Here is a 144,179-nt window from a genome sequence, read left to right as displayed (position 1 = left end):
ATTGATTTTCAGGTCACTAGGTCAAAGGTCAAGGTCACAGTGACTCAAAACAGTAAAATGGTTTCCTGATGATAACTCAAGAATAACTCAAGAATGCTTACACCAAGGATCATGAAACTTCATAGGTACAATGATAATGACTGGCAGATGACCTCTAATGATTTTCAGGTCACTAGGTCAAGGTCACAGTAACTCGAAATAGTAAAATGGTTTCCAGATGATAACTCAATAATGCTTACGCCTAGGATCATGAAACTTCATAGGTACATTTATCATGACTGGCAGATGACCCCTCTTAATTTTCAGGTCACTAGGTCAAAGGTCAAGGTCACAGTGACTTGAAACAGTAAAATGATTTCCTGATGATAACTCAATAATAATTAGGCCTAGGATCATGAAACTTCATAGGTACATTGATCATGACTGGCAGATGATCCCTATTGATTTTCAGGTCACTAGGCCAAATGTCAAGTTCACAGTGTTGAAAAACGTATTCACACAATGGCTGCAACTACAACTGACAGCCCATATGGGGGCATGCATTTTTTACAAACAGCCCTTGTTTTTTTTTATTCCGCTCACTTTCCAGCCATATAAGAAAGAAAGATACTGGCTTTTATTTGATAGGAATATTCGCTCTATTTCTCGACTTTACTTGGTGCGAAATTTCTTAGCTGGATGACCTAATTAGGGCTCCACTATGAAAATGTGCGGGAAGTAAGGTCGAGATATAAAGCAAATTTGAATACAAAATGAACGCTAATCACATTTTTACTGATTGGCTGGAAAGTGAGCGTCATTAAAAAAATAAACAGAAGTAATAAAAGTATAAAACGGCGAAAAAATAACCGTCTCGGTATGGACGTCGCCATCTCGACTATCACGTGATAACCCCCTCTGTAAGCTCAGGAGTGCTTCCCACGCTGCCCGAAGCCGATCTCACGTTTGCCAGTATTTGTTAGGATAGTGTCGCTGGAAATTCACATGGAATATATTGTGACACAAACAATAACAAACATTTTTTGGTATCTTGTAAAATGTATGCTAACATACCACATCTAGCATTGAAATTTTGGCTATTGCCAAAAGAAACACAGTTTTTGTATGGGTTAACTTTATTTTACAAAATATTTTATGAAATTTTTATTTAAATTATTTAGATTGTGAGTTGTTATGTGGCTGAAAGGTTTGCAATGCAAATTAATGCCGTAGCCTGTAGGCACGCATCTTTAGTGCAAACAGGAATCATCATTTGGGGCCGGGGTATATGAGGCTTGTTGGGCATTTGGGGCTTGGGGTTTCTTGTTTAACCTGTCCTTTCCTTGCAAGTGTTGTTTACCAACAATGAACACTTTCCAACTTATTATGGCTTTTACAATTTCTTAAGTCTCCGCGCCGCTCAGACTTTCTACTGCAGGAGAGTTCAGCCTTTTGCCTCTATATAAAGTTTGTTCCTTAAAACGGCACCATTCCCAAGAAGACCATTTTTCCCAATTTCAAAATAAAAAAAATCCCATTTCCCCCAAAAATCCCAATTTGCAGCAAAAATTGGCAAAGATTTGCATACCCATATGTCAAACCCCTTGTTCAAATCATCGCAGTCTACACAATAGGTCAGTATACCTGCTAAGCATGTTTTCACAACATCCCAACGCTTGATCCAGTTTTAAGTATTTTTCATATGCTCAGTACTGTATACAGTACACTTACTGTTACAGTATCGAATCATCTAAAAGACGTAACAATAAAGATACAGCATGATTTATTTTTATGCCCCAGGATCAAATGATTATTATGTATATTGTTTTGGCCTGTCTGTCTGTTTGTCTGTCTGTCTGTCTGTCTGTCTGTCTGTCTGTTTGCCTGCCTGCCTGCCTGCCTGCCTGTCTGTCTGTCCCAAAACTTTAACCTTGGTCATAACTTTGGCAATATTGAAGATAGAAACTTGATATTTGGCATGCATGTGTATCTCATGGAGCTGCACATTTTGAGTGATGAAAGGTCAAGGTAAAGGACATCCTTCAAGGCCAACGGTCAAATATATGGCTTCAAAGCGGTGCAGTAGGGGGCATTGTGTTTCACAAACACAGCTCTTGCTTATTTTTTTTAGGGGAATGTCTTTTCAAAAACATTCCTGATATAATTTAGTTTAAACGAACAACAAAATTGTTAACTGAAATTAAAATATTTCAATTGTCTCCACGCTACATAGGTTTTATACCAAAATCAAAACCCCCAATCTTTCCATGCAGTAACATGACGTTTTACATAAGGCGCATAATTTTTGCTCGCATTTTATCAGGACAAAGTTGTTAGATATTGATTATAGCAACAATTTATTGACGGTAGATTCTACTGAAGCAAACCTGGTCCTCATTTAGACAGTTGATACTCTCAAGCACGACTTCAGTTACAGTCTGTAAAAGACTGTTAATTTAAATAAACTCTTGTTTTAGTGTTAATAGAAACAGCAGAAAACCACTCACCGCTTTGATTTTAAAATGCAACTGTTGTTTGTACATGTTTTAAACAGTTTTAGCATAATCAATAATTCTCCCAATTTGGATGAAAACGCCTCTAATTTCCTAATTTGAACAATACAGGTACCATTCCCAAATTGATGAGGAATAATGCTGATATTTGCTATTTTGAATTCAATTTTGTATTGGAAAGCATTGTGCTAAAATGTGCCATTTACAATACGCAATGAGGTTTTTAAGACCTGCGTCATGTAAAAATGTGTCTTATGCCATAAGCCCCCATCATAGCTATAGCCCACCCAGCCTACGCATCTTGCAGTCTGGTCAGGAGATACATAATGATACCATAACAACTTTGAGTGATTTTATAGGAGATAGCTTTGCCTTTGACCAGACTGTGCAAATGCGCAGGCTGTTTGCGCCGGCTGGGCTTGAGCTAGGCTGGCCAAAATGCCATAAGACCTATTTTGCATGAAGCGGCTATGAAATTGTGATTTCAATGTATAGAAACAAAACTGCGTGTTAATCAAATATTAACATACAATATATTTCAATGGTGAAGAAATGAACTCATAGTAAGCCATGTGAGGACACATAATGATGTGAACTCCCGTAGTATATTTTGTATCTACTAACACTAATGTGTGGTTTGACTATAAAAAAACACATTCCATGCGTAGAATATGCAAATTTGTGTTTCCAATTTAACAATTTAGACACATAAACTGTATTTCAAATTCAGCATTTACGCCAAATATATATTGTAAATATATGTTATTTAGTAGTTTTTAGCTCACCTGATTGCCCAGGTGAGCTTTTGTGACCGGTCTTTGTCCATCGTCTGTCCGTCCATCCGTCTTTCCGGCACACTTTGCTTTTAGGTTTTCTAAAATGCTAATAACTTCTATGTCCCTTGAGATATAACCTTCATATTTGTTATGCATATGAACATGGACAAGGCCTTCCCATATTACACAATTTTTTTTAGTCCTGTGACCTTGACCTTGAACTTAGGGTCTGTATTAAGGTTTCGAAATCTGCGTTTAGGTTTCGAAAAATGCTCATAACTTCTAAAAATATTTATAGGGGGCATATGTCATCCTATGGTGACAGCTCTTGTTTTTAGCTCAGGTGAGCTTTTGTGACTGGTCTTTGTCCGTTGTTCGTCCGTCCACATATGTTCTTAAACACTCTAGAGGCCACATTTATTGTCCGATCTTCATGAAATTTGGTCAGAAGATTTGTCCGATTTGATATCTCGATCGAGTTTGAAACTGGGTCATGCTGGGTCAAAAACTAGGTTACTAGGTCAAAAAAAGAGAAAAAGCTTGTAAATGTTGTAGATGTCACATTTAATGCCCAATCTTTATTTAACTTTGTCTATATGTCTGTCTTAATGATATGTTGGTTGAGTTCAAAAGTGGTTCCGGTCCATTGAAAAACATGGCCGCCAGTGGGCGGGGCAGTTTTCCTCTAGAAGTCACAATTTTGGCCCAATCATCATGGTAGTTTATCAAAACATTGGTTCTATTGATATGTCGGACGAGTTCGAAAATGGTCCAGATCGGTGAAAAAACATGGCCGCCAGTGGGCGGGGCATTTTTCTCTATATGTTACTTGTATATAGTGAAAACATGTGAACACTTTAGAAGTCACATTTTTTGCCCAATTTTCATGAAATTTGGTCAGAACATTTGTTTCCTTGATACGAGAGTTGAGTTGGAAAATGGTTCCGGTCAGTTGAATAACATGGTTGCCGGGGGGGGGGGGGGTTCAGTTTTCTTATATATATATATATATATATATATATATATATATATATATATATATATATATATATATATATATATATATATATATATATATATAGTAAAAAAAGCTTGTGAACACTCTAGAAGTCACTTTTTTTTGCCCAATCCTGAAACTTGGTGAATAGATTTGTTTTATATATATCTCAGATGAGTTTGCAAATGGTCCCGATGGGTCAATAAACATGGCTGCCAGGGGGGTGGGGCAGTTTTCCTTATGTGACTATATAGAGAGAAACCTTGTGATCGAACACTATAGAAATCACATCGTTTGCCTAATCATCGTGAAACTTAGTCAATACATTGATTTCTTGGACAAGTTGGAGAATGGCTCAGATTGGTGAAACACACTTTTTAGCTCACCTGATTGCTCAGGTGAGGTTATAGGATTGGTCTTTGTCCGCTGTCCGTCCATCCACATTTGGTTTGTAAACACTCTAGCATTCACATTTCTCAAGCATTCTTTATCAAAGTTGCTGAAAGATCTCAGTCAAGTTTGATGATGAGCAAAATCACATAATTAATGCCATAATTATTGCCCATAGATTGTCCAAATTTTCATTATATTATACAACATCCTTTGTAAGCAAAGTTTGATGTTTGGTAAGGGGGGTCAACTCAAAATAAAGGTCACCATTTCAAATCTTACAAAAACAAAAACACACCCTACACCAGAGTTTTGGTTCAATAATGATGAAACTTGACCAGGATGTTTGTCTGGTCAATATTTAGGTCAAGTTTGACATTAGGTAAAGATTGAATGAATCGACTCCTCTCAGGTGAGCGAACTAGAGCCATCTTGGCCCTCTTGTTTATATTTTGTTTAAACGATTATGAAGCATTTTTTTCATTGTCTATATTATACTGTAGTTATTTGTGAACTCATGTTCAACGTTCTATAAATTGAGAACTGTGAATATAAACAAATTTTACCTTATAATATTGCATTGTTATCACTTCTGATACAGTGAGGAAGGTCCATACTGAGAATAAGAAATACTGTTTATGTTAATACAAAATAATGTTCAGTGAATCAAATTTTTAAGTTTAGTTAGCCTAATGCCTATTGCAATAGAGCACTCTCCTTTTTGGTGTGACGTACATGTAACAACATACTACCAAGCAAGCAAGTAGTGAATGATGTTGTTTATATCAAGAGCGAGCATGCCCTGATGACGTCACATCAATTTAATTTTGTTTAACTATCAATAGAACCATGAAAACACCTCAGTAGCTGATAAATGCAATATTCATGTAGCTTTCAAATTCAAAACAACAGTTTCTTCATTAGCTTAATTTATTTGCAATCTAAAAATATCGCAATTTTACACTTGTATTTACTTCTACGTGTACATCCTGTATCCCTGATTTCCCTTGTAAAGCAGACATAGCAACATATTTGAGCGAGATAATTGTTATATGATTTCATTTTTATAATAACATATCATTAACCTTTAATAAAACATTGGAATATATCGGGGGTCAGGGTCTTCCCCAGGCCATTTAAGCGCCCCTTGCCGGGGCGCTTGAATTTCGAAATCAGAGTCCCCGGGGCGCTTGAAATTTTCCGATCAGTGTATTCTTCAGTAAAAGAAAGTGGAGATTGTCCAAAAAAATCAAGGTTTCCCTATCAGTGTATCAATATTCCCTGTTTTAAAAGAGCACTCGGTACCTACTCTCACAAGTAATCGCCATAAACAACACATGGGGTAATGGATAATCCACTGATAAGAGAATAGCATGACGCGCGTATCGATTATTCTAGCCACATTACACGGTCATTTAAATGCTGACAAGGATGTATCTGGTAACTTTCCAGTCGTCAAACTGTGAAGTTCATCGTCCAATCGGTTACACGAATGCTTATGAGGGCGGGGTTAACTATCGACCATTATTTTTGATTGACGTCGGGCATGAGGTAAGAGTTTATCGCAGCTTGATTAGCAAGAAGTTGTACCATTTGAGTAATATAAAACCGGTAATTAGTACAGTACAGAACATTAAAGACGGTTTCGGGCATCATCATCACACCTTTTAACTGTAAACAAGTGTTACCCATGACTCATAATTAATACGAGAAATTAATTGCAATTGGTAAACGATTAATTATTATAGCGAGTAAGTTGTGCAAATGACTCCTGGTTACGTGATAACAATTTATTTAATTCCAGTACATGTATATTTCAACATGTCCATTTATAGAACTGATTCACCTCGTTTTTCTGACATTTATTCGACACGTAATGCGCTTTAACAAATTTTTGTTGAATTAATTACGCACACTTGTAAATGTTTCGTCCGATAATCGATAGTTAGAAGACTGATGATGGCAACCGGCCGTGATCCTCGTGGACAACGTGAATTTCATGCATAATTCCGTCAAAACATTTATTCGACTCATAAAGTGTTTAAACAAATTATCGTTGAATTTATAACGCAACGGTTAATATTTGTTGAAATCTCAAATGGGAATAATTAAATTTTTAATCCGAAACACACTTCCGAATGTAAATGTTACCGCAACGTTAAATATTTTTACTTCAAATTAGCAGTGCAAATTTATTTTGTGTATAATCTTTTTCTCAATTAAAAAGAGCGCGAAAATTATGCAGCATGTACAACGTCGCGTCTATTGCATGCAAATGGCGTGTATTGAGCGTTTCAACAAGCACACAACAGGTCAGGGGATTGACGCATATTCAGAGGCAATATTTCATCAAATCTATAAATAGTCACTTAAAAAATGGCAAGGTTTGTGTTAAAGAAATAACTGAAAGCTTTTATCGTAAATATTTACCAGAAAATGATTGATAAAAACGGAATAAACGAGATTATCGGGTAATAAATAGAAACTTGAAAAAAAGTAAGTATACAGTAATAGAGTCGGGTTGAAACGGATGTATTGGGGAATTGTTTGATTCGGAATTTTACTATCTGTGCGGAAAAGTTTTAAAACAATTAAACAATATAAAAAAATATATTTTTAAATGACTTGGGGATTTTTTTGAAGAGTCATAGCGCACCAAATGACGTCTTTTGACGCTGTTTTTCTTTGAGTTATAACGCACCACAGAACGTGAATTGACACGTTAATTTTTAAAAAATCAACGTCGGGAGGGGACACCCCTACTGAACCCACCCCCGATAGGCCCCGGGGCGTCTGACAAAATTCCTGGGGAAGGCACTGTCGGGGGTTATGATTAAAACACTCTCCCCGCACCCTCATGAAACAAAATCAGGTAGCAATGTTGGTTAGTTGATTTCAATTAAATGTTTTTTAGCAGCATGGTGAGCTTTTGTGATTGCATTTTGTCCGTTGTGCATAGTGCGCCGTCAACATTTGCCTTGTTAACTCTCTAGAGGCCACATTTATTGTCCAATCTTCATGAAATTTGGGCAGAAGATTGGTCCCAATGATATCTTGGATGAGTTTGAAAATGGTTAGGTTTGCTTGAAAAACATGGCTGCCACAGTGCGGGGCATTTTTCCTTATATGGCTACAGTACAGCCAAGGCGGAACAAACATATTTCGCGATCCGCGGCGGAAAGGCTTAACGAGTGGATGCCGCGTCAGCTGTTGAAGCCGCGTAAGTATGCGGCGGCAAGTCGAATTTCGCCGCGAAGCTTCGCATCTGTCCGCCGCGGCATGCCGAGGCAAGCCTCGATCCACAACATGACGCCGAGTCGATGCGTACATGTATCATAAAATAAACAATCTTTTTTAAATGATTAGTTGTTAAAAAAAAATAAAAGAACATTTATAATAATATGTCAAATCATAATATTTAATGTGCGCAGATTCAAAATAAAATAGATAACATAGTTAATAAAAAAGCGTGCTGTTGTGTACTTAGTGAGTGCATTCCCATTTATAAACAAATTGTTGTAATCCTGAAAAATTAACAAAAATTGAAGACATCAAAACAAAACACGATAATCAAGGGCATGTATTAATTCAATTTCAATAATAATTTATCTTTGTCACTTTTAGAATCGGTTTAAGAAGTTTAACTTACTTTGTGTGCGTCTATTAACTGCACCGTTTAATTATTATTTTATATCGAAGTGATATTATGGGCATTTTTCACTGTTGAACTGAAAAGAATAAACAGGTCACACTAGTTAGTGAAAATGTGGTTACTGACAATTAGCTGCAACTCATCTTGCTACCGGCTGTTTATAAAATTAGATATTTTTTATGACTAAACATTCTTCTAAGCCGAAATGATCCGTAAAACAAAATAGTGTCTTTTGAACGAATCTGCACTAAAACTAAATTCACATCGTAAATCGAATACTTTCTGTCGTAAGTTGGGAAAAACGAAAGTACGGTTGATATACACATGCATTACTTTCTCTTTCCTGGATATTGTTTTAGTATGTTGATGCTGCATTTACAAATATAAGTGTATCTTAAGTGAAAACAAAAACAATAAATAACAGTTGCGATAGGCACCTATTAACTGTTATATGACCATTAGAAAACTTTAAATGATCAACAAACATATTTGTTTTTTGTTTTATTTTTACGACAACAGGTATTATCATATAAGCATATTTAGTGTGCCTGGCAAGTAAGTAAGTTTCCTGCCTGTAAAGAATGTATTTCACACATTAACAAGGTCACGTAATTTTGTACAATTGTTTTCCCTTTCATATCGAGACATCAAGGCAACCAGGAAGCTGTTTTCGCACCTACGAGTGGTCAAGGCTCCAGAAGATGGGTGGATTTATAATTGCATGTTGTTTTTGCTATTATATTTTAGCAGAGTCAATTAGCAGTTTGAAGCCACAGAACGTTTGCTTGAGGAAGGACTGGGCGAGCTGTCGTTTTTTAATATGTAAATCAACCCAGAACATGGAACTGTGTATTGTGTGACATTATTGAATATTAAATGTATTCGAATTGAGTTATTTGTCGAAAATTCAGACTTATCATAGATGTAAAATAATTGATAAAGCTCCTGAAACACAAACATAAAAATCGCTATTTCAATATAAAATAAAGTATGTTGATAATGTGTTATTATTTATGCAATCAAATAACAATAGTTATTTGTAATACAGATATTTGCCATTTACTTCTGACTTACGTTGTCCTTGTAACACTGCTTAAATAAAACAGCCAAACACTGAAAATGAAATACAAATATGTTAATAAAAATTTCGTAGCGGGTACAACATTGATTAATTTAATTTCCATTAAAAGTTTCGTTGTAAATTTCAACTAAAGTACCACGTATCTCGCGAATTATGTGGCATTGACATAACCTCTTAATAAAATATAATGCAAACACGCTGTATTGTTACCGTTACGCTGTTTCAGTTCTTTCATTAGGACTATTTATAAGGGTAAATTCGAACCTATGCACAATTATATTTTATACGTTTTTGACGGCGAGAATTCTTTTTTTTAGCTGATTCCCGAGCAATCGTACATGAAGATACGTATTTAGTTATGAAAATGTTTTTTTGTAGAATTTGTTTGCAATTATTACTATACAAATATGTAGCAGCGCCGTATATAAAATGAAAACATTGAGGAAATTTGACAGATTTACAGCAATAAAATTAAGTTAGACATTTCTCGAGTTATATCGCGCGCCGGATATATCGCGCTCGCGATCTTTTTACCCCACCAACCGCGATATATCGGCGTTGCAGTGTATTATGGGCACATTTAACTGTTGAATTGAGCTGAAAAGAATTAACAGGACAAAATAGTTTGTTGAAATGTGGTTACTGACCAATTATCTGCAACACATCTTGCTAGCCTACCAGTTGTTTATAAAAAAATTGTTATTATAGTCGATATTTTACATGACTCATCCAGTCCTCTAAGAAAAAAGGATCCGTAAAACAAAATAGTGTCTTTGTGTCGTATGAATGAATCTGCACTAAACCTAGATTTACATCGTAAATCGAATAATTTCTGTCATCAGTTGTCAAAGTACGGTTGATAATCAAGTGCATTATTTTCCTTTTTTCGGGATATTGTTTTAGTATGTTGATGCTGCATTAACAAACATAAGTGTATATAAGTGAAAACATAAACAATAAACAACGGTTGCGATAGGCACCTATAAACTGTACGATGCCGATGATATCACTTTATAACATGAAATAAATAACTATGAAAGTGGCGTAAATCTAGGTTTCTATGCTTCACAAATGAACATGTAGATGTAAATCTATTCACTCGATCCGCCGCGTACATATGCGGGGGATTCACTCCGCGAAAGTACGCGAGGTTGATACAGGCTCGGCGTCGTTGCGCGGAACGATGCCGAGTGCCGCAGCGATTCGCTGCGTGAACACACGATTCGGCCGCCGCATACTAATAATCTTGCCGTGGCGTAGCCGCAGATAATGTTTGTTCCGCCTTGGCTGTACTGTATATATGGCTATAGTAAAATCTTGTTAACTCTCTAGAGGCCACATTTACTGTCTGGTCTTCATGAAACTTGGTCAGAAGATTCATCCCAATAATATCTTGGTCGAGTTCGAAAATGATGCCGGTTGGTTGAAAAACATGGCCGCCAGGGGACGGGGAATTTTTCCTTATATGACAATAGTAAAACCTTGTTAACACTCTAGAGGCCACATTTATTGTCTGATCGTCATGAAACTTGCTCAGAAGATTTGTCCCAATGATATCTTGGATGAGTTCAAAAATGGTAACCTTTGCTTGAAACACATGGCTGCCAAGGGGCGGGGCATTTTGCCTTATATGGCTATAATAAATTATATGGCTATAGTAAAATCTTGTTAGCACACTAGAGGCCACATTTATTGTCCAATCTTCATGAAACTTGATCAGAAGATTCATCCCAATAATATCTTGGACAAGTTTGAAAATGATGCTGGTTGGTTGAAAAACATGACCGCCAGGGGGCATGGCATTTTTCCTTACATGGCTATAGTAAAACCTTGTTAACACTCTAGAGGCCACATTTATTTTCCGATTTTCATAAAACTTGGTCAGAAGATTTGTCTCAATGATATCTTGGATGAGTTCGAAAATGGTAACCTTTGCTTGAAAAACATGGCTGATAGGGGGCGGGGCATTTTTCCTTAAAAGACTATATATGGCTATAATAGTAAAATCTTGTTAACACTCTAGAGGCCACATTTATAGTCCGATCCTCATGAAACTCGGTCAGAAGATTCATCCCAATAATATCTTGGGCAAGTTCAAAAATGATGCCGGTTGGTTGAAAAACATGGCCACCATGGGGGCGGGGCATTTTTCTTTATATGGCTACAGTAAAACCTTGTTAACATTCTACAGGTCACATTTATGTTCCGATCATCATGAAAGTTGGTCAGAAGATTTGTCCCAATGATATCTTGGATGAGTTCGAAAATGGTTTTGGTTGCTTTACAAACATGGCCACCAGGGGCGGGGCATTTTTCCTTATATGGCTATACATGTATATGGCTTTGGTAAAACCTTTTTAACACTCTAGAGACCACATTTATTGTCCAATCTTCATGAAATTTGGTCAGAAGATTGGTTTCAATATTATCTTGGTTGAGTTCGAAAATAATTATGTTTGCTTGAAAAACATGGCTTCCAAGGGGCGGGGCATTTTTCCTTATATAGCTATAGTAAAATCTTGTTAACACTCTAGAGGCCACATTTACTGTCCGATCTTCATGAAACTTGGTCAGAAGATTCATCCCAATAATGTCTTGGAAGAGTTAAAAAATGATGCTGGTTGGTTAAAAAACATGGCTGCCAGGGGGAGGGGCATTTTTCCTTATATGGCTATAGTAAAACCTTGTAAACACTCTAGACTAGAGGCCACATTTATTTTCTGATCTTCATGAAAGTTGGTCAGACGATTTGTCCCAATAATATCTTGTTATCTCAGGTGAGTGACTTTGGGCCTTTCAGACCCTCTTGTTATACAGAATTTGATAATCTGATAGGGTGTTTGACGGCTGAACAGGTATTAAGGCATTAATGATATGTATTTACAGAGTTTTGTTTACCTTTTTAGGAAATAATTAATGAGCTAATTGTGTTTCTGTTTTGAATACACAGTTGATGTACAGAAGACACTTTGGCAAGCAAGGGGCTTAAACATTGCAGGCAAGAGAAATAGAACTTGAGCCAGATGCTGGACATTTATGGACCTCCCTCCTGTCTAGGTGGAAGTGACTGTTGTTGGAACAGTTATATAGTGACCAGCAGAAATGTTACTCAAACCAAACACTTGATACTATACTGGCCCCCTCCTGTTTAGGTGGAAGTGACAGTGGTTGTGATAGTTATTCAGTGAGCAGCAGAAATGGAATCCAAGCCAAACACTGGACCTGTACTGTACTCTATCCTGCCTAGGTGGAAGTGACAGTTGTTGGAATAGTTGTATAACAAGCAGCAGAAAAGTAACTGAAGCCAAACACTTGACCCTTCACTGACCTCCCTCCTGTTTAGGTGAAAGTGACTTTGGTTGGAACTGTTGTCTAGTGAGCAGCAGAAATGGAACTCAAGCCAGACACTGGACCTTTACTGACCTTGCTTGGGTGGAATTGACTGTTGTAGGGACAGTTGTATAGTGAGCATCAGAAATGTAACTGTAGCCAAACACTTGACCCTACTCTGACCTGTCTGCTGTTTAGGTGGAAGTGACTGTGGTTGGAAAAGTTAGGTGGAAGTGACTGTTTTAGGGACAGTTGTCTAGTGAGCAGCAGAAATGGAACTCAAGCCAGACACTGGACCTCTACTGACCTTGCTTGGGTGGAAGTGATTGTGCCTGGGGTAGTTGTCAAGTCAAGAATCACAAGCCAAGTCTTGTCAGGTAAGATTAGATTGATATCAATAACAGCCGCAGTGGCATGCAGCCCAATCACAGATTGCCTGCTCAACTGAGGTTTAGTTCTTAGATGTGCGCTATTGTGATCAGTCATTGTCTTCTGTCAAATGTGTGTTGCTGTCATGTTTTAGTTACACAGGAAATAAGTTGACATGTGTTTTCAGTTGTACAATGTAACCGCATTGTGAAAAAATCCATTTTTGATACTGTGTGTCGTAAATTTGTGTTGAACAGTGTAAGTTTAGACAATTATTCATCACAGTGTTGTTAGTTGCAAGTTAGTCTAAGCAATTATCAAGTAATTATCAAGCATCACTTGTATCAACTCAGTCAGATTATTTTGAATGAGTGTTTTATAAATTCCATTAGTTTACTTTTAACATTTAAGCAGGTTGATGACATGTTCATGTCTTTAGTTCATGTCTAAAATTATATGCAGTATGTAGTTCAGTTTTATAAAGACATTAAGAACTTCTTAAATTTCATGAAGTGAATTAACTTATAATTCCTGGACAAACATAGAAGTTTGGTACAATTTTTAATTTTGAGTGGTCTCCCTTGGGCTGACATTACTCGTATATGTCACTTCCATTTCCAATTGTAAAATATTGTAACCAATTCCTGAATAATTTGAATATGCCAGGAAGTTGGAGCAATCTATATCTCGATCAGACTAGAATATTTAAAATACCCTCTGTCTTGTATACAAAATAGTAACATAGGTTTCAACTCAAATTCCTCATGCATAATATTAGTATGCTTACTTTGTTAAAACTTATTATAATTTGTGTAATATAAACTGGTAGGAGAGAAACATATGTTTGTTCTCCCTTTGTTCTGTTTGATTCACATTCTGAAGAAGTATTTGAACTTACATGTTAGTAAACAAAATTTGAAACAAATAATAACACATTCTGTCACAGAATAGTATTTTTATGTCCCCCACCACTATAGTGGGGGACATATTGTTTTTGCCCTGTCTGTTGGTTGGTTGGTCTGTTGGTTTGCGCCAACTTTAACATTTGTAATAACTTTTGCAATATTGAAGATAGCAACTTGATATTTGGCATGCATATGTATCTCATGGAGCTGCACATTTTGAATGGTGAAAGGTCAAGGTCATCCTTCAAGGTCTAAGGTCAAACATATAGCTTCAAAGCGGCGCAAAAGGGGACATAGTGTTTCTGACAAACACATATCTTGTTTTATACCGTCTTGCTTTACTGTTTTACCGTAATATATTTTTACATGAATTTAGCATTATTTATATTCAATCATACATGTATTTCAATGTTTCTTATGGGCTTTTATGGTAGTGTTATTCATTTAAATATTATATAAAAAGCCTGTGTAAGCAGTGGTACATGTATCGTAAAATAAAAAACCCTGATGTGTGTGATGTTAATTGAAACTAAAGGTATTCTTTCCGCTTCTCGTTTTGAGAACCTTTTTAAGTCGCCACCACCTTGCAGATATTTTACAATAGAACCCTTTTCCATTTTAATATTTCAGACGAACTTTTACTGAAAGACACGCTTGATTGACAAACGGTTACAATATGGTAAATTTTGCCTAAGGCTTCTGATCACGAAATTCGGAATTATTCTGTTTATTAATTATTATTTTTTCTGTTTATCTGTAATTAAATATAAGAAGTAGTATAATTAACCAGTGATGTATTATTGTTTTATTGATATTTATATTAAAATTCACGAAATGACCAATATATTTGACAGTTTTATTCACTTTAATCGATTAGCTAAGAGCACTGACAATGACGAAAAGAGCGCAGCCGATTTCAAGAATTATTTTTACTGTGCCCGTGACGTCATTTTTCAGTGTCAAAACGAAAGTGCAGTTTCTTTGTGTACTAAACGTTTTTTTTGTTCGTTTGAAAAATTGTTCGCAATTTGTATCGATGTGGAAGGAGTTCTGGAACTGAATTTATATTTCTCAACTTGAAAAACAGCACTCGCCCGGTCCAGCGATTTTCCTTGTCCAATTGGGAAAAGTACCTGTACTGGTCCAATTGGGAAAAATTGAGTCGTGAAAACCTCAAAATTGGAAAAAATCGAGTAGTGAAATCCTTAAATTGGGAAAATCGCGTCGTGAAGTTTCGGTCTTATTGAATACATCATACAGTTCATACTTAATTGAACATACCCATTAAAATAATCATTTGCAGGCATGCCTTAATGACCATTAAGTAATAAAGTTGAAATAAATGACAAAATATTATAAAGAACACACAAATTCAATTACAAGTTGTTTTAATCTCTTGTAAAGCAATGTCTCTGTCTTTCATTTTTTTTTTAATTTTTACAATCTTTGATGTTTGATCATCTATCAGTTGCTGGCATCCCTCTCTGCACAGCATCATTAGTGCTGTCAATGTGTCGTGTGATAGACGGTTCCGATTGTTCATTAGACTGAACACCCTTTCCACAGAGGCAAGGTTACAAACCGACGTAAAACAGTACGCTGGCTGCCTGACAAAAGAACCGGAAACAGTAACGACTCTATTGATTGCACGCGCTGAATAATAAAACCCGAAATTAATCGAGCGCGTGGTTACACACATTATGATTTTCTTTGTTCGCGCGCCGAAAGTTGGGTTTTGTTACGAAACTTTCGGTCGTTTTGAGAAAAATTCGGACGCCAATTGGGATTTTTTCAGATGCCGATTGGGAATTTGGGAATTTTTGCTTGATTGGGAAAGTACCGTTTACCGGTACTTTATAAAGAAGGAGGAAAATCGCTGCGGTCGGTCGAGTAATTAACAAATTTTACTCGCCCGACCGTCAACTTCACTCGCATATGCGAGCGGTCGAGTGGATTCTTCAACTCCTGCAGACTGTTACAATGGTACCAGTCCGTAGCATGTCAGACTGTTACAATTGTACCAGTACCTAGCATCTGAGACTGTGACAATAGTACTAGTAGGTAGCATTTGAGACTGTGACAATGGTACCAGTGCTTAGCATCTGTGACTGTGATAATGGTACCAGTATGTGGCATGCCAGACTGTGACACTGGTACCAGTACGTAGCATGTCACACGGTTAAAATTATACCAGTATATCTTAGAAGCAAGTGAGACTGTGACAATGGTACCAGTACATAGCATGTCAGACTGTGAAAATGGTACTGATATGTATAATGTTAGACTGTGACAATCGTACCAGTATGTAGCATGTGAGACTGTGAAAATTTTACCAGACAGTATGTAGCATGTGAGACTGTGACAATTTAACCAGTACGTAGCTTGTCAGATTGTGACAATTATACCAGTACGTAGCATGTGAGACTGTGACAAAGGTACCAGTACGTAGCATGTAAAACTGTTACAATTATACCATTATGTAGCATGTCAGATGGTGACAATGGTACCAGTATGTAGCATGTCAAATTGTGACAATGGTACCAGTATAATAGAATGTCAGACTGTGACAATGGCACCAGTATGTCTCCCATCAAACTGAGACAATTGTACCAGTACATAGACTCAGATAATGGTACTAGTTTGTAGCTGGTCAGACGGTGACACTGGTACCAGTGCATAGCATGTCAGACTGAGACAATGGTACTAGTTTGTAGCTGGTCAGACGGTGACACTGGTACCAGTGCGTAGCATGTCAGACTGAGACAATGGTACTAGTTTGTAGCTGGTCAGACGGTGACACTGATACCAGTGCGTAACATGTCAGACTGAGACAATGGTACTAGTTTGTAGCTGGTCAGACGGTGACACTGGTACCAGTGCGTAACATGTCAGACTGAGACAATGGTACTAGTTTGTAGCTGGTCATACGGTGACACTGGTACCAGTGCGTAAGATGTCCGACAGAGACAATGGTACTACAGTACAGCCAACGCGGCACAAACATAATCCGCGGCTACGCCACTGCCAGATTATTAGTACGCGGTGGCGGAATCGTGTGTTCACGCGGCTTATCGCCGTTGCACTCGGCATCGCGATCCACACAACGACGAGGAGTCTGTATAAACCTCGCGTACTTCGCGGAGTAAATCCGCCGCATACGTACGCGGCGGATCGAGTGAAAAGATATCCACCTACATGTACATACATGTATGTGTAGCGTAGAATTAATTACGCGCAACTGTTAATGTTTTGTTCGATTATCATTATTAAATTTGTAATCCGAAACACACTTCCGAATTTTAATGCTAACGCGACCTTTGTCAAATTTAAGCGTCAAAACAGTGCTAAAATATCCTTTGTTTCAGAAAAAGCGCGCAAAAATTATGCAGACATGTAGAACGTCGTTTGGAAAGTTTGGGTGTATTTTGTGTTGTATAAATACATGAACATCACGTCAGGCGTAAATCGCGTGTTCAGTGGGGAAAAAAACGCCCCGATTAGACGTTATTTCATCATCTCTATAAATAGTAACAAATGCCAAAATGTATTTGATACTTAAGGAAATATCGAGAATGCTTGTGTATCGTAAATATTTACCAGCATTTGCTTTAAAACTGGAATATACGGGATTATTGGGTAATTAGTAGCGATTTTAACTGTATAATATGAACAAAATAAAACGTGTTTATATACGCATATTCAAACAGGGACCTGATTCAAACAATAGTTATTATAAGCTGATAATTAACAAAACAACAAACACGTCGTCACCGTCTTGATTGTTGATGTGGCTTCAAACTGCTAATTTTCTCAGCTTAAATATAATAGCAAAATCAACATTCAATTAATTTCTAAATCCACCATATGCTGGAGCCTTGACCACTTGTATGGCCAAAAACATAATTATGTGACCTTGTTTATGTGTGAAATACATACACTACGGGCGGGAAACAAACTTAATTGGCCAGACACATTAACTATGCTTACATGTATATGCTAATACAATCCACGCACAATATATTTATTATGATTTTAATTATTATTATTATTGTTCTTTCAAAATTTGTTAACTACAGTACATGTAACTTTTTTTTCCAAAATGGCGGCCGCATAATTGTGTATACAATTTTTGTTGAATATCAAGGTATTTGCACTCGGAGACTAATGGAAACAAACATTATTCAGGTTGCTTTGTTGTTAAGAATGTTTAAAATATACAATTTATTCTTCTTTGACATTTAGATGTGAAATATTGTACATTTGTATGGAAATTGTCGCAATTTACACAATAATTTTGAACCACATATGTAGGTATATATCACAATAAAGTTATAATATAAAGACAATACACACACATGTATGGCACACCAGGCTTTTTCCGCCCTATGCCAAGGGTCCGAAATTCGGCCCCATTCCCAATGCACATCTGGTTGTTTTTTTCCCAATTGAAAAAAATAATTCCCAATTCCAAAAAAAAAAATAAAAAAAAAAATTTTTTTTTTACCTTTAAATATATAAGTTAACCTGATCCGGTGTAGAAAATAGAAAGTGTTGCATAATTAAATTATCTGTTGACTTGAATTTGTTTTAATAAACTGTAAAATATGTTAATGATTATTTAAGACTTTCCTTATTTTCCTCAAAATCCGGTGCTTCGCACGATTTTTTTCACCTCAAAAAAGGCCAGGCCTTTTCCCCAAATTCAGATTAAAAAACCTGCACTTATGTCACATGTTCAATAATACTTTGTAAAATTTTAATAATAAGTTATCAAAATAGTCGTTATTTACCAGTTAACGGCTTCTTTGAAATATAAGAAACACTATTTACATGCGACAATTTTTCCAATTGAGCCAATTTTGCAAATATTTTTTTTCCCAAAATGGGAGTTTTCACGACGCGAAATTCCCAAAATTCCAGTGTGGCGTATTCCCAAAATGGAGCGGAAAAAGCCTGCACACATAAACATCTGTGTTAAAACATGTTGAATAAATAAGTATATATATAGCATTGAAAAAAAACACTATTTTATACCCAGGGGTGCGCTTATTATGGATTTATTGGTATCAATTGTTGGACAGTACCTTCCAAAAAATAAAAATAACACAATATAAACCACAATCATCACCTTTGTCATAAAGACTAGTTTGAACTTGATTATTAATAATAGTTGATTGTAAATCTAGAGGTGCAACATCATTACTTGAAGACTTATATTTATTGATTCTAAGTTATGTGTGATCAATCTTGTTTACTGACTTTTAATTGAGTTTGAAATACTAGCAGGGTTATTCTGAACTTCTCTCCTTATAATGTATATGAACTTTCTTTATTCACATATATTGTTTAAGGATCGTTGGGTGTTTTACTATGGTATGATTAAACGTTTGATATTAAGACATTTACTGGCACTTTATTGTAATTGGTACTGTTTACATACGCCCTACAATCAATGCAGAGTATGAAAACTCAAAGTCCGAAGATTGCTTTATATTGAATATGTAACTTGGCTGATAAAATGGCAATCTACATTGCAACTATCTTAGTTTGAGATAATTACATGATGTAAACACTCGTCAATAGACTGTATCAAGATAAATTTGGATAAAACCCCAAACATGTGTTGTTGACGTCCTTAAGCATTTGACCTGTATATGCATATCAGGTGATTTGACAACATGCGATCATTCATGTGATGAGGTGACCTAAAGATAAGATTCAATTCAAATAGTATCTGTGTTTCAGATAGTCAATTTATAGCACGCGGGATGATAAAATCAAGGTGTCATTTTCTATAACATGTTATATTGAGATAAAGGTTGCAAGCTATTAGCCAAGTCAGCATTTAATGTCGTGCATGGATATTCAATTGTTTCATTGATTTGCAGTATACAAATGACACGCTGACCCCAAAATATAAAACCTAGTGAAAAAGTTTAAAATAACATTATGACTCAATTTTGATAAACTCGCAGTAGGGGTTGTTACATAATTTTCAGTCAAGGTCTAGTATTGTGCTATTTGCAAAAACAAAACCATATTTTTCAAAACTAAACATATTTTAATCAATCGATGTAAACAAGAGTTTATTTAAATTTATTGACCTTGAATGAAGTGTCCTCAAATGTGTCAATCGCATCTTGTGAGTGATAGGTGACACGCTTGATTCAATCATCACTGGATACTTCTAGGTAACAATTAGCTGCTGATAATATCAGCTTGATATACAGAAAACATACCTATGATAGTAGATTCGTGTATTTCAATACATTTAAATAAACACGTGTTGTAATGTTTATTTGTGTCTTAGTAGACTGAAGGGAGTTATGATTCTTGAACTTCCGTAAAAATACTCTACATCAATATAATATGTTTGCAGTCTTCACGCTAAATATTTAAGACCAATAGCCCTTCGGGCTTATCAGATAAAAAAAATAATAGCCCGAAAACATTTTCAATAGCCCGAAAAGGTCAACATAAAAGTTATGACTTTTTTGGCCAGGAACAAAAAAAATTCCTTTTCCAATCAGAAACAACTACTTCTAATGAGTACAACATGTATTATTCGTGTTTGAAAGCAACAGCAAAGGCATGCTCCGCTGACATCTCCATATCTCAATGTTTCAGATTGCATCATTGGTCACAATTTCCTCTGGACAGGTGTCCTAAATGGTCATTTTTTTCAGGACATTTGTCCTAAATCATAAAAAAAAAATCTAAGAGAGTTGTAAGCGCCCCGAGCCCTAACTAATTGTATTTTTTAGTCTTTCTAGTTGCAATTTCTGGTGAATACAATGCGAAATTTTATATATCATACCATTTGTATCACCGCATGTGTATTCGTCATACAATAGAAATGTTCATAAAGAACGTTGAAAATAGTCGACAACAATACTGTATCCGAACACGACAGTCCGAAAAAATGTATGTGTTTTGCACATAAAATAAAATGTGCATATCGTTAGATTCCAAAAAATGAAAACCATTTACCTAGGAAATACGTAATAAATATATAATTTTGTTAACATATTGCTTAACTATATGCAACTGCAGTGCTTTATTTTGCTAATCGATCAATTTTTCATTTGCAACCTTTCGCTGACTCGTACGATTTTCGAAAAGTAGCGAAGATTTTGTGTCAGTTACCGATCATGTCCGCGCTATCCGCTAACCACTCAAAAACTGCCAATAAAATCGTCCATGTCCGGAGTCTATGTAAGAGTGGAACACAGACGTGTGATTGGCTAACGACTTGTACCGACTTCTTCCATTGATTATTTTTTTAACACAAAGTGGCTGACCGGTGTTGATGTATTTTTTTCACTTTGTTGACAATTTTAAGCTCAAATATTTAATCGACCGATCGGGCTATTTAAAATGCATTTATTATCGACCGACCGTCCCAAGAATCGACTCGGGCTTCGGGCTTATAGTCTAATTCGAAGACTGATGTTTGTGATTTTGTAATATCTTCAATACCATTTACGTAGTTGTTCACAAACAAATGGAACTAATAACTACAAATGAAATAGTATATGTACTGAGGTACCAGTAAACCTATTGTAAATACATGTAAATTTAAGAAATTGAAGAGGTGTGATCACAAAGAAGCCACAGGGGGCCAAAGTACGTTGATAGACTCTGGAAAAGTGACATGCATAACTTAGTGACAAATCTTTAAAAACAGACATACATGTAATAATACACACACACTTAGTATTGCTAGTGGGACTTTTCAACACAAAATATGTATAAAAACCGTTTTTTAGCTCATCTATTTAAAAAAAAATAATTATGAGCTATTGTCATCACCTTGACGTCGGCGTCGGCGTTGACGTCGGCGTCCGGTTAAGTTTTGCGTTTAGGTCCACTTTTCTCAGAAAGTATCAATGCTATTGCATTCAAACTTGGTACACTTACTTACTATCATGAGGGGACTGGGCAGGCAAAGTTAGATAACTCTGGCGTGCATTTTGACAGAATTATGTGCCCTTTTTATAATTGAAAATTTTGGTTAAGTTTTGTGTTTAGGTCCATTTTATTCCTTAAGTATCAAAGCTATTGCTTTCATACTTGCAACACTTACTAACTATCATAAGGGGACTGTGCAGGCAAAGTAATGTAACTCTGACTGGCATTTTGACAGAATTACAGTGTCCGACAAATCCATTGCCCGGAGCCCGGGGGCTACCGAAATTTTTCATTGGGCTACTTAATTTTTCCAGCTGACGCCCGCCGGGCTACTGTAAATCTATAAGAGCGGTAGCCCGGTTAATTGACAGACATACGTAGAATAAACACGCTGACCATGTGTTTGTACACTGTGTATTGCAATCAATTATCTATTCAGTCACCGATCACTTGCGGTAATGTCGTAAACAGTAACAATGTATTATAATCATCCAATCAGAATCAACATTTGTCATCTGCTAATAATATCATGAGAGCCGGTTAGATAGTTGGCGCACATGATGCAACATCATTTCGCAGTTTGGAATTCTTTGTGAACCGCAACAATGAGTAATAGCGACAACGTTTTTGATGTCGTTAATTATCCAAGGACGCCAAACATTAAATAAATAAGAACAATAGCGGATTCTTCAAAACTGTACGAAACCGAAAATGAATATTAATAACAAAGGTGTGAACGTGGTTAACGCCTGCTAATTAGTTTGCATAGTCAATTAATAATTGGATTAATCGACTGTTGATCAATATTCCCATATATGCCCGATTTATATTTTTTAAACCAAATTATGGGTGGGTAATAAAGACGATAAGAGTCATAAACACAAACGTTTGAAATTTTTAAAGTGTCAAATGAATTTCGGCATATGGGTCTATTTAAAGATATGATGAAATAAGCTACCAATCAGGACCGTTGTATTGCAACATGCGTAAATAACCTGCCACGGTCTGCATGCGTTGTGTACAGCTATTTAAGGTTACAAAATTCTACAGTTTATAAATGAATTTCTTTGTCCAGATAAAAAGCGCGCGAAAATTGGCGTGGGTGTATTTATTTGTAAATAAAAATTTCGTAGCGGGTACAACATTGAGATCATTTAATTTCCATTAAAAGTTTCGTTGTGAATTTCAACTAAAGTACTGATGTATCTCGCGAATTATTTGGCATTGACATTTCCTCTTAACCCTTTCCTTGACAGGTACGCGTTTCTACGACCCTATCGATTCCCTGTCAAATACGCGTATCTACGCCTGTATCGATTCCCTGTTATCTACGCATTTCTACTACCCTATCTATTACCTGATATATACGCGTTTTTACGAGGCACGATTTAATTTGCTATTTAAATGCTTAAAATGACGTTTTAAGTGTAACAGAAATGCATATACACATACGTTCATCATTTTTCTAAACTGTCGAGTAAACATCCGGTAATGTTGCTATTTAAAGTTATGATGCAATTATCGACCAATCAAGACGAGGGTTTATCATTTGACATGCGTAAATCAAGTTCCGGGATGTGCGCCCTTCGGGCAGTTCGTAATGTCCTAAAATAACTGCTATTCTCGAACCGTATTTAATTTGGACATTTTCCGAAAACGTATTTATAACTCGTTAAAAATGCCGCAAAAATAAACATGTTCCATAGGGATATAATATGATTTGGGTGTAAATCCATTTCATTCTTATTGTTGTTTGATTCCATTATATCGTAAATGTTTGTTTCCGAGATCATATACGAGAATTCCCTCGATATGTTTAATAGCATGTACACTCAAATGTTTTTACAAACGACACGTGCTTATCTAAAGTTTGTGTTTCGTAATGCACAGGATATTTGCTTATCGGTGCTTGAATGGGCAATAAAACAAAGACGCAGTCGGCGGTCTTCAATTTGCCTTTGAAATGACCAACATAATAATTAACCCTTCCTGTGCTGAATTGTTTTTTGAGGTTATATATCCCATTGCTGACTTGTTTAGGCTTGATTATGCTAAATTGACCTACTTCACTTGCATTTCATGTTACAATCGTTTTAACTGTCCAATTAATACACAATTTGCCATGTGAACTGGTCACACATTTTATTTGACAATTATCATACCGTATACACATTTGATCGATCTGTTGACATGGTTACCATAGAAACAACGATAAAAAACAGTTTTTTGTGTTTAAATCCTCTTTTATAACAATTTACATGGTCAGTTTCAATATGATTTCTGACAGGACATCTATATATACATCCACATATCATTCGTAATTTTGTTAAGTTCGGATATTGATAATACATATTAAGGACATTTCATAATATGGAAGACATAGTGAACAGATTCTACACAAAAAAAGGCCTTATAATGCTAAATTGACCTACTTCACTTGCATTACATGTTAGATTGGTTTTAACTGTCCAATTAATATACAATTTGCCATGTGAACTGGTCACACATTTTATTTGACAATAATCATACCGTATACACATTTGATCGATCTGTTGCCAAGGTTACCATAGAAACAACGATAAAAAACAGGTTTTTTGTGTTTAAATCCTCTTTATAACACTTCACATGGTCAGTTTCAATATGATTTCTAACAGGGCATCTATATATACATCCACATATCATTCGTAAGTTTGTTAAGTTCGGATATTGATAATACATATTAAAGACATTTCATAATAAAGAAGACATAGTGAACAGATTCTACAGCAAAAAAAGGCCTGATTATGCTAAGTTGACCTACTTCACTTGCATTACATGTTACATTGGTTTTAACTGTCCAATTAATACACATTTTGCCATGTGAACTGGTCACACATTTTGTTTGACAATAATCATACCGTATACATATTTGATTGATCTGTTGCCATGGTTACCATAGAAACAATGAAAAAAAAACAGTTTTTTTTGTGTTTTAATCATCTTTATAACACTTCACATGGTCAGTTTCAATCTTATTTCTAACAGGACATCTATACATACATCCACATATCATTAGTACTTATGTTAAGTTTGGATTTTGAATATTAAAGAAATTTCATAATATAGAAGACATAGTGAACAGATTCTACACCAAAAATGTACAAAGAACAATATACAAACAGTAACTTATAACTTAACTTTCTTTTCTGAAATAAACCATGGTCTGTACTTAAAATGCAGTTTTAAAGTCTTTATTCAAATTTGAGCATATCAATAATGTTATGAAAAACACAATTAGTTATTCCCATATCAAACGGAACATGTTCTTTTTTAAATATACATAAACATGTGGATTTTATAATACATTTTAGTATACACTTAAGTTTTTTTACAAAAATATAAACTTACATTTCATAAAACACTGTTTAACTTAACAATATTACAAATAATCTTGCAAAATTAAATAATATCATAAAACTGTGATAGTGTAATAGTACATTGTTATTACTAATTGAATTTAATTCCCCTTATCAAATCATAATAAGTGGGTGTTTCTTATATATATATTATATATATATGTTATATAAATATACATATAAATATATATATGAGTTGCATTCTGAGAAAACTGGGCTTAATGCATGTGCAGGCTGTCAAGCGGTCATACTTTTTCCTACTTTTTCCTACTATTTCCTACTTTTTCATCAGGATCCTACTTTTTCCTATTTTTTTTACCAAATCTTCCTACTATTCCTACTTTTTCATTTTCAATGGAGAATTTTTTTTTAAAGAGTTTATTTAGTTAACTTGCAGGATGAATGAATCTATGGCATGACTGTATCCCTGTTAATGTGCATTCATCTAGATGAGACCTGACAACCCATGCTGACTGTCTGCTAGCACCTCTTCAGGAGCATAAATATTTATTTCTTATGTAACTTTTAAAATTATTGACAAGTTTTTTTTTTAAGTAACAATAGTGCCTTGTTTACTTCCTTAGCATTTGTACACGGAAGACTTCACTACCTTACACAGTTCCCAGTGATGCAAGAGCTGAGGGAACCCATTATTTATTCCAGTTTTATTTTGTTTCCATTGACAACAATTTGATCAAACCTTATGCATGTTTACATGATATTGCTGTTTAGAATGTAGAACTATAGAGATACATGTATTGTATGAGTGGTTATGTAATATGGAATTTATTACACAAGTTATTGGAAAAAAGATAAAACTGATGCTTTGCCGAGTTTTCATCATTTACAAATATAATGTAATAAATTCTGTATTACATGACAACGGATATGATGTTCTATTGATATCATAGGTACATCATGTTTAGTAATTAAAGATAAATGCACAGAGCCTAAATGCCCTGATACATTTTAATGCTCCTGGTAGGGTGGCATATTGCAGTTGTACTGTCAGTCCGTTTGTCTGTCTGTCTGTATGTGTGTGTCCGTCCGAAAACTTTAATATGGGCCATAACTTTTGCAATATTGAAGATAGCAACTTGATTTTTGGCATGCATGTGTATCTCATGAAGCTGCACATTTTGAGTGGTGAAAGGTGAAGGTCATCCTTCAAGGTCAAAAGTTAAAAAATACAATCGAAGGGAAGTAATAAGCTTTAAAAGGGAGATAATTTCTAAACCTGCCAAATGATATATTGAAATTTTATTTCAAAGCTGCGCAATAGTGGGCATTGTGTTTCGGACAAACACAATTCTTGTCTAATGATGCCATAGCTAGTGAGGTAACTTCAAGGTGTTAAAGCGAAGTATTAAAATTATTAAACGGCATTATTACACTCCCGCAAAGTCATCAATAATGTAAAAGCCATTATTTGAAACTGGAATAAACAATGTAGTGCAACTGTTTCATTGCCCAATCAATGCTGTCATAAAAGATGTCAGGTGATAAGGTCCTATCTCCAGTTGCATAATCTGCTCTGCAATGACCAGTCATTTTGAATGTAACTTAAGTCATTATAACTGCACCCTATTGTCAATTTAAAGGTTTCACAATGTAGCTGTAGCAGAGCATTTACACTGCTTTATATACTAGTATTAATCTTGTACAACAAGTTGGTGTATCACTAAATAAATTTGGTCTTCTGCTTAAGGATATAACATGCACAATATAATTACCATTTTTATATCGATACACAGAAGACCTCTAACCACTTATTTGATGATACACCAAAATGAACAGCATCTAATTACATGTATACTTCTTTATCAGGGTAGCTTTGCTTGAAACTTAATTATCATAGATACACTATAAGTGCTAAAATTTCTAGTGGGAAAACAAAGTTTAACCCTTCATGGATGGAGAAGTTGGACAACAGTGGAAAAACACTGGGATCATGGTGCAAGAGAGATACCGGCAATGAGTTTGCAAGATATTGTACTGTCTGAATGAAGTCCATCTTGTAGTAATTCTGGTGCTAATCAACTTATAAGTCATGCAGATGGATAAAAACACAAGGAAAACATTAAATACATGCATGATAATTCACAAAAGCGTTTGTTTGGAAGTGCCCAAAAGCCAAGCAGCTCTCAGGGTTGTGGGGATAAATCTATCTGTATGCAAGTACATCCATCACACAAGGAACAGGTACAAAAGGCTGAAATCTTCTGGGCCCTTAAGGTAGCTTCAAGTGGGTATCCATACAGAACATGTGATGGCACTCCTGCTCTGTTTCAAGCTATGTTTCCTGGACCTGTGTCTAAAAAATAAGTATTATGTATTCCTACTTTTGAGGGAAAAGTTCCTACTTTTTCCTACTTTTTTCCTACTTTTCTTGCAAAAGTAGTTCCTATTTTTTTCTTCTTTTTGAAAAAAGGTCACTTGACAGCCTGCATGTGCTTAAAGTGTCATCCCTGATCAGCGTGTCCACTCCGCACAGGCTAATCAGGGACAACACTTTCCGCCTAGAACTGATTTTCGGTAAGGAGGGACTTCCTTGAAACTAAAAATACCATAAAAATGGAAAGTGTCGTCCCTGATTAGCCTGTGCACAGGCTAATCTGGGATGACACTTTACACACATGCATTAAGCCCAGTTTTCTCAGAACACAATCATGTATATTATATATATATATATGTTATATGCATATATTTATATAAAATCTAATTTCAAGCAACAAGGTTGAATACATTATAAAATGAAGTCTGAAGGAACAGCCTGGTAAGCCCTGGCTATACTTACCTGCTATTGCATTATGAAAGGACACCAAATAATTAATCATGAACAAGCAAATTCGTAGAATTGATATCCCCCGCAACATATGCTTTGTTTGAGGATGGGTGGAAATCGGACGGATGAACAAACTGACAGATTTTTTCAAGATACAAAGGGCCATAACTCTGGTTTTAACAGATGGTGTACAATGCCATTTGGCGTGATACAAAGTTTCAATGAAATACACCAAAGCACCTCCAAGATATGGCTCTGGACACAAAAGTGACGGGCGGACAGCCGGACACACAGCCGGACAACGCCAAAACAATATTCCTCCACCTCTGGCGGGGGATATATACTCATACCAAGTTTATATGAAATCCGCCAAAGCACTTCCAAGATATGGCTCCGGACACAAAAGTGCCTATAGTAAAAAGCATTTTTTCAAGATACAAAGGGCCATTACTCTGTTTTTAACAGATGGTATACAATGCCATTAGGCGTGCATCATCCTCTTATGCATATATATACTCATACCAAGTTTCAATGAAATCCGCCAAAGCACTTCCAAGATATGGCTCCGGACACAAAAGTGCCTATAGTAAAAAGCATTTTTTCAAGATACAAAGGGTCATGACTTTGTTTTTAACAGATGGTGTACAATGTCATTTGGCGTGCATCATCCTCTTATGCATATATATACTCATACCAAGTTTCAATGAAATCCGCCAAAGCACTTCCAAGATATGGCTCCGGACACAAAAGTGCCGGACGGACGGACAGCCAGACGGACGGACGGACAATGCCAAAACAATATCCCTCCGCCTCTGGCGGGGGATAAAAATAAAACATACAATTGTAATGTCAACATTTTACTTCCAACACACACTTTGGGAGCTTTGTAATTATTAGGGATGTCAACGAATATCCGAATATCCGAATATTCGGTCCCGGACCGAATATTCGGATACTATTTTCCGAATCGAATATTCGAAAGAAAAAAATCAAAAAAATCGAGTAATTTCAAAGGCTTTGTATTCGTGAAATTTGCTTCAAACATTGTACAAAAAGTCGTTCCTCGTGTCATAATGTTTAGTCCGGATAATTCGTCGCTATGGTGATGACAGTATACCGGTCATAAATCCCGCTAATTGCCTAACAAAGACAGTCACTTTGTGTCAAAATTATGATAGGTTCTAATCGCATCGGCAATCAAAACACCGACCTGCACTTGATCCAATGACTCGAATTACATTTAAAATTATCAAAGATTAAATGAGTAAAGGAAAAGCCGACTTGGTGTAAAAAAACAAATAAGACCGTATGGCAATTAAAACACCGACCCGTCTTGATCTAATAACTCGAATTACATTTAACATGATAAAAGATTAAATAAGTAAAGGAAGTGCCGACTTGGTTTGAAAAACAAAAAAGATCGTATGGTTATAATCACGTTGTACAATCAAAAAAGCTTTTAGAAAATAATTTACTCAACCTCTAACCGAGCAAGAGAATTCTGACGAACTTCAGAGATATTTGCTTGTGAAAATGGAGCCAAACGCTAAACCTCTTGACTGGTGGAAACGTCACGAGAGCGAATTTCCGAAAGTCGCGTATGTTGCTAGGAGTGTTCTATATGTACCTGCAACTTCTATGCCATCTGAGCGCATATTCTCAACCACTGGATTGCTCATCAATAAACTAAGAAATAGACTCGCCAGTGATCTGGTCGACGCAATCGTGTTTTTAAATAAGAACAATATTCATGTGCCCAGTGACGCCGATCCGAGTGACTTTTAAATGTGACAATGGTGTTTTGTTTGCATGTGTTCGCTATGTAAATAATACGTTTAAGTTCAGTTCAAATTATTTATAGATCTAACTGTTTTGTCATGTAATTATTTTGTCGTCATGTAAATATTATGTTTCTCGTTCTATTGTTGATGTACACTATTAAAGCACGTGTACGCTATGTAAATACTATGTTTAAGTTCAGCTTAAATTATTTATAGATCTAACTGTTTTGTTATGTAATTGTTTTGTCGTCATGTAAATATTATGTTTCTCGTTCTATTGTTGATTTACAATATTAAAAGTTTAAAAACAGTTTTCGTCATTCAATTTTAACAATAAGCGACGGCAATGCTGTGTCAATATTTAGTCACTTCCGGGGAACTTCCGGTAAAAACGAAAGTAGAATTCATGGAGTAATGGTACGGTAAACATAGTTGATTTTTTTCTAACAGATGTTGACCGAATATCCGAATATTCGTTCGGAAGGATGACCGAATATCCGAATACCAATATCGGTATTGGTTGCCATCCCTAGTAATTATCTATACTATTACTAACATTTGGCTTTTTTAAAGTTAAATAGCACTTGTTTGTGCAGTAAAAATATATCCATGTTTCAAATCAACACATCTACAAAAAACTACAATTTAAAAGTATGACGATCATAGTACTACTTCAATGATATAATTTGTATAAGACTCATCTATAGTTAATAGCATAATTTGCAATACAAATACATATCATGGCAATTCAATACATTAACTTTTGGTACATTTATTTATAAAATATACTTTTCAATGTTTATTCACAGACAGGGAGCTGCTTTGATGCATCAGTGAGCTACTCTTCAGCTTGTAACCTTTTATAGGCCAGTATGTAATCCTGCATGGTGTGGTAAAGCTCAAAACAAGGGACTATACACAGTGACACATCACACTGTCTACATTTAAATGCAGTTTCGTGACCTGGTCTTCGTTTTTTGGGAAGGCCCTGACTGGCAAGCATCTGTGCAACTGCAGGATTGCACACAACACATTGCAGAGACTTTGACTTTCTGTCATTGGGGATCTTGGAAGGGAAACGTCTGGCTGTTAGTCTGTCCAGAAACTGTGTCTTTACCAATAATCTGTGACGTTGGTCTGGTTGACGATGCCCATGGCTATGATTATGGCTATGAATTGCATGATCTCGCGACCTGTGATAGGTTTCCATTTTTTAAACCTAAATAAATATTTCAATTTTTATTTATAACATAATTCAACATGTGCATTATTTATTGTACTTTATGACTCTTTCGCTCTCGTTTAGTATGAAATACATATCTCATGTAAGTACTAAAGTAATTTCATTTAAACTCTGGATGTTAATGACAACAAGTCGGATGTGTTATTTTAGTGTTGAATAAAAAAACACATTCGACTTGTCATTTTTAAAGCATCAAAACAATAAAAAAGTATTTCCGATTGTGTGTTTGTCATACATAATTTAAACTTCCATAGAAATAAAATAACTCACTGCGACAGGATAACGCTAAAACGTAAATCATGTTTTGGTTCAGATTCATTAGCATTCGATACAAATGTTATTAAAAAATAGTGTGTTTAAATAAATTTAATGAGAAAGGGATGATGATCAAATATTTCAATAGTCCTTTTTGATTATAATAATATTTTCAATCCACAATCTTAATAATGTGATCAGACTTTAACATTTGGTTAGCTTATACCCTGAATAAGGTAGCAATGGCTGTTTCGCTGCGATTAGCTGATCAGCGTAGCGGTTCGTCTCCACAGCAATCTCCTTGTATTCGATATCGCCAATCAACTTGCTGCAAAAGTACAAAAATATGCTTAAGTTTTTTAGGTCGTTTGCTTCTAATTCATTTTTGTATTGTAAGGCACTTTATCAGTTTTGTTACATATTGACATTCTAATAATTTTACAAAACCAAATACTTAAAAAACGATCGAGAGGTTCGATCCCTACTGAGGAAGCGTTCTTTAGATCTCCACCAAAGACACCAAGTACTGGTTCTAGGCCCAGCTATCTAGCTTTAAAAAAGACTATTGTCAAGCAATATGGTCCCCTACCAGTGAAACATACCTAAATATGCATAAAAAACATAACTACATATGCATTAAAAACATACCATAAATAACATTTTGTTTTTTTCCACAGATTTTAGAAACACGTGTTAAAAGTTGTAATGTGAAATAAGAAAAAAAACTAGCATGCATTTAATATTTTCATGTTTGCAATGTTATGTATGACAAAACAAAATATATAGTTTACTCAACTAAAAAATAAAGTCCTTATATACAAATAATTGTTTTGACCCATATGAGTAATGTTTAACACATGGCAACTCACCCTTTCCACAATATCCTCTTCCTCAAACCCTTCAAAATCTGAGTCTGAAAACTCCAAGTCTTCATCCGCAAAATGTTCTTGGAAAAAGTCGAAATAATCAGCCATTTATAAAAATTTCAACTTCATAAATGTTTTGAGTTTTTATGTCTTTATTTTATTATGATATTTTAATATCTACTATTAGAAAATTTCAATGAACATGACAGTATACGGTTTGAAATGACAACAACAACGATGTCAACAATCGACAAATATTTTCACTTAGTTAGATCACTTCCGGAATTATTAACTGAGCAACAATTCTATTCATTAAAATTTTAAGTGCCATATTAACTATTCATACCAAATACACGTTTCTACAATCATTAATATTTTAACATAACATTAAAACAAATTTGCAAAGTTCAATTCAAAACGAAAGTAGAATGCACAAATTTACATAATGACCTACTTTTTCACCTACCATTTGCAGAAGAAAATTTCGTCATAATCCATTTGGTTACGAAGTAAATAATTTAAATCCATAAAAAGCACAAGAAATTCTATGCTTTTACGTCGTTAATTTTAGATGTCATTGCTACAAAAGTATTGTCCAAGCACAAATGTGCTGACAATTGTAACTCCATCCAATGCGGCCGCCATTTTGACAGGAAGTAATCTCGTTCTATTTTAACAAAAGCTATTTATTTTCATGAACAAGAAGATCAAATATCACCAAAATTGAATAGAAAAACTTTTTTTATTTTAAATAATATAATATAAATAGCATGACATCCTAATTCGTTCATTAATTTAAAGATTAAGCAACCCACTTCCAGTTGTTGTTTTTGTTCCAAATGGTGGAAAAATCGTTACATTAAAACCACAACAAAAGATTTATTTTGTTGCAAGAAATATGCATAAGAAATTACAAGGATATTAAAAGAGATTGGAGAAAAGACTTAGGAAATGGATTATGTTTAAGAACCTTGATGACAACATTGGATTATCTAGGAGGAGTATTATTAAATGGAGTATGTGAAATTGTATGATTTGACGGATTTATCCGGTTGCCGCATGAGCCGGGTTAAGAATTACCTGACCAGATAAATCCGGTCGCCGCACAGGAAGGGTTAATAGCGCACGTGATAATCTAACATTTAGGGATAAGAAACACGGGTTCTAGACACTTTGAATAAACATGTTTACCGGACGCAGCAGTAGTCTTCAGATGACGTTGGCGCGCGTGCCATGTTACATTGTACCTCGGCGTTTTGCTATTTGGTACACGAATACACGGGTTTGTCGGCGACTTCTGGGTTATAAAGTTATATGTCGGCGATCAGATTATAAACTGGAGTATTTGATAATAAAGTAGCCGCCTAAAATTGGAATTTTGCAAATAAATACACGAACTGAAGACTTATTGAAGACGCCGACATTGCTGGATTTGGATCGGTAATAAAATGCAAATTGATTATATGAATATTCATGGCACATTATGCAACATCCAATTAAATTGTTACCGGTATCTATAAATGTTTATAAATCATTTGGTGAATTAATGTAATAGAAATACCAAGTATTGTAAGAATTTTATAAAAAATAATACAATTGATTTTGAAAATGCATGAAGCTGTTTGAGAAACTCTGTGTTTTTCTATTGTTATTTATAAGAATTTACATGAATTTTGAGGCTTGCAGAATGAATTTATAAAATAAAAAAATCTTCAAGAAAGAAGAATTGTAGTTTGGAAAGTAAGAAAAATAAAATATATTCCAAAATATAATTATTTGTATTTGATTCAACACACCAACTTCGCAAAGTTTCTATATGAGCTGGAAAGAGATTTGCATTTAAACCCAGTAAAACACACAACGGTCAACTTTACATGACTATAACTGATGAATAAAATAATGTAGAAACATAAGTTGACACCACAGGAAAGGAAATTTTATTAGCTAAAACTTTCATATGAAGTGTTTTTCAATAATATTTCAACTTTTATGAGAAAATCAGGTTTAAAGGCAATGAGGGTTGCGTTTCCAAAGAGGTAGATTTGCATTGAAACGCAGTAAAACACACAACGGTCACGTTTGTATGACTATAACTGACCAATAAATTAAGTCAGAAACATACAGTTTACACCACAGGAAAGGATATTTTATTAGCTAAAACTTTCATATTGAGTATTTTTCAATAATATTTCAATTTTTATGAGAATATCAGGTTCAAAAGCAATGAGGGTCATAAAACAGCGTTTTTCCAATAATGCCTGTAAAGATGGGGTACTGATATTGATAAGATGGCTATCAGCCACTGGTCAACAGGCAGCTAGGTCTTGTGGTAACTGGAGATGCTTATATTGGCTAAATGGCTATCAAGGAGAGGGTTAATAAAATATAATGTAAACACGCTGTTTCGTTACCGTTACGCTGTATCAGTTCCTTCATTATTGAAACAATTATTGTATTGTATACTGACTGCACACAAGTGTCGTAACATACGGATGCAATACGTAAATTCGGACAGGACTTAAAGTCGGACACAAGTAAATAAATGATTTAATACTCTTGATTTCTTGAAACTCGGTGTGTGTTGTTAAAAAGGGCAATTGCATTGATTAACACCATATGAGTCAATCGTATTGATCATCTAAACGCTTTATTTACGTTACCGACTTAACGTGCTGTCCGAATTTAAATACACATACATGTGCACATACATGTAATATCTACATGTAGTATATGATTTTCTTTGGTACATTTACATTTAAGTACACGGTGCCTGTACTGTAACATTAATTTACGATATTGACTGTGGACATCAGACTACTTGCTGTATTATGTATATGTATGTATACATATTATGTTTATGTAAATGAAGAAATAAAATAAAGATGAGAACCTGCCTCTTATCACTTTGTAGGAAAATTTTATGGGCTACCAAATATTTTTATTGGTAGCCCAGTGGGCTACCTGAAAAATAAGAAATTTGTCGGACACTGGAATTATGTGCCCTTTTTATACTTAGAAAATTGAAAATTTGGTTAAGTTTTGTGTTTAGGTCCACTTTATTCCTACAGTATCAAAGCTATTGCTTTCATACTTGCAACACTTATTAACTATCATAAGGGGACTGTGCAGGCAAAGTCATGTAACTCTGACTGGCATTTTGACGGAATTATGGGCCCTTTATACTTAGAAAATTGAAAAATTTGTTAAGTTTTGTGTTTTGGTCCACTTTACCCCTAAACTATCATAGATATTGCTTTCATACTTGGAACACTCGCAAACTATCATAAGGGTACAGTAAAAGGACAAGTTGCATAACTCTGGTTGTCATTTTTACGGAATTATGGCCCTTTTTTGACTTAGTAACTTTGAATATATGGTTTAATTTTGTGTTTCGATCCACTTTACTTCTTAAGTATCAAGGCTATTGCTTTGAAACTTGAAATACTTTCATGCTATCATGAGATTACTGTACCTGGCAAGTTGAATTTTACCTTGACCTTTGAATGACCTTGACTTATAAAATTTTGCTAAAATGCCATTACTTCTTTATTTATGATTAGATTTGATTGATACTTTGACAAAACTTCTCTAACCTGACATACCACAATAGACTCCACCCAAACCATCCCCCGTGCCCTCCCCCCTACCCCCCCTCCCCCCCCTATTTTTTTTTTTTTTTTAAGATCGTCTCACAAATGACCACCACACCCTCACACTATAACACTATACCCCCCCACCCCACCCCCCCCCCCCAATTTTTTTTTGAAACGGTTAAAAAACACAAATATTTATTTTTATTATTTTATGTTTGAAATACCGTCCAACCATTGCACCCAAGAATCCCACCCACCCCCTGCCCCCACCCGAATCGCCCCCCCCCCTAATTTTTTTTTTTTTTAAGATCATCTCACAAATTACCACCACACCCTCACACTTTTACCCCCCCCCCCCCCCCACCCCACCCTCCCAATTTTTTTTTTTGAAACGGTTAAAAAACACAAATATTTATTTTTATTATTTTATGTTTGAAATACCGTCCAACCATCGCACCCAAGAATCCCCCCCCCACCTCCTCCCCCCCCCCCCCCCCCCTGATTTTTTTTTTTTTCGTTTTTTTTCGCATTTTTGGAAGATAATGTAATAAATGTCCACACCCCCACACTATACACCCCTCTTCACTCCACCCCTCCCTCCTTTGTGATTGATAATGAGAGTCCCTTCACCTTTAAAAAGAAAATAGATGAGCGGTCTGCACCCGCAAGGCGGTGCTCTTGTTTTTCTTATACTCTCATATTAAGGATACATATGTAACAGTATTCATTGGGTTGATTTCCTAGATGTGTATTATTTTGTTTTCGATCCCTGTGTGCATTGCTATCAATCTTTCACATATTCTCAATGACTTACTTTCACAATATTAATATACGGGACACTTGCAATAATCAAACTCTCACCTATATGACACCCATGGTCGTTAAACGAATGTACTCATAAATGCTCCAATTATTCAAGAAGAACACGGCAGAGTTAACAGGTATTTCAGAAAGAACTCCGCGGAAATCATCATTATCAGCATCAATCCCTTGACCGGTTTGGCAATTTGGGGGGCGTGGAGTGAGAGAAGCCGATAAAAAAATTCTCCTTGAGTCAGATCTGTTGTGTGCTGCTGAAAGTAATTTATTCATCGGAAGGGATGTCCATTCGTTTCTTCTGACGGCCTCGACGTTGACCTCTCTCTAGCATGCCCTGGCGAACCGGCTTGCACAGAGAGTCGTGTCTGGTGGTGTGTCCAAACCAAGCCAGCTTTTGTCGTACGACAGTTGCAAGTAAGGCCTCCTGTGGACCAATAAGTGTTGCAGTCATGTTCATGAACGTACTAGTTGGTCTTATGCTCCCTGAAGGAGATACTGAGCAGTCTTTGGAGATATTTATGTTCACATGCCAGTATCCTGTGTTCTGTATCCGCGTGAAGGGTCCAGGTGTCGCAGCTGTAGAGTAGGATGAAGACTACGAAGAAGTTGTAGAGCCTGTACTTGGTGGGGAAGCTGATTGATCTGATTTTTAACAACCTGCTTGTTCTTACAATCGCTGCGGTCACCATGGCAATTCTTTTTCGGACCTCAGCGGTACTGGTACCATCCTTGGACAGGGTTGGCCCAAGTTCTTGAAGTTGGCCACTTCTTCTCGCTTCTGACTGTTCATGGTGATGTCTGCACTGGTGTTCATCGTGCTCTTAACCATGATCTTCGACTTCTCCGTGCTGACCTCGTATGCTCCTGCTCTGCCATAGAGTATGTGGGTGAGATCTTGAAGTTCACTGCTGGTGCCACTCATGTGGTCAATGTCATCAGCAAATCTCGAGTTGAAGACGGATCTTCCAACGGTGCAGATAGAGGTGTGGTGGAAATAGAGTCTCCAGCATTATCTTATCTTCTGAATGACTTGACTTGATGAAAGGTTGAGTAGGACAGGAGAGAGCAGACAACCCTGACAAACGCCCACTGATGTCCTGAAGAAGTTCCTCTTCTGTCCGTTGAGTAGCACTTCTTGAATGGCTTGCACCAGACCTTCTTTAATGTTGAATGCTCTCATAACATGCCATAGCTCATCATGTCACACGCGGTCGAAAGCTTTCTTAAAGTCAATGAAGTTGTGAAAATGGTCGCGTTGATGCTGCAGGTGTTTCTCAATGATGATGCTGAAAATAAAGATCTGTTCCACCGTGCTCCACCCAGCTCTTAATCCGGCCTGCTTTTGGCTAGCAGTTCCTCGGCCTTACGTTTCAATCGATTAAGGATAATGCATAGCATGAGATGACTGATGAGGCTGCTGGTGCGGTTATTCTTAGAACAACTTGAGGTTGCCCTTTTTCAGTAGGGGTTTGACCGGTGATGGGGTCCCCTCCTTGGGCCACTGTTTTTCCTATCAGATATTTTGGCATAGTACCGTCATTGCTGCTGTCGTTGCATCTCCTCCGTGCTTAATCAGCTCGGAAGGGACGTTGTCCACTACAGGGGATTATTCTGGCTTAAGACTACTCCCTCCTCAGACTACGCACTGACTGGAAATCAGCGGATCCGTAAAACATCACAACCATGGCATGTTCTGATTAAAAATCTGTGTATGCAGCGTCGTAAGGCAGCTTAGGCACGACGATGCTACTGCCTCGACGGAAATGTGCAGATTATACAATTCATATGCCATAATACCGCAAGTTGTTCCACAATTAATGAAACTAAGGCAATCGAAGGTGCATAACTGCATGTAACAAGAGATCATATTTGTCATTATCAAACATGCACTCATCTTCTTCTGAATGCATATGACAGCAAATCAGGAAACATCTATCATAACTGCATACTTTGCAAGCTCATTGCTCATTTTGAATTCGTATCAACACAGACATTCGCAAAGTTTTATTAGAATTTCTAAACAAATGAATTCGCGTTGGATATGCTATTGCTTTTATATAACGGGTTCAGCGTTGCAAATTGCGATTCAGTACAATCTGGCATCTGCACTTTATCAATAGTGTAAAAAGCGTTACATTAAAAACTTCTTCAATCATGAATATCGTTTAAAGAAATTCTCTGCATCGCCCTATATTTTTTTGCAAAACAAACATCCATTGATAAATATGTTCACACATACACGCATGCAATTAATAATGTGACCTGCACGCATGCAATTAATAATATGAACTTCATTTAACTTCACTTCAAAGACGAACATGTCCTTCTGAGACTGAAACAATGAGTGTGTAATGGGAAAATGCCAATAATTATACCATCAGTGTGTTTATTTACAAGTATGGCCATCCTAGATACATCTTGTCTGTGTTCTGTATCAGTGTTGATTCCTAAAATTGAATGTCATAAACGAAGTCAAAAAATAAAATATATAATCGTTTATAATCCGATTTTAAATCCAATTGGTTCATGCTTTTGTTTAAAATCCTAACATGGTGAGCTAATTGTTTGGATTCAACTCTAGTTTAAGTTTGTTGTTAATGGAACTTTCATTGATATTTGCATTTACAATCGCTATAAATAACTAGAAATGGCGCGGCAGAGGCCGACGCGTATCCCCACGCCGAATGTTTGACCTAGGTGTGCCCCAGGGTTGGTAATGGGGCCATGCATAGCTGAGATTGACCGTATTGTCATAAGAGAAGTTCATCATCAATTAGAAGTGAATTGGTGTAGAAATGAAGAAATTATAGTAAAAGGCAATTTTGGGTGGGTGTGGTCTATGTGGGCGGGGCCCCAGGGTTGGTAATTGTGCCATGCATAGTTGAGATTGACCGTATTGTCATAAGAGAGGTTCAGTATCAATTTGAAGTGAATCGGTGTAGAAATGAAGAAATTATAGTAAAAGGCAATTTTGGGTGGGTGTGGTCTATGTGGGCGGGGCGCCCCAGGGTTGGTAATGGGGCCATGCATAGTTGAGATTGACTGTATTGTCATAAGAGAAGTTCAATATCAATTTGAAGTGAATCGGTGTAGAAATGACAAAATTATAGTAAAGGCAATTTTGGGTGGGTGTGGTCTATGTGGGCGGGGCCCCAGGGTTGGTTATGGGGCCATGCATAGTTGAGATTGACCCTAATGTCATAAGAGAAGTTCAGTATCAATTTGAAGTGAATCCGTGTAGAAATGAAAAAATTATCGTAAATGGAATTTTTTGGTGGGTGTGGCCTATGTGGGCGGGCGCCCCAGGGTTGGGATTGGGGCCATGCATAGTTGAGATTGACCCTAATGTCATAACAAAAGTTCAGTATCAATTTGAAGTGAATCCGTGTAGAAATGAAAAAATTATAGTAAATGGAAATTTTTGGTGGGTGTGGCCTATGTGGGCGGGGCGCCCCAGGGTTGGGAATGGGGCCATGCATGGTTGAGATTGACCGTATTGTCATAAGAGAGGTCCAGTATCAATTTGAAGTGAATCGGTGTAGAAATAAAGAAGTAAATGTAAAATAACCTAAAAAAGTGAGTGATAATTTCTGACGCGGCCCCACCCCAACCGCTATAACTTTTGACCCAGGGGTCAGATCAAAATTCCAAATAGTGCAGGGTCGCACATATGCTCATAGCTACCATGTGTGTAAGTTTCAAGGTTCTAGTGCTTTTAGTGTAGGAGGAGATAGTGGCCAGGACGGACGGACAGACAGACGGACGGACGGCGGAGATAACCACAATATCCCCACCTTTTTTTCAAAAAGCGTGGGGATAATAAAATATACAAAAAATGCATTCAAGTTGATATCAGTCAGTAAGGTTTTTAATTTCAAAATAAGATACCAAATTGTATTGTTCTTCATGTAACTAAGCTTTAATTTTAGAAAATGTTTAGAGGAATCAAAGTTCATATTTCTAAAGTTTGAAGTCATTTTTGTCACACAAACTGAGGCTGGCTGTTGCAATATATATATAACTCTAAGCTCTACAAGCGTTAATTGTCACATATACTAATACTCATGTCTAAAATACCCAAATAATACTAGTTTAAGATAAACCCAACTTGGACATCAAAACTGAGACCAGAAACGGCTGCCATCTTGAAAAAAAATCGACGCCATCTTCTATCTTCGGGTGGCTCAAAGGTTTTATTAAAAACGCACATCAAACTTAGTTTTTATACCAAATTGCATGTTTGCTTGCTGATTTTCTTGATTATTGTTCATACTTATGTAAGCTGCCCAACTTGTTCACATAAACTGAGACCAGAAATGGCGGCCATCTTGTAACTGGACGCCATCTTGAATTTTTGACTAACAAAGGATTTTATCAAAAGTGTGTATCAAACTTAGTGTTTATACCAGATGTCATGCTAAATTGAAGATTTGCACAATTTTTACACACAGTTGCTTAAGATATACCCAGCATGGCTGTATAGATTGAATCGGAAATGGCGGCCATCTTAAATGGCCGCCATTTTGAATTTTTGAGTGGCTAACGATTTCTATCAATAGTGCATATCAAACTGAGAGTTCATGCAAAATTTCATGATTGCTTACAGATTTGCAAGATTTTTATGTTAATTCACCTAGCTAATAATGGAAAGAATTGTTGATGCAATCAATTTATGCTAAATATAAATGTGCTGAAGACATTAAATTATGACACAGTAGTCAGGGCCAGTATTCATAAAGCACCTATGGTTTAAGGAGAAAATTTCCTTAGTTATCAAACAATTTTGCTAAGGTAAGGATTTCCTTAACTTTCTTATTCAAAACGTACCTAAGGTATCATCTAAGGTAAGATTTTACCTAAATTACTTATGGGAAATTAATGTGTTTTCGTTTCTTAAATAATTCTTAAACTTGACCGTTCACTCAGAAATATTACTATATTTAGTAACATGACGCTAGGAAGAGCCCGCAAAATGGTGGAACACGTTCACTGAACAAATGTGTAGTCAGAATAATTTGTAATATTTCACGTGGTGGATAGCTAATTAATAAAAAAAGTGCATTATGTACAAGGTTAACGGTTCCGGCATATGTCGAAACAGTTGTCTCAAAATATCTGTATCGATTTTATGCTGTTGTCGTTGATCTCTTTTTCAACAACAAACGTATCACACATTTTCATGATTTTGACAAAACACGGAAGTACTGTAAATGCAGGAAAAAGTTGGAAAAAACAAAGCAGAGAGCCCCGAATTTTGTAATTCAAGAAACTGTCCTTTACACGAAATTGATGGGCGAGGACTATAGAAACTTTGGAATTTCCTTATATAAATTTGACTGACAGATTACAGTACCAGTCGTAAGTTTTGTTATTATGAAAATTCAATGATTTCCCAAAAATTAATAATACCAATTTGCTTTGTTCTTTTGAATATGTATGTAAATATATTTATTTTCGATAATTTTATTCCTTAACTTTTTTACGCTATAATAAACAATATTTGAAGTGACTGCCTGACATAGCAAATAATATAATTAAGTATTTTATTCATACATAATTTATTTGTTTAACTTGATAAAGAGTTCATTCAGATGATCCATTTATTAGCTTGGATGTTTTCGGAGAAAACCTGAGGTATTGTCATAGCCAGCTCGTCGTTGTCGTGTCGTCCGCCGGCGTTGTTCTAAAACCTTGACATTTTGCTCTACAATCAAAGTGCTTCCTACTACAACTTTGAAACTTCATATGAAGATGCACCTTGATGAGTTCTACACGCCACACCCATTTTTGGGTCAAAGGTCAAGGTCACTGTGACCTCTTAAAAAAATAATTCTGACAAGTTTTCGCAGCCGAGCGTGGCACCCGTTATGCGGTGCTCTTGTAATTGCATATATTGCATGCGTTTTCATATTGCTTATTATGAAGTTAGTGGAATCTTTTTTGAGTTTTAGGTATGAAAGTTAAGTGCACAGAATAATAAAGTATATTATTTAATTTTAAATGAATTTAAATCATTGAATTTTTAATTGGTTAACAATAACATATTTAGGCAATGGTTGTATAAATGTTTCATCATTTCATGATGTAGTTCATTTGCACAAACATTTATCAAAAGCAATATAAAACAAGAGCTGTGTTTGTCAGAAAAAAATGCCCCTTACTGCACCTTTTTTTTATACCTTTGACCTTGAAGGATGACCTTGACCTTTCAGCAATCCAAATGTGCAGCTCTATGACATACACATGCATGCCAAATATCAAGTTGCTATCTTCAATATTCCAAAACTTATGACCAAACTTAAACCAAGGTTAAAGTTTTGGGACAAAATCATGCAATGATATTTTACCTTGAAGGATGACCTTGACTTTATACCACTCAAAATGTGCAACTCCATGAGATACACATGCATGCCAAATATGAAGTTGCTATCTTCAATATTGCAAAAGTTATCAAACTTTAACCAAGGTTAAAGATTTGGGACAGAATGACAGAATGACAGACAAGCCAAAAACAATACACCCCCTCTTCTTCGAAGAAAGGGGCATAAAAACAAGATTAAACATATTCTGACAGTGATATTAAATATAGAAAGTCACAATTAAGTGTATATTTATGTAAAATTGAGGATGAATGTATATGTTTGGCACTTTGTTGTATGTAATTCGAGATTTCATGCTCGATAAAGAAAGCCAGTGAAATTTAACAAAAGTGTGAATATCTCATTGCAAAATAACATGGACAATTTCAAGCGCATGCTTTAAAACTGTCAAAAGGAATGTTTTCTTTTACCTTTTTTATGTCCCCCACTACTATAGGTCATCCTTCAAGGTCAAATATATGGGTCAAAATTGCTCATGTAATGTCACTTCTGCAATATTGAAGCTAGCAATTTTATATTTGAAATGCATGTGTATCTCATGGAGCTGCACATTTTGAGTGGTGAAGGGTCACGGTCAAGGTCATCCTACAAGGTCAAACGTCATATAGGGGGACATTGTGTTTCACAAACGCATCTTGTTCAATATTTTTTTTTTCACCTTTTTCCGTGTTTAGATTTATTATTCACCCAAAATATAAGACTGGGCCCTTTCCTCAAGTAAAAAAAGCACAACTTAAAACACTGTAGTAAATGTTGATACATTTTTTAAATAAAATGCTACAAGTATGAAATGGAATCTATATAGCTTGCAATAATGACCAAATAAATTTGCAATAATCATTTGGCAATCAAAATAATAAAATTCAACATGAACTTGTTTACTTATTTCAATATTAACTTTAATAAAGATTACATGTACATATAAATGCAGTTCTTCCAACACAATCCATTTTATTAAAAAGCAATGATAGATATATGTGCATTTCATTTTTATGCCCCCAGTAGGGTGGCATATAGTGATCGCACTGTCCATCAGTCTGTCCATCTGAAATTCCGTTACACTTTGCGTTTAGTTTTTGCGTTTAGGTTTTGAAAAAATGTGGAAAAAGGGGGCATACGTCATCCTACGGTGACACGCCTTGTTCTTTGTGATCATTATTTTAATAAGTATGTTTAAACCTATTTTTTTTGCATACACATTCATAAACAGCTATTTTAAATACCGGTAATTCTTCATATGCACACAAAAGCAATATTATTTACATTTTTACACACTATCAGACAACTGATTTGTTTACATTTTAGTGTGATACAAATATACACCTTCAGTTTTATGGTATTTGTGCATTGTGTTAAAATATATCATAAATTATTTACACATGGATCTTGATCACATTAACTTGTGTATAAAATGGATGATTGAACCTGTGGTGTTATCAATATTTACCATCTTTCAATAAACTAGCTACAAATACATATCTTTTTAATATTATGCATTTTCACAAATATTAATAATTGCGTACACATTTCTATAATTATTCATCAAGATTGTTGTGACGAATTTTATGTTTTATGTTTAAAACATAGAAAAAATGTTAATTTGGGGATAAAATACCAACATTCAAATAATGGTAACCATGGAAACCATTTTTAATTAAAAAAAGATGCTTTTAACAGTGTGTTGATATGTAAACATGTGTTTATATGTAAACATTTTAAAACTATTTTACTTGTGTATTCGTTTACTTGAATAATGCTTAAAATGAGTAGTTTTTGAGCAATAAAAACAAACTCAGTTAGACTTTTGCAATTTATTTCATACACTGTGTTCACGAAAAAGGCTGTATAATGAAAAATACTAGGAATTTTTGCACAAAATTTCATACTTTGATGCCCTAAACTCTTATCTACCAGAAAATGATGATATATTTTAAAAATGTTTTTTTTTGCACAAATGGGTCAAAATTGCTTGTGCGGCCACATATAAGTTCCCAAACATGTTTTTGTTGTGTTTATTTTGTATAAAATTTGCATTATACAGTAAGCAATAATATTTTATTTAATGTTATTATCAGTGAGTGTTCTTTTTAACAAGGAAGATTATAGACAGATGGTATATTGATAGTGAGAAGTGTTAGTTTTATTTGTATGATAGAACTTTTCAGGGCAATATCTCAGTTGGCTACACTATTTCAACATGAAACTTCATGAATGTGTAGAAATTAATGGGAAGATGTGCAATGTACAATAACCATAACCCTGCACTTTTTTAAGAGTTATTGCCCTTTGTTGTGTTTGTATGATGTAACGTTTAAGGCTTTACATGTATCTTATATAGACTACAATATGTCAACATGAACTATCATGGGTGTGTAGATATCAATAGGAGAATTGCAATTCATTAACACCATTACCCTACACTTATTACTACCTTTTAATTACCCTACACTTAATTATAATACTGTTTATCAAGGTATTTGCACCGATCCATAAACAAAGTTTATCATTTCAACAACTTTTCTTGTTTTTATAAGATTCAATATGACTGTGGCTTTTATTTGCCTGCACGCGTTACGACAAGGTCGTCTGCACTGTATTTTTTCATTCATCCCGCAATCTAAAAATTGATTACGACCATCTAAATATTTAGCCTTAAAGTACATTGTTCACTGACAGTGCCTTTGTCATTCATCATGCAATTTTAATATGATGCACTTCACATGTTAACCATTGGAGATTGTGTGTCATGTGTAACAATCTTCTCTCTAGTAGCTCAAATGTCAAGTAAAGAATCAGAGATCAAATGTGTGTCATGTGTAACAATCTTGTCTCTAGAAGCTCAAATGTCAAGTAAAGAATCAGAGATCAAATGTGTGTCATGTGTAACAATCTTCTCTCTAGTAGCTCAAATGTCAAGTAAAGAATCAGAGATCAAATGTGTGTCATGTGTAACAATCTTCTCTCTAGTAGCTCAAACGTCAATGTAACAATGAGATATCAAAGGTCAGGTTCAATCGTCCCTTTCAGGCCAAATGTCTGATTTTAGCAAATTACAAATTGTCTGCAATTTGTCTAACATCGTCTGCACGTTTGTTGTTCCGATGCTTGTTATCAAACCACTCGTGGTTTAATTACTACGCAAACCACTGGTTATTACCGCAATAACCAACGCTTACACGTTGATTTTTTATTAAACATGTATCTTTTATTTCTGCTGTATCCTTGCCTGGAATGTTGCTTGTGTAATGTAAGTGTAATAATTGTGTGTCTTGACAACCTTGCTGGTTTTCAGAGTTGCCCATCATCAACAAGGATTTATTAATCTATAGGCCGTGACTTTAAGCTGTTGTTCCAAGCTGGGGGTTGTTTAGCATTCAATGTTGAAATAACAAACCTAGCATAATGTAGGCAATTAGATTTGAAAAGAAGTCCGGTGTATGGTTGTGAGTAGAACGGACCTGATTTTGAACTTTCCACCATTACAGTTAATACAACTCAAAAAGGACTGTATACATTAGCGTTTGATTTTATTTACACTTCTGAATTAATAAGGCATTGGGCATTATTTCAACAATGACTATACTATAGCCAATGATAAGATGGCGTACCATTTCAAACCACTTTTATAATTGCTATTACAAAATATCAAAACAAAAACATATCAAACGCACGGCAGTGTGTATACCTAAGTTTGGGTCAAAATCTGGTTTGCACCAAAGTGAGCTCCCAGGGTTACAACGCATTAACAGTGAAATGTTAATCAACATAGCCGTCTGTATGATTAAATGATAAATGAGTTCAATCTTTCTCTGATATTTATTTTTTAGCACGGCTTTTTTCAGAGAAAACCCGAGGTAATATCATCCGACGTCCGCCATCCGCCGTCCACGTCGTGTTAAAACCTTTACATTTTGTTTTAAAATCAAAGTGCTTCCACCTACAACTTTGAAACTTCATACATGTATGTAGATACACCTTGATGAGTTCTACACCCCACACCCATTTTGGGGTCACTAGGTCAAAGGTCAAGGTCACTGTGACCTCTAAAAAAATCTGACATGCTTTCATTTATTTAAAACTGCACCTGCAGCCGAGCGCTGGCACCCGTTATGCGCTGCTCGTGTTAAAATATATTGATCAATTATCTTATTGTGTATTTTAGAATGTTTATGTGATATTAATACTTAATTGTTTTGTAAAGCAAATTTTTATCAGGATATTGTATGTGTTACCTAATAAGAATCCAATAGTCTGACGGCACATGCATGTGTTCATGATTGCATATAATTTTAATTGATCTTCATGGTTCAAATAAAACAAGTGTCACCATACTTGCTATATTTTCAACAAATCTAAAAATAGGTCTGTTGGTGTTATTTGTACTAACTTTTTATCATATGAACTCTGAAAGAGACAAATGGAAAATATGTTGTCCATTACAATTAGATAGATTGTTTTATTATTTGGTAGAAGTTACAGGCATGGATTGAAAGAGTGCAAGAACCAGACCCATTGGTCTGAGGTTAAGTTCACTGTTCAAGATCAAATGTAAAATATAAGAAACCAATCCATAAAACTTTGTCCTTAGAGGGACCTTATAAAAGATTTTTGCATGTATTGATAATTGTCATTAAATGTTTTATATTAATACATGTACATGTAAACATTGGATCTAAAGAGCTCTAGTATAACAAATTAAAGAAAGAAAAAAGTAACGCTCAAATGGGCTCGATTCACTGAACCCTGGAGTATATCGTTTAGACCACTCTGCCATCCGTGCTCATACTATGATTGATTTATTCCAAACTTTATATAAGCAGTCCTCGTAGTTTCACAAAATATAACAACAGCAGCAGAACTCTTCAAATTATTCAATTGTTTTGCGTTGCAACGCTCTATAATGTTCACGTTTTTAAATCCTCAAAATATACATATAATGGATATTTTAGAGCACAGTTTATGTATAGTATTACTGTTTCCTCACACATATCATAACTACAACAAAAATTTACAAAACTGAAACATATTTAGCTCACCTGTCACAAAGTGACATGGTGAGCTTATGTGACTGTGTGATGTCCGGTGTCCGTTGTGTGTGCGTGCGTGTGTGCGTGCATCAATAATTTGTTTGTGTAGACAGTAGAGGTCACAGTTTTCATCCAATCTTTATGAAATTTGGTCAGAATGTTTATCTTGATAAAATCTTGGTTGGGATTGTATTTGGGTCATCTGGGGTCAAAAACTAGGTCACTAGGTCAAAAACTAGATCACATAATAGGTCAAATAATAGGTCAAATAATAGAAAAAACCTTGTGTAGACAATAGAGGTCGCAGTTTTCATCCAATCTTTATGAAATTTGGTCAAAATGTTTATTTTGATGAAATCTGAGTTGGGATTGTATTTGGGTCATTTGGGCTCAAAAACTAGGTCACAAGGTCAAATAATTGAAAAATCATCAACAATTTGTTTGTGTAGACAGTAGAGGTCACAGTTTTCATCCAATGTTAATAACATTTGGTCAGAATGTTTATCTTTATGAAATATGGGATGGGATTGTATTTGGGTCATCTGGGGTCAAACACTAGGTCACGGTCAAAAACTAGGTCAAATAATAGAAAAACCTTTTGTAGACAATAGAGGTCGCAGTTTTCATCCAATCTTTATCAAATTCAGTATGTTTATCTTGATAAATCTGGCTTGAGAATGTATTTGGGTCATCTGGGGTCAAAAAGTAGGTCACTAGGTCAAAAACTAGGTCAAATAATAGAAAAACCTTGTGTAGACAATAGAGGTCACAGTTTTCATCCAATCTTTATGAAATTTGGTCAGAATGTTTATCTTAATATAATCAAGGTTGGGAGTGTATTTGGGTCATCTGAGGTCAAAAACTAGGGCACTAGGGCAAATAATAGAAAAACCATCAACAATTTGTTTGTGTAGACAGTAGAGGTCACAGTTTTCATCCAATCTTTATGAAATTTGGTAAGAATGTTTATCTTGATGAAATCTGGATTGGGATTGTAATTGGGTCATGTGAAGTCAAAAACTAGGTCACTAGGTCAAAAACTAGGTCACTAGGTTAAATAATAGAAAAACCTTGTGAAGACAATAGAGGTCGCAGTTTTCATCCAATCTTTATGAAATTTGGTCAGAATGTTTATCTTGATGAACACTGGGTTGTGCTTGTATTTGGTTAGTCGGTCGAGCGATTCAGGGCCATCATGGCCCTCTTGTTGTTTAATTTTGTCAATTGACAGAAACGTGAAAAGGTCCCTTTAAATAAGTTTGGCTAGCAAAGGCATAATTTTACATTCTTTATAAGTAGTGACTATATTGTATTGTTTAACAAGTATTCTTTATAAAGGCCCATGTCAAACCCATGATTCAAGTTCAAACGTCATAACATAGCCCATCTGGAATTAGTTTCAAATAAAATGTACCATTCTTGTTAACCTGGGCAGTCATTTGTACTATATGTATTATGTGCTTTAAGTCAGTCTAAATTAGCATTTTATTGAATGCACTTCTTACAGTTTCATTCCAGTAGGTTTAACCCTTTCCTTGATAGATAATCCCGAATCTATCGATTCCCCGATACATGCGTTTATTACCGTCACTATCGATTACCGCATACATGCGATTTTTCAGTGTCTATCCATTACCCTATAATCCAGTATATTCCCATTGTCCATTTTCAAATGCAAATTCTGATTAATATTGACGACAAAAGTGCTAAAAAAACTCACACAGACATCCAACATTTTTCTCAAGTATCAAATGAATTTCGACATATGTTTCTATTTAAAAATTTGATGAAATAGGTGTCCAATCGGAACAAGGGTAGTCCAACACACGTAAATAACTTAATGTGGTGTGCGCGCATCTTGTGCAGTTCATGTCCTTTTACAAATTGTAGCCACAAATAAATACATGTATATGCCCGTGATATTTTCGTATCCAGTGTTGATCTTGACAAAAAGCGCGCGAAAATAGGCGTGGGTGTATTTATTTATACAAAAAAACGCGTAGCGCCGACAACATTGTAAACACTTCGTAGTAAATTTCCATTTGAGTATCGGGGTATCTCACAAATGATTTTGACATTTTCCTGAATAAAATAAAAGTAATATACGCTGTCATCATTTTCATATTTTAGTTCCTTCAATATTGCAACAATTATTGTACTGTATCTGATTGCACGCAAAGTGCCATGTACAGTTCATATTCTTTTACAAAGACCAATTAGCAGCGTCATCTATATTTAGATTTAATGCAAATGTACAAGTCATTTTCTGGAAATTGGGAGAAAGTAAAAATGATTTGTGAAAAATAAACCAACTTTTTTTTCCATTTAATTTGTCATAATTATTAATATTTTGTGTTGTCTGTGTATGTTTGTTTGGTTCTCATTTGTTTTTAGCAAATCGTATGAAAATTAATATCGTAATGATAAATGTATAAAGCAAGTCGCGTGTCTGAGATAATTCACGAGAATTACTTCGATATGTTAAAGGACATATAAAATCATGATTTTGACAGACGACACGTGCTTATCTAAAGTTGGTGTTTATGTAATACACAGGATATTGGATTATCGCTGCTTGATTGAGCAATAAAACAAAGACGCAGTCGGCGGTTTTCAGTAGGCCTTTTGTACTGACCAACATAATAATTAATAGTGCACACGCTTATCTAACATTTAAGGATAAAACACACGGGATACTAGACACCTTGGGCTTGTTTGGGCCATAAAACGCCATCGCGGTGGCTTTTTTCAGTACAACACGTGTCCAGAAACTAACGAGTTCGGGAAATAAAGCACAAAGATAATGATCTGAAAACTGCATGGAGACTGTAATGAAACAAAATGCCTACAAATGAAAAGATTAACCGCCTTATGTTTCAGTTAAAAAATTGATATTTTAAGGTGGGGTTCTCACTGCATTTCCTATTGCATTCGCATACGCTTGTATTACTTGTTATATCCTCGTATTATTTGCACAGATTTATTCTGTTACCACGGCTGACTACTTATATCAGTTATTTGACAGTGACTCTGATGAGAACGCCTGCCAGATTGATTCTATGTGGACACAGCCACTCCCATGAATTACTTTTGGCTGCTGTTCTCTCCGCAGCTGCTTTGGTCCATTGTGGTGCATACGAATGGTTACTTCGCTTCGAAGATGGCACAGCCGGACATACCAACAGACCTTAGATGGCAGGACACAACTGAAGAAGAGATGAGGGGATTCCTGGCCATCAACATCCTGACGGGAATCAACCAGCTCCCCAATGCCGAGATGTTCTGGTCGTCCAATCCCTTCATCAACAATGCTGGAATCACCAACACCATGAAATGCAACAGGTTTCAGAAGCTGGTGCAGTACTTCCATGTTGCGGACTGGTCGACTGAGCCAGGAAGGGGAGAGCCCGGGTACGACAAACTCTTCAAGCTGCGACCTGTCATGGAGAGCGTCAGCCGGACATTCCAGGACATCTACACGCTCAACAAGGAGGTCCCCATTGACGAGGCCATGATTGCGTTTACCGACCGCATCAGCTTTAGACAGTATATGCCCGCCAAGCCGATCAAGAGGGGAATCAAGGTGTGGATGCTCTGCGATGCCAGGACAGCCTTCCTTGCTCGTTTTGAGGTATACCTGGGGAGACAGAATAACCAGACGGAACATGGACTTGGCCACAACGTTGTGATGAGGCTAGTGGACCACATCTACCACTCCTTCTGCTGGTTATTCTTCGACAACTTCTTCACAGGTATACCTCTCATGAAGGAACTCCTGGAGAAGGGCCTCTACGCCTGGGGGACTGTCAGGATCAACAGGAAGGGATTCCCGAGCCAGTTGAAGAAACCAGCAGAGGTACAACAGCGCGGAGACTTCAAGATCATGCAGATGGGCGGCACCAACCTGACTGCCACTGTGTGGAAGGACACGCGACTTGTTCACCACTTGTTCATGTTGAAACCCTACCGTCATTTTACCTGTACAGTGACGATGTGGAGTCAACGTCCTGCAGCTACAGTCGCCACACAGTGTGAACGTCTACAACATTAATATGGGTGGTGTCGACCTGCATGATCAGTACCACACTAAGTTTGACGTTGGGAGCTGTTCAAAGAACTACTGGCGATACCTCTTCTGGTTTCTTCTGAACTGTTGCATAGTGAATGCCTTCATCATGTACAAACTGACGTCCCGCAGGAGAATTGGCAGGAATCGGTTCACCCACCTTGATTTCCGCCTGGAACTTATCGGGAACTGGCTGGCGGGTTCTGCAAAAGAAAAGGTGCAGCACCGGAAGGCAAAGGGAGAGATGGCTTGGTGGAGCAGATGAACATGGGGGCCATGTCATGTCCCGACTCTCCGACAAGACAAAGACCTGCAAGCACCACACCTGATACCTGAAGCAGCGGAAGGAGACGAAGTTCGGGTGTGCTACTTGCGGTGTCCACCTGTGTCAGGATGGTTGCTTCGCCAGATATCACAGTCTGTGATGAGTAATGACTTTACTTGTAATGACACTTTTTAATTTCGTTTTTCGAAAAAGTGTCATGCAATCAAGTAAAAGTTATCATGGACATTGTTGCTAAAGAAAGGACATTGGTTAGGACATTGCTACTGTATATATTGCAACTATATTTTCAGTATTCAGATTATGATATTTTTAAAACTAAGAAGTAAATCATTTATTTAATATTTTAAATTTTATAAACCATGAATTATACAAATTGATTTTATTTCATTTCATTTGTCATGTAGCAGTAAAATTAAAAAACCTTAATAGTCAATATGTTGTAAAAACACTTCTAACTTTTGTCTACAGAAGTCTCATATGTTTGCAAATTATAATTTATTGCAACCTATAATTGTTAGCTTGTGAAAATACTGTTGTTGTGCTATGTAAATATCAGGCATTTCCCGAGGAATTTGGGCAGGCACAGCGGAAAGACAGCGTGGACGGGGGTTGGTGCGGAAGGGGGCTTGCCCCATTGCGCGTGTCGATTTTTTTATTGTTTTTAACTGTTCTAAATCAAAATCTACACTACTTGGGAGCTTCTAAAACACAACATTTTCTCTTTTTTTTATTTATTTATTTGTCCTCAATTTATTTCATTCAAGTCATGTATTTAAATATTAAATAAAAATCAGAATAACAGTAGACATTAGCAAGCAAAACATGATTGAAAAACAACAACAATACAGTCACATATTACATGTTCAAAACACTGTTCTGCGAGGCTTCTCCTGGTGCCAGGCATCCACCATTTTCCCGAAGTCTACTGCCTCAATGTCTGGCCCTTCAATGCTGACCGTCATCAGTGCATTGAGGACAGCAGACTTCATGCGAGCACGATTTTCCGTCTTTATCCTTTTCATCGTGCTGAATCCCCTCTCGCAGTCTGAAATACACACAATATTGTAAACTACTCTGAAATAATATCTATTGAATCGCTTTGATTTAAGAACAAAGAGATATTTAGGCAAAACAAAAACATCATTCGTTTGCTATTGTGCTCTTGACAGCCTAGTCAAGTACCTACCAGCTGTAGATGTAGGGAGGAGCAGGCCAACGGCTGCCAGCTTGTAGAGCTGGTCGTGGCTATTACGCAAATGGATGGTCACCCACTCCATTGCCTCTTCAGCCTTCTTCTCTGTGCCCTGTAGGCTGCCTCGAACCTGCCTCCAGTTGTGCAGTGTTGCGTCAACGGGAAGGTTGAAGTGGTCAGCCAGTTTCTAAACAATAAAAAAGTTACACTGATTGATTTTATAAATATTGTCACACAATCTGATAATTAACAATTGATTATAATGGAGTACATCTTTGAAATTATATTGGTTGACTGTAGATATCATGTTCTAGTTTAGTGCATTACCTTGATGTCCTGTTCGCCATGGTTGCCCATATCTCCAGTGGGGAACTTGGTGGTGTTGAAAGCCTCGAAGAGCTGCAGCAATGGCAAGTCTGGAAATCGCTCTTCTATGTTGGACATCAGCTGCTGCACAAAAGGCCGGTACAACTGGAAATGAGTTGGAAACAGATTAATTATTGATATGCCAAGTGTTAGCTTGTCTTTGTATTTATTTACTAATACATTAAGATTGTTGCAGCTTAATGAACTCCTATGCTAGCAAACACATACCTTGTCACTGAAATGCTGGACCTGCTCTTCAGTGGGCACAGTGATGCCAAAGCCATCTGCATGGAGAAGGGCCACTCTATCGGGGGCTGCCTGGAAGTGTTCTCCTGGGGTATTCAAGAGGCCCTGAAGAATGGCCAGAGTTCCAAGGACTAGAGGCTTGATGCATGTGTAGATTGCATCTTTTGCCTGAAACACACATAACTATATATAGACTCGGGCTTGTGTATAATAATACACTTAAACAAAATAAACGGAACTGGAAACATAAGAAATATAATTAACACTGAATGAAATACATTTTCTATTTGTTTTTTGTTTACATACCTGCATTGCCTTGGATAGATCAGAAAGATGTGGAAGCACGTCACACATCATGTGCAGTGTCAGCACAAACTGGTAGTTCTGAGAGAATTTTGCGAGACCAGCTGCCCTTGCATCGTTTCTTTCTTCAGCCTCACGCTCCAAGCTTTTGTACACAGAGGGAAGGCACCTCCTCAGGGTAGTGGTCGCCTTGTCATGTGACAGCCAACGCACATCCTTCGCCTCCACAAGCTTGAGATCTGGCTCCTGGAGTAACTCCTTAAAATACAAGATTTAATGACAACATTTCAAAACAAAACAGTATAAATCTCCACATGCTTTAAATATCATGATTATTTCTGTCAACAAAATTACCTAATAAATTCAACAAATAACTATGTTTGTGTTTGCTCTTTAAACACTTACTTGAATCTCGTGTAATCCCCGCTTTCGCACAGCACTCTTTGCGTAGAAACGATACAAGTCTCCTATGATGTCCTTAAACTTGAGCATGTATGTCAATCCATTTGCTGCTTGTCCGGCTGCCAGGGCGAGACGGTGAGCCACACAATGGTTGTTTATGAGGTGCGGTACAAGTTTCCTCAACTGGGCAGCGACACCATTTTTTGAACCCACCATAACAGGGGCACCATCGCTGCCGAAGGCACACATACGATCGAGTGGCAGATGGAGCTCTCTAAGGTGTGTTGTGAGACTTGAAGTGATGGTCTCTGCCTTGCAGTCGTTTAGTGGCAGTATTGACAGGAATCTTGTCTGGCTCCTGCCATCTTTCAGGAACCTGATGAATATCATGTCAGGAATTATAACAGAGATGTTTATCAAAATATCAGGAATTATAACAGATATTTTTATCAGAATGCCATTAACAACAGAAGCTCTAAAAAACTACTAGATTAAAGTTGTACAGTCTTGTTCTGCCCCAATGTACCTTATATATACTGTCATCTCACTGATAACAGATATATCTGTTGTCTCATCCACCATGATGGTGTACCATGGGGAGTCGATGGCCTGGGTCAGGATGTCCTGCCGAATGATGTTGCCCATGGCCAGAACCGCTTCCTGTACAAAGCGCTGAGATTCACCTTTGTTGTTCTGACCCTGGTTCATGTTAGCCAGGATGGAGCAGCCTTGGAGCTTCACTGAAACAGCAATTATTCAACATACATTTTTTATTAGCAAGCAACTTTATGAAATGCTCTTTATTGATATAGAAAATATTAAAATAAGCAATGTCCGAATATCATAATGCGCAGTTACTTACCAAGATCATTAAGAGGGAGGTAGTTTGTTGTGTGAGGAACTTCCTGCTTCATCAACCAGTACAAATTCTTGAATGCTGCGATCCTAGCACTTTTCTGTAGACAGCCCATCTCTTCAAGCTGCCCCACCAGATTTCTTGGAGCCAGGCGGTTTGCCTCCAGAAGTTTGGCCTGGGAGTGGGTCTCTGTCCTCTGATGGCGATTAAGTGAGTCCCTTGCTATCCAAGTGCAAGGCACATCTACCCACGGGGCACTACCGATTGCTGAACGCGCAGGTCTGCACATGTGACGAATGCACAAAGAGCACATCATACCTACAAAATATTTTAATTTTCAAACAACTGTTGTATTAAATATTCCATTGCATGTTTGAAAAGTTACATTTATTTATGCGTTCATATTGAAATGTAATTATCTGAAATGAACAGGCTAATCATGGACGTCACTTCACGCACATGCATTAAACCCCCTTTTCTCAGAGCGCTACTCATTTGCGAACTGCACAGGCTAATCTGTGACGTCACTTTACACACATGCATTAAACCCCCTTTTCTCAGAGCACGACTCATTTGTGAAAACTTAAATGCTTGTTATATAACCCAAGTGCGGTAAAGAACTCAACACTCTAACCTCCTTCAACTTCTGTGACCCATGGAAAATCTTTCTTCCAACTACTATCAAACCCACTGGCACGCTGCTTGGACCGCTTTGTTGGTGGTTGGGAAGTCTCACGATCACTTGCTACGTCCTGGACACTTTCACGTTCACTTATTGAACTCTCTGACAGCGACGGTTCATTATTAATCCTGACCAAGAAATTAGTTATCACAGATTTGCCAGAGACAGGGAATGGTCGTTTCTTAGACCTAATCATTCTGTCATGCACAATAACTAAAGAAAAATGTGTTGCAGGTATTTAGCTGTTATTAGCGTATTCCGTAAATACGAAAGAAACTATTTGATCTGAATAAATTAAGTGTCAGTACTGTAAAGTTATAGTCGCCAATGAAAAAAATAGTGTGAAAACATTTGTAGTGGGCGGGAGCAATCAAATGAGACTTCTAATTCCAGTTAATTGTAATTATAACTTAAATTACCCACAACCGCAACAAACAAAAGTAACTGTTTATTTTTGAAGTACCGCTAAAAGCGTCGTTAACAATTAAAATAAAACAAACAAACCAATTGAGCATAACTTTAACTGCTCTTACGCCACTAGTACCGGTAGTAATCGATCATTATCGCCCATTAGGGGACAAACACCATAATTGACCCCCATAAACGACCCGTAAATCGTTCGCACATCTTATCAAAGCCCATTATGCACACACCGCTGATTAGCGCGTGCGCGTTTTATCTGGTCGTCGGCCGAATGCAGACAACATTCGGATCAGAGCTTACGAGCGCTTGTGAAATTTTCAAGCGTCGCGGCGACATGATCGGAAAAACAAGCGCCGCGGGGAGATTGATTTTGAACTCCAAGCACCGCGCACCCGCTGTTCTAAAACCGCCTGGGGAAATGCCTGAAATATATATGTTTATTGTTATGAAAATATTTATGATATGTAAATATATATGTTTATTAACCAGGTTTTCCGAAGGAAAAAACTGGTTATTAGATTGGCGAATGCGGGCGGGCTGGCTGGCTGGCTGGCGGGCTGGCTGGCTGGCGGGCTGGCTGGCGGGCTGGCGGAATAAGCTTGTCCGGGCCATAACTATGTCGTTCATTGTCAGATTTTAAAATCATTTGGCACATTTGTTCACCATCATTGGACGGTGTGTCGCGCGAAATAATTACGTCGATATCTCCAAGGTCAAGGTCACACTTTGAGTTCAAAGGTCAAAAATGGCCATAAATGAGCTTGTCCGAGCCATAACTATGTCGTTCATCGTCAGATTTTAAAATCATTTGGCACATTTGTTCACCATCATTGGACGGTGTGTCGCGCGAAATAATTACATCGATATCTCCAAGGTCAAGGTCACACTTTGAGTTCAAAGGTCAAAAATGGCCATAAATGAGCTTGTCCTGGCCATGACTATGTCATTCATTGTGAGATTTTAAAATCATTTGGCACATTTGTTCACCATCATGGGACGGTGTGTCCCACGAAAGAATCACGTCAATATCTCCAATGTCAAGGTCGCCACGACTAAAAATAGATTTAAAAAAAAAAAAAACTTACCAAGGGGGTTAATTTTTTTTGTTCATTTCAAAAGTTCAGTTTGAGTTTTCTCCCTTTATCAGATTTTTTTTTCACAATGAAAACCTGGTTTTGTGACAATTTTGTCCCTTGTTTTATTATTAAATTCGTAATATGGATATGCACTGAAATCATGTGTATTTGTAAATTTAACACTGAATAAATTCTGTTTTATCTGAAAAAAGTATGTCTTCTTTGTTTGTTTAAACATATCTTATGCGTTGTTTACAATACAGACTAAAATTTATATGGTTGGAAGGAGAATTCATTTCTCTACAATCTTTACGTTTACACAAATGATGTGAAATGAAAGGAACTAAGTGAAAATTAAGTTTAAACAAGACAGGCGTAACAGTTGAGAATTTTTCCAATATTTTTCCAATAACTCTATTGAGATGGTGTAGTCAGGCTTATCAGGCTTATATGGAGCACGGACTCTAGATTACACGGACAAGAAACGGGACTGTTATGCCAAATATCTTGTTGTGTCTTAGTCACGTGACCGTGTCGTAACTATTGATCTTTTATCGAAGCGCCGAGGTTATACATTTAATGTACCCACTCACGTATTTTGTTAAGTTATAGTTTCATTTCTAGGTCGATTTTTACAATTTTAGCCGGTACCGGTAAAAAACTCCGTCATTTCGTAGTTCTATAAAGAGTTTATGGTAGTGTACGGAACAACATGATTAAAAACAGCATTATTATTTGACCACAACGGGGTTTAATAATCTTTCCGAAAAATACTAATAATACAGAGTTATAATTTAGAATTCTATATATTTATAACTCTGATGACTTATAAAGATATTTTAATATACATGCATAGACAGTTTTCATAGGGATTTGTCCCTTTGCCTCCCATGTTGTGACTAATATTAAAACTTTCTAATTTTATCAATAATGCTTCAATAAGCTTTTATAAGCATTATTGATAAAATTAGAAAGTTTTAATATTAGTCACAACATGGGAGGCAAAGGGACAAATCCCTATGAAACAGTTGACCGTGATTTTCAAGAATCTTTAAATAATATCAATACATTGCTAATTGATGGTTAATAACCTTTCATATAACTTTACATAATTACCTTTTTGATAATAAACAACAAACGATGAATATTTTGACACCCATTATATTTGAAGTATGCAAAGCCGAAAAATATCAAGAGGGTCTGCTATATACGCTGTTTCATCATAAAATTAACACCCTTTCTGTGTTATAATCAAGAGCTGAAATCGTTAATTTATTAAGCTTCATTAATACTAAGCTTTATTGATATGTCTAGAACAAAATACTACAATATATTCCATAAAAATATAATAATATGGCAAAGGAAATTCAATGGCCAGTTTCTAAACAAAAGCATAATCGCCAAGACCGTAGCATCAGTTCAGTGCGTTAGGAACGCGCGCTACTTTCTTCCGCCTTCATTCCTTAATTACTATCGTTTTTTAACATTTTTTTTCTTTCGTATACAGTATTCTATTCTCCTAAGCAAGATGTAATTTTTAAAACTGAACTCCAAATATAAACGCTACAAATTGGTATTAAGTACGAACATGTCAACCGTAAATCTAGATTTTAAAACTCCAAAACGGTATGATATTTGCAAAAGTTTAAGTTATAACTCGCCGGGCTGTCAAAATCAGAAGAAAAACTTAATATATATTTATATATCTGTTTACTACGTATCGTAAGCTTTCTAATGATATATAATTTGTCAAAATCGGCCGAGAAATAAATCTAAAATTTAACAAAAGACGTGAGTGGGTACATCAAAATGTATAACCTCGGCGCTTCGCTGTACGCTAATTGTAAAAGATCGATAGCCACAACACGGTAAAACGCGTGGTGGTAAAACATAAAATGTGTATTTATTGTGTTTAACTCGCTATAAATCCATTAAAAAAAACGGGAATATACAAAAAGTAATAATAATTTTTTAAATAGGAATTAATAAGCAACAAGATAAGGTATAAACCAATAAAATCGGATGAATAATTGTTGCATAAGATTGAATTTACTACAGTAAGGGTCAAATACTCGATTCATCTCCTATCTATATACACTCCGTGTATGGAGTTACTGTTATCAGAACTGCATGGCTGGTATTGGCCTAGAGTGGCAAATCAGATAAGAGGTCTATCAGGGAAAGGGTTAAAGTAAACTGACACTGTACATTTTCTCACATGACAGTTTACATCGTGACGTAGTGAGACTGGTCACTAGTCCCACAAAACAATGCCGCAAAGAGCTTTTAGGGTTATACGTGAGACAAGGTTTTACAAGTTCACATAAGAGTCATGTTATAAGTGGTAATTGTTGATCTTATATAAATAGTATATAATATATATGTATGTATCATATGTTTATATACTGATGCAGATTTGTTTGTAATTATAGTGTCAGAAAGTGACTTTGTTAAAACTACTTAATCTACAAAATGGCAACAAGTTCTCAGTCTTCAGTTGAGCCCAGTTCTAATGAAGTGAAGGACTATATTTGTAATGCCTGTGAAGACCAGAATAATGCTGAGACCAGTGCTGATTTCTATTGTAAACAGTGTGAACGATTTTATTGTGGAAACTGTATTGATCCACATGGTAAAGCCTTGGCTAAACATACTACATTTGGAAGGGTCGAAATAGATAAATGGCCAGTTTCAAAAAAGGTGGTGGATTTTCTACAAACTTGTGATGTTCATAAGGAACATAAAATTGACCAATTCTGCAACCTGCACAAACAGCTGTGCTGCCCTCAGTGTGTATCTGATCAACATAGGTATGTACTCTGAAGCTGTTTAGTGATTATAACAATATGATTACACAAATTATTATTATATACAGACAGTTAGGCTTTTAAACCCATATTCATCATGATGTAAATCCAAAGAAAGAGTCTTAAATACAAAGTACATGTTCATGTTCAAATCCACTAACGGGTCTTTAAATTAAGAATAATGATTATGCTTATATAGGGAAATATATGTAAATGTTGAAACTCATCATTTCAAACAGAGAAAAAATGCGAGAAGTATTAATAACTTTTTTTAACATTTTTCTGTAAAAGGATTTAATGTTCATTTAATGTCATCATGTCCTTGAAATTTCCTGTTAAACACTTAACAATAGGATGACTCGTGATCATAAGAAAAAGAAAATAGAAAAAAATCAATGTTTACTTGTGGCTGGGCCAATGGGAAAAAAATCAATGTTTACTTGTGGCTGGGCCAATGGGAAAATAATGACTTTCTGATTGCTCATGATATAAAATATATAATTTTACCAAAGCAAAAAAATATCCTTTATTTCTGCTATGATTGATAAACAGTCAATAATACATTAACAAAATTGTTCTTATGCTTGGATCTGACAATATGTTGCTATCTAGGGACGATTATTTTAAACCATTCTTCAGGAAAATAAAAGAACAACATGAATTCAAAGTAAAATTGCAATAAGCTCATCAAAGTTAGGCTTCTGATGTTTAGAACTGGTTAACCGTTTCATATATATGTTTATTTCGCTACTAGTTTTCCTTATGGGGACTATAGGTTTACCCTGCCGATCTTTATGTCGCTCTTCCTGTCCATCAGTCTGTATTTCCGTTGAACTAGATCATGCAATGTCTGGGAAAGTAACTGAAGATATTTGCAAAAAGTTAGTTTTTCCCAAGTAAGACCTACAATTTCCAAATTGAAGGTTTCCCAAAAATTATGTTTTGTAGATCTCAACATTTTGTTCATCTTCCATCCAGCTATATAAGTTCAACATTAGTAAATATAATACTCACAACACTTTTATAATCAAATTTGAAGCATTTTTCTGCACAAAGCGACAAGTTATTTTGATACGCTTTTACCCATCTCTGCATAGCTTTTGTTGTTTATATTTAATTTAAAAAAATCCAGTATTTCATTCTATTTATTAACAGCTAAATTATGGAAACAAAAAACTAAAAGTAACTCTGCTCAGGTAAAAGAACCTAGGCCATTTGTTGAACAGCAACCTTTCCACTCCTATGGATAAATTATGTATGTGGCTCAACATTTTAAACATCAAAAAGGGCTAACCACAAAAAGTCATCGCACTATAAGACTGTTACCTACCATGGACATATTGAAAGCTGTGTCAGTTCATACAAATTGAACGAGAAGTATTTTCATATAAAACAGGATGACAGGATTATGCATTTCCTAAGCAGTGTTCTGGTGAAGTTTCATAAAAGGCAGGGCAAATGTCTCATAGCTCATAATTATTTTACAAATGTTTTGAAACACAAACTAATAAACTTAAAGTTAATGTTTGTTATGATCGTCTAAAAGCAAACTCTTAGCTAAAAGTTTAGGACAGAATTTTTGAAGCTCCTTTCTTCATATGTGTCATACACTAATTATAACCATTAACTAAAAGGAGTTGAGTATTTTACAAGCCAACGTCATCAATTACCAGGAATATGTGACCCTATAGTTTTCATGCAGCCAACATCATAACCTTGGAAAATAATGCAAACAAGGCACAATACTAATGTATGTTTGAATCTACTTTGGCGTTTTTGTAACCGTTATAACTTATGTTGTTGCAACTGTTTTAGGGATACCGCTGTGATAGCCAGCAGTAAATTGTGGCTGTTACATGCTCGAATCTACTGTTGGCTTTGCAGTTACTTTTATGCTGAAGAGGTTTCAAACTTTCTTTCATCATTATGAACATTGGGTTCAATTAAAGGACTCCTAATTTATCTGTGAACTTTTTAATATATTTAATATGGATGAAAGACACAAGGAATTACCATGACCTATGTATCAAAGCATTTTAAGCTCATTTAAAAAAACAATTATGAGCTATTGTCATCACATGAGCGGCGGTGTTGGTGGCGGCGTCTGCGCCTGCATCCTGTTAAGTTTTGTGTTTTAGTCCACTCTTCTCATAAAGTATCAAAGCTATTGCATTCAAACATGGCACACTTACTCATGAGAGGACTGGGCAGGCAAAGTAATGTAACTCTGACTGGCATTTTCACATAATTCTTACCCCTTTTATGCTTACAAAATTGAAAATTTGGTTAAGTTTTGTGTTTAGATCCACTTTATTATGCCCCTTCTAAGAAGAGTGGGTATATTGCTTTTCACATGTCGGTTGGTCTGTCGGTCCGTCCACCAGTTGGTTTCCGGATGATAACTCAAGAACGCTTGGGCCTAGAACATGAAACTTCATAGGTACATTGATCATGACTCGCAGATGACCGCTATTGATTTTGAGGTCACTTGGTCAACGGTGAAGGTCACGGTGACCCGAAATAGTAAAATGGTTTCCGGATGATAACTCAAGAACGCTTAGGCCTAGGATCATGAAACTTGATAGGTAGATTGATCATGACTGGCAGATGACCCCTATTGATTTTGAGGTCACTAGGTCAAAGATCAAGGTCACAGTGACCCGAAATAGTAAAATGGTTTCCGGATGATAACTCAAGAACGCTAAGGCCTAGGATCATGAAACTTAATAGGTAGATTGATCATGACTCGATGATAACCCCTATCGATTTTGAGGTCACTAGGTCAAAGGTCAAGGTCACGGTGACCCGAAATAGTAAAATGGTTTCCGGATGATAACTCAAGAACGCTTATGCCTAGGATCATGAAACTTTGTAGGTAGATTGATGATGGCTGGCAGATGACCCCTATTGATTTTCAGGTCACTAGGTCAAAGGTCAAGGTCACAGTGACCCAACATAGTAAAATGGTTTCCGGATGATAACTCAAGAACGCTAATGGCTACGATCATAAAACTTAAAAGGTACATTGATCATGACTCGCAGATGACCCCTATTGATATTCAGGTCACAAGGTCAAAGGTCAAGGTAATGGTGAACCGAAATAGTAAAATGGTTTCCGGATGATAACTCAAGAATGCTTATGCTTAGGATCATGAAACTTCATAGGTACATTGATCATGACTTGCAGATGACTTCTATCGATTTTCAGGTCACTAGGTCAAAGGTCAAGTTCAAGGTTACCCAAAATAGTAAAATGGTTTCCGGATGATAACTGAAGAACGCTTATTCCTAGGATCATGAAACTTGATAGGTAGATTGACCATGACTGGCAGATGACCCCTAAAGATTTTCAGGTCACTAGGTCCAAGGTCATGGTGACCCGAAATAGTAAAATGGTTTCCGGATGATAACTCAAGAACGCATAGGGCTAGGATCATGAAACTTCATAGGTACATTGATCATGACTCGCAGATGACCCCTATTGATTTTGAGGTCACTAGGTCAAAGGTCAAGTTCAAGGTGACCCAAAATAGTAAAATGGTTTCCGGATGATAACTGAAGAACGCTTATTCCTAGGATCATGAAACTTGATGACCCCTATTAATTTTCAGGTCACTAGGTCAAAGGTCAAGGTCACAGTGACAAAAAACATATTCACACAATTGCTGTCACTTCAACGGAGAGCCCATATGGGGGGCATGCATGTTTTACAAACAGCCCTTGTTCCTAAAGTATCAAAGCTATTGCTTTCATACTTGCAACACTTACTTACTATCATAAGCGGACTGTGCAGGCAAAGTTATGTAACTCTGACCACCATTTTGACATAATGAATGCCCTTTTTTGACTTAGTAACTTTGAATATAAGGTTAAATTTTGAGTTTAGATCCGATTTACTTCTCAAGCGTCAAGGCTTTTGCTTTCAAACTTCAAATACTTTCTTAGTATCATTAGGGTTCTGTACCTGCCAATTTGAATTTGACCTTGACCTTTGAATTACATTTACTCAAGGTCCATGTATTAAATTTTGCTAAAATTACCATAATTTCTTTATTTATAACCAGCCTTGATTCATACCATGACAAAACTACACTTACCTGACAAACCACAATAGACTCCGCCCAAACCATCCTCCACGCCCCCCCCCCCCCCCCCCCCCCCCCAGAATCCCCCCCATTTTTTCATTTTTTTGTTATTTTTGAAAAATCATCTAATAAATGACCCCCTACTATAAACCCATCGCAACCCCCCTACTCCCCCCCCCCCCAATTTTTAGCTCGGCTATTTTCGGAGAAAACCCGAGGTGTTGTCATAGCCTCCTCGTTGTCCTCTGTCCGGGTGTCATGCTAAAACCTTTACATAAGCTCTTAAATTAAAGTGCTTCCACCTACAACTTTAAAACTTCATATGTACATGCACCTTGATGAGTTCTACACGCCACACTGTGACCTCTAATACAGTGATATTTTTTCATTTTTAACCAATGGGTTTTAAAAGATCTCATGTGCTGAAACAATGAGCTTCTTCCAAAAACAACGATCTTTTTTGGTTTTCAAATTATTAATAAAAAAAAACTGAAACATCAACGAATTTTTAATGATTCATAAACATTTTAATTTAAAAAAGTAACTGTTATAACTAAAAACACATAACATTTACACTGAGTTCCGAGTTTGTTATAACTAAAAACACATAACATTAACACTGAGTTCTGAGTTTGTTATAACTAAAAACACATAACATTAACACTTAGTTTCGAGTTCAATTCTTTGAATAGAGGCATTTAGGCAAAAACTTGTTCGAAATAGTAGATGTACTTGCCTCGATGACAATCTCGGATGATGTTTATTACTTTCGGCAATTCCAAATGCAGCCTTCAAAGTTTATTGATTTTGACAGGGTTTTAATTTTTTGGGGTGGCATTTTGACAGTTCAGAAAGTCAAAGCGGATGCTTGAATGGTTCTACGTTGTCTTATTCAACCTTATAGTTCACGCACAAAGCAGAGAACCATTATGAAATTCAGATACGAATGACATAGTATGACGTTGTACACATAAAGCCGGTGTTACAGTAGAAATCACCTTTTGCGTTCCAATAAAATGCGGAAAAATTCGGGCCGTGTTTAGTATTGACAAGTATCTTTCTGATTTTGTCATTCTTCAGAATCAATGCGCTTTTTTTGAAAGCAGATATTTTTCTTACATGAAAAATTATCACTGTAATATAAAACTTTAACTTTGCCTTTAACAACATAGTGCTTCCACCTACAACTTTGAAAATTCATATGTACATGCACCTTGATGACTTCTACACGCCACTCTCATTTTTGGAACACTAGGTCAAAGGTCAAGGTCCCTTTGACCTCTAATATAAAACTGTAGCTTTGCCTCTAACATCATAGTGTTTCCACCTACAACTTTGAAACTTCATATATACATGCACCTTGATGACTTCTAAACGCCACATCCATTTTTGGGTCACTAGGTCAAAGGTCAAGGTCACTGAGACCTCTAATATAAAACTTGATCTTTGTCTCTAATATCACAGTGCTTCCACCATCAACTTTAAAATATTCATATGAAGATGGACCTGGATGCGTTCTACACGCCACACCCATTTTGGGTCACTAGGTCAAAGGTCAAGGTCACTTTGACCTCTAAAAAAATAAATGAATACATTTTCTGACAAGCTTTCGCAGCCGGGGTTAGCCTGTGTTCTTTATAATCACCCTTCAAAACAACATGATGTACGAAATTGGATTTCAATGCAAACATTACAGAACTTAATTTTATAATCGTATGCTCATGTACGGGATTTCATTTAGCTAAGTCGTTATTTACACATAAATTCCTGTCAATGACATTGCACTACTATTTTCACCACAAAGTATTGTTATTGGTAAATGCAGTGTGTTTTATTCAGAAAAACATAAAACAAACATAATAGTATGTTTACCTGTAAATATGAATGTGAGCAAAAAATATTGCGGTCATGTTTCAGTCAATATGTTGACGATATAATTGAATTTGTAAGAATTACTAAGTGTGTTCTGTTTTAGTATAGGGGTCAGTGTGCCTAGTATGTCATACAAATCAACCCAAAGCTTTGATACACATGTACAATAATATTAACTGCTTTTTGTACTAAAATTCTGCAACCTTTATCTGTATATCATATGTAAGGGCAAAGTACAAATAGTTTAATCACTTCATGTTCTATAAATGGAAAACCAATAGATAAAGTCTGATACTATTTAAATTATCTTACATTCACTTCACCTTTATAAATGATCTCCTGGTAAAACGACCTGACATGAATAAACAGGTTAACTTTTAGAACATCCACAGGACATTTTGGGTTATCGTCCTCATAATCATAGAAACATATTAGTTCAGATTGTTGACGTTAAATATTTATCTCAAACTAAGATAACTACAATATGGGATTGAATTTATCAGCTTAGTTAGGTATGAAAAGTGTTTGTACTGTGATTTAACAATCTCTGATTTGATTGTGGTGTATGCGGTCAGTACATGTAAAATTAAGGGCCCGTAAATGTTTTGATAACATCATTCATTTCATTCAAACCCAACAAACAATTAATTGTCAGCTCAATTGGAGCAGTTGACCATCTATTGCAGAAAAATAGTATATGATGCAAACTGATGATTGCTTAACCTTGGCTGACAAAAAATTCACCGCTTGGACCGACAGGCTCACATTTTCCCAAAGACTGAGAAATCGCATCGGACGCAAACATTTAAGGGGTCGAGAAAATAACATATAAATAAGCCATTTTCTGGGGTCCTTAAACATCTGACATGACCTACACTGACATGATGCTACATTTATACTGAGTTTACCCTATAAAAGACAGAATATGACCAAAAGATAAATATTTTGAGTTAAAACACATACAGGATTTTAAATGGTGTTTTTATAAACGATTATGACCTCATCTTTCCAACCATGCATACTTAAATATAAGAAAGTATGGTCATGCCATTAATTGAAATAAAACTTTACACTCTCTTTATAGAAAGACATAATTTATTTGAATATTTGTAACCTTTATGTTTTCTCAGGGAGTTTTCTCATATTGTGTCGTGTTTATAGAAATCAAGAGTGTTACATGATTGATTGATTGGTTGATTTTTATTCAGGTTTTAAAACACATAATATACAAGTTATCTTTCAAAATTACATAACAATTTTAACTTGCTGCTGATCAAAACCTATGTTATAAAAACTGCCATAAAATAATATAAAATTTGATTTGACAAAGAACATGAACACAAAAGTGAAACAATATAAAATATTCTTAAGGAAGCGTATCACTTCAAATTAGATTTGAAGGGAACAGATCAGCAACTGCCTCACACTTAAAATATTATTTAATGTGACTCTACTGGAATATAATATATTGCTTGATTATCACAGTCAAACATGTCAGATTTTTAAGCACAGACTAGTAATGTGATATACATGTATTATAGAAACAAATTCACAACTTTAGGGAAAACTTAGTATGTAAAAAGAAATAACTTGGATAATATAGTGTAAAAACCTAGGATTGCCCATGAAAGCTTGAAAGCTTATTTCCAATGGGGTCCAGTTTAGGTTATACTTACTATAATATATTCCTATGTGAAAGTAACACAAAATGAACAATAAGTCCCTGATAATTTGAGTATACATGTAAGTTGTTACAATCATGTTTCTTTAATATAATTTGCCATGATGACTAGTACACACATATTATAAAAGTACAATTGAAGTGTTTTAGCTAAGCACAATAGATGGTTCTGAACAGCTAATTTGAACTGGTGTTTATTATCAATTTTCTTTATTGTATCTGGCAAAGCATTCCAATCGCTAATTGCACAGTAGTAAAAGGTAACATTTCCTTTACCATAGCATATGGGCACTCTAAAATTGTATGTGTTTGCCCTTGTTGAATATGAATGGGTATATTTCACATATACACAATTTTCTTTCAAGTATGATGGACACTTGTCTTTAACAATTTCAAAAACATGATTCAATCTCAATTGTTTATTTCTATTCTCAACATTTAGCAATGACATATCTGACAGGTTACATTGATTAATACTTTCTCTAGGACCAAGTCCATAGATAAATCTGACAATTTTATTTTGACATATCTGTAATTTGTCTTTTAAACCTTTATTTAAACTTGGATAACAAGAGGAACAAGCATAGTCAATGTGACACTGAATCAAGGCAGAACATAAGTATTTTCTAGTCCTTGTATCTAAAGACTTAGCATTTCTATACATAAATTTAAGACGAGAGTTTACTTTGCTAACAATGTTGTTTACAATGTTTTCACCAGATAATGTGTTATCAATACTAACACCAAGATATTTAACAGCAGTTAAGGGTTCGATTTTATGCCCATTACATTCAATATTAATTTTTTTTAATTGTTTTAACTTTCTCTTTGATCCATATACAATACATTCAGTCTTCCCCAAATGAAGGGATAATTTATTGTCAACTAACCAGTTTGAACATGAATCCATGACCCTGCTTAATTTTTCAGATATAACATGTGGATCATTGTGTGCATACAGAATAGCGCTATCATCAGCATAAAAGATCAATTTACAGTAGGGATCAATACTTATAGACATGTCATTAACATAACATAAAAATAGAAGGGGTCCCAAAATACTACCCTGGGGTACCCCACAAGTCACAGGTTTAAAATCTGAGAAGATGTTGCTGACACATACAGTTTGTTTTCTACCAGATAAGTAAGACATAATCCAATCAGTATTATTCATACCCATCAATTTTAATTAACCACATAGTATATTATGATCCACTGTATCGAACGCTTTCTGCAGGTCTCACATTACCATGCCAGTATAGAGTCCTTTAGAATTATTATTTCTAATATGATCCAAGTGGACTAAACAGGTATCAGTAGAATATGAGTGTCTAAACCCAGACTGGAGTTCATACAATAAATTATTATCTAGTAAATATTTCTCCAGTTGTGTATAAACTGCTCTCTCTAAGATTTTGGATATGATACTTAAGATACTAACAGGTCTTTAGTTTCCAACATCAAGATTACTACCTTTCTTAAACAATGGTTTCACTCTAGCTTCTTTCATATCATCAGGAACACAATTTTCAGAAATAGACATATTAATAAGAAATGTAACAGGTAGTTTAGAAAACTAGCAGAATCCTTCACAAATCTGGCAGGAATTTCATCTAAACCAGTACTTTTGGAAGTTTTTAGATTTTTAAGTTCTTTGAAGACAAAAGATTCAGACACATGCTTTAAGACAAATGTACTATTACTGACATTTCTTTTTCTATAAAAGTCTAGCAGGGCAGAGGAGTTTAAGTCAAACAATTTGGTAGGGGATGGTAACTTTTCAACAAGCTTTGTTGCAACAGAGGTAAAAAAGTTGTTAAAATGAGAGGCAACTTTCTTAGGGCTGAAACAGTTTTCACCATCAATATTTAATACAATATTTTCATTCCCAGATTTAAGAGATTTATAACCAAGCTGTTTCAGTTGTTTCCATAAACTTTTAGGGTTATTTCTGTTTTCAGCAATCTGATCTGAAAAGTATGTTGATTTGGAAGAGATAACTTCCCTTTGTACAATATTTCTAAATTTACAATACATCGAATAGTCATCAATACATCGAATAGTCATCATGGCATCCTTGTTTTCTAAACTTATACAGATAGGAGTCTCTAACTTTTATCATATGCAAAATTTCAGATGACATCCAAGGTTCAGTCCTTTGTTTGAGTCTTACTTTTTGCAATAACTATTGATATTGTATAAATACATCATTGAGTGTATTTAAAATCTACACTTTATATATTTAAACGTACTTGATCATTAAACAAAAATGAGTATGTTTCGAGTAGTTTGTTGTCACATGGGTATCAGACTGTTTAGCTCTCAACCAGTTTCGCCCTTGGTCGTTTTGCTTTTGGTAATTTTGCCACCATAACATAATATTTAGTAATTCTTATGGTGATTTTTTATTATAATAATACTGGAATACCTCAAATGCGCCTAGATTAATCCCATTTCAGCAATACTACGGTCAGGCAAGATAAAAGATAAAGTAACATAAATACTCAAAATCAACGAATATTTCGCAACATATTTAATAAAATAAAGTTAACACATACATAACTCAGTGCTCCTTATAGAAGTAGCCAACATTTCAATGCTAGATGTGGTATGGTAATATATATGTAATATATATGTAACGAGATACATCATCGTCGCTTTTATTTTTTGTGCAACATTTTATTCCATGTAAATTTCTATCTACGATATCCAAACATTTACGAGCAAACGCGAGGGGACCCATTCCCAATGGAATAAATATATATGTTTTCCCAAATGGGACCTAAACAATTCTCATTGAATGTTTCCAAAAAATATTATTTTTTAAATAAGTTACATGTTGTTTATCTCCATAACCAGATATATGATTTGAAACTTAGTAAATATAATATTAAAATCATTTGTATTATCCATTATGAAGTACTTGTAAGAATACAATCAACAATATTGATCACTTGTATTATCCATTATGAAGTACTTGTAAGAATACAATCAACAATATTGATCACTTGTATTGTCCATTATGAAGTACTTGTAAGAATACAATCAACAATATTGATCACTTGTATTATCCATTATGAAGTACTTGTAAGAATACAGTGAACGATATTGATCACTTGTGTTATCCATTATGAAGTACTTGTAAGAATACATTCAACAATATTGATCACTTGTATTATCCATTATGAAGTACTTGTAAGAATACATTCAACAATATTGATCACTTGTATTATCCATTATGAAGTACTTGTAAGAATACATTCAACAATATTGATCACATGTATTATCCATTATGAAGTACTTGTAAGAATACAATCAACAATATTGATCTCTTGTATTATCCATTATGAAGTACTTGTACAATCAACAATCACTTGTATTATGAAGTACTTGTAATAATACATTCAACAATATTGAAATAACTTGTATTATCTATTATGAAGTACTTGTAAAAAATCCAATCAACAATATTGATTTCCAAATTTTAGTCAAAATGATGCAGTATTTGCCAAACCAAATGCAACAGCCCGATTCTCAGAATGGTAAAAAAACACTGCCAGGTGCATCACATTTAACTGCCAAAAAAGATGTTCAAAGTTTATATTGGCAAGTTCTTTAAGCAGGCTTTTATGATAGTAAGGGAAAGGTGGACATTATTAATGCCCGCGGATCAAATGATCGGGGGAATATTGGTTTTGACCTGTCTGCCTGTCATTATGTCCCAAAACTTTAACCTTGATGATAAAATGAAAACTCTTGGGTCTATGTTCTTTAAACTTCACATGTGCATGCATCTCATTGAGATCTACAATCAAACATGGTTTGAGGTAACTAGGTCAAAGGTCAAGGTCACTGTGACCTTAACATTCAAAAGATAACATTGTTTCTAAAATAGCTGCCGTGCGGCTTCAAAGCGCAGTCTGTGGCATTGTGTTTTTTGAAAGACAGCTCTTGTTTTATCGGGCTTTTATGATAATAAGGGATAATAAGGGAATTATATTTGTGTTGATTAGCATGATTATACAGTGACAAAAATAACATTATTTCGTAACACTGTCATGCTTAAGTTCTACGGGTCATTAATTATTTATCAATGCTGTGCTTAGAATGATGTAAATATCAACAGTTGGTATTTCTAATCTTCTGGACAACTGGCTTTTTTGACAAGTATTAAACAGTTCCTTGTAGTTTTTTACATTGAATTTCTCAATAACTCTGTTAGAAATGTCTGTAAACAAATCGATGCGTTGCAATAGCTGTGTCTATGACTTAAAGCAGCATGTAATAGACAAGTGTGACATGTATATTAGGAAGAAAAAATCAAATACCAATAAATACGTGCCACAAAACAATCATGATAAACAAAGTGGATGCAGATTTGTTGGAGTCAACTAAATGGGAATGTTTTCTATTAGTCAAGAGATTCTTTTATGAAAGTATATTTTTCAAATGAAATCAAGAGCATTCAAAAGCACTCTTGAAAAAGCATGATACATGAAAGTGACTTCTGCGTTACAAGCAAGTATTAGAAACTCATTACATGTTATTGTTACTTCGCGCCTTTACTCTTATGCTGAGCAACTGACCATAAAATGTAAGCATTAAAGTCTTGCAGAGTCGGATTATATATATCTATAATCCAATATCTTTAAATTTATAAAGGAAATAAATGCATGCAATTATACAGGTACTTAATGATAAATTCTCAACATGTGGTGTGTTTTACAATTAAAAATGTAAAATGCATACCGGGTAGTTGCAATAATATTAGAAAATGAGCTCCTTAATGGCATACACTTGTAAGTAGGTCAGAACTGCCTCATTCCATGACAGCAGAAGTGGATGGCAACTTAAGGCCCAGACCATGACTGCCAAAATTGCCATGCCCTTTTCATTCATTGTTATAGGTTGATACTGTTTGTGACGTGATTGAAAAAATATAAGCGTTTACATACGTAATGTTCATAACACACATAACTATTTCAGGGATTTCCCAAGCAGGCTGCTTTATATTAAACTCTGCATTATAGTAATGTGTTTAATACAGCTTTAATGGGGATTTTAATAGATTTGCAGTGAGGATACATATCATAAACATATTAAAACAATTCTTATCTTGTACATGATAGGAATAATTGTATATTCTAAGAAACATGAAAAGCCTCTATCTATTGAGTTTTCTTTGTCTTCTTAGATGGCTTGCTGAACCTCATATTTAGTCCAGAATTAATCACTTGTACACGAATGAAAATATACATAAGCAATAACATCAAAATTATAGCATTTATCAGATTAGAAATACAATTACATACAATTTAAAATCAGTTTAATTGCAATTTAATTAGACACTGATGAAATATGCACAGGAGCAAAATAGCAAAAACTGTTTTTGGGGGATAAAATAAAGTAACTACAAATATCAAGTTAATACCCTTGTGTGCACACGATTTGAGAAAGTAGCATCACCGATTACAAGTTCCATATCATTGCAATGAACCTTAAACCTTTCATGTCAGGTTTAATAGTAGTCTGATTAAACAGTTTGAATTTATGTGCAAATACTAATATACACAAAATCTTTAATTCATACATGCCATACGTCCCGATCTCGGCGGGACAGTCCCGCTTTTGGGCCCTTTGTCCCGCCGTCCCGCCATGAGACGATTTGTCCCGACATTCGTAAAAAACGATGTAAGGTGTATAGGTTCCCAATAAAATTCGCTATTCAAGCTCTGTTTCGCTAACACTTAACACCGCTAATCCCTTTATTGCCCCCAATTAACAATCCGATTCTACTTATCGTGTGTACCAGTGTTGTTTATGACACCTTATCAGCAATTTATCGGCTAATTATTGATTTCATCAGGCATTCACACCATGGTGGTCTTCAAGACAGTGGTCGCTTATTGCTATCGATAGTTTTATTATAATGAAATAAATGTTGAAAATGTGTTTATTTTGTATTTGTTTGAAACGGTTTACAAAACAATTGTTTTGTAAAATTAACGCTACGTCATAAATGAGTCTTTTACATTCAATGTTTAGTTCCAATATAGCGGGATATTTCGAATGTGCAATATACCAAAATCGCAACAAACAGTCCAATAAGTGATACCCATCCTGTCTAGTGTAATTGTAATAAAAACAACGAGGTGCTATGCATGACAGTTTGACCCTACTCCAATTAAGCTAAAAACAACGATGTGCTATGCATGACAGTTTGACCCTACTCCAATTAAGCCGCGACAATTGACAAGTAACAAACTGCGCATGGACACATGCTTAAAAACAACGTGTTGTTATTCATGACAGTTTGACACTACCCCAATACAGCGCCTGACAATTCACAATTCAGTTTAATCTGTGTATATAAGAAGAAAACAAAATACGGAAATGTGTACGGCCGCGCATTCCGTGTGTAACTTATGTAACTGTTCGGTAGATAGTGTACTGTAACCCGTCAACTGGATAGCCTCCCCTGCGTTAATGTTTGCCATTGAAATTGATATAATGAGTATTGTTGTCGTAATGTTCTAGATTTTGTACTCTTAAACAGATGAATATTATCTTCGTTGTTTGCTATTGTCTTATTAAATAACACTGTTATTGTTATGTTTTAGATTTCATGCTTCATATCAGATGTTTTATGTCTTGAATAAAAGTATCAAGAGTTTTTGTTAGTACTATACTGACTATAGTAAAGGTGGAATGATAGATCGTTTTAGGTGTCCTGCTTTTTGGTCAAATGTCCCGACAATTTTTTATGGAATGTCCCGCTTTGGACCTAAAAAATTATGGCATGTATGTTTAATTATATTTTCCATGTAACCATACCTTTTATTTAACCCTTTCCCACTTAAAGAAAAGTTAACATTGCTATTTGTAAAAGCATAAAACTAGAATAGCCAGTAACTCGCAGGTTGTTCAGGGTTTATGCTGTTTGCTGCTCATCAGTAACTAAGGATTGGAAATAAAGCTTTTAAACTTGAATCTAGTAAGAAAGGCATTTAATTAGATTTAACATGTCTAAGGGACTACAAATGGGTTGAAATACGTATCTAAGTGGTAAAGGGTTAACATTGTTTTTATTGGAAATTATATACATATAAGTAGTGGTATTAATTACACTATAAGGTAATTCATTACAAAATGGAGTCAATTAGATTGCATTAATACATTTAGCCCAAAGTCTCGTCAAATGGTTAATGCAGTGTGTTTAAGTCAGAAATAAAATGAAATTAACATAATTAATTAGGCTAAAACATTAACATAAATAAAACATATTTGCAGCCATTTTCAGTTAATACTGGTACAATATAACTTTATTTGTAAGAACTACTTGACTTTTTATAATTTATTCCTATTGTGTCATTATGTGAAAAATGTGAAATGCAATCAACCCAATTAAAGATTGAAATTACAGGCACAATAATATTAAATGATTCCTGGACAAATATTTTGCAATCTGTATCTGTATTCATGCATAAGGACAAAGTACAAATGGTTCAAACATACCATGTTCTAAAAATGGCAAAATCAACAGATAACGTGAGATGCTGGTTACATTATCTTATCTTCACTTCACCTAATGATATGCATTATCTCATGTTGTTAAATCAAGTAACATGAATACATGTAGACAGGTAAAATATTAGAACATTAATAGTACAGTAAGGGTTATCGTCATCTTTGATCAGATTGTTGACTTTTAATATTTGTCTTAAATTAAGTTAAGTTTAATATACGATTGAATCAGCTACATTTAAAACACTCTTCATACAGTATTGTGATTTTGACATACTCTGCAATTTCAATGTGGAGTGTATGTCACCAGTACTACTACATGAATAATACATCGGTATTGTGTTTTTATTATTTGTTGTTTTTAATGAAAATTCAATACTGCTCCAGCAGCTGGAGTTTCACTTCTTTATATTGCATTGCACAACAGTTTGATGTGTGCTGCGTGGATGCAGTAGCGTGTATCCCCGTACATATCTTCGATGTTGTTATATTTTCAGCCTTCAGAGGCTGGTGGCGGTATTGTGTTTTTATTATTTTTTGTTTTTAATGAAAATTCAATACTGCTCCAGCAGCTGGAGTTTCACTTCTTTGTATCAATCAGGTCATTGTGTTGGCTGCATAATACAGCAATCAGAGCAATGTGTTGGCTGCATAATACAACAATCAGGTCAATGTGTTGGCTGCATATTACAACAATCAGGTCAATGTCTTGGCTGCATAATACATCAATCAGAGCAATGTGTTGGCTGCATAATACAACAATCAGGTCAATGTCAATTTAAAACCTATGAGTGTCCTCGTGCAAGGTGCGGTGTTTATAAAACTGTGGTCACGTGTGAATTCGTCACAAAATTTCATTTTGTACTTAAAGTAGCGAAATAGACTGGTCACTGGAGTGATATGCTTGTATATTGTCGGCCTCCAACCTTATTTCCAATAAAGCCCCCCATCCATTACTCAAGTGCTTAGATGGGCGGTTCCATTTTAGAGCATGGTTAATGTTATGTATTACTGTTTCCTCTCAAATATCATAACTTCAAGTAAAATTTGCGAATTTGAAACAATTTTTTTCTATTTTTTAAATTACCAAAGTGTGAAAAGGCCCCTTTAAAACATGGCCACCAGGACGCGGTGCATTTTTAATAATATGGCCATTAACTAGGGCTGCAACAATATACCGGTATATCGGTATATATCGCAATACGCAATCCGCATATTGTATTGCGATATGATTTTTATCATACCAGTACGAAAATTTTACAAAAATTCATTCACATTTCGTCCAGAAAAGCCATCCGAAATAATGATAAAAAGGTAAACAAAACAAAGCAGTGTAAATTATTTTTTACGTAAAAAAAGCATTCTAAAAAGTGTATTATACGGAGTAGCGTTGTTACATGGGAGCATTCATTCGATGCTTTTGAACAGATTATCGTTGAATTAATTGCGCACAGCTGTAAATGTTTCGTTCGATTCTGATTTGAGCATTATTTGTAATCCGAATTTCGGAAACACGCTTCCAAATTTGAATGCTAACGCGACAATAAAAAATTATAGCGTCAAATAAAAAGTGCTTTATCCTTTGTCTCAATAAAAAGCGCGCGAAAATTATACAGACATGTAGAACGTCGCATGGAAAGTATGGGTGTATTTTGTGTTGTATAAAAACGGGAACATCAAGTCAGCTGAATTACGCGTGTTCAGTGTTAAATAGTAACAATTGCAAAAATGTATTTGATACTTAAGAAAATTTGCAAATGTTTGTGTTTCTTATTATTCTTGAGCACATTTATAGTAAATATTTACCAGAATTTGCTTTAAAATTGGAATTTATGGGATTATTGGGTAATTGGCAAGTTATAATTTTGGTACAAGTTAGCAATATATTGCGATATATTGCAATACGGGTTTTTGAACTGACAATATATTGCAATACGGTTTTTGGTGTATTGTTGCAGCACTACCATTAACTCTAGAGGCCACTTTTATTGTCTGAATTCATGAAACTTAGTCAGGAGAATAGTACCAATGATATCTTGGAAGAGTTTGAAATAATTTGATTCCGATTGGTTATAAAACATGGCCCCCAGGGGGCAGAGCATTTTATCTTATATTGCTTTTGTAAAACCTAAATGTTTACACTCTAGAGATCACATGTAATGTCTATCAATCATGAAAACAAAAAATGTGTCCAAATTTTATTTTCAACGAGTCCAAAAATTGTTAAAGTTGGTTGCAAAACATGGCCGCCAGAGGGCGGGGCATTTTTTATAATATAGCTTAATATGGCTTTAGAAAATCCTTGTTAACAATCTTTAAGCCACATTCAATGTCTGATCTTTTTGAAACTCAGTTACAAGATTTATCCCAATGATATCTGGGATGAGTTCAAAAAATGATAACGGTTGGTTGAAAAACATGGTCCCCAGGAAGCAGGGCATATGCCAGCCTTTTATGGCTAAAGTAAAACCTTGTTAACACTTTAGAGGCCAACTTTATTGTCTGATTATCATGACTATTAGCCAGAAGATTTGTCAGAATGATATCTTGGACCAGTTTGAAAATGGTTCCAGTTCGTTGAAAAACATGACCACCACGGGGCGGATCATTTTTCATTTTATGGCTATGTATAGCTATAGTAAAACATTGTTGACACTCTTGAAGCCAGATTTACTGTCCTTTCTTCGTGAAACTTGGTCAGGTGATTGGTTTTTGGGTCCTATGGCTTGTTATAAAGAGAAATGTTGGTGATTGGTTTAAGAGCCATATGTATTGTCATAAATGGTAGTGCAGGTGATTGGTTGAAGAGCCCTATGGATGTAGTGTAGGTGATTGTCTTACTGGCCCTATGAATTATTAAAAAGAGTTGTCCAGGTGATTTGTTTAAGAGTCTTATGGGTTGTTATACAGAGTAGTGCATGTGATTTGTTTAAGAGCCCTAGGTATTGTTATAAAGAGTAGAGCAGATGATTGCCTTAAGGACCCTATGAATTGTTAGAAAGACTCGTACATGCAATTGATTTAAGGGCCCTATGTATTGTTATAAAGAGTAGAGCAGGTGTTTACTTAAAGGACCCTATGAATTGTTAGAAAGACTAGTACATGCAATTGATTTAAGGGCCCTATCGATTGTTATAAAGAGAAGTGCAGATGATTGCCTTAAGGACCCTATGATTTGTTAGAAAGACAAGTACATGCAATTGATTTAAGGGCCCTATCGATATAAAGAGTAGAGCAGATGATTGCCTTAAGGACCCTATGAATTGTTAGAAAGACACGTACATGCGATTGATTTAAAGGCCCTATGTATTGTTATAAAGAGTAGTGCAGATGAATGCCTTAAGGACCGTATGAATTGTTTGAAAGACTAGACATGCGATTGATTTAAGGGCCCTATCGATTGTTATAAAGAGTAGAGCAAATGATTGCCTTAAGGACCCTATGAATTGTTAGAAAGACTAGTAAATGCGATTGATTTAAGGGCCCTATTGATTGTTTTAAAGAGTAATGCAGATGATTGCCTTAAGGACCCTATGAATTGTTAGAAAGATTAGTACATGCAATTGATTTAAGGGCCCTATGTATTGTTATAAAGAGTAGTGCAGATGAATGCCTTAAGGACCGTATGAATTGTTTGAAAGACTAGACATGCGATTGATTTAAGGGCCCTATCGATTGTTATAAAGAGTAGAGCAGATGATTGCCTTAAGGACCCTATGAATTGTTAGAAAGACTAGTAAATGCGATTGATTTAAGGGCCCTATTGATTGTTTTAAAGAGTAATGCAGATGATTGCCTTAAGGACCCTATGAATTGTTAGAAAGACTAGTACATGCAATTGATTTAAGGGCCCTATCGATTGTTATAAAGAGTAGAGTAGGTGGTTACTTTAAGGACCCTATGAATTGTTAGAAAGACTAGTACATGCGATTGATATAAGGGCCCTATCGATTGTTATAAAGAGTAGATCAGGTTGTTACTTTAAGGACCCTATGAATTGTTAGAAAGACTAGTATATGCAATTGATTTAAGGGGTCTATCGATTGTTATAAAGAGTAGATCAGGTTGTTACTTTAACGACCCTATGAATTGTTAGAAAGACTAGTACATGCGATTGATTTAAGGGCCCTATCGATTGTTATAAAGAGTAGAGCAGGTGGTTACTTTAAGGACCCTTTGAATTGTTAGAAAGACTGGTACATGCGATTGATTTAAGGGCCCTATGTATTGTTATAAAGAGTAGAGCAGCTGGTTACTTTAAGGCTCCTATTGGTTGTGTATACCCGGGTGTACTTTGTCCAGGGTTTTCCATGGAAATCCATGGAAAATATGAGGCTGGAGTATTTGGACTAAGTTTGCAGCCTTTTCCAGCGTCAATATTTTAAAAAAAGGGTGGAAAATTGTCCATGGTATGTGGAAATAGCCTGGAATAGTTTCCATGGTTTTCCAGGCTCCCTGGAATAATTACCATGGAACAATTTCCAGGGTTTTCCAGCCAGCATGGAATAAATTCCGTCCGAATACTCCATGTAATCTGGAAAACCATGGAAAACCATGGATTTTTTTCCAGGGTTTTCCAGATTACATGGAGTATTCAGACGGTATTTTTTCCATGCTGGCTGGAAAACACTGGAAAATGTTCCAGGGTTTTTCTTTGTTTAATATTCCATGGATGCCTGGTATAACATGGAAAATTGTCCAGCGTTTACCATGGTCACTGAATTGAAAAAGAAATTTCTGGTCTAAAAACAATATTCATGTATTAAATGAATATAATACTCACAGCTTAAATAAATCATAATTTAAGGTTAGATTAAAACAAAACAAAAAATCAACATTATGCCTTAGTTTCTTTGATGTATTATTTTGTTCACAATTCATCAAAATATAACATCAGATTACAAATTGTGTTACATTTATTTAACAAATTATTCAGATCAAACAAGTGTTGTTTAATACATGCTTACAAAGCCTCTAGGTCCATTATCATAAATCAGGCCCTTACATAACAGAACAGGCGCTACTTTAAAAGTAAAAAAGTATAATGCAACCTTAACAACATGTATTCAAAGTAACAAAATACAAGCAAGTCAAGTAATATACAGTAACAATTCACGAACCCTGTACAAACGATATACAAGAAACAAAATGAAAAATTTAAGTTATTTTAGCTACTTCATGTTTGTCACAATATATGTAGCTGCCCATGAGCACAAGGATACTATTTTTCTCAGCTACCTTCACTTTAATGCAATTTAGGTGCTCAATTTCATTAAAATACTTTTATATAATTTTATTGTTCAAAGAAATTCAGAACATAATGCATGTACATGTATTACTTTCCAAGTGACAGTTTAAAATATAATTGCAAGTCTAAAACTTGTGAAGGCAGCTTAGTAAATTATAAGTACCTAGGTGGGATAAAATTACAGTTTTTAAAAACTTTTTTGTTAATTAGCTGGGCTTCAGTAGGTCGTGGATCTTTTATAGAACTTGTACTGCTGTTATACTGTACGGCTCCTGCATGATCTCTGAAAGAAAAACAAAGCAAACAATATTACAAGAAAGTCATAAGTTTTTTACATTCATCTGTAAAAGTAAATGTGCAGCAATCATATGATTGAATATCTATACTTCAATGCTCATTCATATTTTAATCTATTTTAGATATTTCATATCACTGCTCAATTCGGTACATCTGGCTTTTTTGTATTTGAGCGAACATTTACGATCCTAAGTAGTTAGCAATTATTTCTTTTCCATTTACTGAAATTTATTCTCTTAAAGTTTGTAAGCGGGCTTTAATCTACTTAAAAACAGGCAACCACACAGGAAAACTGAGACTTTCAAGTGAATAAATTGGTGATTTAACTTATATTTTTATATGACTCTCTTTTATTTTGAAATTTAAAAACGGGGTACACTAGCATGTATCTGGAAACTCAACTTACGAATTTTATATTCAGATATTGCTATATGAAAGATATGCTAATTTGCTCATTCATATAAAAATAAGGGTCAGATAGTGGTACATAAAGGGGTGGTACATAAGGGGACTGGTACATAAAGGGTGACATCCGTAATTGAAACTAGACCAAAATATTGGATACCAAAAAGACAAAATACTTTCAGGTGGTTAACACTAAATTACTTATATGAGCCCGGGGCATAACAATATTTACCATGAATTTGTGGCCATGTTAGTCCTCTTGGTAAATGCGCCAAAAGAGCCGCTTTGCTGTCTTGGGTAATTTCCCTGCCAAACTCTGCAGTATCTTCCATCAACTGGTCAGCTACAGTTAAAGCACATAATGAAAATGTATATAGAAAATAATTCAAGTATTGTTTTAAATATTTAGTAAAATTGTCTTTAAATAATTACTTACAATGAAGTTAATACATCACAAAGCATAGCATAACAAAATTTGTAGGTATGATTAGTACAAATTTATTATTGCTATAATTAGAATGATGTGTAATTCTATTGGTATGAAAATGCACAGTGAAACCTAAAAAACAATGCTATTGGTTTAATTAATTTATTTATAAACATTAACAGCATTAATGAGCATCATTACACAGCACATAACTCCCTTAGCCTCAGTTCCCTAGCCATGCATTATAAACTTCCGATACTACATTCAAGCTTATTAATATCTCCACATAGGACTTCCTTTATCAAGCTGCAAACTGCACTTAGTGAAAATGTGTGTGACAGGTGCTTTTAAACTTCTATATTTGCCATACTTTTACCTAAAATGTCACATAAAAAAGGTCTACAATGATGACATAAGAAGAATAAATTTAAAGGAATATTTAGAAATAATGAAAAGCACAAACCTTCAGTTGTTGTTCTATTCCTAGACAGACTTCTGAAACACTTGTATGCATCACTTTTTAACAACATTTCATGTCACTTTCCAAATGATATCCATACATTATTATTTTAAGACATTCTTGTTAATGGAAAAACTCATTAACTCTACTGTTTGTGAACATTACATTAACTTCATTTTAACAACAAGTTTAACCTGCACATTTTCTACAATACGCCAGAATTTCAATCTAACAGGTAAACTTTCTGTATTTGAACTCAGCCAATCAGAAAAGGCTGTGATATTTTATAACCAATAGATTAGCAGCAGACATATCTGACTCACACACAGGTTTATCAGATAGTTTGTTAATTGCAAACCTGGACTGTAGTTAAATATTGAGTGTGTATACACCTTGAACAGGGTAAAAGAATTTAAACTTGTAGACATAGCTTTGAAAGTAACTACTATTACTTCTACTACTAGTACTACTACTACTACTACTACTTCTGCAAAACTACTACTACTATTACAACAGCCACAACAACAACAACAACTACTACTACTACTACTACTACTACTACTACTACTACTACTACTACTACTACTACTACTACTACTGCTACTTCTACTTATACTACTACTACTACTACTACTACTACTACTACTTCTACTACTACTACTATTACTACTACTACTACTGCTGCTACTACTGCTACTACTACTACTACTGCTTCAACTACTACTAGTGCTTCAACTACTACTACTACTACTTCTACTGCTGCTGCTACTGCTGCTGCTGCTACTACTCCTGCTGCTGCTGCTGCTGCTACTACTACTACAACTCCTGCTGCAGCGACTACTACTACTACTACTGCTGCTGCTGCTGCTGCTGCTGTTACTACTACTACTACTACTACCACTACTACTACTACTACTACTACTACTACTACTACTACTACTACTACTACTAGTACTTCAACTACTATTGCTACTACTACTGCTACTACTATTGCTTCTGATGCTGCTGATGCTGCTACTGCTACTACTGCTGCTGCTGCTACTTCTACTACTACTACTTCTACTACTACTACTACTGCTGCTACTAGTATTGTTATTATTATTTATTCTACTATTCCTAGCGTTACTGCTACTATTCCTGTAAATGCTAAAACTACAACACAATAATAACTGCTACTACTGCTACTGTCACTTAAATTTGCACCAATAGTATAATTATCAGTAGTTTAACTGCTTATACAACTTATACAACAACCACTTTTACTTCTACTCCTACAACATATTCTACTGCCAGCCTCAGCATTACTACTTCTACCACTACTACTACTACTATAACTACTACTATTTCTGCCCAAACTATGCACATTGTTTTATGTTTTATTCATATGTTGTGTAAATTGTTGAACTCTGATTTACTTTGAATAAAATGTGTTGCATTTTTATAAGTTATTTTCTCCTCTTATAAAGTCTAAGTTTTTTCCAGGGTCAGCTGAATATGTTAGAGTCTTTTCCATGCTTAAAAAATTCTATGTTCCACTTTCCATGCTATCTGGAAATATTTTCCATGGTTATCCAGCCTAAATGCAGCGTTTTCCATTCCTTTTCCATGCTTTTCCATCCAAGGCTGGAAAATGCTTGGAAAAAAAGTCCACGTTTCATGGACATTTCTAGATTAAAACCCTGGAAAACCCTGGAAACTGTTTCAAATTCCAGGGATTTCCATGGAATTCCATGTTATACCATGGATTTCCAGCCTAAGTTCCATGATTACCCTGGACAATGTACACCCGGGTATTGTTTTACTGGATACCCGTCTGTAGATCTGCCGTGGAATCATATGGATTTCTATGGAAATCGTTAGATGGAATTCCGTGGAGTATTGGCACTAACTTTCCATCCAATTCCATGCAATCAATGGAAAAGTGAAAAAAAATAGAAGGGGGACTTGATATGGGATGGAATTCCATAAAATGCCGTGGAATTCCATAGAATTCCGTGGAATTCCATAGAATGCCGTGGAATTCCATAGAATGCCGTGGAATTCCATAGAAAGCCGTGGAATTCCATAGAACGCCGTGGAATTCCATAGAACGCCGTGGAATTCCATAGAACGCCGTGGATTTCCATAGAATGCCGTGGAATTCCATAGAATGCCGTGGAATTCCGTGAAAAGCTATGGAATTTAATAAAAAGCTGGAATAAAATAGAAAAAAACAGATTATAGATCAAAGGCATTTTAATGATTTTGAAAAACAAATGTGAATGTAACTAAAGGTTTCATCATAGAAGTTAAACAAGAACAAGATCTGGCATCAATCATTAACCACACACATGCAGTCACAGTACATATTCAACGAGAGCGCCGATGGCGTTAAAAGCATAGGTGCAAGTTACAGGGAAGAATGGCGTCACGTGGTATAATGTAGTTCGATATCGCCATCCGCGAATTTCTCAAATCAATAATTTCAAACAATTACCGATTATTTAAATAGATAATCTTTCCATTTACATCAGTGTTTGAAACGCTTATGAAAAAAAATTACCCAAGCCTTTCAAAATTTAAGCACGGACAGATCTGTATCTTTTCACAAATGAAAATAGACGCTACCCTATTCGTCTGCGTCAAGAATTTGTCGTAAAACTTGTGGTAAGCGTTAGATGCAGACGTGCACAACAGATTGAGTTCTGAATACAGATTTCTGAATGCAGATTTTTATAGAAACTCCTCAAAGCAGTTACTTCCCTTGCTTCGCCCGGTCAGTAACTTCTAGTATAAGGGAGGCCACTGCGTAGGAGATTGAGATTTATAGTGCAGATAGAATTGTTTTACGAACGAAATTTGTTTTAGGTTATAAGAAGATTTTTTGACATAAAACGGTCTTAGAAAAATTCACTAAAAACGGTGTCAGCAATATTCTTGGAAGAAAACGTTAGAAAAACGTTTCCAAATTTTTTTTGTAAGAATGACCATATACTAAATTAAATAGATATTTCGTCTGATTTTTGATCAGGTAAGGCTTCATAATGGGTAACCATTCGATGTGGATTTTTGAAATGTGGTATATACCATAAGCATAGGTGCGTAAACGCACCTATGCTAAAAATGAGTGGTTTTACATTTCATAAAGTACCAACTCTCTTAACCACAGGCATGCATGCACACATTCAAAAACACATCCATAAACATGCACGCATATACAGGTGAGAAAAGAAAAACTTATAAAAGGCACAATATAAAACATAGAAGTAGAATTTTACATTTCTCTTACGACAAGTATACTTCCTTTCTCACATATGTTCATAAACACACAGAATTACATGCACACACACATCACGCACAATTGTTCTAGAGTTTTTTCTCATATATTTTAACGTTCAACAACTGTTCCTTATTAATTCTAGAACACTTTCAGTATGATAACAGAAGTTCAGTTCTAGTTGATGTGTTCTAGTACAATTCTAGAAAAGTTCCGAAGGTTAACTTCAAATATTTAAGTCTGAAACCAACTTTCTAGAAAACGAATTCCCATGCAGACAGCCAGTATTCAAGTACTGAGCATAGTTAATAATAATACATAACAAATTAACAACTGTTGTAAATTTGTTATTTATTATACTATGCTCAGTACTGTTGAACACGGACTTAATTCAATTATCCAAGTTTCAAGTTCCTAAATTAAAAAAACAAACAAATAAATTAAGACAAAAAACAAACACAAAATACAATTCACAAAATAAATAACTGGTCTTTTTTATACAAGAAGTAACCAAAATAAAACATGTCACCAGCCACAGACTGCCAGGCTTAACACAGAGGCTAGTTTTTAAAAATGTTTGTCCAAGTCTTCCACTGCCATTTTCCTTTTCTTCTGAGAATATTGAACACCAGTCACTGCCTCCGGGTCCTTTTTGGTATGAGGTACATTGTATACTGCTCACATGTGCTCTACAGAATAAAAAATCATAAAAATGTCTAAAGCAAAGAGTTATTTACATTCAAAGTATAACAAGAGATTGCAAAGCAATATGGTCCCCTACCTGTTAAACTTCACTATTTTGTGCAAAATGTCCTTATTGTCATCTGTTCATGTTTCAAGTTTCATGAAAAAATACTTGGAACTTTTAAAGTTATCACAGGATCCAGAAAAGTGTAACTGACTTAGACCAATATATTGAATTCCAAAAAGACAAAATACTTTCAGGTGGTTAACATTAAATAACTTATCTAGCCCAGGGCATGACAATATTTACCATGAATTTGTGGCCCTGTAAGTCCTCTAGGTAAATGCGTTAAAGAGCCGCTTTGCTGTTGGATTATTTCCCTGCCAAACTCTGCAGTATCTTCCATCAACTGGTCAATGGTAATTAAAGCACATAATGAAAATGTATAGGGAACGTAATTCATGAATTGTTTTAAATATTAAGTTGTTAAATGGTCTTTAGAAAGAGAACTAAAAACGAAGTGAATACATCGCAAAGCACTAAGCATAACTTAATTTGTTGGTATGATTAGTACAAATTTATTATTGCTATAATTAGAATGATGTGTAATTCTATTGGTATGAAAATGCACACTCAGATACCTAAAAACCAATTCCATTGGTTTAATTTTTTATTTACAAGCAAATACGTTGAATTGATATCCCCCGGCCAACATGCTTCTGGACACATAAGTATTATATTTGACACTCAAACAAGCATTTTTTAAAGATACAAAGGGCCATAACCCCGTTTTTAACAGATGGTGTACAATTCCATTTGGCGTGCATCATCCTCTTATCCATATATATACACGAACCAGGTTTCAATGAAATCCGCCAAAGCACTTCCAGGATATGGCCTTGGAAACACAAAAAAGCATTTTTTCAAGATACAAAGGGCCATAACTCTGTTATTAACTAATGGTGTACAATGCCATTTGGCATGCATCATCCTCTTATCCATATACATACTCATACCAAGTTTCAGTGAAATCTGCCAAAGCACTTCCAAGATATGGCTACGGACGGATGGAAAGACGGACAGACGGAAGGATGGAAGGACGGACAGACAACGCCAAAACAATATCCCTCCACCTATGGCGGGTGATAATAATAAACATTAACACCATTAATGAGCATTGAGTGCTCAACATGCACAGTACAAAACTTCCTTAGCCTGCAGTTCCATAACCTTGCATGATAAAATTCCGATACTACATTCAACGTTATTAATTTCTCCACATAGGTCTTATTACTTCCTTTTTCAACCTGCAAACTCCACTAAGTGAAAATTTGGGTGACAGCTGCTTTTAAACTAATATTTGCCATACTAAAACCTCAAATATCACATAAAAAGGTCTACAATAATGTCATAAGAAGATTAAATTTAAAGGAATATTTAGAAATAATAAAAATCACAAACCTTCAGTTGTTTTTCTATTCCTAGACAGACTGCTCAAACACTGTATGCATCACTCTTTAGCAATATTTCATGTCACTTTCCAAATGATATAAATACATAAGTACTTTAAGAAAGTGTTTTTAATGGAAAAACTAATGAACTCTTCTGTTTGTTAAATTTCCTTAACTTTATTTTAACAAGTTAAACCAGTACATTGTCCACCATGTTTCATGTTTCAATCTAACAGGTAAACTTTCTGTATTTGAATTCAGCCAATTAGAAAAGGCTGTTATATCTTATAACCAATAGATTTGCAGCAAACATACCCAACATCTGATGTACAACACATGCTTGGCTTATCAGATAGATTGTTATTTGACAACCTGGACTGGCTGAGTTTGATATTGAGAAAAAAACAGTGTGTATACCACTTGGGCAGGGTTAAGGAATTTAAACTTGTAGAAATTGCTTTGAAAGTAACAACTACTCCTACTTCTGCAGAACTACTACTTTAATTACTACAGCATCAACAACACCACCACCACCAACAACAGCAACAACAGCAGCAGCAACAGCAGCAGCAACAACTGCTACTACAGCAACAACTGCTACTACTGCTACTTCTATTGCTGCTACTATTGCTACAGAAACTGATAATGCTACTACTTCTACTACTACTACCACCACAACCTCTACTGATATAAAAACACTACTGCTAATACATCAATTACTACAACAACAACACCTACTACAACAACAACAACTACTACTACTAATACAGCTACTACATCTACAACTACTACTACTACTGCTGCTGCTGCTGTCGCTACTATGAAGTCTATTTGGCTATTTGTAAGTGTAAGGTGTTCTATATGTGTTCTTATTCCCCATTAGAACTTTTGTAGAACTTACTGGTTCTGAAAGCGTTCTAGAACTACATTTTAAAACATTTTTAGAAGTTTTTGACCATATTTTGTCCTTGAAATGTTCTAAAAAGGTTCTTGAAATTATTGGAATAGTTTCAGTCCTCAGCCATTTTCCACAAATGTTCTGGATTTATTCTAAAAAAACTGTTTTTGAACAATTCCAGAACATACGTTTTAGAACACAAATATGGAACAGTTCCAGAACTGTTCCAATTTCTAGAACAAATTTATAATTATCTTTATTGCATTTTCTTTTAAATACAAAATACATGATGCAAATAAATTCATACATGTATTAAACTACAAATACATTTCAGACAACCAGCGAACATTTTCTAAGTTATTTTCCATTGATTTCCATCCAAGAAAATGTATAAGTTATTTTCCATAACGATTTCCGTTGAAAAAAATGGCTAAGTCCAACTTTCCATGGTGTTTTCCATACATTCCGTGGAAATGCATGGAATTTTAGTCGAGATTCCGTGGAATTCCATAACAGCTTCATATGGAAAATTGGCAAGTGGATGGAATTCCATCAAATTCCATGGATTTCCATCTATTTCCGTAGAATTCCATAATATTTTCTATGGAATTCCATAGAAAAGTGCTAATGACTATGGCAGATCTACAGACGGGTATCTGTCAGTAAACCTGTCTGAATGTCGGTAGACCAGTTTGTGTCCGATCAATAACTTGTCAATCAATTGACCGATGTCAATCAATTGACGGTTTGGTTTGATACTTCACATGTGCTTGGCGTTCGACAGTAGATGACCCTTATTGAAATTGGAATCACTATGTCAAAGGTCAAGGTTACTATAACACTAAGTGTGAAAATCGTTTCAGATCAATAACTTGTCAACAAATTGACTGATTGGCTTGATACTTCACATGTGCATTGGCCTTGGACAGTAGATGACCCCTAACAATATTGGGTTCACTAGGTCAAAGGTCAAGTTCACTATGATACAAAGAGTGAAAATGGTTACCGATCAATATATAGCTTATCAATTATTAGCTCTACTGGCCGAAGTCCTGAAGAGCTTATGTCATGGAGTGGTTTTCATCGTTTTCATCCTTTTCAAACTTGTTCAGTGTCTTTATATTTATGAGGACTCGAACCCTATTGAAAATGGGTTACATCAAAGTAAAAAGTCCATAATTATCTCCCCTTGAGTTTGAGAAAATTGTGAAAAAGGCTTGTTTGCGCAATAAAGTACACAGTTTTCATCCAATTATTTCCCAACTTGCACAGTGTCTTTATCTGAATGATGAGTCAAACCCTATTGATTGAAAATGAGCAATATCCGAGTTATGGGAGTCCAGAATTATCTCCGGTTGAATTTGAGAAAAAAAAAGAAATTCAGTTTTTTTATGTGATAAAGTCCATAATTTTCATCCAATTCTTGACAAACTTGCACAGTGTCTTTGTATCAATGAGGACTCAAACCCTTTTGTAAAAAGAGCAATATCGAAGCAATAAGTCCAAAATGACTTACCCTTGAATATGAGAAAATTTTGAAATCCCGCTTGTTTATGCAATTGATTTCACAGTTTTCATCCAATTATTTCCGAATTTGCACAGTTTCTTTATATCAATGAGGACTTGAACGCTATTGAATATGAGCAGTATCGGAGAAATAAGTACACATTAATCTCCCCTTGAATTTGAGAAAATTAGCATTGTTTGCGCGATTAAGTACACAGTTTCCATCTTATTCTTTCCAAACTTGCACAGTGTTTATAGCAGTAGAGCAATTCAGGCCCTCATGTGCCTCTTGTTTGACTGATTGGCTTGATACTTCACATACACATTGGACTTGGAGAGTACATGAGCCCTATTGGGGTCACTAGGTTAAATGTCAAGATGACTATTACACTTAGTGTGGAAATGATTTCCAATCAATAACTCATCAACAAATTAATCGATTGGCTTGATACTTCGCTTCTGCATTGGCCTTGGACAGTACATGACCCCTTTTGAAATTGGGATCACTAGCTCAAAGGTCTAGGTTACTATAACACAAAGCGTGAAAAAGGTTTCCGATCAATATAACTCTTCAACAAATCGACCGATTTGCTTGATTCTTCACATTTGCATTGGCCTTGAACAGTAAATGACCCATATAGAAATTGAGGTCACTTGTTCAAAGGTCAAGGTCACTATCACATTAAGTGGTTTCTGCTCAATATCTCATCAACGAATTGACTGATTAACTTGATACTTCACATGTGCATCTGCCTTGGACAGCAGATGACCCCTCTCAAAATTGGGTCACTAGGTCAAATGACATGGTCACTGGCACAATGAGTATGAAAAGCGTTTTTGATCAATTATTTGTCAAGGAATCGACCGATTGGTTTTATATTTCCCATGTGCATTAATTGGCCTTGGACAGTAGATGACCCCTATCGAAATTAGGGTCAAAGGTTAAGGTCACTGTCACAATAATTGGTCATTTGTCTCCGACAGCAGAACACTTGTTTTTATTGTGTGTAGTATTAAGTCAATTGCAAAATATTATTCATACATTGTGTATTTCCCAATTTTTAAAAAAATCATTGACTTTAGACTTGCTACTGAAAGAAATGTCAATATCACAAATAAATATACAATAGGCCAATCTCTTGGATCCTCCTTTAACACATTTTTACAATGGCGTCTTTTCTTGTCCACCAATAGATCAAGTGATAACAACAAAAGCTAAATAATCACAATTGGTTAAATTACAAATTAACTTATTAAGAGATAGTAGACCAGGTTGAATGTCATAAGCTGCTCAACACAGGCTAGATTGTTAATACTGACACTTTATTTAGAAATAGAGGACCTCCTCTAAGATTTGGGGTTATTTTAATTTGCATTTTTTCTTTGGTCTGTTTGTTGATTGGTTTGTAGACCAATCATTTCCAAATATTACTTAGAGCATGCTTGGACCTACAGCCATGCACATTTTTATCCCCCCCCCCCCCCCGCTTCGAAGAAGAAGGGGTATATTGTTTTGCACATGTTGGTAGGTCGGTCCGTCTGTCCATCCACTAGATGGTTTCCGAATGATAACTCAAGAACGCTTAGGCCTAGGATCATTTAACTTCATAGGTACACTGATCATGACTGGCAGATGACCCCTATTGATTTTCAGGTAACAAGGTCAAAGGTTAAGGTCATAGTAACCTGGAAATTGTAAAATGGTTTCCAGATGATTATCAAGAACACTTATGCCTAGGATCATGAAACTTCATAGGTACATTGATCATGACTCGCAGATGACCCCTATTGATTTTCAGGTCACTAGGTCAAAGGTCAAGGTCACGGTGACTCAACTTAGAAAAATGTTTTTCTTATGATAACTCAAGAAAGCTTACGCTTAAGATCATAAAACTTCATAGGTACATTTATCATGACTGGCAGATGACCCCTATCGATTTTCAGGTCATTAGGTCAAAGGTCAAGGTCACAGTGACTCGAAATAGTAAAATGGTTTCTGTATGATAATTTAAGAATAATAAGGAACATTTTGAACAAACATATGGAGTTGCACATGCTAACCTGACCATTCAAACATTTAACAATGGCGTCTTTACTTGTCCACGAATAGATCATGTGACAACAACAAAAGCAATTGATTACAATAGGTTAAATAACAACAACTAATATTGGGAGATAGTAGACCAGGTTGTATGTCATATGTCGCTCATCACAGGCTAGATTGTACATACTGAGTTTGGGAATAGACATTAAATATACGTCATGCTTGTTTTTTTGTGGGATGGAAGAGCATTAATGATCTTTTTTTTTGCATGTGTTATTATGGATAGTGTGGTCAAGGTGTACAATGACACTTAAACTGAAAACAATATAAATTACTAGAAATGTATTCTTAGTACATGGATACCTCTACAATCCAATTTGTCCCACAACTGCACTAATGTCAAACAATTATGAACAAATATATGGAGTTGCACAAGTTAACCTGACGATTATGTTACTGTAGAAGTATCCCTTTATTTGAGTAACGCTTCTCGCAATTGAACAAATATCGTTTGGTTAAAGGGATTGTCACATAACTCTTCTTATGTAAAATAAACAATAAAAAAAAATATCAAGGTGCATAATTTCACACGGTGGGTAATGCTTTAAGATTAGTTCATCCCTCTATCAGCTGTACTCTTTGAGTTACTCACCACACAATTTTAAATGTGATTTGTCTGCTAAACAGGGGCCATAACTCTGGGTATGTTGAAAAAAGATATATCAAACTATGCATTTGGGTAAAATTACACAATGATAAATATTTATGTAAAGTGTTAGTCCTCTTCTAGCAATACTGTTTATTTTACACTCTACACATATTTTAAAATGTCATTTATGTATAAATATGAGACATTACTACAATTATGATGAAAACAACAGAAACAACATATAGAGGTGCGCATTAGCTCACATGCCTGGTTACTGTTCTTGTAAAGTTGCAGGGATACATGTTGAATTATATATGACAGAAAAGTCACACAGATGGATGGAAAAGTGCAAATCTATATACCCCCATATTAAGCCCAAGAAGCGTTAATTTATTGTCCATGTATGTTTTTATTTGACACTTTATACTTGTTTGAAGCATTACATAATATCACTGACTATTTCTTGGTATGTACATGTATTAATTTTTCATTTCAGCCAGTGCAGAGAAGTGACCCAGATTTCGGAGCTGACCAACTCGCAGCCCTCAGGCCTAGAGGGGCTGTCAGTGGAGCTGGAAACTGTCCTGGGGGAAATTAAAACCCTGCAGATCAGTCAGGAGGCCAGCATTCAGTCATTGCAGAGAACATACAATGAACATAGGGAAGTTATGATAGAGCAAATGTGTGGCAATTTAAATACTTATATAGATAAATGTGATAATAATTCTGTGGGAACATCAGGCGGAAATGAGCAATATTTAAAAGAAGAGATGTGTAGGAATGTTGTTTCTATCTTGAATGAATTCGATAATATTACTGCGAAGGAACTTAACGAGATGAAAGATGAAGTTATAAGCATAAAAGGGTCAGTTACAAGTTCTATTCATAAATGCACCAGTCTTCACAATGACTTGTCACAATTCCATGAAATTGTTCAGAAAATTGGAGATCATAAGCAGCTCTGCCTTATAGCCAGCATAAAATGTAAGCATATAGTACAGCAGGCATTGACTCTGCTAGGAAAGTCAGGCAAGGTGTTTAAGGTCCAGCGGAAGTCTGTGCACAATGTGAGAATACCAAGTGATTCAAATTTTTGTCATATCACAGGCATGTGTGCTCTCCCAGATGGACAGGTCCTGGTTGCAGACAGGGATAATAAGAGAGTCAAGCTTCTGAGCCAGCAGTACAAGGTGGTGAGTCATTGGGATGTGAATGCTGAGCCACAGGATATATGTCAGATAACACCCAGTGAGGTTGCAGTACTGGCTGTGAATATTAGCAGAATACATGGGGTCCAGTTTATCACTGTCAACCAGGGAAAGCTTGTTCCTGGCAGGAAGTTTCAGTTACAACATGAATGTAGATTTATTGCACATCACCAAGGAGACCTTTTTGTCACATCTGTTCCAGAACTGTACAAATACACACTGAATGGCAAACTGATCTTCAGACTCTATAAAGATTTTCATTATGGAGGTAAGAATCATGGTGAATCCATCCTGATAACATTTATATTATGTACAGGGATTTGTCAGCCATTGTGGGAAAAGGAGTCTAGTCAAATTGTGTTATTTTAAATCCCTACAATGACAAAATTTGGAAATTTTTATCGACTCAATGAACCCAATTGGGATTTATTTTTTTAATCAACAAATATTGACCCATTAGGCCTTTATCTTGTTGTTTTTTTAAATCATATAAATTACATTTATATACTTTGTGAGATGAAAATAAAATAAAATTCAGATGTAATAGCAGAAAACCCGCTGATGAATTATAAAATATTTGTTCTATAATTCATTATGTGCCCTTTGAATGCTACAGTACATTGTAGCCAAAATAAGATTCAGAAATATTGATTTATAAACATGAGTGATGAAGTATTTTGACTGTCACTACATGGCATGTCTATAAATAGAAACTGTGTTCCTGGGAGAGAGACACTTTCTGACCCTGTCTTAATTTTGTGGTTGTAAAATGATTGTACATGTACAATATGTTTACCTGTTGAATGAAGTGTGCAATTGTTTCAGTATGTGTAATTGTTTTCATCTGTGTAATTGTTTTGCTTCAATTCATATCTAACTCACCAGTCGCATTTCAACATGTCAAACGTTAACACAATAGCTCTGCTACTGAAGTTTATTGTCACGCTTAACTATTGAATCATTGAAATGTATGCATATATTTTAGATGTGTAAAGGCCTCTTTATAACAACATATGCGTAATACAATATCACTGCAGTATGTTTAATAAGATTATTTAACATTGACAGTAATTCAATATCTTGATGTTACTCTGTTTTGCAGTAGACAGGTGTGCTGTGAGTCCCACAGGAGACAGGCTGTACATCACCAGCCACTGGCAGGACAAGCTTCTCACCCTGGCCAGGGATGGCACACTCCTGGCTACATACTCAGACCCAGCACTAGTGTGGCCACTTGGTCAACACGTGACCCCTGCAGGCCAGGTGCTGGTCTGTGGATGGGGGTCCGACACTGTACAACAGGTGGGCTGGGAGGGAGAGAGTAAGCTGGCTAATCTTGCTACTAAGGAGGATGGAGTGTTGTACCCAATGTCAGTCTGCTACAGCAGCACCACATCATCCATCATTGTGGGACAGTACAGGAACAACAACATCGTGGTGATCAGAGTGGAATAGTGTGTACATGTATGTATTAGTTGTTGTAATAAGTGATTAGAATTTCAATGACTATGTGTTGTTTAGCATACGAACACAGTAGTGTGTGATGTTACAATACAACATTGTGTGTGTAGTTAACCCATTCCATACTACAGCCTTATCTCTAGGTAACCCCTATCAGTAATAGCCTTATCTGCACCTAGATAGCCAATACCCTGTTTGGCTCTGTATGCCTGAGTGACAGATTATCTGTTTATTGTCAGTGGTGTGAAATAGGAGGGATCACAATAGGGTGCATTTTATTGTTATTTGGTTGACACATTTTGGTACAGATATTTGGCATTTTATTGTTATTTAATTACCAATAAAGAAAATAAACATGTCTAACTGTGAAAGTGCCATAATCTTCCATAACTAAATGAAATGAGAACAAAAACATTCCATTCTTTTCAAAATAGTTTATCCAATTTAATAATTATTTCAAGAATAGATATTTCACAAACAGAAACAGTTTTTGTAACAAATACAAAATTTCTTTTCTTTTACCTTCAATAAAAAGTTTGCAAAATAAAGTTTCATTTGTAATTAATTTTATGAAAACCAAATAAACCCAAAGAACTGTTCAAAACTGCTTAGCTCATTCATTAGAACTTTATAAAAATTTCTAAATTTATAACAAACAATAATCTGAATAAATACTAAAAATAAATATTTATCACTTTATCATTCCCCTTTGTTCACAGAACAATCATCTATCACCTTCACTCTAAGAAGAGTTAGCCAACTCAACATGCCAGTCCTTGAAACACGGGACACAGATGTGTACATTGCATTCAAGGCATATCACATTGCATTCATGTCTTCTTTTTTGTTTCGTGCACTGTCTGCAACGGCCTCTTTTTTCCGAATGCCCAGGGAAGTGCCCCGCTTTCACCGTCGCCATTTTCGCTGCACCATTCTCGCAGTAATCCCCTATCAGCTGTTTTGAGAGGTTCATGCGGAAGTCCAATACCGTCCTGTCTTTTGCCTTCCCAGTTCGGCTTCTTTGTTGGTGGAATGGCGATTCCCTCATCACGACATATCCATTTGTAATTGCCGTATCCAGTATGAAGAAGAACATGTATGTCCACCACTTTCTTGATGTTCGGAACGTTGGGTACTCCGTCCTAAGCTGGTCTGCATGATCAACTCCATTCATGTTGTTGTTATATTCTGGAATGATGCGTGGGGCCGGTACTTGGTGAACTTCTCCGTTGCGCTTTTTTCTCAAAACAGTGGCGCCTATGTCCTTTGGATTTTCTGCAGTGGACAGTGTGTAGATGGGCTTCTTGTCCATCCAGACACACGCCAGTTGTTCACCTTTGGTTGCGAACACATAGTCCCCCTGCTCTTGCACTTTTTTCTTTCCCAGCAGTGAAGATGGGTAGCCTTTCCTGTTAGTGGGCACAGTCCCACGGGCGTACGTTTCCTGCTTTAGGAGTTCTTCAAACAACACGGGACTTGTAAAGAAATTGTCCACATTCACAATATAAAACATCCCCTTGATATCACGGCTCAAGTCCAACACTACTCTTGTAGCCAAACCTACTTCCGCGGTGTTTGCGTCCTTGCCAGTGTAGACTTGAAAGTCATTTACATAACCATTGACTGGATCAGCCCGTACCCACACTTTCACTCCGTAGCGAGCTGGTTTCAATGGCATGTATTGTCTGAAGCCAAGACGACCTCGGAACTTGACCATAGCCTCGTCAATTGAAACATTTCTGTGGGGGTTGTATAGCGTCAGGCATAGTTTTCTAACCGCATCCAGGAAAGGCCGAATCAAGTACAGTTTGTCGTGGTCCTTATGTCCCTTTGGCTTCATTTTGGTCCTGTCATTACAGTGAAGGTACTGTAAGACCTTCATGAAGCGATCCCTGGTCATAATTCGCCGAACACTAAAGTTTCCGTACAGGACATCGGTTGACCAGTACATGGCCATCTGAGGCAGCTGAAAACAGAATGGTTCAATATTAGTTTTGTATAAATAATTTGAAAATGTCTGAAAATATTGCCTAACACGTTTTTATATATATTCCAGGACACATAAGGTTGAACAAATCACCTTCTCAATGGTCAAGACAAGAACACAGACTATTTGCTATTTTTCAGGTACACCCAATTGAATCAGCTTCAACTCAAGAACACAGACTTTTTCATCAAATTATTTTCGCAACATCTGTATTATATGCATGTTTCAATATCAGTGTTAGATATTTATTTTGTAGATATGTATCATGTTCATTTTGTAGCATAAACATTCACAATTATAATGTTGATAAAAAAGAAAGTAATTTTACTATAAACATTCTATATATAAATATATATATATATTATTACGGCGCTAGTATGGAATGGGTTAAAGATACAAATGATTTATGTGAACATATTGTTATCTAATTACACAATGTGAGGGTTTTTGTTGGAACATAAGATGTAATGCATATTATGTTATGTTGTCTTAACATTTGTGTCATTTTGGTCCTAACATTTAGTTCATGTAAACTGTGCATGAAAAAACAAAGCATTTTAACTGAAAATTTCATATTTGTACATAGATGCACATGTACATAGCAACTGAGGCTATTTTTAGACTTTCATTTCTATAAACACCATGCCATGTAAGAAATGTATATGGATGAATATTTTTTAAATAAAATATTGTTTAAGTAATCTTTGGAGGAGCATATATTGATATTTTACGCAATGTTTACAGAAAGGTAACACTTGATGTGAGATTTATAAATTTGCCATATTCTGTTGAACATTTGTTATTGAATTTCATTACATTTATATTAATTTGTGTGAGTCCTAAATATACATACAAGAAAAACATCAAGCTATTTTGCTGCTACAGTCGCTGCTGAGTCAGGACAAGGATGCTGAGGATGTGGTGGACAAGGATGACCTGAATACACAGAAGGTAACAAAGACGTTTTAATTATCAGGCCTTTTCATGGCCAATTTGGGAAAAAATGCAATTTTGGGATTTTTATTTTTTCGTGCGAAAAGTCCATTGATTTCAGAAAAACTAATTTAATATAACTATTTCTAATATTTAAAATTAAAAGAATAAAATCATATTATGCTAGTAATATACTTTTTTTTTAGATCTTATTGAAATATAATTGAGACATATTAAACATAAGGTACTTATTATGCCCCCCTTTTGAAGAAGAGGGGGTATATTGTTTTGCACATGTTGGCCTGTCAGTCTGTCGGTCCTTCTGTCCGTCCACCAGATAGTGTCCTGATGATAACTAAAGAACGGTAAGGTCTAGGATCATGAAACTTCATAGGTATATTGATCATGACTGGCAGATGACCCCCTATTGATTTTCAGGTCACTAGGTCAAAGGTCAAGGTCACAGTGACTCGAAATAGTAAAATGGTTTCCGGATGATCACTCAAGCATGCTTACGCATAAGATTATGAAACTTCATAGGTACATTGATCATGACTGGCAGATGACTCCTTTAAATTTTCAGGTCACTAGGTGAAAGGTCAAGGTCACAGTGACTCGAAAACAGTAAAATTGTTGCCTGATGTTAACTTAAGAATAATAAGGCCTAGGATCATGAAACTTCATAGGTATATTGATCATGACTGGCAGATGACCCCTATAGATTTTCAGGTCACTAGGTCAAAGGTCAAGGTCACAGTGACTCGAAATAGTCAAATGATTTCCGGATGATCACTCAAGCATGCTTACGCATTAGATTATGAAACTTCATAGGTACATTGATCATGACTGGCAGATGACTCCTTTAAATTTTCAGGTCACTAGGTCAAAGGTCAAGGTCACAGTGACTTGAAACAGTAAAATGGTTTCCTGATGTTATCTCAAGAATAATTAGGCCTAGGATCATGAAACTTTACAGGGTTCGACACTAAGGCATGTCCGACAGACATTGTCTAGTAAGATCGGTGGTCGGGCTAGTAAAACTGTGGGCTAGCTTGTCCGACTGGTCGTACATACAAAATCTATACTGATTCATATAACTACCGGTATAACTAACCGAAAACCTTTTTCTCTTAATGTGTAAAATAACTATTGTATCCATTATTTACATCAGAACAAAACTAGCGTATATAAATGAACGCGGAGCAGTCACATGATTCATCGCTATTTTTAGACGCGAAGGAGAGCTTCCCACAGAAATAGCTTGTTTCCATTGGTAAAGTTGTCATGAATATTAACCTTTTGCATGCTGGGAAATATGTAGTCTGCTAAAATGTTGTGTGCTGAATTTCTAAAATTAGCATTTTCTTCAATTTTTTTCAAAGAATACTATCAGAATAGCAAACAGTTTGGATACAGATGAGACGCCACAGAACTGGATCCAAACTGTTTGCAAAGACCTTCAAAATTCAGTTCCAGCATTGAAAGAGTTAATGATTTTCTGCAGTGTCGTAGAACTTTACATCATGTTTTTACGACTTCTATCGAAAATCGGTATCGTCAATGTAAACATTTTGGCGTAGCAGACGAGAGAATGTAATTTAAAGAATGGCTTTGTTCAAGATTGAATTTTCGTCCGACAAATAAGTTAATAAAGAAGAATCCTACAGTAAAACTGACACAGATTATGATGGAAAAGGGCCTTGGAGCTGTGGTAGCATGGAGCACAGCGGTCAAGGAGGCCAGGATTTGATAACGTTAAATAAATGTCACCTGCTGTACGGACATCGTTTGTTTAACTGGTGATAAACAGTGAAATTACAACAAACAATTTATGTTGTTAAATAGTTATGCCCCCCTTCGAAGAAGAGGGGGTATATTGCTTTGCTCATGTCGGTCGGTCGGTCGGTCCGTCCACCAGGTGGTTGTCAGACGATAACTCAAGAATGCTTAGGCCTAGGATCATGAAACTTCATAGGTACATTGATCATGACTCACAGATGACCCCTATTGATTTTGAGGTCACTAGGTCAAAGGTCAAGGTCACTGTGACCCAAAATAGTAAAATGGTTTCCAGATAATAATTCAAGAACGCTTATGCCTAGGATCATGAAACTTCATAGGTAGATTGATCATGACTAGCAGATGACCCCTATTGATTTTCAGGTCACTAGGTCAAAGGTCAAGGTCACGGTGACCCGAAATAGTAAAATGGTTTCCGAATGATAACTCAAGAACGCTTATGCCTAGGATCATGAAACTTGATAGGTACATTGATCATGACTGGCAGATGACCCCTATTGATTTTCAGGTCACTAGGTCAAAGGTCAAGGTCACAGTGACCCGAAATAGTAAAATGGTTTCCTGATGATAACTCAGGAAAGCTTATGGCTAGGATCATGAAACTTCATAGGTACATTGATCATGACTCGCAGATGACCCCTATTGATTTTCAGGTCACTAGGTCAAAGGTCAAGGTCACAGTGACCCTAAACAGTAAAATGGTTTCTGGATGATAACTCAAGATCACTTACGCATAGGATCAGGAAACTTCATAGGTACATAGATCGTGACTCGCAGATGACCCCTACTTATTTATAGGTCACAAGGTCAAAGGTCAAGGTCACGGTGACCCGAAACAGTAAAATGGTTTCCGGATGATAACTCAAGAACGCTTATGCCTAGGATCATGAAACTTCATAGGTACATTGATCATGACTCACAGATGACCTCTATTGACTTTCAGGTCACTAGGTTAAAGGTCAAGGTCACGGTGACTTGGACACAGTAAAATGGTTTCCGGATGATAACTCAAGACTGCTTACTCCTAGGATCATGAAACTTCATAGGTACATTGATCATGACTCGCAGATGACCCCTTCTGATTTTCAGGTCACTAGGTCAAAGGTCAAGGTCACGGTGACTCGACACAGTAAAATTGTTTCCGAATTATGTCTCAAGAATACTCCTAGACCTAGGATCATCAAACTTCATAGATCAAAGGTCAAGGTCACAGTGACAAAAAACGTATTAACACCATGGCTGCCACTACAACTGACAGCCCATATTTGGGGCATGCATGTTTTACAAACAGCCCTTGTTAAAAAAAGAAAAACGCTACCCATAAATACGCCAGGAAAAGACCTGCTTATGTATTCCCTATGTATACAGAATGCAAAAAGATGAGCTGGGAAAGAAAAGTATGAATTTACTTAAGATAAAATATCCTCTTTACTTGTTTGTATAGTGTAAACTCATATAATATTATATATATATATATATATTCATCCAAAATTTCGTGGTCAAAAAGACTTTTACGGACACATATAAGTTAACTTTGTGGATTTCTCAGTTCAGAAAAATTAATGATGAATTTGTGTCAGTTATTTTTCTGTGTGTGATAAATTTGTGGATCAGTCAACCCTTAAAATCAACCAAAATAATGTCCCTCAAATAATAATGGTTTACAGTGTAGCCTGTGTATTAAGAATGTTAAAGATGAAATTGACAAGAATGATATGATTTAACAAAACATAAAATGGCGTCTTTTATTGTGTATATCATGTTTATAGCAGGACTTGTTTTAAACTCAAACTCTTCTTCAGCTCGATGCTTTCCAACTTATCATACAGGAACCTCAGTTTCACAACACCCCAAAATTTCTGTCATCCTCATAATTCCTTGAGTTTTTAACCAGGTTTTCCGAAGAAAAAACTGGTTATTAGATTGGCAAATGCGGGCGGGCTGGCTGGCGGGCTGGCGGGCGGGCGGAACAAGCTTGTCCGGGCCATAACTATGTCATTTATTGTCAGATTTTAAAATCATTTGGCACATTTGTTCACCATCATTAGACGGTGTGTTGCACGAAATAATTACGTTGATATCTCCAAGGTCAAGGTCACACTTTGAGTTCAAAGGTCAAAAATGGCCATAAATGAGCTTGTCCTGGCCATAACTATGTCATTTATTGTGAGATTTTAAAATCATTTGGCACATTTGTTCACCATCATGGGACGGTGTGTCGCACGAAAGAATCACGTCAATATCTCCAATGTCAAGGTTGCCACGACTAAAAATAGATTTTTTTTAAAAACAAACTTACAAAGGGGGTTAATTTTGTTTGTTCATTTCAAAAGTTCAGTTTGAGTTTTCTCCCTTTATCAGATTTTTTTTTCACAATGAAAACCTGGTTTTGTGACAATTTTGTCCCTTGTTATAAAGTTGTGAGATATTTAATAAAGCTTATAAATATGATTCCATGGAATGCATTTGTTCTCAATAAGAAGAACCCCGGCCTCATTCCCAGAACAGTGTAATAAAAGCTTTAGAGTTAGTTTTCATGCATGCAATGGCAACAATGTAAGGTTGCATGGGAAAACAGGACTTAATGCATGTGTGTAAAGTGTTGTCCCAGATAAGCCTGTGCAGTTTGCATATTCCATATTGGTTCGCTCAACGTTACAGCAACTGCTCAGCAAAGAAGACAACTGTCTGGTGAAAGGCTGGCCGTATTACAGTCCAGTGATGTGGGGGGGGGGGGCGGCCTTTCCATGTCTGGGGATTGCATTGTAGCGGACACTAACAAAATAAGTTAAAAATATTAATTATGAATTGAAAGATTAATAAAGTATTGACCAACAATTTAAATGATGTTTGAGTACGATATGGTTTGATTGAATCAATTGTCATGTTATTTTGGACAAGGAAGCAGTGAAATGCCAAGTTCAAAATTCATGAGAATGAAGTTTTGCCTCTGAAAAACTTCAACTCTTATCGAGAGACATAGTTTGTTATAGATTGGAATATAAACCTGTTTTTATGTCCCCCACTATAGTAGTGGGGGACATATTTTTTTTGCCCTGTCTGTCTGTTGGTCTGTCTGTTGGTCTGTTTGCGCCAACTTTAACATTTTGCAATAACTTTTGCTATATTGAAGATAGCAACTTCATATTTGGCATGCATGTGTATCTCATGAAGCTGCACATTTTGAGTGGTGAAAGGTCAAGGTCATCCTTCAAGGTCAGAGGTCAAATATATGTGGCCCAAATCGCTTATTTTATAAATACTTTTGCAATATTGAAGATAGCAACTTGATATTTGGCATGCATGTGCATCTCATGGAGCTGCACATTTTGAGAGGTGAAAGGTCAAGGTCATTCTTCAAGGTCAGAGGTCAAATATATGTGGCCCAAATCGCTTATTTTATGAATACTTTTGCAATATTGAAGATAGCAACTTGATATTTGGCATGCATGTGTATCTCATGGAGCTGCACATTTTGAGTGGTGAAAGGTCAAGGTCATCCTTCACAAGGTCAAGGTCATCCTACAAGGTCAAACATCATATAGGGGGACATTGTGTTTCACAAACACATCTTGTTACTAGATCATATTTCCCATGTTTTCAGGAGAGCCCCGGTTTTGATATAGAGTTGGTACGGCAACGGCACCAGTCGGGCCCGCAGAAGCCTCAAGTCAAGCACGACCCCTCCCCTGACCCCTAGCTTCTCCCATTTGACATCCAGCTTCAAAGGGTCATCATCGTTGAACAAATTCCTCCTATAGAAAATTTTGAGCACAAAGAGTTTTCACACATGGTTCTCAACAACCACAATTTTCGTGTCGAGTGATCCGCACTTGAGCCTGTTTGGTTTGTTAGACCCAAGTGCTGGAGATGGGACAACCGTTACAGACACAAGGACTTATTGCAGCAGTTATGGCAACATGTACAGTCAGTTCTCAATGTTGGACTTCACAACTAATATCACGATAAATACAAAGTTGGATAACTCGATCCATTCTTTTTGGGACAAACAATACAACGGAAAGTAACAAGAGAAAATCAAGGAATATTTGTAGAGTTTTAGTCGGAAGTGTATGCTTACCACTGGGATACTCCTGGACAGTCGTAACATTACGGACAGTCCCGGTTTGTCCTCACAGGTGTCCAAACTGGCCAAAGAGAACGCACCTTTGACGCAGTTGCTAACAAAGAAAGGCAGCACCGACTTTGTTGTGAACACTCATAGCATCCATGGCCATGCCTCAGGCGGGAAGTTCGACCAACAGCTGAAACAAGGTGCTAAAGGTGAACCCATCAGGGTTTGTAACTACCCACTCCAATCCTAAACAGCCTGGCATTGAGTTGGCGCTTGAGAAGGCGTTGAAAAATGACAGCAGTTTTGTTGTGTGGTCCAGTATGCCCTTTGGCTCTCAACCCGATGTTAGGTAGAACTCAAACTGGGCCCTTAGCAATATCAGCGAGGCTAGAATGTCATCTCTGCATCTTGAGCTTCAAGTGAGACCTTACAGTGTTATTTATTTGGTCAAAGCATTCCTAATCTCAAAAAGTCTTTTCCATATTTTTCGATAATTACTGACTTAATTCCCAATTAAATGTTTTAGGTTGTGACATTGAGTTCATTTCCTTATTCAGCTCTATAAGTTGAACATAAGTACAATTTATATTTATAGCACTGATTCTAAATTTGTAAGTATTCGTTAGCAAAATGTTGTATTGCGTCATATTTAAAGTGGTTAAGTGTCACGTCTAAAATTGCTTAAGTTATTCCTGTTTTTTAATGTACAGATAAATATGGCAACACTTCCAACAGCTGAGCCTTGGTGAGTTCAACTTTCATCCGACGAGTCACTCGAGGTGAAACAATCTGATCCACAGATAGAGCAGGCGCTGAGTGACTCGCCTGTTTACGTGACTGACCTCCATATGTTGCTCTCCAATAATGTGAACCTGACTGAGGAGCAGTGTTGTCCTACATTCCCTGTTCAGGGCGGTGACTTTGGCGTCAAGACTCACACAATCTCTGGCTATGGCCCTATCGCAGCAGCAACAGCAACAAAAACAGGAAGTATTTCAGCTGCACTCTGGGAAAACAGGGCTTAATGCATGTGCCTAAAGTGTTGTCCCAGATAAAGGTGTTAAGTCTGTCGCTCTTATCAGTGACCACACTTTCTAAATAGGCTTTTAAATGAAAATTCCTTAAAAGCAGAAAGTGTCATGGCTGATGAGTTTGTGCAGACTGCACAGGCCAATCTTGAAGGACTTTTTAAGCTTATGCATTTAGCCCGGTTTTTAAAGAGTGTTGAGTTGCACGTTAAGTTTACGTAACAACTTTCTGACCTTTCTGAAGAAAAGTTCCTATTACCAATTTGGAATTTTGTGTTTTTAAATTAGTCAAACTGAGTAAATAAATACATATATAAGAGTTGATTTGATATCAGTTTTAGTCATTAAGGATTAGGGCATATTCATTCATTTTTGTTCCAAAATTCAGCCTCTAAACCAAAAGTTTTTTTATGTGTTTTCACTTGTATATTAACAAAATTCCCCTTGCATAAATTAAACAAAATACTTATTAAATTATTTAAATTAAACAATTATTGAAATGCAGTCAACATTCTATGAAATAATTATCTGCATTTATTTTAAATAAGAATATCTTTAAATTAAAATTTTTAATAACCACCTGTCCAAGTTTTAAGTATACAAATATGCTGCTGGAGTAAGAATATGCCCTGTAGATATTTATTAATTATACCCCTGTTAATTGGTGTATAGTGGAATCACCTTGGATGGATGTCTGTTGGTCTTTCTAAATGTCTGTGGCCTGTGGGTGTTCAAATTCAACGTTCAGCATTCAAACTTTCAGGTATTTTCATTCTCATATGAGGTTGTGCATGTACATTTTGTATCAAACTTCACTGAAAATTACAAAACTAAGACAATCTATAACATCATGCTACATATTATGACTTGCACCATTGGGTGATATTTTTGCCACAATGGTAACAAATTCTTGTTTGACTAGAAAGCAATTACACCTTTTAGCTTATAGTATTTTTATACAGATTAGAAGATGTTGTTTTCTTCAAAGAATTAAAAAAAACGTTGCTTTGGGATATGGTCAGCCATATAACTTGTTAATTGAATGGTCATGAAATAATGTTCATGTCCATTCTCTCAATGATTCTGCTTTTATATTTTGCATACTTCTTAAGCAACATGAACCCAACCTATAAATAAGAGCGGACAACTTTATCAAGCATTTTGTAAGAATTATGGTCCTTTTTTCACTTAGAATATGCATATTATTGATAAATTTATGTTAAAGTTTGCGTACCACCTCAAATATTTGTTATGTCCCTTAACATATTGCTTTCATATTGAGTATACTTCTTTACCAACATGACCCCAATCTATAAACAGGAGCAGACAACTGTAAACAGGAGCAGACAACTGTAACAGGCATTTTGTAAGAATTATGGCTCTTTTTCCACTTAGAATATGCATACTATTGATAAATCTATGTTAAAGTTTGCGTACCACATCAAATAATTTCTATGTTCATTGTAATATTGCTTTTATATTTTTCATACATCTTGACCAACATGACCACAATCTATAATCAAGAGCAGACAACCATATCAAGCATTTTGTAAGAACTATGTTCCCTTTTTATATGTAGAAAATTGAAACTTTGGTGAAGTTTTGTGTTTAGGTTCACTTTTTTCCTAAAGTATCAAAGCTATTGTTTACATACTTGCAACACTCACTAACTATCGTAAGGGGACTGTGCAGGCAAAGTTATGTAACTCTTAATGGCATTTTGACAGAATTATGGCCCCTTTTATACTTAGATAATTTAACATTTGGTTAAGTTTTGTGTTTTGGTCCATTTTACTCCTTAAGTATCATAGCTATTGCTTTCAGACTTGGAAAACTGTCATAAGGGGACTGTACAGGGCATGTTACATAACTCTGGTTGGCATTTTAATGGAATTATGGCGCTTTTTTGTCTTCGTAACTTGGAATATTTTGTTAAATTTTGTGTTTAGATCCACTTTACTTCTTAAGTATCAAGGCTATTGCTTTCAAACTTCAAATACTTTCTAATTATCATGAGGGTACTGTACCTGGCAAGTTGAATTTGACATTGACCTTTGAATGACCTTGACTCTCAAGGTCAAATTAATAAATTTTAATTAAATTGCCATAACTTCTTTATTAAGGATCAGATTTGATTCATACTTTGACATAACACTTACCTGACATAACACAATGACTCCACCAAAACCATCCCCCACGCCCCACCCCAGAATCCCTCCCCCCCCCCCCCCCAAAAAAAAAAAAATAAATAAAAAAAATCTAATAAATGACCACACACCCAAATTATATCCCCTCTCTCTACCCCCACACCCAAAATTTTTTTTTTTCTTTGAAACATAGTAAAAAAATCCACAAATATTTATTTACTTTATTTTGGAAGGATTGTCCAACCATCCCACCCAAGCTATTGCTATCAAACTTAAAATAAAATCTTATTAGTTTGTTTTATGTCTTTACAAATGTTAAAGAGATTGTAGAAAATATACCTGAACTCAGAATCGTCTATAAAGTACAACTTCTTTAAAACATAAGGGATCAATATCAGGGGACAAAAATATTCATAAACTGCACTCGTCCTGCAGGACGAGTGCATTAAAATTTTCACTCGTCCTGCAAACACACGCACTCGTCCTTCAAATATGTGTGAAATAAAGATTGCAAAGGGCTGATATGACTTATAAAATTTCCTAAAGTATATCACTGCTAAGCAGTGAAATAAGTTACTTTATTTATGAGGAACACAAAATAAATATTTTTTTCTAATGCTCGCGTGCTTTCCATTTCGGACGTTTGAACATCGCCCCCGCCCCCTTTTAAGAACGCTCGTATGGCAGACATTTTTCAAACGAAATTCAGACTGGTTTAAATCTGGTTTAAAACCGTACTTCGCGCTTAAATAATTCTTTAAAAGTCAATACTAACAGTGACTGCAGTCGCATGGTTCCCTGTCAACATGTACGCGCAAAGCTTACACCAAAAAGCCAATATTTACTCGGGACACAAGTCTCGCTTAACAACACGCACCTGCTGTATAAAATTTACAATTACAATTTCCGGTTCATTCGCATTCTACTTTCGGAATAGATATGCTTTTAGAAAATGATTTTATTAAATGAAAAATAGTCTTACTGGTCAGAAAATTCATTTTTAACATCAGCTTTTTTTCACTCGTCCTGTAGGACGAGAGCTTTAGGGAAATTCACTCGTCCTTTCAAGATTTCATTCGTCAATACGAGCGGACGAGTGGAATTTTTGTCCCCTGAATATGTTTCATTTATGGTCCTCTTCCACTTAGAATATGACTATATTACCTTGACCTTATTGAATATGAACAATTTCCCCCTGATGGATTACGTTATACTGTCAAGCACTCCAATAGCCGAGCGTGCTGTCCTCTGACAGCTCTTGTTTGTGTAGAGGTCTATTAAAAACTGATAAAATTCCGGGATTTTCTAGATTTTCTGGTTCCTACAGGACCCCATACAATCACACATCTTTACACAGCTGAACAACTACAGGCCTTCTGGACATCCAAGGACAATGCCTTGGTAAAGGTGTCAAGCTCTTGGGTCAGGAATTTTGGGTAAAGCTCCTACCCCCAGGGTACAGCCAGTCTATCCATGGAACTCCAAACTTCCCTGCTCAGGGGCCAAGACTACCTCATCTACAAGGTAGGTTGTTATGCAAACAGTTTCACAGTCATCCAAATAATTTTTGGTAGAGTATGGATATTAATGTCCCCACTATATGAGGTAAGGGGGGGGGGGGTATAAAGATTTGCCCTCATCTGTGATTTTGTCTGTCCTTCCATCCTTTCGTCCATCTCTTTCCCTTGTGTGGCCGCCCTAGCTAAAAAAAGTATTGTGCAAGAGGGATTGAAACTTTGCAGTTATTTAAAAAAGCATGTGAACTTGGGAACCTCCATATTTTGATTTGATATCTTTGACATAATTGAAGTGATGTTTTTTGACAGTTTTTTTTGCTACTAGAGGCCTGAAACTGTGGATGCATTTTGGATACCATGGTATCTGCTGTCCATCCTTTTGCAATGTATTTCTGTTTGTCAACTTTTTGTCAAGAGACATTTTCTCCTGAAGCACATGAAAGAATTAAATGAAACCTCACAGGAATGTTTCTTGGGTGTTCATTTTTATGTCCCCCACTATAGTAGTGGGGGACATATTGTTTTTGCCCTGTCTGTTGGTCTGTCTGTTGGTTTGTTTGCGCCAACTTTAACATTTTGCAATAACTTTTGCTATATTGAAGATAGCAACTTCATATTTGACATGCATGTGTATCTCATGAAGCTGCACATTTTGAGTTGTGAAAGTTCAAGGTCAAGGTCATCCTTCAAGGTCAGAGGTCAAATATATGTGGCCAAAATCGCTCATTTTATGAATACTTTTGCAATATTGAAGATAGCAACTTGATATTTGGCATGCATGTGTATCTCATGGAGCTGCACATTTTGAGTGGCAAAAGGTCAAGGTCAGAGGTCAAATATATGTGGCCCAAATCACTTATTTTATGAATACTTTTGCAATATTTAAGATAGCAACTTGATATTTGGCATGCATGTGTATCTCATGGAGCTGCACATTTTCAGTGGTGAAAGGTCAAGGTCATCCTTCAAGGTCAAACGTCATATAGGGGGACATTGTGTTTCACAAACACATCTTGTTTTCTTCGTTTTTGAAACCAATAGCCAAGAGGTTTAATGTTTGGTGTGCAACAGTGTAAAGTGAGTCCTCTCAAAATATTACCAAATTATGTCTCTGGGGTCAACTGGCTTAGCCCTAGGATTTCCCAGTTTTACATAAACATATTTAGGGACAACAAATCTTTGTCTGCAACTTCAAAGCCCAAGTGTTCCATATTTGGTATGGAGCATAATCTAGAGGTCATCTACAGAGTTTGTTTGATTAATGCACCTGGCCCTTGTGATCATTGACTGATATAGGTAAAACCTTCGAAAAAACATTTGGTTAAACCACAACACCCCTTGGTTTCATATTTGGTCCATGTAACTGATGCCATTTCCGAATGCATTGAATATATTTCTGGGATTTGTTAAGATCTTTCTATCTGTTCACAGGGACCTTATCCTCACAAGTTCAGTCCCAGAGAAAAATGTTACCCAACTGCAACACAGGCAATACATCTCAACAGGTAAGTCCCAGTAATAGTTTGTTATCCCCCGCCATAGGCGGAGGGATATTGTATTGGCGTTGTCTGTCCATCCGTCTTTCCGTCCGTCCTTCAGTCCATCTGGCACTTTTGTGTCTGGAGCTATATCTTGGAAGTGCTTTGGTTGATTTCATTGAAATTTGGTATGAGTATGTATATGGATAAGAGGATGATGCACCCCAAATGGGCATTGTACACTATTTGTTAATAATGGAGTTATGACCCTTTGTATCTTGAAAAAAATGCTTTATAATATAAGCTTAGGGCTGCATCTTTATTTAACACATGAGCCAGAGCCATGAAACTTGCCATAGTTGTTGCCAATCATCTGGAGGTGCTTCACATTCAACACTTATAATGCTAGGGGCTAAGGTCAAGGTCACACATTATTTAGTCATTTCTTTACTATGCATCAAGGGATTCTGTAATAACTGTCCAATTGTTCTCCAGTATCTAGCTGAGTGTCAAATATAAGATCCAGGTTGCTAGGCGCGTGGTCAAAGTCACACACAAAGATCAAAATCACACATTTTGATTAAATATGCCTTATTTGGTAAGGATTCTGCCATACTAAATTGATTCACAAAATGGCCTGATGTAATTGTCCTCAAATATCAGGCAGTGCAAGACCTATGCGTTTGTGACCCAAGTCAAGGTCACACATCAAAGGTCACACATTTGTAGAAATATTTACTGCTTAGCCATTATTTTACTATGCTCAGTGGATTCTGTTTTGACCTTCTATAATTCTTTTCCATCTTCTTCCTTGCTGTGTGTCGTATGTAAGATTCATGTCTAGGGTTAAGGTTCATGTCTAAGGTTAAGGTCAACGTCTCACAATATACTATATGCAAGGGTCAAGGTTACACAAATGCTTCATGTAAGGTCCTACGCTAAACCCCTTAACTGACCAGCATTTTTTCCAGAATTATGTATACACCTTTGTACTTAGAAATTATATGTTAGAGATTTTGTGCTCCAACAAGGGAGAGCATATTGTCGCTGACTTGTATGTCCTTCCTTCTGTCATAATTTTATCTGGAGGAGGATATTGTTTTGGCGTTGTCCATCAATCCTTTTATCTCAAGGAGGATATTGTTTTGGCGTTGTCCGTCCATCCAGAAAACTTTTGTGTCCAGAAGCATATTGTGGAACTTCTTTTGTGCATTTTAATGAAACTTGTTTGTACATAAATGCATTTCATTAATAAAATATATGCCTAAAATGTTATGTTGTAAGTTTTTGATTTTTCCCAAATACTAATAATACACACATGTTGGGCCCATGTTCACCAACCATTCTTGAGGTCGCCATGGTGTAGTGGATATGGTGCCCGCCTAACGACCGGGAGGTCACGGGTTCGATCCCCACCGAGGGAGCGTTCTTTAGATCTCCCCCAAAGACACCAAGTACTGGTTCTAGGCCCAGGAAACAGACTCAAGAGCGTTTATATAAGCCTTAGGCTTTCGATGCAATCGAGCTTAAATAAATATGTTTAAACTAAACTAACCATTCTTAGTTTCTTGTACATTTACATTAATTAATCCCCCCCCCCCCAGCACTAAAAGGTGGAGGGATATAGAATTGGCGTTGTCTGTCAGTCCATCCCTCTGTAACAATTTTGATATTGGCGGGGGATATAAATTCAACGAATTTGCTTGTTTCACCACTTTTGGATTGGGGCTGGGGCCCTTTTGATTCTAAAAAACTGTGTTGTTTTAAGTAAAATGGAGAAATTGGTGTTGTGGTTGTTTTTACTAACAATTGCTTTAATATTGAGGATAAAAGTGTGTTCAATGTTATATTTGCTATGGTTCAACTTGGAGAGCTGATTAGGAAAATGAACTTAATATTGCAAAACATTTTTTATTTGTTTTGGAATCCTTCAATTGTTAATTTTATTCAGTCTTTTTGGAAAAATCTATATTTTGTTACATTTTACAAGGGGCCGAATAACAGCCCCAAATAAATATATATAAAACAACTGAGGTAAGTCCCTTGCAATTGGAAAATGGATCACTGTGGCACAGCTGTGACCACAATCCATGAGGCCCATTTATTATAAGACTAGTTCTGGGAAAACTGGTCTTAATGCATGTGCTGCTTAAAGTCTCGCCCCAGATTAGCCTGTGCAGTCTGCACAGGTTTATAATGGACTACACTTTCCACTTTTGCGGAATTTTTTGTTTAAGGATGTCTCTTCTACATGAAAATCCTGTCTTGGCCAAAAGTTGTGTCCATGAATATCCTGTGCCGACTGCACGTGCATTAAGCCCAATATTCACAGAATGTGGCCCTTATAACTAAAAGACGTTGATGTTATCAGGCTGTAACAAATTAGTAAAACCCAAATGCAAACTCAGTTTTCTGCACTTCACTTAATTTACCAGTATATCTAATTTCAATAAGTGTGAAACTATTGCATCTCATATAGAAATGTGAAGAAGATACAACAGTTTCATGCTAAACCCTAAAATTTAAATTTACCATCAAAAGCTTTTAAAGTGGAGTTTTGTGACAAAAGAAAAATGTGTGTGCGTCCGTGACCATGGTGACCAAATTTTGTTTCATACTTCGCTAAAGAGATATTGGTTTTCTCAGAAAAACTCTTGCCCAATGCACGTGTTTTGGGCCATCAGCTAATTGTCATTAATAATTAGGTACTATTTTTCCAATGGAAAGAATTATCTGTATCAAATCCGATCCAATAGTAATTGTATATAAAGAGGTTATACTTCACCTATAATATGTATAGTCGATTATTATTTTATCAATAGTCTCAGGACCATTATTTCCTCTCTGGATTCAAATCAGATGTGTTTTAACACCCTACGTCAGGCAGTGCTTGTTCATTTTTTTCATCTGTATCAAAAATATAATGAAAAACTGACATTTTCAGTAATGTGTCTTTCTTTTTTCAGACACCCATGGACGAAAGAAAACTGGCCAATCAGAATTACAGCCTGTTGCAGCAGTGGTTACCATATTTACCACAGTCAAACCTAAGAAGCTCAGAGATATATACTGTTTAAGATGTGCTAGTCTCTACATACCTCCTGGTATGTTCAGCACTTACTCTCACAGGTTTCATCTTTTAATTTTGTGACGGATGGAAAATAAATGAACTTGTTCAGATCGAAATGGCAGAATGACATATCACAACAAGTAGAGTGGAAAGCCAGAAAGTCATGTCAACTGCCACATTTCTTATGTGACCAGCCAAGTTGTATTCAAAGGAAAACACAAGTATATGCTTTATGGGAATTATGATGCTGTCAGTCATTTTATGTTGAAAGTTTTGATAAAATATAGTATGTAAAAATTATTATCGTAAGCACCTGATAATGCTACAATTTTATATTAATATTGTCGAAGCTGTTTAAATGATGCTGGTAACTGTAATGAAACAAGTTCATGTTTTCTGTTTTTACCAGTAATATAGATGTGCTACTTAAAAAAATTCTTCAGAAAGGCTGAGGGTTATGAAATATCGGTATTGTCTGTCTATCAATCTTTCTGAAACAATATAAGTCGATTGGCTCACCCGGGTCCGTATTCGATCAAGACTCTTGTTTAGTAGCATAATGTTTCATGGTAATACATGTATAAATAAATTCTGAGAAAATTCATTTAATCTACCTAACATTATTGATTCTGTATTTACTACGAGTACTTGGTTGATTTCAATGGCTGTGGTTTGTTAAATGATTAATCTACCTAACATTATTGAATCTGTATTTACTACCAGTACTTGGTTGATTTCAATGGCTGTGGTTTGTTAAATGATAAGAGTATGACTCTTGTGTTATTGGGAAAGCTTTTCATGTAAATGAGAATTAAACAAATATGAAAGTATTTTATGAAAAATGGCAAAAGTTATGATTGTTAAATTGTGTTGTTATATCATAGACTTACATGCTGGTAAGTTTTAAAGTTATTTTTTGGACATAATAGTTTATTATGCCATATATTTGTACATGCGCATTTAGACAACCCTCTTAAATCAGTGAGTACACCTGTATCTTAACCAAGATTTCTGATCACTGTTTATAGGTATATTTTGCCATGTATACATAGAGCAACTGCGAAACAATTGTATGTTCAGTATAAACTGTTTATTTAATGTTGCCATTTTTATAAGATAAACTCACTGTTTACATTTATTTGTACAAACAATTGTTCTAAAACAACATTTCTTGTGTAAATGCTCATATACGTATTTAACTGTTTAAATAATGCAGCATGACATATTTTGAAGAGAAAAAGATAGTTAAGGCAATATTAACACCTTGTTATATGCAATGTTTTTCATCGAATGAATTTTAGCAACTATTTAAAATGTATTTTTTTATAAACTAAAGAAAAAATAATACCTTGAAATTTGAAATCAGTCAATTAAAGTTAAGGGACAGTGATGTCATATGCTTACAATTGCCAAGAATTGCAATGGCCTCTATTGGCAATATTAGCGAGTACTATTATTTGCAAAAGATATCTATTTTGTTAGATAATAATTGTGTTTTAAAACTCGACATAACAAGTAAATACATTTCTAATTATTTCTAACTATATACTCGGCTATAGGTGAATGTCTAAAAGGATTTTGTGAATTAAACACTTTAGAAAATATATGCGTGTTTCAGGAAGTAATAGTTTAGGTAAAATGTGATACTTATTGTTACATAAACACCAAGTGTAATAACAAAATGCATCAGTAATGACATTATTTGAAAAAATACATTTGCATGATCACACAATGTGTAAAGTTGTGTAAATGTGACGTTTATGAAATGTGTATATTTCAACAATAATATTATACTTGTATTTAAAGTACTTGATAAGTATTGACGTAGATCTATTGCTATTAGAGAATTGTGTCATTTAACTAGTTTTGTTACAGTTTGTGTAACGTTGACCAGTCCACATAGCTGTCAGTGGAGTGAATTCACTGGGGTTCAATTTCCCTAATTCTCCCAGTTTAAAACTTCAGCATACACATATGTCTTAAATCCAGATTTCCCTAAAATTGTGGTTGTTTATATTGAACTTTTATTTAATGCATGTGACATGTTTGTTCTTTTGTTGAACGACTGAAAATGACTTTATATGTATAAATTGTGTGTCATGTTTAGATATATCAAATTGATAAATAGAAAACAAAATACAAAATCGCAATAATTTGTATGCATGCTTAGCCCCCAAAAATGTTATTATACAAGCTTATTGGTATTGGACTATGTTTGTACTTTAGGATGAAATGTTTCAATCATGTGTGATTTTTATCATTTACGTTAAATAAACATTTTCCATTAGTAGATATAGGGTGTATAAACTCTATGTAGACTTCCCGGATAAATTTTTTAATTGCTTTTGTAAATATCTTCAATATTTGACATTACTGTTAAGGGTATTTTTAGCTCGGCTTTTTTCGGGAAAAAAAACGAGGTATTGTCATAGCCTGCTCGTTGTGTCGTCTGACGTCCGTGTCGTGCTAAAACCTTGACATTTTGCTCTAAAATCAAAGTGCTTACACCTAAAACTTTGAAACTTCATATGTAGATGCACATTGATGAGTTCTACACGCCACATCTATTTTGCGGTCACTAGGTCAAAAGTCAAGGTTTCGGTGTCCTCTTAAAAAAACAAATTCGTACAAGCTTTCATTCATTCAAAACTGCACCCGCAGCCGAGCGTGGCACCCATTATTGGGTGCTCTTGTTATAGTAATGTACATGTTTCTCTAAACTGTAAACGGGTGTCGGTTTAAGTTATTGTGATTTGTTAATTTTGTATTGCTAATTAAATGAAATATTGTGTATAGTCTCGCATTGTTGTTGTTATTAGACAAAGCACATTCCATTTCTCATGTTTATTTTCATGTTTATTTTTGTCCACTATTTCTATAACCAGTGTTTTGTCTGTCGAAGTTACAATATACTTAATATTGCAGTTGTGCAGTGCAATATGCTTTACTTTCTAAATAAATCAACACCATTTATTGGCTGACATAATTTCATGTATGGGCACTTACCATGACTTTAGGGTGGAATATTCATCTGAAAATTTGGTAGAAAAAGCATTGTTGTGTACTACAGATTCGTCTTAATGTTGGACACTTTATAATGAGACCTTAACCGTTGGTAGCATTTCTTTTAATGGAGAGTAGCTGGTTAAATGATGGATGTAAAAAACTGAACTTTTATTGCATCAAGTATTTTCTCAAATATCACATGACCTATATTTTTGGGCGTAGCTGCGTAACCACTCTGGATCAGCAGACGATTGATCGCTTGAATCTGTCTCGTCTGCTCTAATGGTCACCCTTTTTAACTATTTTCAACATGGCTGCATATTTACAAAAGTCAGAGAAAATGTTTAAATCCCTAGGATGCTTGGGGAAAAAAACAGTGGAAATATAGTATGTAGAATGTTTCCACAGTGTAAAAGTGTTATTTTCAACTGTGTTCAAAGCAATTGAACTGGTATTGGAATTGTTAGCGAAAATGGAATTTAGAAATATCTTATCATTTCTAATTGTGTCGAATTATCATCAGCATCATTTTTGAAGAACGAAATATTCAAAACAATAAAAAAAAAATCTTATTTATGGTGCTTTTGAAATAGTTTACTGACCTTCAGGATTGGAAAGATTCTTACATACAGGTAAAATAAATAATTGAATCTGTGTAGAATGTTTATTTCAACAAATACCGGTAGTTATTAATTTTAGATAACTTGCACTGAAAGACTGAAGCTTACTAAAACACTCAATCCTGTTTCCTCGGTAGAACCAATACTTTTTCAGTGTATAGCAGGATCATGCTTATTTTGCCTCGGCCTTAAACCTGGGTCAATTTTGGCTCCAGGATTATTAGCCCCAAATCAACAATACTTGTGTAACCCAGCCAGAAAAATCCCCGACCACCATGGGAATCGAACCCGGGACCTCCCGGTTCCAAATCAGGCAGAAACTACTACTGTGTCGCTATAAAAGCTAGCTCATATAGCAAGGCAGTATAAGTTCTCCTTATACCGAACCCTTCTACATAACTCTCCTCCAAGTGTGAAATTTTTCCAGGAATTTTCTATTGCGATGATATCTGTGGGACGTCTGACACACATGGTGTTTTTTTAGCTCACCTGAGCACAACGTGCTCGTGGTGAGCTTTTGTAATCCCTTTTTGTCCATCGTGAGTCGTGCGTCGTCCACATTTTGCCTTGTGAACACTCAAGAGGCCACATTTATTGTCCGATCTTCATGAAACTTGGTCAGAATATTTGTCCCATTGATACCTCGACTGAGTTCGAACTGGGTCATGCTGGGTCAAAAACTAGGTCACGAGGTAAAAAAAAGAAAAACGTTGTGAACACTGTAGAAGTCACATTTGATGCCCAATCTTCATGTAACTTTGTTAAAATGTTTGTCTAAATGATATGTTGGTTGAGTTCAAAAATGGTTCCGGTCCGTTGGAAAACATGGCCACCAGGGGGCGGGGCAGTATTCCTTATATGGCTATAGAGAAACCTTGTGAACACTCTTGAAGTCACAATCTTTGCCCAATAATCATGAAACTTGGTCAAAACATTGGTTTCATTGATATCTCAGACAGGTTTCAAAATGGTCCAGATCGGTGAAAAAACATGACCGCCAGGGGGCGGGGCAGTTTTCTCTATAAGTTTGAAGTGAAAACATATGAACACTCTAGAAGTCACATTTTTGGTCCAATCTTCCTGAAATTTGGTCAGAACATGTGTTTTCTGGATACGACGGTTGGGTTTGAAAAGGTTGCTTAAAAAACATGGTCACCAGGGGGCGGGGCATTTTTGCTGATATGGCTATGTATGGCTTTAGTAAAACTTTGTTAACACTCTAGAGGCCACATTTATTGTTCAATCTTTATGAAATTTGGTCAGAAGATTTGTCTCAATGATATCTTGTATGAGTTTGAAAATGGTAACGTTTGCTTGCAAAACATGGCTTCCAAGGGGCGGGGCATTTTTCCTTATATAGCTATATGTTTTTTGTTGGGCGCCAATGTAACCCAGCCAGAAAAATCCCCAACCAAAATGTGGTTTGAACAAGAGATCGCCCGGTTCCAAATCAGGCAGACATTCTACCACGCTGCCATAAAAGCTAGCTCATATAGCAAGGCAGTATAAGTTCTCCTTACACCAAACCCTGCTACTCTTACATGGTCCTATCTTTACTGGTGCATATTCTTTAAAGGTGATTTAGAGAACTCTAACTCAGTGCCAGAAGGGATCAAACAGGGACCATTTTATAGGTAGATGGACACCATATCCAATATGCCAGCAAAACCTTTTGTATAGGTAATCAATAAGTATAATAGTTGATGATTCTGTCCAAAAACTTTGTTTCTTATTTACTAAAACAATGTGAAACTCCTTTTCTTGCTATTTTTCTCTGCATAAAACATGATATATCTACATGAGCATCCAAACAAACACATCAGTTAAACTGTCACTTAATTTACTTAATTACAGTAACTATGTTGCATTTTTATCTTTTCACCACTTAAAGGTTTAAAAAAAATATTAACATCACATTTCACATTGTTAAGGTAAATTATAGGCTTAAATTGTAATATGACACCACTCATGTAATATGGTTTAAAAACGTTATGGCAAGATGATTTAGGCCTAATATGGACTACTTGTGATAGGCATTATGCATTTTGTATTGCTGTACTTCAAAACTATAGCTTCCTATACAGTTCAATACAATGTTCAAATGTTGAACTGCACTGTCCGAAGTCAGAATAAGATATCAATCTTGGAATAATCTGTTCAATAATGTATAATATGCTATTTTAATTTATAAGTGTAATAGACACTTTCATATAAAACCTATGCTACATCAAAATTTTATGTTTAATATGATTTTTTAATAGTCAAAAAAATGAAACCGTGCCCATGCTTGCATGAACACAGTTTATAAATTCAGTCGAATGATAAAATATGCCATTACAAATACTATTAATTAAAAATTCATGGAAAATAGCTTGTTGTACTTCTTGTAATAATAGAATGACTATTACTATAATACATTCTGAATAGGAAATTAACAGTTTTGTCTGAGAAAATCAACAAAATGATGCCCATTCAAAGTTTGATCTATTAATTCAAATTTTCATAAATTATAGTTCACAAACACACAACTACTTCAAATCTTTTCACAAAAAACTGAAAAAATGCTCAATTTGTTTTTGTTATTGATTCGTTATTAATTTATACATGTATCCTTATAATCTTGTTGCATCTTCAATTGAAATGTACACATGTAAATCTCTGTTTAAACACTTTTAATATAAATATTTAGGCTGACTCAGTAAAATAGTAATCCATGATTTATAAAGTACTTACAGACAAGCAATTAGCTTATGCAGATACATAGATGTCTACGTCTCTAGCTAATGTGATGTAAATTTGGTTCCAATAGAAAAAACTTAAATCAAACCATAGATCTATCAGTAAACTTAATTTGATTGACCATTAATAAAAGTATATTATAATATATGAATATATACTTGTAAAACTAGTAATAAAAATATGTATGTTTCTACTGCATAATTTAGGATTTTTTATTTTAACCCTTTCCCACTCAGAAGCAAAGTAAAAATGGCTATGTGCAAACAGCATAAAACCAGAACAGCCTGCGAGTAACTGTTCAGGTTTTATGCTGTTTGCTGCAGTATCTATTTTTTGGAAATAAAGCCTTTAAAACTTTAATCTAATAAGATCGGTCTTTAAATAAATTTATCTTGTTTAGGGACTACAAATGTGTTAAAATACGTATCTAAGGGGTAAAGGGCTAAGACACAGTATACTGAGAAGCTTAAACAGTATCAAGTTGTAACAGTCAATATTGAAAATATCAAATATCAACCGTTGTATTATTTCCTTTGTAAGCCAATGTCATATTTGATATACAATGTATTTTAAACTGGAAGTGTTATTTATATTAACTGATAATATTTCTTGGTCAGCCAGAATTGTCAAATCCAGTGGTCTTTTTCTTGGTCAGCCAGAATTGTCAAATCCAGTGGTCTTTTTACACTGTAGTTTTCTCTCTGAATGGGTTTGTGCTGAGAATGAGCCACACAAAGTATAATTGGGGAGATGAGCAGAGGTGTAGCGAGGGAAGGGCAGGGGATGGGGGCAATTTGCCCCTGACGCCATCATGAGAGGGCGCCCGAAGAGGATTCATTGTATTTGTGTTTGACTTAGAATGTTTAGTGACATCCACCAGTCTTCCAGATAGAGCGAATGGGGACCAGACAATGAAGAACCGGTTCTGAGCTTACCGGTGGCCTCTTTCTGGAAATACGACAGCGATCCACGCGTTCTGAGACAAAGCCAGAGAAAGACGCGCATTTTAGCGAGGTGCTTTTTCTTAGTTTTCTAAAGCAATTGTGATACATTCGCTGGGCCCACGCGTAAGTAGAACAGTTGTGAGTAAGGCTCACTTGAATGAAAAACATTGCCGAATTGTATTGTTCATGCAAAGTTAGCAGATTCTAGCCAAAAAACATACAGTTCTTAAGTATTTCTACCATCATAAGTCATCGAGTGGAATACTGGTCCGAAGGTAAATAACAATTCAACCAGGCGTGACGAAGTGACGTATTGAAACGAAAATTAATGACCTTGACCTTGAATTTAGAGGATGACCTTTCACAGACGAGCACGGGAATAGATCGCGACACATTGTTTAGTCAAGGGTTATAATGCTTTTATACGGTGAAATGAACATTACGCAAATAAAGTGTTGTTTGTTTCCACTAGTTACCAACCAAACTAGTCCACCAAACTTAATTGTAGGTTCCGGTACTTGGTATTCCAGGTTAAACCGCTCTATTTTTTCAATATAGGTTTTCATATAAAGAAAAAATGTAACAAAATGATTTAAAACATCTCTGTCATTGAACAATTTTATTGCAGTCGGGACAAAAATTCCTTTAAAATAACAAAACAAAAGCCGACCTACTTACATAAATTGTTAAACGATCTTAGCCCGGGGGATGGGGGGCGGGTGACTACCCAAATTTTAGGGTAGGGGTGTCTAACTGAGACTTCCGAAATGTGACCCATTTTTATACAAGATTTTTGAAAAAGCAGACCCATTTGTATACGATACCTTTGAAAAAGCGGACCCATTTCAATACAAGAAAAGTGAAGTACTTGCTAACAGAACATCTAGGCCAAAGTTTCACTAAAAGGCAAATTCCAGTTTTTTTCCGAAAATGTTGGGAAGATGTCACAAATATTGAAAACGCGATCCATGGGTTCAAACGTTGTTGACTGTTCCCGTTAAGTCCAATCCCGTCCGTCAAAATTGTACAAACCGATAAAAACGGTCAAGTTTCTGCATCTTTCTCGCCACTGAAATTTACTTTGTTATACCCATTTATATACAAGATAAAATTTATCATACCCATTTTGATACTGATACTTTCAAATCTATATGCATTTATATACAAGCAAATTTCTGATTTCAATACCCATATCTATACTTAGATGCTCAAAACCATACCCATATCTATAATTTTAGTCGGAAAACACACCCCATATTTTTCTACAGACCCGTATATAGGAAGTTACCCCCCCCCCCCCACAGGGATCTTAGTAAAAACGAACATAATATAAAAGTGTTGCCTTAGAGTGTATGCTAGCGGGAACCAGTAAAAACTACATTTGATCGATGTTGCAACGCTTCATAATTTTCAGGTTTTTAAAGGGATCTTTTCACGCTTTGGTAAATTGACAAAATTGAAAAAAGTTGTTTCAGATTCGTAAGTTTTCGTTTTAGTTATGATATTTGTGAGGAAACAGTAATACTGAACATTAACCATGCTCTAATATAGCCATTATATGCATCTTTTGACGATTTTAAAACCTTAAAATTATAAAGCGTTGCAACGCGAAACGATTGAATAATTTGGAGAGTTCTGTTTTTGTCGTTAAATTTTGTGAAACTACGAAGATTGCTTATATAAGGTATAAAATACGTCAAGCGTGTGTGCTCGACGGAATAGCTCAGTAGGCTAAAGCGTTTTTACTTCAGGACTCTGGCAGGACTCCAGGGGTCACTTGTTCGAAACCTGCTCCGGGCAATGTTCTTTTCCTTTTTTAATTTTTTTCTTGATTTTTTATTGGAGCTTTTACGATCCAATGTTTACATTTATCAATATAAAGCATTTAATGAATAAGTTAAAAAAATGCCAAAATCTGTGAAAAGGTCCCTTTAAATCGTCAAAAGATGCCTATACTGGATATTTTAGAGCATGGTAAATGTTCAGTATTACTGTTTTCTCACAAATATCATAACTACAACGAAAATGTGCGAGTCTGAAACACTTGTTTTTTTATTTTTTTCAATTTACCAGAACGTGAAAATGTTCATTTAAGAAAGTATGTTTTGTAAAGAATAAGTAGATAGGTGGTTTAGGTTCAGTTGTGTATATTGAACGTATTATATAAAGAAGAGATCGGCGATTTAATGCGGCCGTATTTTGTTAGAATGTGCTCAATCTTCACGTAAGGATTCCATGTGTGTGTTGTATGTGTGATATTTTTGCCTCTATTTAAGCCTACGGGTTAAGTAGCTCACATATTGCCGTAATAAAGGGGCGATGTTTTCGCATTTACATTGAAAGATAACGTAATTTCTTTGATTTAGCAAATTGTTTTGGCAATGATATTGAATGCAAAGAACTGTTCAACCAGATTGAGGACTGAACAATGTAACTTACTACGAGAGGTAATATGCCTTACCATCGACACCTTTGAAACGTATTTCTTTCATTGAGTCGTATGGTAATGATGTCTTCCCAATTTGCGCATTGCTCTGCAAATTATTTTAACCATTTCAGTATCAATAGCCAGTTGTGAGCGTTACTCTGGCAAACTTAAGCCTATTCTCTCATATCTCATGTCATCGGTGGGACAGATCGCCTCTGTGATATTGCACTTAAACTAAGGAAACAGTTGAACAATAGATTTTGATGCTATCATTGACAAATTTGAGGGCATGAGGCCGAAAACAATCAATTAAGTATGATAAAAAAATTAATGGGTGCATTGGGTGGCTGATGAAAAAAAGACTTAATATCATCATTGTTGTCGTTGTAAAAGTATACATTTAGTTTTCTCCAAATTATCTTCATATCGTGTCGCTTGTGTTCGCCTTTTGTCAATCGTGCGTCGTCCGTTGTGCGTCGTAGACCTTTGCCTTGTTTGGTGATAGTGTTATTATGTTATCGACTATTGTGCTCTTATTTTTCAATAGCACCGCATGCTGTATTCCAATGATTCATGGGGAGATGGGTGGTGCGCACAATTTAAAGATTGTACACGGGCGCCGAATACTGTCGCTACGCCTCAGGAGATGAGGTGTCAGTCTTTCATAATCTAGTATACCTGTAAAAAGTGAATTTGCATTTAATACTCCAAGGAAGGTAGTTATCAGCCATGCATGTAGGGGGGTACACAATTAAAATTGTATGCATTTAGACTTATTTAGTACTGCATACGTATAGCGGTATAAATAGTTAAGGAGCACGAAATGACGAGAACATAGAATTATAGTCTGTATTGCATATATAGTTTATCTTCTGAAATCGTTTCGCTTCCTTAAACTGAACAAATATTTAGTGTTTACATCGCAAAACGTAATGTATCCAGTTTCACTTTCGGTTTGGTTGGTTTGTAAACACCGTAAATTCATTTTTAAAAGTGGACAATATCGTTATAAAATAAAGTTAGAAATGTAAATCATATGGACAACACACATGAACATAGATAGTGCTCTTTATATCAAAGTAGAAAGTTTGGCTCTAGTTCAACGCGCGTCGTACACAGCCTTATAACAATAGACTGATAACCTTTTGTAAAGTAAAGTAGTAATACAAGCCAAAATTTACAAAAGTAACAAAAGCTGTATAGCGACAATTATTGGTAACAGGCACATAGATTTATATGCACTGTATTGAGACAACTATTGTAACCACGCACGTAGCTCTATATGCTCTGTATAGTGACAACTATTGTAAACACGCACGTAGCTCTAAATGCTCTGTATAGTGACAACTATTGTAACCACGCACGTAGCTCTATATGCTCTGTATAGTGACAGCTAGTGTAACCACGCACGTAGCGCTATATGCTCTGTATAGTGACAACTATTGTAACCACGCACGTAGCGCTATATGCTCTGTATAGTGACAACTATTGTTACCACGCACATAGCCCTATATGCTCTGTATAGTGACAGCTAGTGTAACCACGCACGTAGCTCTATATGCACTGTATAGTGACAACTATTGTCACCACGCACGTAGCTCTATATGCTCTGTATAGTGACAACTATTGTTACCACGCACGTAGCTCTATATGCTCTGTATAGCGACAACTATTGTAACCACGCACGTAGCTCTATTTGCTCTCTATAGCGACAACTATTGTAACCACGCACGTACCTCTATATGTTCTGTATAGCGACAACTATTGTAACCACGCACGTAGCTCTATATGTTCTGTATAGCGACAACTATTGTAACCACGCACATAGCTCTATATGCTCTGTATAGCGACAACTATTGTAACCACGCACGTAGCTCTATATGCTCTCTATAGTGACAACTATTGTAACCACGCACGTACCTCTATATGCTCTGTATAGCGACAACTATTGTAACCACGCACGTAGCTCTATATGCTCTGTATAGTGACAACTATTGTTACCACGCACGTAGCTCTATATGCTCTGTATAGTGACAACTACTGTAACCACGCACATAAATCTATATGCTCTGTATAGTGACAACTATTGTAACCACGCACGTAGCTCTATATGCTCTGTATAGTGACAACTATTGTTACCACGCACGTAGCTCTATATGCTCTCTATAGCGACAACTACTGTAACCACGCACGTAGCTCTATATGCTCTGTATAGTGACAACTATTGCAACCACGCAATATGCTCTATATGCTCTGTATAGTGACAACTATTGTAACCACGCACGTAGCTCTATATGCTCTCTATAGCGACAACTACTGTAACCACGCACGTAGCTCTATATGCTCTGTATAGTGACAACTATTGCAACCACGCAATATGCTCTATATGCTCTGTATAGTGACAACTATTGTAACCACGCACATAGCTCTATATGCTCTGTATAGTGACAACTATTGTAACCACGCACGTAGCTCTATATGCTCTGTATAGTGACAACTATTGTAACCACACACGTAGCTCTATATGCTCTGTATAGTGACAACTATTGTAACCACGCACGTAGCGCTATATGCTCTCTATATCGACAACTATTGTTTCCACGCACGTAGCTCTGCATGCTCTCTAGAGTGACAACTATTGTTTCCACACACGTAGCTCTATATGCTCTGTATAGTGACAACTATTGTTTCCACGCACGTAGCTCTGCATGCTCTCTAGAGTGACAACTATTGTTTCCACGCACGTAGCTCTATATGCTCTCTAGAGTGACAAATATTGTTACCACGCAATAAGCTCAAGACGCCCTTGGTCGGTAACAACTTTTACCACGCTGGTTCAACCGACACTACCACTTTGTTATTAACAATGTAAAAACTAAGAACTCTATGGCACAACGTTCTATTTCACTCAATGCAAGGCAAGGAGAATGCGACAATACGATGTATATGTGTGCTCTGAGCGTAAACATGTTAAATAAAACGTTCATGGTCATATTATGTTTACGTAATCGGATTATGCTCCATTTATCATCTTTTTATTCTTCACATGGAACAAATACTTATTTTGCAACAAAAATCATCATTTATATTTCATCCACTGATAAATCAAATGATAATTTTACAAATCAATTGTAAGCTACTCAAGCTGGGTGCCCGTTTCGGAAATAAAAACATTTGAGCGATACATTAACAATTAAAAGAAGACATTTTGACATTTTGTTACTCTATTTATTTACATACCAAGAATGGTCCTGGTAGGAACTGAGTTATTGTTAAGTCCATAATTGATCGTCTTTTGTGCTCATTAAATACACTTCAAAGAGATGTTGATTAACAATTTATATTAAAAAATATTTTAGTAAACTAAGGTTTTTATAACAGCTGTTTAAAACAGAATGGTTTGAGTCTCCTTTAGAGATACGATACGTTTTACATGTGCCACTTGTTAGCGCCTATGTAACCAACAGCATGGTGTATGTTGGCCTGTGATCCCCAGGGCTCACACTTATTGACTTCTGTTTTCACTGTTAATCAAGTTGTATACTAATCTCAATAAATGCTTGTTCCAGTGATATCTGTGTAACATTGCTTGCGTAAGAATACTCGGAAGGTATTTGTCTTCAAAAGAATACCTTAATTTTAAAGTATAGTAGACTCGCAATCTGGGGTAACTGGGCTGAATAAATGAGTGTAAACTGCCGTCACAGATCAACCCGTGCAGTCCGCATAGGCTTAGCAGGAATGAAACTGTTCATTTTAAGGAATGTTTCGTTTAAAGAAGGTCTCTTTTAAACGAAAATCCACTCTAGGCAGAAAGTGTCGCCCGTGATAAGCCTTTGCGGACAGAGCATGCATTATGCTCGGTTTTCCCAGAACGAGACTCATTGACACTTATCAATATGTTTTTTTATTATAGTAAGTGAAAACATCATTGATAATGAAAAATAATGTCAAATCAAATTAAATAACAGAAATCATCAACTATTGTACCAGATGCAAAAACCTGTCCATATACTGATAGATCTACGTTTACATGTTTTAATATAATACAATACTTATGTATGCATTTGGAATAGTGTACAAATAATCCAAAAACATAAGTAAATTCTAACACGCATTGCTTTCGCCGTTGAAGATCGTTCCAGATGTGTTTAATATTATCAATTTTAATTTATGATCATTCATAAACGTAACATTTCCGTTTAACAATCGAGAAGAATGCAAACATGTTTTTGATATGCTGAACATTTTTATATTGAATAAACCTGTTCACGCTTTACAATCGCAATATGCTTAGACAAGAGTGTTATTTCTTTTATGAATCGTTTTGGGAAAATAGTCAGTTCGCTTCTTTGAAGAATTAAAGGGAGAGAACAGCTGCTGGATTGACTTCCAAACATAGCCAAGTAGTCCCCCCGGCATTGTAATGCACTTACAATAAAGCTAACATCTTTAATTTGGTATTCTTACATATTCATCGAGATTGCTCTATTTGAGTATGTAAGAAGATCATTAATTTATAAAACATTTCAATAAAATGTGTACCTTTCTCATATTTTATAATTCAAATTCTAAGAAAGTAATGGAATATAGTTCATCAACATACATAAATTATAAAGCAAATAAAGATAAACTACGGTTGCACTGTTTTACTTAAACCAATTTATTACATAACATGTAAAACCATCATCAAATAAAGCATGTAAAAAAATACTGGTTTAAAAAAAAATTGCAGATCATGTAAATATTCCAGGGTATATCTAAACTTGTTATTAAATAACCTTCACGTGACGTGTGTGGGTATTCCGAAAATACAAAGGTCTTTACGCAGCCGATGCTGTATTATGTGAGAACCCGGCGTGTGTCCAAGCACTCAAACCCAATCAGCTTACTATGCTTACAAAAGGCGGGGCGAATTTTGCTTAATTGCTGCAATTTCCATTTATTTAGTTGGCACTGAAAGACTTTCATTTATATGGGTGACATGTAGATCGCTGTTATCTGTCAAATTCTTCACGTAATGTTTAAGGCCGACTTTGCTGTATTTTTTTAAATAAATCCTTTCAGTTATGCCTTTGCTTAAAACACAATTATTTCTTTATTGAATGTTTTTATTCGAAGATAATTATAAAGGTCATTTCCGTAGCCTGAAGTAAACTTCATGATTTTAGCGTTAATAATTCCGCAGATGTTAATTAGCAAAATTTTAAAGATTTATGACCGAGATATACATTTTCTTTGAAAATCAGATATCTACCTTTGAAAAAGACATTATTATTTCTTTATAAAAAAATATATAGTTCCAGATATACCCATTAAGAAAATGTATAGGATTCAATAACGAGACAGATTTTTTTTATTGAATAGTACATATCTTTGTTTTCTAAAGATTTATTATTTTTTTATTATTATTTCTTTTTAAAGTATCGATTTCATGTAGAGGCAAACCATTCTTATTAAAAAGTATATGGTTTAGTCTAAAACTGTGTTGTCTTTATTAATATATTTTATTTGAAAATTGCTTTCAAACAAACATCTCTAGCCGGAAAATAATGTTGTGATTTTAAATGTACTAGTCTAGGGGATCATTTATTAGCGAAAATGTGTGAGATGTCAGAACATGGCAGTTTTTTTATGAAAAGTGAACATCTGCTTTTGCTTTTAACTTTATTTTTATTTTATCATTTAATTACAATTTTTATGCTAGTATCAAAGTCTGTACCCTGAATTAACTCTGTTCATTTGTCTTGTTCTAAATATTTACTTAAACAATGGTTTCACACCTATGACAACAACTTTACATTACAGAAAACGTAATGGACGCCTATTCTTACACAAACAATTGAAGGTGTTAGACAACGACGGACGAACAAACAAAGAATTCGTAGGTTGAATATTTTGTTTATTTCACAGTTACTTTTTGTACAAGTATAAATCATGTGTGAAACATTATCTAAAGTTGTTACAAATAGAAAGCTATACATGCAAATGAATTTTATTCGGTGCTGTGTAGCAGTATGCGTGATTGTGCCAATACATGTTTCCCCACTAAACGTAAAAGGCGTCATTTGAAACCGTTCTGGACAAAGGAGCTCACGGAACTACATGCGCATAACTATGAGCTCGTCACGTGCCGCGTGATGCAGCGCTGGTAGATCACGGGGCGCACAGCACAAGGAATATCGTGAGTATAAAGCGGTTAAAGCACATTTCCGGAGGGCCATGCGGCGGTGCGGTGAACAATTTATGACAGAACTTAACCATAAACTCGAATATGACTCTGTACATGACAGTGTGAGTTTCTGGCGGACAGTAAACTTAAGGAAACGGGGATCCGGTGCCGACATAGGAGGTGGCATCAACTTCGATGGGAATATGTACAGAAGCCGGGAGGAAATAACGGAGCAGTGGGCGAAATACTTTAAAGACCTGTACACCCCTTCAAGCTCACCGGACTTCGATTCACACTGGGAGTATGTTGTCAGACAGGAAGTGGAGCAGACCTGACAAACTTAAGGAAGGTGAGATTATTACACTGTTTAAAGGCGGGCGAAAGCGGCGAGACCAGCCTAATAATTACCGAGCAATTACACTATCGTCAACGCTGCTAAAGCTTTATGAATCGATTTTATTAAGCCGGTGCAAGGACGGTATACTCGCTTCTATCAGGGATCAAGTGTATATCTATGTTTTCTGGACGATCGTCAGGCCTTTGACAGGGTATGGCACGATAGACTATTTCACAAACTTTTATCAATTTTCGGTGTTTATGATCCTGATCCAGTCATTGATACTAACACCCCTCTTGCACTTCGTGAAATGTATCGCAACTCATCAAGCCGCGTTCGCCATCGAGGATTGATCTCGGAACCACTATCGATCGGGCAAGGAACCTGTCAGGGAGGCAAAAGCATGTGTTTTCCAATGCATCGACAAAAACGTTGCAAACGCTTTTGATTTACCTATCAAGAAACAAAACGAAATATTCATATGTTTTGTTTCGTTTGTTTAAATAGCATGAATGCTATCTTTTTCAATATACCACATTTTATTTGCTGTCTCATTTATCTGTTTACCAGTCCCATTAAGCTGGGACAAAGTCTAGAGTGTAAGATTGAGTTCATTTATCAATGTTGGTCCATGCGTTGTAAGTTTAGACCGTTAACTTTACAAGGTCATTTGTGTATGACAGGTTCACACCGAAGAGCGGCGCTTCTGGTTCCGGTGGCGCTTTCGCCGCTCCCGGACGAGCACCATTGATCTGTTGTCCCTCCGGAAGCACTCGAAATGGACCTCATGCCCGGACGCGCAGAAAACGGCGCTTCCTCCCGGATATGACCGACAGTCCGGTATTCACGCTGAGCAAACCTCGCAGTCGCACTGCGATCCGCCGGCTCCGGCTTCAACGGCTCGACGTGGAACACTGTGAGAAATCATTTGAAACATTAGATGAGAAGTGCGTTTGACCAGCGCGACGATAGCGCGGAAAGGCTTGTGTCCCCCAGCTCCAGGTTGTATGGGCGAGTAGGACATCAGGCGCGTGTGCATAATCATTTGTAAGGGGAGGGGTAGGAGGCGAGAAGTGGGCGACTAAGAAACCAGACGCGGTGACGTTATTATGTGTCAGAGGAGGTAGCGTGGGTAATATTGGGCGCGAAGTTAACGAGACGCGGTGACATGATTCTGTGTTAGATGAAGTGGTGTTGGGAATAGAGGCAAGTAGGGGGCGAGTGGGACACCAGATGCGGAGACAATATTCTATTCAAGAGGAGGGAGCGGGTTTTTTACATAAAAGGGAGTGAAAGTTACAGATAGCACATTGTAGTTGTTGAATCTTAAAATCAAAATACACTAATGAAAAGAATGCGCTTAACGCAACATTAAAAATGTTGCACTAAAGAACAGGCATATGTGTTAACAATTAATTGTTGTAAAACAGCATAATGCAGCAAATATACCTTCTTGAATTATTCGATGGTTTAGCCAGGTACTTTTTTTCGACAATATAAAGAGGATGTTTTCGTCTTCCATACCTTTCTAATGATGCACATAATTACTGTTATCGCTAATTCAAGATATTTAAAATTTGTAGACAAGATAATTAGTTATATGGCTTCTTAGTTAGCCCATTAAACATATTAAGCTGTATCACATTAAGCGAGGTCAATAAGAAGCCGTGTCATGAATTTATTTAATCGAGTACCTTAATTTCTCCAGCATACAACGCAATAACATGACAAACATTAACCTTATTGTTTTAACGTTGCCGAATGCACGTGAAAAGCCTCGAAGCTTATATGGAAAATTATCTCACCTTACATAATACTCTTTATTTCTTTGCAAAGCATGTTGACAATGTTTTTGTATGTCCACCACCACTATAGTGGGGGACATATTATTTTTGCCCTGTCTGTTGGTTTGTTGGTTTGTTGCTTTGTTTGTTTGTGTGTTTGCGTCAAACTTTAACATTTGCCATAACTTTTGCAATATTAAAGATAGCAACTTGATATTTGGCATGCATGTGTATCTCATGGAGCTGCACATTTTGAGTGGTCAAAGGTCAAGGTTAATGTCATCCTTCAAGGTCAAAGGTCAAATATATAGCTTCAAAGCGGCGCAGAAGGGGACATAGTGTTTCAGACAAACACATATATTGCTCTATATAAGGTCCGTAGCTTTTCACACGCAGTCAGTAGCATTGAACAGGGTGCAAATTAAAGTGGGTTTTCAGGGAGTTACACACGGGCTGGACATAATGCAAACACACCGTTAGGAATTTTTGTTTTAATATCTTAAGTTATTGCAATACATTTGTAAAAATATTTGGTGCATAAAAGATTTCTTTAGGTATAAGAATAAGTCCTTGAATACGCTTGAAATCGGTAACAACATTTTAAGTTGCGTGCAGCATAACCGTGCAGTTCACAACGACTTTTTTTAGGAGCACGCTTATCAAATAAAGTAATTTTTATGTTTTTCCCATTGCCATAAGCAGCATAAAAATATTTATTTTAAGCACTAGTCGAAATTCTTAAGAAAACATATTTTAAAAAGTTATTTGAAAAAATCACCACCGGTGTGTTTTCATTAATTAACGTTTAATTGGGAATCCATCAAAGTCACGTGATCCTGCACCCGGTTGAATGACGCCTTCAAAAACAATATACCTTACTTTCGTCCTGTTTTAAAGATTTTGCGGGAGAATGCAGTTGACTCGATAAGATAAATTCATTTCACGCAATTTTACTTACCCCGCACGCTGTGATACAGGAAAGTAAACGAGAGTGAATTTTACTAACCCTATTACATCGTACGCAGCGAATAAGGAGCCGTGTTACTATTAATACACGGTCAGCTTATGATCTCATATTTGCAATTAAAAACATGTATTCTGTTAGAGGTAAAATAGAATGTATCTGAGAACAACAATATGCATGAATTCATCTCTGCGTGTATTAACTATGATTTAAAGTCAGGGTATTTATTAGCTGTTCAAACGAGATATGAAACTGCGTGCCATTGTTTTAGAACATATACATACTTATGATATCACTTGACATTATAGTGTGGCAAGTGTAGACATTATTAATGAACACGTAACTGACTGTAATAATGTGTTTTTTATGTTTTGTATTTATATACCAGTATATTAGATGCATAAAAATATATCCGTGGATTAACAAGTTCATACTCCTGTTGCAATGGTTATTTGTGTACACTTTCCCAACATTCAAACATGAAATTGGCCTCTTTCTCGGAAAACTGGGTTTAATGCATGTGCGTACAGTTTCGTCCCGGCTTAGCCTGTTCAGTGCATACAGGCATATCTTATTGTCGTTTCAAGGAAGTCCATTCTTAGCGAAAATCCAGGTTAGGCGGAAAATGTCGTCCCATATTAGCCATTGCATACGAACAAGCATTAAGCCCAGTTTTCCCAGACCGAGGCTTTAATAAATACTTCCTGAGCATGTCTATTATTTGAACTGCAACTTAATGATACACCTTACGCGAAAATACTGAATATGACATATAAACAGAAGGCATAGTTTTGTGGTCTGTGAGAAAATCCAAGACAACAATCGGTGGAACACTATGTAACTAGTCGACACCTGGTCACAGTCAGTTGAGACAGGAACCTTGTTGAAACATTGAGCTACGACCTGGGAAAACTGGGCTTAATGCATATGCTTAAAGTTTCGTATCGAATAAGCCTGTGTAGTCTACACAGACTTATCAGAGACGCCAGTTAACGCTTTAATGCATTTGCGTTTAAAGGCAGTCTTTTATAAAAGACAAGTTTGTGTTATCGCAAAGTGTCGTCGCTGATTAGCCTGTGCGAACTGCACAGTCTAATTTGGGACGGCAGTTAACGAGCATGCATAACGCCCTTTTTTTCAAGAACGAGGCTCCATTTTGTATTTTACACGGAACATGTCACCTAAGTATTAATTACAGATTATAACATGCACATGGGCAATGATCAATTAATAAATATTGTATAGAGCATTTTGAGGAATTGAAACCCACGTATATTGTTTGTCCTTTAGGCAATAATTTTTTGGAATGATAATGGTAGATATTATCAAATGCTAAACCTTGCCGCAATTCAGTAGTTTTTACAAAATACAAATTATTCTAGCCCTGTTTGATACAAGTATAAGTATTATTTTCATCCATATATTTTTCTCTGGATTATTGCTTGGTGTACTATTTTAATAAAAATGATCAATCACATATTCAGCAATTTACCTCTTCTTAAATTAGGTAAATAAATAAACTTTCCTGTATCAATATGTGTATAATGCCCACTTTCTTCATTGCGGTAAAATATATGGGATAACTCATATTCATAATGAATTGCATAACTCACCATTTCCAACAAGTGTTTTGTATCTATTGCTTTTTATGTGGGAATCCTTACAAGTAAGCAACCAAAGAGTTTTACTTTATCAAATAATCACAGCTAGTGTTCTTTTCTTATCAGTGTGATTGTGATTATTTGTGTTTGTTTTATGTACGATTTTATGAATGACACAATGTTGAGGGATAAGTTTGAATTGTTTATTTGAGCCTAGGTCTGGGAAAAACTGGGCTTGATGCATGTGCGTAAAGTGAAGTGTCAGATTATCCTGTGCAGTCTGTACAGGGACTAAATGCATGTGTGTAAAGTGTGGTCCCAGATTAGCCTGTGTAGTCTGTACAGGGACTAAATGCATGTGTGTAAAGTGTGGTTCCAGATTAGCCTGTGTAGTCTGTACAGGGACTAAATGCATGTGTGTAAAGTGTGGTCCCAGATTAGCCTGTGTAGTCTGTACAGGGACTAAATGCATGTGCATAAAGCGAAGTGCCAGATTATCCAGTGTAGTCCGTACAGCGTAAAGTGAAGTGCCAGATTATCCAGTGTAGTCCGTACAGCGTAAAGCGAAGTGCCAGATTAGCCTGTGCAGTCCGTACAGCGTAAACCGAAGTGCCAGATTAGCCTGTGCAGTCCGTACAGCGTAAAGTGAAGTGCCAGATTATCCAGTGTAGTCCGTACAGCGTAAAGTGAAGTGCCAGATTAGCCTGTGCAGTCCGTACAGCGTAAAGTGAAGTGCCAGATTATCCAGTGCAGTCCGTACAGCGTAAAGTGAAGTGCCAGATTAGCCTGTGCAGTCCGTACAGCGTAAAGTGAAGTGTCAGATTAGCCTGTGCAGTCCGTACAGCGTAAAGTGAAGTGCCAGATTATCCAGTGCAGTCCGTACAGCGTAAAGTGAAGTGCCAGATTAGCCTGTGCAGTCCGTACAGCGTAAAGTGAAGTGCCAGATTAGCCTGTGCAGTCCGTACAGCGTAAAGTGAAGTGCCAGATTAGCCTGTGCAGTCCGTACAGCGTAAAGTGAAGTGCCAGATTAGCCTGTGCAGTCCGTACAGCGTAAAGCGAAGTGCCAGATTATCCAGTGTAGTCCGTACAGCGTAAAGCGAAGTGCCAGATTAGCCTGTGCAGTCCGTACAGCGTAAACCGAAGTGCCAGATTAGCCTGTGCAGTCCGTACAGCGTAAAGTGAAGTGCCAGATTAGCCTGTGCGGTCCGTACAGCGTAAAGTGAAGTGCCAGATTAGCCTGTGCAGTCCGTACAGCGTAAAGTGAAGTGCCAGATTAGCCTGTGCAGTCCGTACAGCGTAAATTGAAGTGCCAGATTAGCCTGTGCGGTCCGTACAGCGTAAAGTGAAGTGCCAGATTAGCCAGTGCAGTCCGTACAGCGTAAAGTGAAGTGCCAGATTATCCAGTGTAGTCCGTACAGCGTAAAGTGAAGAGCCAGATTATCTTGTGCAGTCCGTACAGCGTAAAGTGAAGTGCCAGATTAGCCAGTGTAGTCCGTACAGCGTAAAGTGAAGTGCCAGATTAGCCTGTGCAGTCCGTACAGCGTAAAGTGAAGTGCCAGATTAGCCAGTGCAGTCCGTACAGCGTAAAGTGAAGTGCCAGATTATCCAGTGTAGTCCGTACAGCGTAAAGTGAAGAGCCAGATTATCTTGTGCAGTCCGTACAGCGTAAAGTGAAGTGCCAGATTAGCCAGTGTAGTCCGTACAGCGTAAATTGAAGTGCCAGATTAGCCTGTGCAGTCCGTACAGCGTAAAGTGAAGTGCCAGATTAGCCTGTGCAGTCCGTACAGCGTAAAGTGAAGTGCCAGATTAGCCTGTGCAGTCCGTACAGCGTAAAGTGAAGAGCCAGATTAGCCAGTGCAGTCCGTACAGCGTAAAGTGAAGTGCCAGATTAGCCTGTGCAGTCCGTACAGCGTACAGTGAAGTGCCAGATTATCTTGTGCAGTCCGTACAGCGTAAAGTGAAGTGCCAGATTATCCAGTGCAGTCCGTACAGCGTAATGTGAAGTGCCAGATTAGCCTGTGCAGTCCGTACAGGCTAACCAGGGGCAACATTTTTAGCCTTAAATTTGATAGAATTGACGCGGAAAGTATCCTGACTGATAAAACCACTTGTCACTTTCAGGGTTAGGTACACATCCGATACGGGATATACGGTTCTGAGGAAAAACCATATCGGGGGGTAGTTACAGAGTTAGTTACACACCTGATACGGGATATACGGTTCTGGGGAAAAAAAACATATCGGGGCGTAGTTACAGGGTTAGTTACACACCTGATACGGGATATACGGTTCTGTGGAAAACCATATCGGGGCGTAGTTACAGGGTTAGTTACACACCTGATACGGGATATACGGTTCTGTGGAAAACCATATCGGGGCGTAGTTTAAGGGTAAGTTACGGACCCGATACGGGATATACGGTTCTGTGGAAAACCATATCGGGGCGTAGTTACAGGGTTAGTTACGGACCCGATACGGGATATACGGTTCTGTGGAAAACCATATCGGGGCGTAGTTACAGGGTCAGTTACACACCTGACACGGGATATACGGTTCTGTAGAAAAACATATCGGGGCGTAGTTACAGGGTTAGTTACGGACCCAATACGGGATATACGGTTCTGTGGAAAACCATATCGGGGCGTAGTTACAGGGCTAGTTACGGACCCGATACGGGATATACGGTTCTGTGGAAAACCATATCGGGGCGTAGTTACAGGGTTAGTTACACACCTGATACGGGTATACGGTTCTGTGGAAAACCATATCGGGGCGTAGTTACAGGGTTAGTTACACACCTGACACGGGATATACGGTTCTGTGTAAACCATATCGGGGCGTAGTTACAGGGTTAGGTACACACCCGATACGGGATATACGGTTCTGTGGAAAACCATTTCGGGGCGTAGTTACAGGGTTAGTTACACACCTGATACGGGATATGCGGTTCTGTGGAAAACCATATCGGGGCGTAGTTACAGGGTTTGTTACTGACCTGATACGGGATATGCGGTTCTGTGGAAAACCATATAGGGGCGTAGTTACAGGGTTAGTTACACACCTGATACGGGATAAACGGTTCTGTGAAAAACAATATCGGGATGTAGTTACAGGGTTAGTTACTGACCTGATACGGGATATACGGTTCTGTGGAAAACCATATCGGGGCGTAGTTACAGGGTTGGTAACTGACCTTCGGCGAGACCGAAGGTTTTCCACAGAACCGTATATCCCGTATCGGGTCAGTAACTAACCCTGTAACAATTATATCACACCAACTACTTTCCAACTCATCATATTAACAAATATGGTTATATATAACCAGTATTTTTATATTTCTACTGCCCCATATAGTCTACTGACACCATATAGAATATATGGGTTCATCATGTGACGTCAAACAGCCAATGAGAGAAGAGTATTTTTTAGATGGTGTGATATATATTGTTATTTTTATAGGGTGTAAACAAATTGGTATGTATGGCTTATGGTTTAGATACCAAAGGAAAAGATATTATGGTACATAATAAGATATAAATATATATTTTGTACCAAAATCTCGTTTTGCAGATATACTTCACATGCTGTTTTATAGTATTAATATTACATATATGTGTGTTCTGTCATATTTGTGTATTGTATATAATGTTACGAAATCACATAAATTGTTTTGTTAGTATGGATCCAAAACCACACGACTTTGTGTTCAGAAATGTATTCTGATAGTGGTGGCTGTAGGCTCACCCTCTGTCCATCATCATGTCTGTCTGTCAGTTGGTACGTCCGACCACAAAATTTTGTCTGACGTTATTTGATAAGAAAGGGCCTTAATTAAACTAAAATATCTGGAAATGAAAGTTATTTATATTTGTTCTAAATCTGTTTCATGTATACATGATATAATTTTGTGTTTTAAGTGGGAAATGAATCAATAAGTTAGAAGTTATTATTATCAATACATGTATTATATGCACAGTATTTTAAACAAACAAAAACTGAAACTAAAAAAAGGAAGCGTATATGTGCCTTAATGTATGTGGATGGTTGAATTAAAATGGCGGTAATGAAATTATCCCTCTTGAATCTTAACCTGACTCAAAAAATCGAGTCATTATTGGTACATGCTATGGTACATACATGTATACCAAACGACACAAATTAGCATGATGACATAGTTTCAAAAAGTCCAATTAGCTCATATCTTCATAGTATCTTTAAGGTCGTGAGTGACGTCGACCGCTGGAAACTGCGTTTTTAAGTTTCCCGCGCACTGCGTTATCAGCAGACGCCGCTATCACTGCATGAGCGTTAACAACCTCCGTGTAGTTTCTATTGGCCGCGATTTCGCGTCTAGTGACGTCATCATGCGGGAAGAACACCAGCCGGTCCGTGCCCACTTGAAGCCCCGACTGCATAGCTTTTGCCATATCCGCTGTAGTACAAACTTCGACGACCCAGCGGGAGTTGACCCCGGGTCGCGACGACCGGATATCGAGGGGATCGAACTGTATACTTCGAACGGGAACGTCGAGTTAAGTCTGTATTAGGTACTGCACCTGTTTGTGTTTTGATAAGTAGTAGTAGTAGATATAGTAGAAGTAGTAATAGCAGCAAAAGCGTTAAACGCAGTAATAGTAGTATTAAAGTTGTACTGATTGTTGTTGTAGAAGCATTCTTTATTTAATTTTCCTAATAATTATTAATATGAGTAATACAAGCAGTACTAGCAGAAGCAACAGTAGTAATTGTAGCACAGAGCGTATATTGTCTCATCTAGAGTCCGTGATTGTAGTTACCTAGTACATATGTAGTTTTTTTATAGACTTTTTTTATTTACGTAGTACGACGGAAATATTTAATCAAGGTCCGTCTTTGCAATCATAATACATTTTAATATTTGTGTCACTTATGCTCGATTAGTAATAGTCGGCTCGGGTACTACTTAAATGTACCCCGGGTACGGTAAATATACTAACACGTGCCCGGGAAATCTAACGCTTAATTGGTCGTTGTCGGCTACATTTTTAATTAATTATATTCATATTTATGTCAATATTCTGTAAAATAGCCTCTATAGTATCGAAACTTCTTCCTAAAAAGCATATTAAGGTGTTTTTTTTAGAGAATTTTGTTTCGAACCCGTAGCGCGTTTTACAACATCGAATTTTGGGCGGAAATAATACTCTGGTACAGTCTAAATTGGCCAATCGAGTGTCAAGTATGCTTGATTGGTCATTGTCGGCTTTGGTACTATTTACATGTACCCCGGGTATCTTAAGTATACTTACATGTACCCCTGGGACTGTAAATACTTAATCGTACCCGGTCGATATTAGACTGTACTCGTGTATGATTCCCGCCAAAAATCCGATGTCGTAAAACGCACTTCCGATTATTTTAAAATGGCCGTCCAACAGATTTTTACGTCGTGCGACGCGAAACGATATTTTGGGAAACTACGAGGATTGCTTATATAGGTAAAACATACGTCCGCTTTCATCATGAGCGTTGATGGTCGAGTGGTCTAAGCGGGAGACTTTTTACTCCCGGACTCCAGGGGTCAGTGGTTCGAGCCCTGTTGAGGATTACTTTTTTTCCTTTTTTTTAAATTGTATTCTTGTTTTTTTACTAGAGATTTTTAGTTCCAATATTTAAATGTATCAATATAACGCATTCAATGGCAAGCTTCAATACATTTTTGACATGCCAAAATATGTTTGACGGACCCTATAAACAAACTTATCTTAAAAAAAAAACTGCATCAACATGCTTTTTGAGTATGAGTTACGATAATATAGAGGTCATTTTACAGACAATTGACATAAATATGTATATACTTAATAAAAAAATAGCCGACAACAGCCGATTATGCGTTAAATTTCCCGGATACGTTTTAGTTTATTTACAGTAGCCGGGGTAGATGTAAGTATACTTAAGAGTACCCGGGGTACATGTAAGTAGTATCCGAGCCGACAATGACCAATCGAACGTCAGTTATAGTATCAGTAGCTGGTAGATACAACTTAAGTTCGTTGTATTCACTAACATTACACAGCTTATAAGGTATAGTTTCTAAATTGGTACGTTGTTTGCGAAAACAATAAAAAATCGACATAGAATGTCACAAAATGCGTCGTGTAAGAGGAGTCTAACAATTTTATTTCCGAGTGGGTCACGTTTTTGTTGCTCCGGAAACTGAAAACTGCGGCGTTCGGACGACTGGGTGGTGTGTCACTGCGCATGTACAGACTTGGGGCGATCCGGTCGATGTTGTCACTGCGCATGTGCAGACTTGGAGCGATCCGGTCGATGTTTTCATTGTGCATGTGCAGACTTGGGGCGATCCGGTCGATGTTGTCACTGCGCATGACATTGGCGTCCGGGCAAGCTAGATCGTCCGGCGTTGCAGCGTCACTGAAACCGAGAGGGCGTGACTGGCTTAAGGGACAGAAAACTGTAAAAAAAATACAGGTAACTAAATTGTTAAACAAAAAACGATCATGAAATTTTAAGGGGCCGACATTTTTCAACATGAGGCAAACCAATTAAATGGTAACGCGTGACAAAAGCAAATCAAAACGTGCGTTAATGTAAAAAACTTTCGTAAAAGATAACATAATCTAATGCATTCCCTTAATAAGTATAGTAATAAAAAAAAAGTAACGATTAGCTCTTGCGCTCAGCTGTCAAAACGTTTTCGAGCACCTGGAACTCGTGTTGTGTGTACCAAATCGATGCAGATAAAACCAGAAGTGTTTTAAAATGAGTTCATCATTAATTATTACTGAAATTATAAGGCGTCATCTTTGACAGAGGTCGCCATTTTTCCTACAATAACGCTGGTTTAAGGGAATTACTATTTTATACATGTGATATTCACGTGGAACTGATTTTTAAAGCATTACATCTATTTTCTTTTATCGATTATTAATAAAATTGTTAACTTTATTTTCAAAATGTCATTAAATATAAATGTATAAATTAGACTGTATAACGGTTTAGAATTTGTCGGTTGTTGTGTTTTGTGTGAAGAAAATCAAATCCGATTTAATGTACATTTGTGTTAAAAGGAAGTGTCATCTTAACGAAAATCCGTGTAAGGCGTAAAGCGTCATCCCTGATTAGCCTGTGCGAAATGTACAGGTAAAACTGGAATGACAATTAACGCACAAGCATAAAGCCTAGAATGCGCAGAACGAGGCTTGTTAAATTTCATCGGGGATGGGAAAAGGGAAGATTGTTTTGTTTTGCTGTGCTATTTCCTGCATAGCGCCCGTGATTGAAAAGTGATCTAAACAGAGGACTGGCGGGAATCTGATAGCGAACAAACTATAAACAATCACCCCATAAAATACCGTGTGACAGATTAATAGCGAACATCAATCATTGACTCATGACACGTGATACTTACATCTGTGGATCAACAGCGCCCCGTGCCGCGATCCCGCTAGGTGTATCCGGTTTCTGTGGGCTCTCCTTGCGGTATCGCGGCGCATGCGCACTACACGCGCGGTGACTGGTTGCGTCATACACGCAGTCCCGGTCCAATAAGAGGGTACTGGGCCGGAAACCAAGAGCGAGTAACTTCTGGTACTGGAAAGGACTGACCGGCTGCTGAAATATTAAAAGTCAGCTAACTGCGCATGCTCGCAGTAGATACTTTCCTAAAGTTTTGTTTTTAATCAACAAAATCGTGATAACAAAGAAAGGTATATGTAGTGTTTGTTGTAAAGTCAAGTTTGCATAGTAATTGTGAACATGTAAAATATACAAAACAATGCAATGTGTTATCATAAACATGGCGGTAATGTATTTATTTACTTTAAATTGTCTGCACTAAACAGTATTATTCATCTCCAAGTAAATGTGTTCAGTTGTAGAGCTTGCTTAGTCAAGGGAGAAAAAAACTACAGACTGAATGATTAAAGGGATCTTTTCACGCTTTGGTAAATTGACAAAATTGAAAAAAGTTGTTTCAGATTCGCAAATTTTCGTTTTAGTTATGATATTTGTGAGGAAATAGTAATACTGAACATTTACCATGGTCTAATATAGCCATTATATGCATCTTTTGACGATTTTAAAACCTAAAATTATAAAGCGTTGCAACGCGAAACGATTGAATAATTTGGAGAGTTCTGTTTTTGTCGTTAAATTTTGTGAAACTACGAAGATTGCTTATATAAGGTATAAAATACGTCAAATATGTGTACTTGGCGGAATAGCTCAGTAGGCTAAAGCGTTTTTACTTCAGGACTCTGGCAGGACTCCAGGGGTCACTGGTTCGAAACCTGGTCCGGGCAATGTACTTTTCCTTTTTTTAATTTTATTCTTGATTTTTTTACTGGAGCTTTTACGATCCAATGTTTACATTTATCGATATAAAGCATTTAATGAATAAGTTAAAAAATGCCAAAATCTGTGAAAAGGCCCCTTTAAAGTAATCGCAGCAGTTATTTCCTTTTTGCTGATCGAAGCTGCTTCGTGATTGTCATGTAAATTGTGAGAGTTTTTTATATATTGTTTGCAGACTATAACCTATAACGTATCTCAGTAATGTTTACTAGAGCCTTACGTGTTGTACTAATTGAAACGAAACAATATTTGTAAGAAAATAATAATAGATAAAAATGACGTCATCGCATGCTGCTGTTTTTATTAGAAGGACAATGTGTTGATCGGAGACATGATCGGAACTAGTGACATATTTGATGCTCGAAACCAGTGACATGTCTAAGTCTGTCTAATTTAAAGGCATACACCGATCTCTTAAGGGGAACGGAGAAGCTGGCATACGACTAAATTCAGTGTTTTAATTCAAAAGCTTTGTGTAATCCAAAGATTCTTCATAACAAACGTGTAAAATGTGTCCCATCTAAACGAAGCATCAAAATGATTTAGGACATAGTAATTATTAAAATTAAGAAATTTCCTTAGGTTTCAAAAGCTGCCTCCGTAATTTCTCATCAAATTTTGTACGGAAAATTACAGTTACGGCTTGAATTTAAGCTCACTGTTATTTCACATTAATACAAAATAATATCCCTAAATAAAGAGAATGTGAATTATTGTCAGGAATTGAAAAGAATTATTGAAAGTAAATTATCAGAGAGGTTGAGACCTTGTTATTGTACTCCGTCCAAAATCGCACCGTAACTTAATATGAAACCCGCACGGAAAAAAACTGGGCTTAATGTTTGCGCGAACACTAAAGTGTCAACCCAGATTAGCCTGTGCAGTACGCACAGGCTTATCTTGGATGCCACTTTCTGATTGCATGGCATTTTTTATTTAAAGGCAGTACAATAATTCGCGAACATCTAGTGAACTACACAGGTTATTATGGGACGACACTTTACGCACATGCATTAAGGCCGGTTTTCCTAGAGCGCTGCTAAAATACATATCGTATTAAGTTTTGTAAGACGGGCTCTAATCAATTACCGACCTTTACCATTTACCATTGCAGAGATGCACGATCTGTCTGGCCCGGCAGTGAAGGGCCGACATCGACCGGAAGTGAGCCGGCTGTCCACTTTATTAACTTCCGTGGAGGAACCAGTCCCGCCGAGCGCACGCCACTTTGAGAATAGATATTGTGCATTATAAACGTAAGATTGTTAAATGGGCCTTTTCACAG

General features: G+C 36.1%; 4 protein-coding genes and 3 long non-coding RNA genes across 7 annotated transcripts; 3 read left to right on the top strand and 4 right to left on the bottom strand.

The window, feature by feature from the left end:
• The first annotated feature begins 51,207 nt into the window (after positions 1 to 51,207).
• Positions 51,208 to 52,098, top strand: LOC127867110 (piggyBac transposable element-derived protein 4-like). The gene has a single exon (XM_052408155.1). The coding sequence runs from the start codon at positions 51,208 to 51,210 to the stop codon at positions 52,096 to 52,098; it is 891 nt and encodes a 296-aa protein (XP_052264115.1).
• Positions 52,099 to 53,143: 1,045 nt separating this feature from the next.
• On the bottom strand, positions 53,144 to 56,642 carry LOC127867061 (zinc finger protein 862-like). The gene is made up of 9 exons (XM_052408051.1): positions 56,399 to 56,642; positions 55,771 to 56,082; positions 55,435 to 55,648; positions 54,912 to 55,284; positions 54,510 to 54,764; positions 54,186 to 54,371; positions 53,919 to 54,062; positions 53,586 to 53,778; positions 53,144 to 53,444 (listed from the first exon to the last, which is right to left on the bottom strand). The coding sequence occupies exons 1-9, from the start codon at positions 56,640 to 56,642 to the stop codon at positions 53,263 to 53,265; spliced, it is 2,103 nt and encodes a 700-aa protein (XP_052264011.1). The 3' UTR covers positions 53,144 to 53,262.
• Positions 56,643 to 60,178: 3,536 nt separating this feature from the next.
• On the top strand, positions 60,179 to 96,161 carry LOC127866992 (uncharacterized). Its single transcript, XM_052407937.1, has 5 exons — positions 60,179 to 60,243; positions 60,378 to 60,755; positions 93,737 to 94,716; positions 95,662 to 95,818; positions 96,149 to 96,161. Exons 2-5 carry the CDS (start codon positions 60,418 to 60,420, stop codon positions 96,159 to 96,161), a joined length of 1,488 nt encoding a protein of 495 aa, XP_052263897.1. The 5' UTR covers positions 60,179 to 60,243; positions 60,378 to 60,417.
• Positions 80,759 to 83,162, bottom strand: LOC127876512 (uncharacterized). Its single transcript, XR_008047909.1, has 3 exons — positions 82,755 to 83,162; positions 82,097 to 82,207; positions 80,759 to 81,445 (listed from the first exon to the last, which is right to left on the bottom strand). It is a non-coding gene; the product is annotated as an uncharacterized LOC127876512 (long non-coding RNA).
• On the bottom strand, positions 86,472 to 87,382 carry LOC127876542 (uncharacterized). The gene is made up of 2 exons (XR_008047921.1): positions 87,002 to 87,382; positions 86,472 to 86,696 (listed from the first exon to the last, which is right to left on the bottom strand). It is a non-coding gene; the product is annotated as an uncharacterized LOC127876542 (long non-coding RNA).
• A 490-nt stretch (positions 96,162 to 96,651) lies between the features above and the next one.
• Positions 96,652 to 97,866, bottom strand: LOC127866927 (piggyBac transposable element-derived protein 4-like). The gene has a single exon (XM_052407823.1). The coding sequence runs from the start codon at positions 97,864 to 97,866 to the stop codon at positions 96,652 to 96,654; it is 1,215 nt and encodes a 404-aa protein (XP_052263783.1).
• Positions 97,867 to 107,071: 9,205 nt separating this feature from the next.
• On the top strand, positions 107,072 to 111,749 carry LOC127876507 (uncharacterized). The gene is made up of 3 exons (XR_008047908.1): positions 107,072 to 107,281; positions 109,207 to 109,403; positions 110,828 to 111,749. It is a non-coding gene; the product is annotated as an uncharacterized LOC127876507 (long non-coding RNA).
• The last annotated feature ends 32,430 nt before the right edge of the window (positions 111,750 to 144,179 follow it).

This window comes from Dreissena polymorpha, chromosome 1 (assembly GCF_020536995.1).
Source record: "Dreissena polymorpha isolate Duluth1 chromosome 1, UMN_Dpol_1.0, whole genome shotgun sequence".
In the NCBI taxonomy this organism is placed as follows: Eukaryota; Metazoa; Mollusca; class Bivalvia; order Myida; family Dreissenidae; genus Dreissena; species Dreissena polymorpha.
The sequence above is the reverse complement of the archived record's forward strand: the minus strand, read 5'-3'. Positions and strand labels throughout refer to the sequence as shown.

Coding starts and splice junctions, on each gene's coding strand:
- LOC127867110 (XM_052408155.1), top strand. CDS start 51,208: ATGGCACAGCCGGACATACCAACAGACCTTAGATGGCAGGACACAACT.
- LOC127867061 (XM_052408051.1), bottom strand. CDS start 56,642: ATGATTAGGTCTAAGAAACGACCATTCCCTGTCTCTGGCAAATCTGTG. Junction 54,372..54,509: donor ATCTATCCAAGGCAATGCAG/GTATGTAAACAA, acceptor TGTGTGTTTCAG/GCAAAAGATGCAATCTACAC. Junction 53,779..53,918: donor ATGGCGAACAGGACATCAAG/GTAATGCACTAA, acceptor TTTATTGTTTAG/AAACTGGCTGACCACTTCAA.
- LOC127866992 (XM_052407937.1), top strand. CDS start 60,418: ATGGCAACAAGTTCTCAGTCTTCAGTTGAGCCCAGTTCTAATGAAGTG. Junction 60,756..93,736: donor TGTGTATCTGATCAACATAG/GTATGTACTCTG, acceptor TTTTCATTTCAG/CCAGTGCAGAGAAGTGACCC. Junction 94,717..95,661: donor TAAAGATTTTCATTATGGAG/GTAAGAATCATG, acceptor CTACATACTCAG/ACCCAGCACTAGTGTGGCCA.
- LOC127866927 (XM_052407823.1), bottom strand. CDS start 97,866: ATGGCCATGTACTGGTCAACCGATGTCCTGTACGGAAACTTTAGTGTT.